Raw genomic sequence first — 144,179 nt, forward strand, 5'->3', positions numbered from 1 at the left:
AAAGTGAATTAAGAAGTTTAAAGATATGGAGAAGTGTGATAGAAGCTGATGAACCACCATAACCATATAAAAAGGATGATGTTAATTTCGAAAATGAAATAAAAACTTGGGAAATATGGGATGATAATAACGCGATAGCAAGAAATATAATGAATCAAACTATGACAGCTCCACAAGCGTTAAAATATGCGAATGAAAAGAACGCAAAGAAATTATGGGAGAAAATTAAAAATGAAATGGCGGCAAGAACAGAAGATATTCAAATCAAATGCAGAATAGAATTAGCTCAACTGAAAATGAGTCAAAATGAATCAGTAGATGATTATATGAATAGAGCTGTAATTCTGAAAAGTAAAAGTATTCAAGTTGGAGATGAAATTAGAGATAAAGAATTAATTTACTTCATACTAGAAGGACTTAGAAAGGAATTTGAATTTGATGTTAAAATTATTAAAAGCAATAAAGAGAAAGATCTAGCTTCAATTAGAAAAGCTTTAAAAGAAACAGAAGGAAAAAATAAACAAAGAGGAAAAGAAATAGAAGTAAGTTCTAAGGCAAAAGAAAACTGGATAAAATCAAAATATGAAAGAAGATGCTTTAATTGTGGAAAATTAGGACATTTAATAAAAGAATGTCGAAAGAATAATAATAGTATAAAGTGCTTTTGCTGTAAAAATTAGGCCACAAATCAACTGAATGTAAAATGAAAACTAAGCAAGAACACCGACAGCAGAGAAATGTAACAAATAAAACTTATAGAATGTCAAGCAAGGAAAGAGAATAAGAATCAGCTACATGCTTATTTGAAGTATCTAAGAAAATAGAAAGCTAATATCTTAATCAAGAGAGAAATGATGGAAAGAATAAAATAAATAAACAAGAGAATAGAAAAATTAAATGGATTATTGATTCAGAAGCCACATCTCACATGGCAACTAATAAAGAAATATTTACTAATTTTAAAGATGAAGAACGACAAATAATGACGGCTGAAAAATGGGCCATGATAAAATCAGTTGGTATTGGTAACATTAAAATGCAAACTGATAGAAATAAGAACATCTTGAGAGTAGATAATGTTCTGCAAGTACCGAATTTAAGTGAAAATCTGCTGTCAGTATCAAAAATTGTAGATCAGGATTTAAAAGTAATTTTTACCAAAAATAAAGCAGAAGTGATCAATAAACAGGGAAACATTCTATATATAGCTAACAGAAATGGAAATAAATTTGAAGTTGAAGGAAATATTGTTGAAGAAGCTAAAATTAGTTATGTTAATGATGTACTATGGCATCAGAGACTAGGTCATATAAATTATCAAAGGCTCATAGAAATGAAAAAACACTCATCGGTCATTGGATTAGAAAATGTGAAAATTACTGAAAACAATTGTGAACCTTGTACATTAGGTAAAATAACACGAACATCTTATAAAAGTGTGAAATTTAAGCAATCTGAAGATATTTTAGAATTATGGCACATAGATTTAGTTGGACTAATTGAGAAATCAATAGATGGAAGTTGTTATTTTTTAACAGTGGTAGATGATTACAGTAATTTCATATTTGTGTTAACAATTGAGAAGAAGAGTGAAACTTCAGAAGCTCTAATCAAACTTATCATTCAAGAAGAAAGACAAACAGGAAAGAAACTAAAAAGAATTCGTAGTGATAATGGTCGTGAGTTTTTAGCTAAAAAAATAAAAGAATTTTTTGAAAAAATGGATATTAAACATGAAACCCCTGATACTCCGGAAAGTAATGGAAAAGCTGAACGTTTTAATCGCACTATAATTAAATCTGCTAGAACTATGTTAATTGATGCAGAATTACCGATAAAATTTTGGTCTGAAAGCGTTAAAGTAGCTGTACATGTGAATAACAGGAGTCACAAAAATGATAAAAGGTTTACACCATATGAACTATATAAAGGACGCAAGCCTAACATTGCTTATCTTAAAAGATTTGGATGTGAAGCATATGTTCATATAAGACGAGAAAAACGTAGAAAGATGGATCTAAAAGCTAAAAAAGGAATTATGATAGGCTATAGCAGGAAGAGAAAAGCATACAAAATTTATATCCCTGAACTAAATAAAATTCAAGAAGTGAGAGATGTAAAATTTGATGAACAGAAACTTGGATCACCTTTACTAAAAGAAAATTATTTAAATTTCGATAAAAATCAAATATTAGAAGAACTTATTATTTTTTATAAGGAACAAACTAATGGAAATGTAAATAATTCAGAAATAACTAACAGATACTATAGAAAAGATAATACAGTCGGTCACAAAAGTATTCGAACACCGGTACCCATTCAGAAAATTTACTTTTCCGTTGAGAAACAAAACTGTCTACAGAATCCATCTTGGTTCGATAGAAAAAAAAACAAAAGGATGGCTCATGTCCAAAATTGGCTAGGTGCATGAAACAAAATACAACATGACCTATCTGGGACAGATGGGAAACAAAATGGCTGCTCACGTGATCCATTATTGCGCTCAGAGAAAACGCAAAGTGTGGCTGCGGCTCATCTCGGTTCGCGAAGAGTGAAAACCCAAAACGGTCTGTAGTGTCTATCTTTGTTGGATGAGAAAACAAAAGGATGGCTCATGTCCAATTTATTTAGGTGTGGGAAAAAATATAACGTGACCTATCTGGATGAGATGTCTCCAGCGATCCAGTATAGACTTTTTCCCCATCTGCAATAGGTGACATCTATAAACAATTTTATTGAAATCTCCTCGAAATATAAGAAACAGCTAGCTCGTGAAATTGTAAGGTAGAAGGAAAAACATCCTAGCTGCAGATGAGGTAGAGAGAGAGAAAAAGCATGTTGCACTATGGAGAGCCCGCACGGTTCTGAACAGAAAACGTGGAATGCTTTTATAGAAAAGAGTTGAAAGTGAAATTAAAAGCCGATTGGAAATTTTTCAATTGGTTACCGACTGGGAAAAAATTTTCAGAGCTCAGAAGAAAAAAAACTGAGATGTAAAAAAAAAAAAAAAAAAAAAAAACCACTTTTTGTTAAGACATGATAAAAATTAACCCTACCCCCCTTTTGTGTGGGAATGTTGTCTCACTGTTTCTAAAAATAGACCATGACTCATTCTAGGAATTATATGTTTTAGAAAGGATGAGTCATAGTCTTTGGGTTTCTCCATTCCAAAGTAAACAAAGTGAAGACATCAAATTAATAAAAAAAAAAGGAAGAGTTTTTTTTTTTTTTTTTTTTTTTTTCAGCTTTGGAAATATTTTTCCCATTCAACAGCCAAGAAATATTTCCAGCCAATACAATTTCATTTTTACTTTCACTTTCAATTCATTTCTTATATCTATAAGAACATTTCATGTTTCTGTTCAGATCAGTGTGGGTTGTTCAAGATGCAGCAACTCTACTCCATCCCACAACCAGGAAAAAAAAAAAGATGTTCTTTCATGATGAATTCTTTTGGCTTTCGAAAACAATGATGACATGATGATTGTAATACATTTCTGTTCTCATGTCCCATGCTTGAACTCAGAATTATTTCCAGAACTCTGAAAATTTTACTTAGTCAGCTCGATAACCCAACTTTCGTATATTTATTTTTTAAGCCACTCGAGTTTCGACTTCCCATCCGTGTGTGCTGTGCATTCAACCTAGAGACACATTCCCTGAGCTCTAAGAAAATGTTTCCCAGCCCACTCAATCCCTGAAATGGATTAAAAATAAATTCTTTCATACATTTTTAAACCTCAAGAGTGCTAGCTGTCATGGAAAGAACCTTTTTTTCCCCTGAGCTCTAAGAAAATGTTTCCCAGTAGACTCAATCGCTGAAATGGATTAAAAATAAATTCATTCATACATTTTTAAACCTCAAGCGTGTTAGCTGTAATGGAAAGGGCCTTTTTTTTCCCAGCCCACTCAATCGCTGAAATTGATTAAAAATAACTTCTTTCATACATTTTTAAAGCTCAAGCGTGTTAGCTGTCATAGAGCTGCAGATGAGGTAGAGAGAGAACAAGCATGTTGCACCATGGAGAGCCCGCACGGTTCTGAACAGAAAACGTGGAATGCTTTTATAGAAAAGAGTTGAAAGTGAAAGTAAAAGCCGATTGGAAATTTTTCACTTGGTTGCCGACTGGGAAAAAATTTTCAGAGCTCAGAAAAAAAAATCTGAGATGTAAAAAAAAAAAAAAAAAAACTTTTTGTTAATTTTTATCATGTCTTCTAGACATGATAAAAATTAACCCTACCCCCCTTTTGTGTGAGAATGTTGTCTCCCTGTTTCTAAAAATAGACCATGACTCATTCTAGGACATTCCAAAGTAAACAAAGTGAAGACATCAAATTAATAGAAAAAAAGAAAGAGATTTTTTTTTTTTTTCATTTCTGCAAATATTTTTCCCAATCAACAGCCAAGAAATATTTCCAGCCAATACAATTTCATTTTTACTTTCACTTTAAGTTCATTTCTTATATCTATAAAAACATTTCATATTTCAGTTCAGATCAGTGTGGGTTGTTCAAGATGCAGCAACTCTACTCCATCCCACAACCAGGAAAAAAAGATGTTCTTTCATGAAGAATTCTTTTGGCTTTCGAAAACAACGATGACATGATGATTGTAATATATTTCTGTTCTCATGTCCGATGCCTGAACTCAGAATTATTTCCAGAGATCTGAGAATTTTTTGTAGTCACTCGATGACCCAAATTTCGCATATTTATTTTTTAAGCCGCTCGAGTTTCGACTTCCCATCTATGTGTGCTGTGCATTCAACCTGGAGACACATTCCCTGAGCTCTAAGAAAATTTTCCGAGCCCACTCAATCGCTGAAATGGATTAAAAATAAATTGTTTCATACATTTTTAAAGCTCAAGCGTGTTAGGTGTCATGGAAAGAGCCTTTTTTCCCCTGAGCTCTAAGAAAATGTTTCCCAGCCCCCTCAATCGCTGAAATGGATTAAAAATAAATTCGTTCATACATTTTTAAAGCTCAAGAGTGTTAGGTATCATGGAAAGAGCTTTTTCTTTTCACAGCCCACTCAATCGCTGAAATGGATTAAAAATAAATTGTTTTATACATTTTTAAAGCTCAAGCGTGTTAGGTGTCATGGAAAGAGCCTTTTTTCCCCAGAGCTCTAAGAAAATGTTTCCCAGCCCACTCAATCGCTGAAATGGATTAAAAATAAATTCGTTCCTATATTTTTAAAGCTCAAGAGTGTTAGGTGTAATGGAAAGAGCTTTTTCTTGTCACAGCCCACTCAATCACTGAAATCGATTAAAAACAAATTCTTTCATACATTTTTAAAGCTCAAGAGTGTTAGGTGTAATGGAAAGAGCTTTTTCTTTTCACACCCCACTCAATCACTGAAATCGATTAAAAACAAATTCTTTCATACATTTTTAAAGCTTAAGATTGTTAGGTGTAATGGAAGAGCTTTTTCTTTTCACAGCCCACTCAATCGCTGAAATCGATTAAAAACAAATTCTTTCATACATTTTTAAAGCTCAAGCGTGTTAGCTGTTATGGAAAGAGCCTTTTTTTTCCCAGCCCACTCATTCGTGTTAGCTGTTATGGAAAGATCCTTTTTCCCCTCCCCAGCCCACTCAATCGCTGAAATGTATTAAAAATAAATTCTTTCATACATGTTTAAAGCTCGAGCGTGTTAACTGTAATGGAAAGAGCCTTTTTTTCCCAGCCCACTCAATCGCTGAAACGGATCAAAAATAAATTCTTTCATACATTTGTTTAAACCTCGAGACTGTTAGCTGTCATGGAAACTGAAATTTATGTCACGGTTTGTGTGTCACACGTCGTCAACGGTATGATTTGAGGTGAAAATTGAAAACCCGGTATGAAAAATCTCTTTAACTTCACTTTAGAAGAAGATGTGGGATAGAGAGATTTCGTCATGGGAAAATGTCTTTCAATATCATGTCATCTCTTTTCAAATAGGATTGAAGGATTTTTCTTAAACTATGTTGAAATCTTGATGCATAAAAACCACGGATGGGAAATTCTAATCCATGGATGGATCATCCAATTTCGCTAGACCCTGATAATCGGTTGCTGATGAAATCCAAACGAGGGGTTCTAGCTTTTCAAATGGGAAACATTTTCCCCTAAACGGAGGAATGATTTCTATTCTGTGAGACGTCAAAAATTGGAAAAAAGCTTGTGTTCACAGAAGCTCTTTCTAGAAGAGTGGTCCTGGGTCCAGATGAGGTAGAGAGAGAAAAAGCATGCTGCACTTTGGACAGCCCGCACAGTTCTGAACAGAAAACGTAGAATACTTTTATAGAAAAGTGTTGAAAGTGCAAGTAAACGGCCAATCGTATTGGCTGGAGAATTTTCACTTGGTTGCTGGCTGGGAAAAATTTTTCAGAGCTCAGAAAAAAATTTCAGATGTTAAAAAAAAAAAAAAAAAAAAAAAAAAAAAACTTTTTGTTAATTTTTATCATGTCTTCTAGACATGATAAAAATTAACCCTACCCCCTTTTGTGTGGGAATGTTGTCTCACTGTTTCTAAAAATAGACCATGACTCATTCTAGGAATTATATGTGTAGGAAAGGATGAGTCATGGTCTTTGGGTTTCTCCATTCCAAAGTAAACAAAGTGAAGGCATCAAATTAATAGAGAAAAAGGAAGAGTTTTTTTTTTTTTTTTTTCAGCTCTGGAAAATTTTTTCCCATTCGACAGCCAAGAAATATTTCCAGCCAATATGATTTCATTTTTACTTTCACTTTCAGTTAATTTCTTATATCTATAAAAACATTCCACATTTCTCTTCAGATCAGTGTGGGTTGTGGACGATGCAACATCTCTACCTCATCTCACAACCAGGAAGAAAAGATGTTGTTTCATGAGGAATTGTTTTGTCTTTCGAAAACCACGATGGCGTGATGATTGTAATATATTTCTGTTCTAATCCGTGGGGTTTGTGGAAAATACATTCTCGGTACGCAATGCCTCACCCAGGAAGAACAGAAAATGTTTTAAAAGGAATACTTTGGCCTGACTTTTGAAAAAAACAATGATCACAGGGCTGTTGGGATAAGATTGAGAACCCATGATGATGTTGTGCGATGGGGCTAATCTTTTTTACTTAAACGGATCTTCTTCTAAACATCCAAGGTATGATTGTTTCCCTAGATGAAAGAAAACAATACTTTTTTCTTTTTACAAGAAAAGTATCCTCAATAATGTTACTGAAAAGATTAAAGCGATATTTTGTCATAGAACTATTGGACCGCTCGTCTATAGTCATTTGCACCTTGGACAGCCCGCACGGTTCTGAACAGAAAACGTGGAATATTTATATAGAAAAGAGTTGAAAGTGAAAGTAAATCGCGTTGGCTGGAAACATTTCTGTTGGCTGTCGACTGGGAAAAAAATTCTCAGAGCTCAGAAAAAAAGTATGAGATGAAAAAAAAAAAAAAAACTTTTTGTTAATTTTTATCATGTCTTCTAGACATGATAAAAATTAACTCTGCCCCCTTTTGTCTGGGAATGTTGTCTCACCCTTTCTAAAAATAGACCATGTATACCAATATACTACAAACGGACTTGAACGCGTGTTCTCAGTATGTAGCTATACAAATTTGAAGGTAAAATTTAAAAAAAAAGACATCTTTTTGGGGAAAAGGGAGTAAATTTGTATAGGAATATACTACAAACGGAATTTAAGGCCTGTTTTCAGTATATAGCTATACAAATTGGAAGGTAAAAAAAAATAAAAAAAAGACATCTTTTTTTTTTTCGGGAAATTAAGTGAATTTGTATAGGAATATACTACAAACTGACTTTAATGCCTGTTTTCAGTATATAGCTATACAAATTGGAAGGTAAAAAAAATAAAAAAAAAAGACATCTTTTTTTTTCGGAGGAGGGAAGGCAGTGAATTTGTATAGGAATATACTACAAACGGACTTTAAAGCCTGTTTTCAGCATATAGCTATAAAAATTGGAAGGTAAAAAAATAAAAAAAGACATCTTTTTTTTTTCGGGGGGGAAGGCAGTGAATTTGTATAGGAATATACTACAAACGGACTTTAAAGCCTGTTTTCAGCATATAGCTATACAAATTGGAAGGTAAAAAAATAAAAAAAAAGACATCTTTTTTTTTTCGGGAAATTAAGTGAATTTGTATAGGAATATACTACAAACTGACTTTAATGCCTGTTTTCAGTATATAGCTATACAAATTGGAAGGTAAAAAAAAATTTAAAAAAAAAGTCAAAAAGTGAAGACATCAAATTAATAAAGAAAAAGGAAGAGTTTTTTTTTTTTTTTTTTTTTTTTTTTTCCTGACTCAGAATTTTTTCTTGGCTCAGAAATTTTCCCAGCCGATCTGATTTCGTTTTTTTTACTTTCACTTTCAATTCTTCTCTTATCTATAAAAGCATTCTACGTTTCTGTTCAGAAAAGTGTGGGCTGTTGGAAAGGCAACACGTCAATGTTTTCCCCCTCGACTCGATGAGTCAAACGAGACCTATCTAAAGGGTTATTAGAACGAATTCATACTTGTGTATTGAAATCACTCCAGTTTCGACTTATCATCAGTCTGTGCTGTGTATTCTCCTTGGATACATACTTTTCCCTCCTAGAAAGAGCATTTGTGAAGGTAGGCCATCCATTCTTCACAGCTCTTAGACATTTATTTACAGCTGATTTGATCGACGAGACATCACCTTATTTTTAAGCACATCCACTCTCTCGGAAGTTTTTATCGTTTTGTTTCTGTTGAGTCTGTGCTGTAGAGCCCCCAAATGTGTACAAGGGTTCTTATTCTAGAACGTGTGCACTGTTTTGACGTTTCATTTCATAGCTGGGGTATGGGTGGTTCACCTTCCTTTCAAACTGCACCGTGGAGGTAGAGATGTTAGAAAGTTTCGAGCCTACGTGTTTAATTCATGGGTGAACCACGCTTCGTGAACAAAAGAGGACCCTCTCGTGGATCGTCCCTAGGAAAAAAAGCATAGAACTGAAATGGCTACTCGTCTTTTGTCTATTCGACATTATTCAAAAGGATCTCTACTCTCTTTTTGGTTCGAAGGATGTCTCTACCTGTTGTCTTACGTGTCTAAAGAAATTAGCTTTTCAGGAAAAGAGTTGTCTTAGGTTTCTAAAGAAATTAGCTTTTCAGGAAAGAAATGTTACTTGAGAAACAGGACGAGATAGGTTGAAAGAGGTTTCAAAGAAAAAAGAGAGATGTCGTTCATTTTTATTGTCTGAAGACATGATAAAAATGAACAAAAAGTATTTATAATATATATTATATAATATATATATTATATAATATATATATTATATAATATATATAATATATAATATATATATATTATATAATATATATATTATATAATATATATATTATATAATATATATATTTTTTATTTTTAAATTTTTTTTTCAAATCTCTCAGAAAATATTTTCCAGCTCATCTCAAAATGACCCTCCTACTCAGTTTCGAAAAAAAGAGACTGTGTCTTACTACTCTCCATTTTTTTTCAACTTTCTAAGAAAAAAACTATTTTACCATCTCATCTCTCACCATGAACCACCTTCATGCTTTCTGAAAAACGACACGTTGGTATCGTCTTCATGGGTGTTTCTCTGAGATCCTTTAAAAATGGTTTCATAATCCACTCGACAGGATTTGTCAAAGTATTCCGAGCTTCACTTCAGAGGGCGTGCACTGCTAAACATACCTGATTTCAGGGAAAAGAGTTCCACGAGTTGTTGGAGGAGATATCCAAAAAAATATAACGTGGTTGTGAGTCAAAATAAACGAACACTTTTCACTTGAGCCATCACGAGATTTCAGCGACCAAGAGAGGGTGGAGATGACTATCTCGTAAGAGAAGAAATCTAACCGTCCCACCACACCTACACAAACACACATGTTTTTTTAAAAGAATCATGCTTTTAGAAACTCATTTCAACTTTGAATAGGAAAATCGTGTTTTTAAGAGAGGGTCTCATCTAAAACGTAGAGTAAAACATATGAATCATGCCGGGTATAGGTAGCCCTAAAACTAGGCATTGAAATTTTTTAATAGATTCATGATCAACAGAAAATGATACAACGTCTTACTTGCAACTATTTAAAAGAATCCTTTGAACCCATACTTGAAAAAGAAATGAAGAAACATCCATCTAGCTCGTCTAAAGTTTAGAAAGGTTAAGAGATTCTCAAAGAATTCTTCTTTAGAACATCTTGGATTCCCAATTAATGCAGAGAGGGAGATGTGTTACCTTTTCAACAGCCCACAGTGTTTTGAACAGAAACTCGAAATACTTTTATAGAAAAGAGAAGAGTTGAAAGTGAAAGTCAAAAACGAAATGAGATCGGCTGGGAAAATATTTTCAGAGCTCAGAAAAAAATTCTGAGATGGAAAAAAAAATATTTTTGTTAATTTTTATAATGTCTTCTAGAAGATATGATAAAAATTAACTCATCCCCCTTTTATCTGGGAATGTTGTCTTACCGTTTCTAAAAATAGACCAGAACCCAATCTTTTCTTGGAATTCTATTATTTAGAAAGGATGAGTCATGGTCTACTTTTAGAAAGTGGGAGACAACATTCCCAGACAAAAAGAGAAGGGAGTTAATTTTATCATGTCTAGAAGACATGATAAAAATTAACAAAAAGATTTTTTTTTTTTTTTACATCTCAGAATTTTTTTTTCTCAGCTCTGAGAAATTTTTCCTAGCCGATCCCATTTCGTTTTTCGACTTTCACTTTCAACTCTTCACTTTTCTATAAAAGCATTCCACGTTTCTGTTCAGAACAGTGCGCGCTGTTGATGAGGCAACATGTCTCTCTCTACCCAAATCTGGAACCCTAGTCACGAGAGAATATGAGACTAGAAAAATAGGTTAGCTTATTGATTTAAAAAATGTCCCATGCTAGAACTCAGAATTATAATCAGAGCGGGGCTTTCCAGTAGCCACTTCCAAGATTTTAGATTTGCCATGGGTGACATGTTCCCAAATTCATAAATTCTTCAATTATAGTCCCCTTCTTTGACAAATGGCTAAGAAATTCTTAAAGAATATCATGAGATTGGGTAAAGAGAGAGACGTGTTGCCTCTTCCACAGCCCACACGGATCTGAAGTGAAACGCGGAATAGTTTAGCTTATTGGTTTAAAAAATGTCCCATGCTAGAACTCAGAATTATAATCAGAGCGGGGCTTTCCAGTAGCCACTTCCAAGATTTTAGATTTGCCATGGGTGACATGTTCCCAAATTCATAAATTCTTCAATTATAGTCCCCTTCTTTGACAAATGGCTAAGAAATTCTTAAAGAATATCATGAGATTGGGTAAAGAGAGAGACGTGCTGCCTCTTCCACAGCCCACACGGATCTGAAGTGAAACGCGGAATGCTTTTATAGATAACTGGGGAATTGAAACAAAGTCAAAAGCCAATCGAAGGTAAAATCCCAACAGAATTCCACAAGAATGAGTCATAGTCTATTTTTTAGAAAGAGTGAGACAACATTCCCAGAGAAAAAGAGAAGGGAGTTAATTTTTATCATGTCTAGAAGACATGATAAAAATTAACAAAAAGATTTTTTTTTACATCTCAGAATTTTTTTTTTGAGCTCTGAGAATTTTTTTCCCAGTCGGTTTGATTCACAAAACCAGATATATTCAAATTATTTCTATAGAGGGTTCTCATCTATTTAAACCACTCGCGTTTCAGCTTTAAATCAGTCTGTGCTGTGCACTGGAGCTGAATACACGCTTCTTCCTCCTGGAAAGAGGTTTTGTGAAGATATTGTTTTCAGCTGTCAGACATTTTTTTCCAAATGCCAACTCGATCGTTCAAATGACACCGTGGAAGTTGGAGACAGGTCAAGTCGATTCGGAGGACGGTAAAGCATTTGAGGGCTATTTGCCTTAAGAAATGCCTTCGTGGAGGACTTTGGAAGGGAAACTGGCTCGTATTCACGTTACACATGGGGGAAAACCACGAAAAAAACACCCATGCAGCCAGCTTGAAAGTCACTCGTTCACGTTTAACAAAATATGAAATGGATTTTATAAAAACATATTCGGATCGTATTCAATATTGGATCATTCTGTTGTTTTATCAGAATATGCCAGTATACGATTGAACAATTCTATTGAATCACATGATCTTGCCTTCTTGAAAGTCATTTGTTAACGTTTCACAAAATATATATCAGTATACGATGGAACCATCATGATCCGTTATCCTGACTGATGGAGTCAGCTGTGGATCACAAGACCTTGCCTTTTTTGAAAAGGATTTGTTAAAGTTTCACAAAATATACAAAATATATATCAGTATACGATTGAAAAAAATCATGATCCGTTATCCTGACTGATGGAGTCAGCTGTGGATCACAGGATCTTGCCTTGTTGAAAACAATTTGTTAAAGTTCCACAAAATATATCAGTATACAATGGAACTATCGTGATCCGTTAATTCTCACAAGTTTAGTCAGCTGTGGATCACGAGATCTTGCCTTCTTGAAAGTCATTTGTTAAAATTTCACAAAATATATCAGTATACGAGGGAACAGTCGTGATCCGATTATAGTGACTGCTCTAGCCAGCTGTGGATCACGAGATCTTGCCTTCTTGAAAAGGATTTGTTAAAGAAGTTTCACAAAATATATCAGTATACGATTGATAAAATCGTGATCCGTTTTTCCTGACTAATGGAGTCAGCTGTGGATCACGAGATCTTGGCTTCTTGAAAGGAATTTGTTAAAGTTTCACAAAATATATCAGTATAGGATGGAACAATCGTGATCCAATTACACTGACGAGTCTAGCCAGCTGTGGATCACGAGATCTTGGCTTCTTGAAAGGAATTTGTTAAAGTTTCACAAAATATATCAGTATAGGATGGAACAATCGTGATCCAATTACACTGACGAGTCTAGCCAGCTGTGGATCACGAGATCTTGGCTTCTTGAAAGGAATTTGTTAAAGTTTCACAAAATATATCAGTATATGATGGAACAATCGTGATCCGATTACACTGACGGGTCTAGCCAGCTGTGGATCACATGATCTTGCTTTGTTGAAAAGGATTTGTTAAAGTTTCAGAAAATATATCAGTATACGAAATAATAGCATGTTTTCTATAAAAACAGCTATTGAGTAAAACATTTCTAGCCTTGAAAAGCAAAAACAGTAGCACGGGGAAAAATATTACCCACCTCAAAGTATTGAAAGGAAATAAGAATACATTTCTATAAAATGGGTGACTCAATAAATATTTGTAGTCTACGAAATAGAAAAGAGTAAGAAAAAAATGTTCACATACCTTCACAGACGCTCTTCCCAGGAGAGTGAGAAGCGTGTATCCACGTTGAGTGCACAGCACAGACTGATCTGAAACTGAAACGCGAGTGGTTTAAATACATTAACGAGTTGCTTCTAGAAACCGACTGGGAAAAATTCTCAGAGCTCTGGAAAAATTTTAACATATTTAAAAATAAAATAAAAAAAAATTAAAAAAATAAAAAAAAACCTTCCTTTTTTCTTTCTTAATTTGATGTCTTCACTTTTTTTATTTCTACAAGGTCAAAAGAATGAAGACATCAAATTAAGAAAGAAAAAGGAAGTATTTTTTTTTTTAATCTTTTTTCAGCTTTGAAAATTTTCTTCCCAGTCGTTAACATTTCGTTTTTGGACTTTCAGTTTCAATTCTTGGACTCATGATGTTCTTTTATTGATGTTCTTGTAGTATATTTCTATACAAATTCACTCCTTTTCCCCAAAAAAGATATCTTTTTTTTATTTTTTTTACCTTCCAATTTGTATAGCTATATACTGAAAGCAGGCATTAAAGTCAGTTTGTAGTATATTCCTATACAAATTCACTTAATTTCCCGAAAAAAAAAAGATGTCTTTTTTTTTTATTTTTTTTTACCTTCCAATTTGTATAGCTATATGCTGAAAACAGGCTTTAAAGTCCGTTTGTAGTATATTCCTATACAAATTCACTGCCTTCCTTCCTCCGAAAAAAAAAGATGTCTTTTTTTTATTTTTTTTTACCTTCCAATTTGTATAGCTATATACTGAAAACAGGCCTTAAATTCCGTTTGTAGTATATTCCTATACAAATTTACTCCCTTTTCCCCTAAAAGATGTCTTTTTTTTTTTTTAATTTTACCTTCAAATTTGTATAGCTACATACTGAGAACACGCTTTCATGTCCGTTTGTAGTATATTGGTATACATGGTCTATTTTTAGAAAGGGTGAGACAACATTCGCAGACAAAAGGGGGTAGAGTTAATTTTTATCATGTCTAGAAGACATGATAAAAATTAACAAAAAGATTTTTTTTTTTCATGTCATAATTTTTTTCTGAGCTCTGAGAATTTTTTTCCCAGTCGACAGCCAACAGAAATGTTTCCAGCCAATGCGATTTACATTCACTTTCAACTCTTTTCTATATAAGTATTCCACGTTTTCTGTTCAGAACCGTGCGGGCTGTCCAAGGTGCAACATGACTATAGACGAGCGGTCCAATAGTTCTATGACAAAATATCGCTTTAATCTTTTCAGTAAAATTATTGAGGATACTTTTCTTGTAAAAAAGAAAAAAAGTATTGTTTTCTTTCATCTAGGGAAACAATCATACCTTGGATGTTTAGAAGAAGATCCGTTTAAGTAAAAAAGATTAGCCCCATCGCACAACATCATCATGGGTTCTCAATCTTATCCCAACAGCCCTGTGATCATTGTTTTTTTCAAAAGTCAGGCCAAAGTATTCCTTTTAAAACATTTTCTGTTTTCCTGGGTGGGGGATTGCGTACCGAGAATGTATTTTCCACAAACCCCACGGATTAGAACAGAAATATATTACAATCATCACGCCATCGTGGTTTTCGAAAGACAAAACAATTCCTCATGAAACAACATCTTTTCTTCCTGGTTGTGAGATGAGGTAGAGATGTTGCATCGTCCACAACCCACACTGATCTGAACAGAAATGTGGAATGTTTTTATAGATATAAGAAATTAACTGAAAGTGAAAGTAAAAATGAAATCATATTGGCTGGAAATATTTCTTGGCTGTCGAATGGGAAAAAATTTTCCAGAGCTGAAAAAAAAAAAAAAAAGAAAAAAAACTCTTCCTTTTTTTCTATTAATTTGATGTCTTCACTTTGTTTACTTTGGAATGGAGAAACCCAAAGACCATGACTCATCCTTTCTTACACATATAATTCCTAGAATGAGTCATGGTCTATTTTTAGAAACAGTGAGACAACATTCCCACACAAAAGAGGGTAGGGTTAATTTTTATCATGTCTAGAACACATGATAAAAATTAACAAAAAGTTGTTTTTTTTTTTTTTTTTTTTTTTTTTTTTTTACATCTCAAATTTTTTTTCTGAGCTCTGAAAAATTTTTCCCAGCCAGCAACCAAGTGAAAATTCTCCAGCCAAGACGATTGGCCTTTTACTTTCACTTTCAACACTTTTCTATAAAAGTATTCTACGTTTTCTGTTCAGAACTGTGCGGGCTGTCTAAGGTGCAGCATGCTTTTTCTCTCTCTACCTCATCTGGACCCAGGACCACTCTTCTAGAAAGAGCTTCTGTGAACACAAGCTTTTTTCCAAATTTTACGTCTCACAGAATAGAAATCATTCCTCCGTTTAGGGGAAAATGTTTCCCATTTGAAAAGCTAGGACCCCTCGTTTGGATTTCATCAGCAACCGTTTATCAGGGTCTAGCGAAACTGGATGATCCATCCATGGATTACAATTTCCCATCCGTGGTTTTTATGCATCAAGATTTCAACATAGTTTAAGAAAAATCCTTCAATCCTATTTGAAAAGAGATGACATGATATTGAAAGACATTTTCCCATGACGGACATTCAAAGACATTTTCCCATGACGAAATCTCTCTATCCCACATCTTCTTCTAAAGTGAAGTTAAAGAGATTTTTCATACCGGGTTTTCAATTTTTACCTCAAATCATACCGTTGACGACGTGTGACACACAAACCGTGACATAAATTTCAGTTTCCATGACAGCTAACAGTCTTGAGGTTTAAACAAATGTATGAAAGAATTTATTTTTGATCCGTTTCAGCGATTGAGTGGGCTGGGAAGAAAAGGCTCTTTCCATGACAGTTAACACGCTTGAGCTTTAAAAATGTATGAAAGAATTTGTTTTTAATCGATTTCAGCGATTGAGTGGGCTGTGAAAAGAAAAAGCTCTTTCCATAACAGCTAACACGATTGAGTGGGCTGGGAAAAAAAAGGCTCTTTCCATAACAGCTAACACGCTTGAGCTTTAAAAATGTATGATACAATTTATTTTTAATCCATTTCAGCGATTGAGTGGGCTCGGAAAATTTTCTTAGAGCTCAGGGAATGTGTCTTCAGGTTGAATGCACAGCACACACAGATGGGAAGTCGAAACTCGAGTGGCTTAAAAAATAAATATACGAAATTTGGGTCATCGAGTGACTAGAAAAAATTCTCAGATCTCTGGAAATAATTCTGAGTTCAAGCATCGGACATGAGAACAAAAATATATTACAATCATCATGTCATCGTTGTTTTCGAAAGCCAAAAGAATTCCTCATGAAAGAACATCTTTTTTTCCTGGTTGTGGGATGGAGTAGAGTTGCTGCATCTTGAACAACCCACACTGATCTGAACTGAAATATGAAATGTTTTTATAGATATAAGAAATGAACTGAAAGTGAAAGTAAAAATGAAATTGTATTGGCTGGAAATATTTCTTGGCTGTTGATTGGGAAAAATATTTCCAGAGCTGAAAAAAAAAAAAAAAAAAAAATTTTTTTCTATCAATTTGATGTCTTCACTTTGTTTACTTTGGAATGTCCTAGAATGAGTCATGGTCTATTTTTAGAAACAGGGAGACAACATTCTCACACAAAAGGGGGTAGGGTTAATTTTTATCATGTTTAGAAGACATGAAAAAAATTAACAAATTTTTTTTTTTTTTTTACATCTCAGATTTTTTTTTTCTGAGCTCTGAAAATTTTTTCCCAGTCGGCAACCAAGTGAAAAATTTCCAATCGGCTTTTACTTTCACTTTCAACTCTTTTCTATAAAAGCATTCCACGTTTTCTGTTCAGAACCGTGCGGGCTCTCCATGGTGCAACATGCTTGTTCTCTCTCTAGCTCATCTGCAGCTCTATGACAGCTAACACGCTTGAGCTTTAAAAATGTATGAAAGAAGTTATTTTTAATCCATTTCAGCGATTGAGTGGGCTGGGAAAAAAAGGCCCTTTCCATGACAGCTAACACGCTTGAGGTTTAAAAATGTATGAATGAATTTATTTTTAATCCATTTCAGCGATTGAGTCTGCTGGGAAACATTTTCTCAGAGCTCAGGGGGAAAAAGGCTCTTTCCATGACAGCTAACACTCTTGAGGTTTAAAAATGTATGAAACAATTTATTTTTAATCCATTTCAGCGATTGAGTCTGCTGGGAAACATTTTCTTAGAGCTCAGGGGAAAAAAAGGTTCTTTCCATGACAGCTAACACTCTTGAGGTTTAAAAATGTATGAAACAATTTATTTTTAATCCATTTCAGCGATTGAGTCTACTGGGAAACATTTTCTTAGAGCTCAGGGGAAAAAAAGGTTCTTTCCATGACAGCTAACACTCTTGAGGTTTAAAAATGTATGAAAGAATTTATTTTTAATCCATTTCAGGGATTGAGTGTGCTGGGAAACATTTTCTTAGAGCTCAGGGAATGTGTCTCTAGGTTGAATGCACAGCACACACGGATGGGAAGTCGAAACTCGAGTGGCTTAAAAAATAAATATACGAAAGTTGGGTTATCGAGCTGACTAGGAAAAATTTTCAGAGCTCTGGAAATAATTCTGAGTTCAAGCATGGGACATGAGAACAGAAATGTATTACAATCATCATGTCATCATTGTTTTCGAAAGCCAAAAGAATTCATCATGAAAGAACATCTTTTTTTTTCCTGGTTGTGGGATGGAGTAGAGTTGCTGCATCTTGAACAACCCACACTGATCTGAACAGAAACATGAAATGTTCTTATAGATATAAGAAATGAATTGAAAGTGAAAGTAAAAATGAAATTGTATTGGCTGGAAATATTTCTTGGCTGTTGAATGGGAAAAATATTTCCAAAGCTGAAAAAAAAAAAAAAAAACTCTTCCTTTTTTTCTATTAATTTGATGTCTTCACTTTGTTTACTTTGGAATGGAGAAACCCAAAGACTATGACTCATCCTTTCTAAAACATATAATTCCTAGAATGAGTCATGGTCTATTTTTAGAAACAGTGAGACAACATTCCCACACAAAAGGGGGGTAGGGTTAATTTTTATCATGTCTTAACAAAAAGTGGTTTTTTTTTTTTTTTTTTTTTTTTTTTTACATCTCAGTTTTTTTTTCTTCTGAGCTCTGAAAATTTTTTCCCAGTCGGCAACCAATTGAAAAATTTCCAATCGGCTTTTAATTTCACTTTCAACTCTTTTCTATAAAAGCATTCCACGTTTTCTGTTCAGAACCGTGCGGGCTCTCCATAGTGCAACATGCTTTTTCTCTCTCTCTACCTCATCTGCAGCTAGGATGTTTTTCCTTCTACCTTACAATTTCACGAGCTAGCTGTTTCTTATATTTCGAGGAGATTTCAATAAAATTGTTTATAGATGTCACCTATTGCAGATATGGAAAAAGTCTATACTGGATCGCTGGAGACATCTCATCCAGATAGGTCACGTTATATTTTTTCCCACACCTAAATAAATTGGACATGAGCCATCCTTTTGTTTTCTCATCCAACAAAGATAGACACTACAGACCGTTTTGGGTTTTCACTCTTCTCGAACCGAGACGAGCCGCAGCCACACTTTGAGTTTTCTCTGAGCGCAATAATGGATCACGTGAGCAGCCATTTTGTTTCCCATCTGCCCCAGATAGGTCATGTTGTATTTTGTTTCATGCACCTAGCCAATTTTCGACATGAGCCATCCTTTTGTTTTTTTTTTCTATCGAACCAAGATGGATTCTGTAGACAATTTTGTTTCTCAACGGAAAAGTAAATTTTCTGAATGGGTACCGGTGTTCGAATACTTTTGTGACCGACTGTCTGATTATACTATTACAACCACGAAATCTCGAAATGGATGGGTTTTACAGTTGACTACGGTAAGACGCAGGGACACCTGTCATCCCTAGCTCCTCCTAGGAATTCTGAAGATACTGTTACAACCCCACAATCTCAAAAATGATAGGATTTACAATTGTTTCAAAAAGTTAGAAAGGATTTTAAAATAGGTTGGAAACTATTTTCTTCTTCAAAATTCGGGAAAACAACAACATACGGTTGGGTTCCAAAAAACAGTTAAAGAAGGCTAAATGAACAGCCCGTCTAAAGTGAAATTCCGAAGAGAATAAATGGGTAAGGACTCATCCATCGAGTCGGCTGGGCAATGGTTTTCTTAGAAATTGAAACGATCCACAAATAAACAACGTGGTAAACAATATCAACAAAATGGTAAAGCAAATCTATTGAGCTGGTCTCTCAAATCTCACCCCGCAAAATATTTTAAACGTAAATAAGTCAACAACATAGTAAATACCATCAATAGAATAGGATAATAACATCGGCTAGAAGGGGAAAAACCTGTCAGAGAAGCAAAAACACAAAAGAGTGGAAGAAAAAATGTTAACATACCTTCACAGAAGCTTTTTCCAGGAGAGATAGAAGCGTGTATCCACGTTGAGTGCCCCGCACAGACTGATTGGAAGCTGAAACACGAGTGGTTTAAATAGCTAAGTGAGAGTTCTTTCTAGAAACAATTTGGAAGTCTTATTTTGATCATCGAGTCGACTGGGAAAAAATTCTGAGATATGAAAAAAAAAAAAACTTTTTGTTAATTTTTATCATTTAATTTTAAGCCACTCGAGTTTCGACTTCCCATCCGTGTGTGCTGTGCATTCAACCTAGAGACACATTCCCTGAGCTCTAAGAAAATGTTTCCCAGCCCACTCAATCCCTGAAATGGATCAAAAATAAATTCTTTCATACATTTTTAAACCTCAAGAGTGTTAGCTGTCATGGAAAGAACCTTTTTTTCCCCTGAGCTCTAAGAAAATGTTTCCCAGCAGACTCAATCGCTGAAATGGATTAAAAATAAATTGTTTCATACATTTTTAAACCTCAAGAGTGTTAGCTGTCATGGAAAGAGCCTTTTTCCCCCTGAGCTCTGAGAAAATGTTTCCCAGCAGACCCAATCGCTGAAATGGATTAAAAATAAATTCATTCATACATTTTTAAACCTCAAGCTTGTTAGCTGTCATGGAAAGGGCCTTTTTTTCCCAGCCCACTCAATCGCTGAAATGGATTAAAAATAACTTCTTTCATACATTTTTAAAGCTCAAGCGTGTTAGCTGTCATAGAGCTGCAGATGAGGTAGAGAGAGAACAAGCATGTTGCACCATGGAGAGCCCGCACGGTTCTGAAAAGAAAACGTGGAATGCTTTTATAGAAAAGAGTTGAAAGTGAAAGTAAAAGCCGATTGGAAATTTTTCACTTGGTTGCCGACTGGGAAAAAATTTTGAGAGCTCAGAAAAAAAAAATCTGAGATGTAAAAAAAAAAAAAAAAAACTTTTTGTTAATTTTTATCATGTCTTCTAGACATGATAAAAATTAACCCTACCCCCCTTTTGTGTGAGAATGTTGTCTCCCTGTTTCTAAAAATAGACCATGACTCATTCTAGGACATTCCAAAGTAAACAAAGTGAAGACATCAAATTAATAGAAAAAAGAAAGGTTTTTTTTTTTTTTCAGCTCTGGAAATATTTTTCCCAATCAACAGCCAAAAAATATTTCCAGCCAATACAATTTCATTTTTACTTTCACTTTCAGTTCATTTCTTATATCTATAAAAACATTTCATATTTCAGTTCAGATTAGTGTGGGTTGTTCAAGATGCAGCAACTCTACTCCATCCCACAACCAGGAAAAAAAGATGTTCTTTCATGAGGAATTCTTTTGGCTTTCGAAAACAACGATGACATGATGATTGTAATATATTTCTGTTCTCATGTCCGTTGCTTGAACTCAGAACTATTTTCAGAGATCTGAGAATTTTTTCTAGTCACTCGATGACCCAATTTTCGTATATTTATTTTTTAAGCCAGTCGATTTTCGACTTCCCATGTGTGTGTGCTGTGCATTCAACCTGGAGACACATTCCCTGAGCTCTAAGAAAATTTTCCGAGCCCACTCAATCGCTGAAATGGATTAAAAATAAATTGTTTCATACATTTTTAAAGCTCAAGCGTGTTAGGTGTCATGGAAAGAGCCTTTTTTCCCCTGAGCTCTAAGAAAATGTTTCCCAGCCCCCTCAATCGCTGAAATGGATTAAAAATAAATTCGTTCATACATTTTTAAAGCTCAAGAGTGTTAGGTATCATGGAAAGAGCTTTTTCTTTTCACAGCCCACTCAATCGCTGAAATGGATTAAAAATAAATTGTTTTATACATTTTTAAAGCTCAAGCGTGTTAGGTGTCATGGAAAGAGCCTTTTTTCCCCAGAGCTCTAAGAAAATGTTTCCCAGCCCACTCAATCGCTGAAATGGATTAAAAATAAATTCGTTCCTATATTTTTAAAGCTCAAGAGTGTTAGGTGTAATGGAAAGAGCTTTTTCTTTTCACAGCCCAGTCAATCACTGAAATCGATTAAAAACAAATTCTTTCATACATTTTTAAAGCTCAAGATTGTTAGGTGTAATGGAAAGAGCTTTTTCTTTTCACAGCCCACTCAATCGCTGAAATCGATTAAAAACAAATTCTTTCATACATTTTTAAAGCTCAAGAGTGTTAGGTGTAATGGAAAGAGCTTTTTCTTTTCACAGCCCACTCAATCGCTGAAATCGATTAAAAACAAATTCTTTCATACATTTTTAAAGCTCAAGCGTGTTAACTGTCATGGAAAGAGCCTTTTTTTCCCAGCCCACTCAATCGCTGAAACGGATCAAAAATAAATTCTTTCATACATTTGTTTAAACCTCAAGACTGTTAGCTGTCATGGAAACTGAAATTTGTGTCACGGTTTGTGTGTCACACGTCGCCAACGGTATGATTTGAGGTGAAAATTGAAAACCCGGTATGAAAAATCTCTTTAACTTCACTTTAGAAGAAGATGTGGGATAGAGAGATTTCGTCATGGGAAAATGTCTTTCAATGTCCGTCATGGGAAAATGTCTTTCAATATCATGTCATCTGTTTTCAAATAGGATTGAAGGATTTTTCTTAAACTATGTTGAAATCTTGATGCATAAAAACCACGGATGGGAAATTCTAATCCATGGATGGATCATCCAATTTCGCTAGACCCTGATAAACGGTTGCTGATGAAATCCAAACGAGGGGTCCTAGCTTTTCAAATGGGAAACATTTTTCCCTAAACGGAGGAATGATTTCTATTCTGTGAGACGTCAAAAATTGGAAAAAAGCTTGTGTTCACAGAAGCTCTTTCTAGAAGAGTGGTCCTGGGTCCAGATGAGGAAGAGAGAGGAAAAGCATGCTGCACCTTGGACAGCCCGCACAGTTCTGAACAGAAAACTTAGAATACTTTTATAGAAAAGTGTTGAAAGTGAAAGTAAAAGGCCAATCGTCTTGGCTGGAGAATTTTCACTTGGTTGCTGGCTGGGAAAAATTTTTCAGAGCTCAGAAAAAAAATTTGAGATGTAAAAAAAAAAAAAAAGAAAAAAAGAAAAAAAAACTTTTTGTTGTCTTCTAGACATGATAAAAATTAACCCTACCCCCTTTTGTGTGGGAATGTTGTCTCACTGTTTCTAAAAATAGACCATGACTGATTCTAGGAATTATATGTGTAAGAAAGGATGAGTCATGGTCTTTGGGTTTCTCCATTCCAAAGTAAACAAAGTGAAGACATCAAATTAATAGAAAAAAAGGAAGAGTTTTTTTTTTTTTTTTTTTTTTTTTTTTTTTTTCAGCTTTGGAAATATTTTCCCCATTCAACAGCCAAGAAGTATTTCCAGCCAATACAATTTCATTTTTACTTTCACTTTCAATTCATTTCTTATATCTATAAGAACATTTCATGTTTCTGTTCAGATCAGTGTGGGTTGTGGACGATGCAACATCTCTACCTCATCTCACAACCAGGAAGAAAAGATGTTGTTTCATGAGGAATTGTTTTGTCTTTCGAAAACCACGATGGCGTGATGATTGTAATATATTTCTGTTCTAATCCGTGGGGTTTGTGGAAAATACATTCTCGGTACGCAATCCCCCACCCAGGAAGAACAGAAAATGTTTTAAAAGGAATACTTTGGCCTGACTTTTGAAAAAAACAATGATCACAGGGCTGTTGGGATAAGATTGAGAACCCATGATGATGTTGTGCGATGGGGCTAATCTTTTTTACTTAAACGGATCTTCTTCTAAACATCCAAGGTATGATTGTTTCCCTAGATGAAAGAAAACAATACTTTTTTTCTTTTTTACAAGAAAAGTATCCTCAATAATGTTACTGAAAAGATTAAAGCGATATTTTGTCATAGAACTATTGGACCGCTCGTCTATAGTCATGTTGCACCTTGGACAGCCCGCACGGTTCTGAACAGAAAACGTGGAATATTTATATAGAAAAGAGTTGAAAGTGAAAGTAAATCGCGTTGGCTGGAAACATTTCTGTTGGCTGTCGACTGAGAAAAAAATTCTCAGAGCTCAGAAAAAAATTATGAGATGAAAAAAAAAAAAAAATCTTTTTGTTAATTTTTATCATGTCTTCTAGACATGATAAAAATTAACTCTACCCCCTTTTGTCTGGGAATGTTGTCTCACCCTTTCTAAAAATAGACCATGTATACCAATATACTACAAACGGACTTGAACGCGTGTTCTCAGTATGTAGCTATACAAATTTGAAGGTAAAATTAAAAAAAAAGACATCTTTTTGGGAAAAACGGAGTAAATTTGTATAGGAATATACTACAAACGGAATTTAAGGCCTGTTTTCAGCATATAGCTATACAAATTGGAAGGTAAAAAAAATAAAAAAAAAGACATCTTTTTTTTTTCGGGGGGGGGAAAGCAGTGAATTTGTATAGGAATATATTACAAACGGACTTTAAAGCCTGTTTTCAGCATATAGCTATACAAATTGGAAGGTAAAAAAAATAAAAAAAAGACATCCTTTTTTTTTCGGGGGGGAAGGCAGTGAATTTGTATAGGAATATACTACAAACGGACTTTAAAGCCTGTTTTCAGCATATAGCTATACAAATTGGAAGGTAAAAAAAATAAAAAAAGACATCTTTTTTTTTCGGGGGGGGAAGGCAGTGAATTTGTATAGAAATATACTACAAACTGACTTTAATGCCTGTTTTCAGTATATAGCTATACAAATTGGAAGGTAAAAAAAAATAAAAAAAAGCTATCTTTTTTGGGGAAAAGGAGTGAATTTGTATAGAAATATACTACAAGAACATCAATAAAAGAACATCATGAGTCCAAGAATTGAAACTGAAAGTCCAAAAACGAAATGTTAACGACTGGGAAGAAAATTTTCAAAGCTGAAAAAAGATTAAAAAAAAAAAAATACTTCCTTTTTCTTTCTTAATTTGATGTCTTCATTCTTTTGACCTTGTAGAAATAAAAAAAGTGAAGACATCAAATTAAGAAAGAAAAAAGGAAGGTTTTTTTTTATTTTTTTAATTTTTTTTTTTATTTTATTTTTAAATATGTTAAAATTTTTCCAGAGCTCTGAGAATTTTTCCCAGTCGGTTTCTAGAAGCAACTCGTTAATGTATTTAAACCACTCGCGTTTCAGTTTCAGATCAGTCTGTGCTATGCACTCAACGTGGATACACGCTTCTCACTCTCCTGGGAAGAGCTTCTGTGAAGGTATGTGAACATTTTTTTCTTACTCTTTTGTATTTCATAGACTACAAATATTTATTGATTCACCCATTTTATAGAAATGTATTCTTATTTCCTTTCAATACTTTGAGGTAGGGTAATATTTTTCCCCGTGCTACTGTTTTTGCTTTTCAAGGCTAGAAATGTTTTACTCAATAGCTGTTTTTATAGAAAACATGCTATTATTTCGTATACTGATATATTTTGTGAAACTTTAACAAATCCGTTTCAACAAAGCAAGATCATGTGATCCACAGCTGGCTAGACCCGTCAGTGTAATCGGATCACGATTGTTCCATCATATACTGATATATTTTGTGAAACTTTAACAAATTCCTTTCAAGAAGCCAAGATCTCGTGATCCACAGCTGGCTAGACTCGTCAGTGTAATTGGATCACGATTGTTCCATCCTATACTGATATATTTTGTGAAACTTTAACAAATTCCTTTCAAGAAGCCAAGATCTCGTGATCCACAGCTGGCTAGACACGTCAGTGTAATCGGATCACGATTGTTCCATCATATACTGATATATTTTGTGAAACTTTAACAAATTCCTTTCAAGAAGCCAAGATCTCGTGATCCACAGCTGGCTAGACTCGTCAGTGTAATTGGATCACGATTGTTCCATCATATACTGAAATATTTTGTGAAACTTTAACAAATTCCTTTCAAGAAGCCAAGATCTCGTGATCCACAGCTGGCTAGACTCGTCAGTGTAATTGGATCACGATTGTTCCATCCTATACTGGTATATTTTGTGAAACTTTAACAAATTCCTTTCAAGAAGCCAAGATCACGTGATCCACAGCTGACTCCATTAGTCAGGAAAAACGGATCACGATTTTATCAATCGTATACTGATATATTTTGTGAAACTTTAACAAATCCCTTTCAACAGGGCAAGATCTCGTTATCCATAGCTGGCTAGAGCAGTCAGGATCAATGGATTACGATTGTCCCATCGTATACTGATATATTTTGTGAAACATTAACAAGGCAAGATCTCGTGATCCACAGCTGGCTAGACTAGTCAGGATTAACGGATCACGATTTTATCAATCGTATACTGATATATTTTGTGAAACTTCTTTAACAAATCCTTTTCAAGAAGGCAAGATCTCGTGATCCACAGCTGGCTAGAGCAGTCAGTTTAATCGGATCACGACTGTTCCCTCGTATACTGATATATTTTGTGAAATTTTAACAAATGACTTTCAAGAAGGCAAGATCTCGTGATCCACAGCTGACTAGACTTGTCAGAATTAACGGATCACGATAGTTCCATTGTATACTGATATATTTTGTGGAACTTTAACAAATGACTTTCAAGAAGGCAAGATCATGTGATTCAATAGAATTGTTCAATCGTATACTGGCATATTCTGATAAAAGAACAGAATGATCCAATTTTGAATACGATCCGAATATGTTTTTATAAAATCCATTTCATATTTTGTTAAACGTGAACGACTGACTTTCAAGCTGGCTGCATGGGTGATTTTTCGTGGTTTTTCCCCATGTGTAACGTGAATACGAGCCAGTTTCCCTTCCAAAGTCCTCCACGAAGGCATTTCTTAAGGCAAATAGCCCTCAAATGCTTTACCGTCCTCCGAATCGACTTGACCTCTCTCCAACTTCCACGGTGTCATTTGAACGATCGAGTCGGCTGTTGGAAAAAAATGTCTGACAGCTGAAAACCATATCTTCACAAAACCTCTTTCCAGGAGGAAGAAGCGAGTATTCAGCTCCAGTGCACAGCACAGACTGATTTAAAGCTGAAACGCGAGTGGTTTAAATAGATAAGAACCCTCTATAGAAATAATTTGAATATATCTGGTTTTGTGAATCAAACCGACTGGGAAAAAAATTCTCAGAGCTCAAAAGAAAATTCTGAGATGTAAAAAAAAAAAAAAAAAATCTTTTTGTTAATTTTTATCATGTCTTCTAGACATGATAAAACTTTCTAAAAAATAGACTATGATTCATTCTTGTGGAATTCTGTTGGGATTTTACTTTCGATTGGCTTTTGACTTTGTTTCAATTCCCCAGTTATCTATAAAAGCATTCCGCGTTTCACTTCAGATCCGTGTGGGCTGTGGAAGAGGCAACACGTCTCTCTCTTTACCCAATCTCATGATATTCTTTAAGAATTTCTTAGCCATTTGTCAAAGAAGGGGACTATAATTGAAGAATTTATGAATTTGGGAACATGTCACCCATGGCAAATCTAAAATCTTGGAAGTGGCTACTGGAAAGCCCTGCTCTGATTATAATTCTGAGTTCTAGCATGGGACATTTTTTAAATCAATAAGCCAAACTATTTTTCTAGTCTCATATTCTCTCGTGACTAGGGTTCCAGATTTGGGTAGAGAGAGACATGTTGCCTCATCAACACCGCGCACTGTTCTGAACAGAAACGTGGAATGCTTTTATAGAAAAGTTAAGAGTTGAAAGTGAAAGTCGAAAAACGAAATGGGATCTGCTAGGAAAAATTTCTCAGAGCTCAGAAAAAAAAATTCTGAGATGTAAAAAGAAAAAAAAAATCTTTTTGTTAATTTTTATCATGTCTTCTAGACATGATAAAAATTAACTCCCTTCTCTTTTTGTCTGGGAATGTTGTCTCCCACTTTCTAAAAATAGACCATGACTCATCCTTTCTAAATAATAGAATTCCAAGAAAAGATTAGGTTCTGGTCTATTTTTAGAAACGGTAAGACAACATTCCCAGATAAAAGGGGGATGAGTTAATTTTTATCATGTCTAGAAGACTTGATAAAAATTAACAACAAGATTTTTTTTTTTTTTTCATCTCAGAATTTTTTTCTGAGCTCTGAAAATATTTTCCCAGCCGATCTCATTTCGTTTTTTGACTTTCACTTTCAACTCTTCTCTTTTCTATAAAAGTATTTCGAGTTTCTGTTCAAAACACTGTGGGCTGTTGAAAAGGTAACACATCTCCCTCTCTACATTAATTGGGAATCCAAGATGTTCTAAAGAAGAATTCTTTGAGAATCTCTTAACCTTTCTAAACTTTAGACGAGCTAGATGGATGTTTCTTCATTTCTTTTTCAAGTATGGGTTCAAAGGATTCTTTTAAATAGTTGCAAGTAAGACGTTGTATCATTTTCTGTTGATCATGAATATATTAAAAAATTTCAATGCCTAGTTTTAGGGCTACCTATACCCGGCATGATTCATATGTTTTACTCTACGTTTTAGATGAGACCCTCTCTTAAAAACACGATTTTCCTATTCAAAATTGAAATGAGTTTCTAAAAGCATGATTCTTTTAAAAAAACATGTGTGTTTGTGTAGGTGTGGTGGGACGGTTAGATTTCTTCTCTTACGAGATAGTCATCTCCACCCTCTCTTGGTCGCTGAAATCTCGTGATGGCTCAAGTGAAAAGGGTTCGTTTATTTTGACTCACAACCACGTTATATTTTTTTGGATATCTCCTCCAACGACTCGTGGAACTCTTTTCCCTGAAATCAGGTATGTTTAGCAGTGCACGCCCTCTGAAGTGAAGCTCGGAATACTTTGACAAATCCTGTCGAGTGGATTATGAAACCATTTTTAAAGGATCTCAGAGAAACACCCATGAAGACGATACCAACGTGTCGTTTTTCAGAAAGCATGAAGGTGGTTCATGGTGAGAGATGAGATGGTAAAATAGTTTTTTTCTTAGAAAGTTGAAAAAAATGGAGAGTAGTAAGACACAGTCTCTTTTTTTCGAAACTGAGTAGGAGGGTCATTTTGAGATGAGCTGGAAAATATTTTCTGAGAGATTTGAAAAAAAAATTTAAAAAATAAAAAAATATATATATTATATAATATATATTATAAATACTTTTTGTTCATTTTTATCATGTCTTCAGACATAATAAAAATGAACGACATCTCTCTTTTTTCTTTGAAACCTCTTTCAATCTATCTCGTCCTGTTTCTCAAGTAACATTTCTTTCCTGAAAAGCTAATTTCTTTAGAAACCTAAGACAACTCTTTTCCTGAAAAGCTAAATTTCTTTAGACACGTAAGACAACAGGTAGAGACATCCTTCGAACCAAAAAGAGAGTAGATATCCTTTTCAATAATGTCGAATAGACAAAAGACGAGTAGCCATTTCAGTTCTATGCTTTTTTTCCTAGGGACGATCCACGAAAGGGTCCTCTTTTGTTCACGAAGCGTGGTTCACCCATGAATGAAACACGTAGGCTCGAAACTTTCTAACATCTCTACCTCCACGGTGCAGTTTGAAACGAAGGTGACCCACCCATCACCCCAGCTATGAAATGAAACGTCAAAACAGTGCACACGTTCTAGAATAAGAACCCTTGTAGACATTTGGGGGCTCTACAGCACAGACTCAACAGAAACAAAACGATAAAAACTTTCATACATCCCAGAGAGTGGATGTGCTTAAAAATAAGGTGATGTCTCGTCGATCAAATCAGCTGTAAATAAATGTCTAAGAGCTGTGAAGAATGGATGGCCTACCTTCACAAAAGCTCTTTCTAGGAGGGAAAAGTATGTATCCAAGCAGAATACACAGCACAGACTGATGTTAAGTCGAAACTGGAGTGATTTCAATACACAAGTATGAATTCGTTCTAATAACCCTTTAGATAGGTCTCGTTTGACTCATCGAGTCGAGGGGGAAAACATTGACGTGTTGCCTTTCCAACAGCCCACACTGTTCTGAACAGAAACGTAGAATGCTTTTATAGATAAGAGAAGAATTGAAAGTGAAAGTAAAAAAACGAAATCAGATCGGCTGGGAAAATTTCTGAGCCGAGAAAAAATTCTGAGTCAGGAAAAAAAAAAACTCTTCCTTTTTCTTTATTAATTTGATGTCTTCACTTTTTGACTTTCTAAAAGGTCAAAAGAGTGAAGACATCAAATTAATAAAGAAAAAGGAAGAGTTTTTTTTCTTTTTTTCAATCTCAGAATTTTTCCTGAGCTCTGAAATATTTTTTCCCAGCCGATCCCATTTCGTTTTTTGACTTTCACTTTCAATTCTTCTCTTTTCTATAAAAGTATTCCACTTTTTTGTTCAGAACAGTGTGGGCTGTTGAAAAGGTAACATGTCTCCCTCTTTCTTTACCCAAATCTGGAACCCATGATGATCTTAAGAAGAATTCTTTAAGAATCTCTTACAATTCCTGAATCTTAGACAAGCTGAATGTTTCTTTTTCGTATTTCGAAGCTATTGATGGATCAAAGAAGAAGATTTCAATGGAATGCCTTCATCGTTCTAGGATAGAATATTTTTCGAAATCTCTTCCTACTTTCGTCTACACAGAAATGCTTTCAACGAAAGTTAGGTCCTCTTTTACATTTCCTTTTTAAATAGTTGTTCAAAGGGATTTTCGTTCTGCTGATTCAGGTTTCCCGCGCTTCACGCTACCCATCCTCACCCATTCCTAAAGGATCTCAGAGGTATCGATTCGGAAAAGGAATCTCCAAAGGGGTGGGAAAAAAACTTTCCCTTTTCCGAAGAAACATTTTAGGGAGGGAAACAGGCATGGTGTGCCTTTTCGTGACACCCATGTGGCTGAACAACCTATCGGTCACCTGGGATATATCTGGAAGGACCAAAAAAATCTATCCACTGTCGTTGGAACTGTGTTCACTGGAGGGTATTTCTTTTTCGCGATCTCCCTTTCAATTTTCTCTGAGATCCTTTAGGAATGGGTGAGGATGGGTAGCGTGAAGCGCGGGAAACCTGAATCAGCAGAACGAAAATCCCTTTGAACAACTATTTAAAAAGGAAATGTAAAAGTGGACCTAACTTTCGTTCAAAGCATTTCTGTGTAGACGAAAGTAGGAAGAGATTTCGAAAAATATTCTATCCTAGAACGATGAAGTCATTCCATTGAAATCTTCTTCTTTGATCCATCAATAGCTTCGAAATACGAAAAAGAAACATTCAGCTTGTCTAAGATTCAGGAATTGTAAGAGATTCTTAAAGAATTCTTCTTAAGATCATCATGGGTTCCAGATTTGGGTAACGAGAGAGAGAGACATGTTACCTTTTCAACAGCCCACACTGTTCTGAACAAAAACGTGGAATACTTTTATAGAAAAGAGAAGAATTGAAAGTGAAAGTCAAAAAACGAAATGGGATCGGCTGGGAAAAAATTTTTCAGAGCTCAGAAAAAATTCTGAGATTGAATACAACATTCCCAGACAAAAAGAGAAGGGAGTTAATTTTTATCATGTCTAGAAGACATGATAAAAATTAACAAAAACATTTTTTTTTTTTTTTTTTACATCTCAGAATTTTTTTTTTTGAGCTCTGAGAATTTTTTTCCCAGTCGGTTTGATTCACAAATCCAGATATATTCAAATTATTTCTATAGAGGGTTCTCATCTATTTAAACCAGTCGCGTTTCAGCTTTAAATCAGTCTGTGCTGTGCACTGGAGCTGAATACACGCTTCTTCCTCCTGGAAAGAGGTTTTGTGAAGATATTGTTTTCAGCTGTTAGACATTTTTTTCCAACAGCCGACTCGATCGTTCAAATGACACCGTGGAAGTTGGAGAGAGCTCAAGTCGATTCGGAGGACGGTAAAGCATTTGAGGGCTATTTGCCTTAAGAAATGCCTTCGTGGAGGACTTTGGAAGGGAAACTGGCTCGTATTCACGTTACACATGGGGAAAAACCACGAAAAAAACACCCATGCAGCCAGCTTGAAAGTTCACGTTTAACAAAATATGAAATGGATTTAATAAAAACATATTCGGATCGTATTCAAAATTGGATCATTCTGTTGTTTTATCAGAATATGCCAGTATACGATTGAACAATTCTATTGAATCACATGATCTTGCCTTCTTGAAAGTCATTTGTTAACGTTTCACAAAATATATATCAGTATACGATGGAACCATCATGATCCGTTATCCTGACTGATGGAGTCAGCTGTGGATCACAAGACCTTGCCTTTTTTGAAAAGGATTTGTTAAAGTTTCACAAAATATACAAAATATATATCAGTATACGATTGAAAAAAATCATGATCCGTTATCCTGACTGATGGAGTCAGCTGTAGATCACAGGATCTTGCCTTGTTGAAAACAATTTGTTAAAGTTCCACAAAATATATCAGTATACAATGGAACTATCGTGATCCGTTAATTCTGACAAGTCTAGTCAGCTGTGGATCACGAGATCTTGCCTTCTTGAAAGTCATTTGTTAAAATTTCACAAAATATATCAGTATACGAGGGAACAGTCGTGATCCGATTATAGTGACTGCTCTAGCCAGCTGTGGATCACGAGATCTTGCCTTCTTGAAAAGGATTTGTTAAAGAAGTTTCGCAAAATATATCAGTATACGATTGATAAAATCGTGATCTGTTAATCCTGACTAGTCTAGCCAGCTGTGGATCACGAGATCTTGCCTTGTTAAAGTTTCACAAAATATATCAGTATACGATGGGACAATCGTAATCCATTGATCCTGACTGCTCTAGCCAGCTATGGATCACGAGATCTTGCCCTGTTGAAAGGGATTTTTTAAAGTTTCACAAAATATATCAGTATACGATTGATAAAATCGTGATCCGTTTTTCCTGACTAATGGAGTCAGCTGTGGATCACGAGATCTTGGCTTCTTGAAAGCAATTTGTTAAATTTTCACAAAATATATCAGTATAGGATGGAACAATCGTGATCCAATTACACTGACGAGTCTAGCCAGCCGTGGATCACGAGATCTTGGCTTCTTGAAAGGAATTTGTTAAAGTTTCACAAAATATATCAGTATAGGATGGAACAATCGTGATCCAATTACACTGACGAGTCTAGCCAGCTGTGGATCACGAGATCTTGGCTTCTTGAAAGGAATTTGTTAAAGTTTCATAAAATATATCAGTATATGATGGAACAATCGTGATCCGATTACACTGACTGGTCTAGCCAGCTGTGGATCACATGATCTTGCTTTGTTGAAAAGGATTTGTTAAAGTTTCACAAAATATATCAGTATACGAAATAATAGCATGTTTTCTGTAAAAACAGCTATTGAGTAAAACATTTCTAGCCTTTAAAAGCAAAAACAGTAGCACGGGGAAAAATATTACCCTACCTCAAAGTATTGAAAGGAAATAAGAATACATTTCTATAAAATGGGTGACTCAATAAATATTTGTAGTCTATGAAATACAAAAGAGTAAGAAAAAAATGTTCACATACCTTCACAGAAGCTCTTCCCAGGAAAGTGAGAAGAGTGTATCCACGTTGAGTGCACAGCACAGACTGATCTGAAACTGAAACGCGAGTGGTTTAAATACATTAACGAGTTGCTTCTAGAAACCGACTGGGAAAAATTCTCAGAGCTCTGGAAAAATTTTAACATATTTAAAAAAAAAAAAAAGAAAAAAAAACCTTCCTTTTTTCTTTCTTAATTTGATGTCTTCACTTTTTTTATTTCTACAAGGTCAAAAGAATGAAGACATCAAATCAAGAAAGAAAAAGGAAGTTTTTTTTTTCTTTTTTTTTTTTTTTTTAATCTTTTTTCAGCTTTGAAAATTTTCTTCCCAGTCGTTAACATTTCGTTTTTGGACTTTCAGTTTCAATTCTTGGACTCATGATGTTCTTTTATTGATGTTCTTGTAATATATTTCTATACAAATTCACTCCTTTTCCCCAAAAAAGATATCTTTTTTTTATTTTTTTTTACCTTCCAATTTGTATAGCTATATACTGAAAACAGGCATTAAAGTCAGTTTGTAGTATATTCCTATACAAATTCACTTAATTTCCCGAAAAAAAAAAAGATGTCTTTTTTTTTTATTTTTTTTTTTACCTTCCAATTTGTATAGCTATATACTGAAAACAGGCATTGAAGTCAGTTTGTAGTATATTCCTAAACAAATTCACTTAATTTCCCGAAAAAAAAAGATGTCTTTTTTTTAATTTTTTTTTACCTTCCAATTTGCATAGCTATATGCTGAAAACAGGCTTTAAAGTCCGTTTGTAATATATTCCTATACAAATTCACTGCTTTCCCCCCCCCCGAAAAAAAAAAGATGTCTTTTTTTTTATTTTTTTTACCTTCCAATTTGTATAGCTATATGCTGAAAACAGGCCTTAAATTCCGTTTGTAGTATATTCCTATACAAATTTACTCCGTTTTTCCCAAAAAGATGTCTTTTTTTTTAATTTTACCTTCAAATTTGTATAGCTACATACTGAGAACACGCGTTCAAGTCCGTTTGTAGTATATTGGTATACATGGTCTATTTTTAGAAAGGGTGAGACAACATTCCCAGACAAAAGGGGGTAGAGTTAATTTTTATCATGTCTAGAAGACATGATAAAAATTAACAAAAAGATTTTTTTTTTTTTTTTCTCATAATTTTTTTCTGAGCTCTGAGAATTTTTTTCTCAGTCGACAGCCAACAGAAATGTTTCCAGCCAACGCGATTTACTTTCACTTTCAACTCTTTTCTATATAAATATTCCACGTTTTCTGTTCAGAACCGTGCGGGCTGTCCAAGGTGCAACATGACTATAGACGAGCGGTCCAATAGTTCTATGACAAAATATCGCTTTAATCTTTTCAGTAACATTATTGAGGATACTTTTCTTGTAAAAAAGAAAAAAAGTATTGTTTTCTTTCATCTAGGGAAACAATCATACCTTGGATGTTTAGAAGAAGATCCGTTTAAGTAAAAAAGATTAGCCCCATCGCACAACATCATCATGGGTTCTCAATCTTATCCCAACAGCCCTGTGATCATTGTTTTTTTCAAAAGTCAGGCCAAAGTATTCCTTTTAAAACATTTTCTGTTCTTCCTGGGTGGGGGATTGCGTACCGAGAATGTATTTTCCACAAACCCCACGGATTAGAACAGAAATATATTACAATCATCACGCCATCGTGGTTTTCGAAAGACAAAACAATTCCTCATGAAACATCTTTTCTTCCTGGTTGTGAGATGAGGTAGAGATGTTGCATCGTCCACAACCCACACTGATCTGAACAGAAACATGAAATGTTCTTATAGATATAAGAAATGAATTGAAAGTGAAAGTAAAAATGAAATTGTATTGGCTGGAAATACTTCTTGGCTGTTGAATGGGGAAAATATTTCCAAAGCTGAAAAAAAAAAAAAAAAAAAAACTCTTCCTTTTTTTCTATTAATTTGATGTCTTCACTTTGTTTACTTTGGAATGGAGAAACCCAAAGACCATGACTCATCCTTTTTTACACATATAATTCCTAGAATGAGTCATGGTCTATTTTTAGAAACAGTGAGACAACATTCCCACACAAAAGGGGGTAGGGTTAATTTTTATCATGTCTAGAAGACATGATAAAAATTAACAAAAAGTTGTTTTTTTTTTTTTTTTTTTTTTTTTTTTTTTTTTTTTTTTTTTTACATCTCAAATTTTTTTTCTGAGCTCTGAAAAATTTTTCCCAGCCAGCAACCAAGTGAAAATTCTCCAGCCAAGACGATTGGCCTTTTACTTTCACTTTCAACACTTTTCTATAAAAGTATTCTACGTTTTCTGTTCAGAACTGTGCGGGCTGTCCAAGGTGCAGCATGCTTTTCCTCTCTCTACCTCATCTGGACCCAGGACCACTCTTCTAGAAAGAGCTTCTGTGAACACAAGCTTTTTTCCAATTTTTGACGTCTCACAGAATAGAAATCATTCCTCCGTTTAGGGGAAAATGTTTCCCATTTGAAAAGTTAGGACCCCTCGTTTGGATTTCATCAGCAACCGTTTATCAGGGTCTAGCGAAACTGGATGATCCATCCATGGATTAGAATTTCCCATCCGTGGTTTTTATGCATCAAGATTTCAACATGGTTTAAGAAAAATCCTTCAATCCTATTTGAAAAGACATGACATGATATTGAAAGACATTTTCCCATGACGGACACTGAAAGAAATTTTCCCATGACGAAATCTCTCTATCCCACATCTTCTTCTAAAGTGAAGTTAAAGAGATTTTTCATACCGGGTTTTCAATTTTCACCTCAAATCATACCGTTGACGACGTGTGACACACAAACCGTGACACAAATTTCAGTTTCCATGACAGCTAACAGTCTTGAGGTTTAAACAAATGTATGAAAGAATTTATTTTTGATCCGTTTCAGCGATTGAGTGGGCTGGAAAAAAAAGGCTCTTTCCATGACAGTTAACACGCTTGAGCTTTAAACATGTATGAAAGAATTTATTTTTAATCCATTTCAGCGATTGAGTGGGCTGGGGGAAAAAAAGGCTCTTTCCATAACAGCTAACACGATTGAGTGGGCTGGGAAAAAAAAGACTCTTTCCATAACAGCTAACACGCTTGAGCTTTAAAAATGTATGAAAGAATTTGTTTTTAATCGATTTCAGCGATTGAGTGGGCTGTGAAAAGAAAACGCTCTTTCCATTACACCTAACACTCTTGAGCTTTAAAAATGTATGAACGAATTTGTTTTTAATCGATTTCAGCGATTGAGTGGGCTGTGAAAAGAAAAAGCTCTTTCCATTACACCTAACACTCTTGAGCTTTAAAAATGTATGAAAGAATTTGTTTTTAATCGATTTCAGTGATTGAGTGGGCTGTGAAACGAAAAAGCTCTTTCCATTACACCTAACACTCTTGAGCTTTAAAAATGTATGAAAGAATTTGTTTTTAATCGATTTCAGTGATTGAGTGGGCTGTGAAAAGAAAAAGCTCTTTCCATGATACCTAACACGCTTGAGCTTTAAAAATGTATGAACGAATTTATTTTTAATCCATTTCAGCGATTGAGGGGGCTGGGAAACATTTTCTTAGAGCTCAGGGGAAAAAAGGCTCTTTCCATGACACCTAACACGCTTGAGCTTTAAAAATGTATAAAACAATTTATTTTTAATCCATTTCAGCGATTGAGTGGGCTCTGAAAAGAAAAGGCTCTTTCCATGATACCTAACACTCTTGAGCTTTAAAAATGTATGAACGAATTTATTTTTAATCCATTTCAGCGATTGAGGGGGCTGGGAAACATTTTCTTAGAGCTCAGGGGAAAAAAGGCTCTTTCCATGACACCTAACACGCTTGAGCTTTAAAAATGTATGAAACAATTTATTTTTAATCCATTTCAGCGATTGAGTGGGCTCGGAAAATTTTCTTAGAGCTCAGGGAATGTGTCTCCAGGTTGAATGCACAGCACACAGAGATGGGAAGTCGAAAATCGAGTGGCTTAAAAAATAAATATACGAAAATTGGGTCATCGAGTGACTAGAAAATATTCTCAGATCTCTGGAAATAATTCTGAGTTCAAGCATCGGACATGAGAACAGAAATATATTACAATCATCATGTCATCGTTGTTTTCGAAAGCCAAAAGAATTCCTCATGAAAGAACATCTTTTTTTCCTGGTTGTGGGATGGAGTAGAGTTGCTGCATCTTGAACAACCCACACTGATCTGAACTGAAATATGAAATGTTTTTATAGATATAAGAAATGAAATGAAAGTGAAAGTAAAAATGAAATTGTATTGGCTGGAAATATTTCTTGGCTGTTGATTGGGAAAAGTATTTCCAGAGCTGAAAAAAAAAACTCTTTCTTTTTTTCTATTAATTTGATGTCTTCACTTTGTTTACTTTGGAATGTCCTAGAATGAGTCATGGTCTATTTTTAGAAACAGGGAGACAACATTCTCACACAAAAGGGGGGTAGGGTTAATTTTTATCATGTCTAGAAGACATGATAAAAATTAACAAAAAGGTTTTTTTTTTTTTTTACATCTCAGATTTTTTTTCTGAGCTCTGAAAATTTTTTCCCAGTCGGCAACCAAGTGAAAAATTTCCAATCGGCTTTTACTTTCACTTTCAACTCTTTTCTATAAAAGCATTCCACGTTTTCTGTTCAGAACCGTGCGGGCTCTCCATGGTGCAACATGCTTGTTCTCTCTCTCTACCTCATCTGCAGCTCTATGACAGCTAACACGCTTGAGCTTTAAAAATGTATGAAAGAAGTTATTTTTAATCCATTTCAGCGATTGAGAAGGCTGGGAAAAAAAGGCCCTTTCCATGACAGCTAACACGCTTGAGGTTTAAAAATGTATGAATGAATTTATTTTTAATCCATTTCAGCGATTGAGTCTGCTGGGAAACATTTTCTCAGAGCTCAGGGGGAAAAAGGCTCTTTCCATGACAGCTAACACTCTTGAGGTTTAAAAAGGTATGAAACAATTTATTTTTAATCCATTTCAGCGATTGAGTCTGCTGGGAAACATTTTCTTAGAGCTTAGGGGAAAAAAAGGTTCTTTCCATGACAGCTAACACTCTTGAGGTTTAAAAATGTATGAAACAATTTATTTTTAATCCATTTCAGCGATTGAGTCTACTGGGAAACATTTTCTTAGAGCTCAGGCGAAAAAAAGGTTCTTTTCATGACAGCTAACACTCTTGAGGTTTAAAAATGTATGAAAGAATTTATTTTTAATCCATTTCAGGAATTGAGTGGGCTGGGAAACATTTTCTTAGAGCTCAGGGAATGTGTCTCTAGGTTGAATGCACAGCACACAGGGATGGGAAGTCGAAACTCGAGTGGCTTAAAAAATAAATATACGAAAGTTGGGTTATCGAGCTGACTAGGTAAAATTTTCAGAGTTCAGGAAATAATTCTGAGTTCAAGCATGGGACATGAGAACAGAAATGTATTACAATCATCATGTCATCATTGTTTTCGAAAGCCAAAAGAATTCATCATGAAAGAACATCTTTTTTTTTCCTGGTTGTGGGATGGAGTAGAGTTGCTGCATCTTGAACAACCCACACTGATCTGAACAGAAACATGAAATGTTCTTATAGATATAAGAAATGAATTGAAAGTGAAAGTAAAAATGAAATTGTATTGGCTGGAAATATTTCTTGGCTGTTGAATGGGAAAAATATTTCCAAAGCTGAAAAAAAAAAACTCTTCCTTTTTTTCTATTAATTTGATGTCTTCACTTTGTTTACTTTGGAATGGAGAAACCCAAAGACTATGACTCATCCTTTCTAAAACATATAATTCCTAGAATGAGTCATGGTCTATTTTTAGAAACAGTGAGACAACATTCCGACACAAAAGGGGGATAGGGTTAATTTTTATCATGTCTTAACAAAAAGTGGTTTTTTTTTTTTTTTTTTACATCTCAGTTTTTTTTCTTCTGAGCTCTGAAAATTTTTTCCCAGTCGGCAACCAATTGAAAAATTTCCAATCGGCTTTTAATTTCACTTTCAACTCTTTTCTATAAAAGCATTCCACGTTTTCTGTTCAGAACCGTGCGGGCTCTCCATAGTGCAACATGCTTTTTCTCTCTCTCTACCTCATCTGCAGCTAGGATGTTTTTCCTTCTACCTTACAATTTCACGAGCTAGCTGTTTCTTATATTTCGAGGAGATTTCAATAAAATTGTTTATAGATGTCACCTATTGCAGATGGGGAAAAAGTCTATACTGGATCGCTGGAGACATCTCATCCAGATAGGTCACGTTATATTTTTCCCACACCTAAATAAATTGGACATGAGCCGTCCTTTTGTTTTCTCATCCAACAAAGATAGACACTACAGACCGTTTTGGGTTTTCACTCTTCGCGAACCGAGACGAGCCGCAGCCACACTTTGAGTTTTCTCTGAGCGCAATAATGGATCACGTGAGCAGCCATTTTGTTTCCCATCTCACCCAGATAGGTCATGTTGTATTTTGTTTCATGCACCTAGCCAATTTTGGACATGAGCCATCCTTTTGTTTTTTTTCTATCGAACCAAGATGGATTCTGTAGACAATTTTGTTTCTCAACGGAAAAGTAAATTTTCTGAGTGTGTACCGGTGTTCGAATACTTTTGTGACCGACTGTACAACGGATGAAGAAGCTGAGAAAATTTTGCCATCCAATAGTGATGATGAACACGATGATAACAACTCATTGGAAAAGCCAACCGAGTATCCGCAAATAAATGAAGAACCTGGAAATGATAATCATGGAAATCCTGTACAGAAAAGACCAGCGCGAATTACGAAGCCCTCAGAAAAATTAAAGGATTATGTAGTATACAATACAAATGAAGGATTACCTAAGACGTATGATGAAGCTATAGAATCTGCTGAAAGTGAATTCTGGCTACAAGCAGTGACAGAAGAATTGAGTTCAATGGAGGTTAATGAAGTCTGGGAATTAGTTGAAAGACCCATCTATAAGAAAATTATTAAAAACCCCTGGATATTCTCAAAAAGGGATGAAAAGGGTAATTTAGAAACAATTTACAAAGCAAGACTAGTAGCAACCGGATTTAATCAAGGAAAAGGAATTGATTATGAAGATGGATTTAGCCCAGTAATGAGACTTGCAACCTTTAGAACATTACTATCGATTGCAGTTTACAAAAACTACAAAATAAGATTTTTCGATGTAAAAACTGCATATTTAAATGGATACTTGGCTAAACCAATTTACATGGAACAACCACCTGGCTTTATATCAGATCTGAACAAAGTATATCTTGTAAACAAAAGTATATATGGATTACCACAATCAGGAAAATGCTGGTATGATGAATTATGTAAATTTCTTAAAGAAAAGAATTTAACCAGACTAAAGTCAGATCCGTGTGTTTATATTTATAAAGATAAGATCAAATATTTTATCATAGCAGTGTATGTGTATGACTTAATGGTGATTGGAAATTCAAATTCTGAGATAAATGACATCATCTCTCAACTATCTAAATCGTTCATATTACGAGAAGTCACTCAAACACAAAAATTTTTAGGAATAGACATCCTGCAAGAATCTGGAAAACTTATACTCAGACAAGAAAACTATATAACTAAAATCTTTAAAAACTTTGAAATGGATGAATGTAAACCTATCAAGACTCCAAGAATATTGGGTGAAAATCTTGATGACATAGCATCTTCACCACCTGTGCCGAAGACAAAATATCAAGAAGCATTAGGTTCATTGATGTACTTAGCAACAGGCACAATGCCAGACTTAGCTTTTGCAGTAAATAATTTGTCAAGATATAATCAAGATCCCAGAGAGAAACACTGGAAAGCTGTAAAGAGGATATTTAGATATATTAAAGGAACACAAAATACTTGTTTAGTGTATACTTCAGACAATGGGAAATTAAATGCTACATCAGATGCAAGTTGGTGTACCACTGAAGATGGAAAATCATTTGGAAGTTATTTCATTAAATTAGGCAAATGTTTCATAAATTGGAAGTGCAACAAACAAAGAATAGTTGCTCTATCTACAATGGAAGCTGAACTTTTAGCATTCTGCGAATGGGCATGTGAAGTTAAATGGTACATCTTTTTACTTGAAGAATTGGGTCAAGATGATCTAATTGACAAACCAATAGGAATTAAAACAGACTGTCAAGCATTAATAGATTGTATTAAAAAACCAAAACAAAGTAGTAGTTCAAGGCACATTAATAGAAAATATTTCTTTGTTAAGGATGAATATGAAATGAATCAAATCATTCCTCAGTTTGTGTGTTCACAAAATCAAGAAGCGGATATTTTAACAAAGTATCTACCTAGGGTGAAATTAAAAAATGAACTATTAAAGTATGGACATGACTGACTGATTAAAATTATATCTTTAAATACAAATAAGGGGGGAATTGATACTATTTGTTTATAAAGCATAATTTTAAGTTTTAATATTTTGGCAACATTGAAATTAAATTGTAAAAAGAATGAGTTAAAAAATGTATCTGGAAGAGAGAGTTTTTTCATTATGATGGTTTGGTAGAATGTGGTAAGATTTCTTATGTCTGATTTTCTTTAATATTTTTTTTTGTATATTGACATAATGTATTTTTGTTAGAAGTGGATGATTCTTTTGAGAATGTTATATATATGTGAATCTTAAATAACCAACAGAGAATAAGATATTGTATAGAGAACAGAATGTTACTTATCTGAATATTTCGTGTTAGGGTTTCTTTTGGATTTCTCGTGTTGATAGCGAAAAACGAACAAGATGTTTGAAGTTTCGAAGAAGCGAAGTTTCCTTTTTTAAATTTGATGAATGAGACATTGCATAGGAGAGGTGCATTAAACTTTTTTAGAGAGTTGAAAACATTTACTGAAACACTTATTAAAAAATTTTGGAGCTATGTTTAGACACTGCCTCTTCGCGCAAGAGGCGAACAGACAGACAGACAAAGTAGACAGATGTCTTGTTTTGCATCCGCTAAGTCTTTCTGCACCGATGGGCGAAAAATCAAGCATAGGTGCGAAGGAAAGGTATATAGAAAGGGGGCAATTTCGTATTTGAGGAGAGTAAAAAGGGAACTTCGTACATCTTGCACGAGTTCAAAAGGTCAGGAAGAAAAGATGGGACAAAATAAAATTTAAAATAAATGGCCCAAAAATAATAGAGAGGGAAAAAAAAGGGCCTATAGAAAGAAAAGGAAAAGAAGTAGAAAATATTCTAAAATACGATTGTGTCCATGAGTGTAGTTAAAAGGAGGTAAATTTGTCTTCATTTACAATAAATAGTGTCTCACAAGTGTGTGTGTGTGTGTGGTGAGTGTGTTTGGTAATGATGAATAGATGTGTTACTGGGGGAGAAAAAAATATTGACGGTGTTAAATTGCTTCGTATCAAGGTATTTAGCATGAAATACAAAGTAATATGTATGCTGAGTATATGCAAAGTAATATGTATTGCATCCTGAGATATCAACAAATGTGATCATACAAAATATATATTAATTTAACTAAAGTAACTTGTGCTATTTTCGTTCCCAACATTTTCATACATTTTTGCAAAAAACAGCAGCAGACAAACAAGATAGAACCATATACAATACAAGACCACAACCGTACACACACACACAAAAAAAAAAAAAAAAAAAAAAAAGATATATATATATATATATGTGTGTGTATGTAAATTACTGAGTATATGTATTAAAAACACAGATTAAACATAGTATTTATTAATTTATATATCATAATTTATTACAAGATTTATTATTTTGCTATCATAATTTATTACTGCTTAATTAATTAATTACACAATGAGAGACACTGTTGTTTATATAAGCTCATAGTTCTAAGAATTTATTTAAGGCAGTGACGAATAATCCATCAGTTACATATGGACATTTAACATATAGCAAGGAACAGTATGAGAAAAAATCGGTGAGGTATAATATTATTTAAAGGCAAAAAATATTTAAGCGATCTAAAAAAAAAAAAAAAAAAAAAAAAGGAATCCAGAGGATCCGAGAGGAAATAGCGCGATGCCGTGAGTCCCCTATTTTCCATCTCACGAGATTCCTCAAAGCAAGATAAGGGGGCTTTGTAAGTGACGACAGACGTGAACTGATAACGTTGGCGTCTGTTCGGAATTGTTTAACAAAGGAAGCCACAGGCAATAAGCAATTTCAAGTATTTTTTAATGCTAAAAACTGATTAAAAGTTAAAATTTATTGATTTAAAGGCACATATTTATAGAAATTTGATTGAGTTTAGATAAAAGAAGGGTACTTATCTTAAAATTCCAGCCTTTCGTTGTACTTCCTCACATTGTCCGCTGTTTCATTCTCATCAACATCGCAACTGAAAAACTTTTGAAAACGTGTAGGTATTGTAGAAAAATCAGTATTTCAAAGTAATTTAATTGATAATCTCCAAGGGGAAAGGAATTTTTTTCACTTTTTTACGGAGCGCTGCGTACGTCCAGCCGCTTGCCTCGGTGATCGCAGCGCCCTCTCTCATTGCGAACAAAGACAACAGTAGCCAACGGCAAAGCAAAGTTACGGAAAGCAAGACAGTATTAAGTGTTAATTTCGTTTACTTATTCCATCACGTAGAATATCGTAATTGAATACCATCCGAAAGGATATTTAATTAAAAGATAATATCATTAATTTATTTATTGATTATTAATTTATAGCTAATATAATTTTAATAAGATTATTTCCCTTGAGAATGGCAATAGAATGTATTGTGCAATAATTTGTTATTTCCATTTGTGGCAACGTTTCATCGTGTATAGTGTGTATCCGAGTCATTTTTCTAAAGGTGAGAATGAAATCTTAATTAATCAACTTTTGCCAAATTATATTTATAAAGAATTCATAATCAATTGTAAAATTTAAGTTCTAAATAATTAAAATTAAGATTTCTTTTATGTGTTAATTTCGTTTACTTTTTTGTATTTCATATAAAAAACTTGGACATCAAAAAGTAGAGTAAAGCATAGTGTTTAGGTGTTGCATTTTATAGACTACTTCTGTTACCGTGATAAAAAAAAAAAGTGCAAAATTTATTGTCTCGGTTTATGTTTTTCATAATAATAAACTGTGAATTGTTAATTTAGCATTTTTAATCATAAGCCTACTAACTGTGCACCCTCACCCTAAAATTTGTTCTTAACAGTTCATCATGGCTCGGTATTCTATGGAACCAGATAATGCTACTAAATGTAAGTATAATTTCCTTCATCTTCGAAGTATAATATGTTAGGTTTATAATTTTTTTTTTTTTTTTTTTTTTTTTTTTTTTTTTTGTTATTTCCAGCTGAAAAGTTCGTAAAGGAATTATTGCAGCATTTCTAATAGACGTTGGTTATAAACCTGCTTTCTTGTTTCTGTGCAGAAATTTTCAAAATTTATTGTATTACTAAGTATTAACTATTATTGTATCGGGAAGTATGCCATTACTCATTTCTCATATCTTGCTCTTTTCTGAACTATATATGTAATCTAATGCGTGTTACAGTCAAATTTTTTCTTAAAAATTGATTACACTTATTTTTCCATTAATATATAAGAACAAATAGTTTTGCGTGTGATATTGTATTCAGTTTCTGTATACATTAATCAGTAGTAATACATTCTTTATGCAAAATTTTAACTTTCAAGTTTAGAACATGAAACAATTTGGACACAGTTTAATGTTTGCAAGGATAATTTGCATTTATTTAATAATGTTTCCAGGCTAATACCTAATTTAAAAATTGTTGTAATAAGGAGTTGAAAGAATATATGAAAAAAATCGTGAATTTTAAAAAAATTATTTATATTATAATCTCATTGTCAGATGTTTTTTGGTGTGCCCCCTGTTTCTTGGCGATTCTTTTTTAAGGCCAAAATCGGCGTCGCGAGGAAGGCACAATTTCAAGATGGCCACTACACAAAACCAAAATAAGAAGTCAAAGAACTACACAAACTCTGTCCATGTACACATCGATCTGGGTAAAATCCTAGTATACGGTGCAGCCTTGGCACGATTTTGAAAATTATCGCCAACACCAAAAATTACCAAAAGAACGTCTATGTACATATAGTGATAGTATACTATCACTATATACTATGTAACTATGTATAACTATATATATTTTTTGAATACCCGTTTACTACTCATCGTATATGTCCCGTTTTTACTGCTCATCATAAAAGTCGCCAAAAGAAGCCAAATCCCGTGTGCACCGGATACTAGGATTAAACCTCGATCTGTTTTCACTTAAAAAAACATCCTAGAATTACACAAACTAGGCATTGTGCACTGCCTTAAATTTGTCCATGTACACATCACAATATATTTTCATTTTAAATAAAATCAGGAAGCTAAAACAAAGTTAAAACTATCATGGTAACCAGAAGTGAGGTTTCATCTTCAAAATTTTTAAAAAAAGTGTCTCTAATCGAAGTGGCACCTAATTCTACACTAGAGCCATTGTTTGTCTGTGATATGACTGCTTTAAAATTCTGTACTGGTGTATTTTTTATCCAGATTTATAAATCTTTACTAATGATTTGATTTTCTTCCCCCACCCTAGCGTGTAAAGCTCGAGGTTCTAACCTTAGAGTTCATTTCAAGGTAAGTGACTGTATGATTCTACTTTATAATTATGGATATCTTTAACATCTGAATTATAACAGTTTTTATATTCATATGATTGTTGGTTCTGGTTTTTATGTATGGGGAACATTCCGAAAAGAAGTTTTGTCATATTTATTCACAGAGGGGATGTAAAAAAGTGAAAATACACTCTTAAGCCCCGTTCACATGCAACGCTCCTTCACACAGCTACCGTTGGTAAGAGGAGAAAAAGGAGACATGAAAGAGTTTCGTCTTTAGGACCCGTTCAGAAAACCACCGTCTTCCTTCCCTTTACACCTAAGCCTCTGTGAACAATCACGTCTCCGAATTGGCAGATTTCTAATACTGTTTACACATTTTTAACGATGTTTACTGTTGTTAATTTTGTAATCTGGGAACAGCTTTAGTATTGGTCCTTTGGCGATTTTTTGATTTGGCGACAAACTTCAGTTGCCAATGTATACCGGCTTTCAAGATCGGAAAAAAATGGCGAATTGTCAACAAAATCCAATCTAGACTAAATAACAATCCTAAAAAATAAGCTCTTGATCAGAATAAACAGTCTTTTCAACATTTCTAGTACAGCTATGATAAATTCATGAAACACTACCGTAAATAAATTTATGGCAGTGATTATAGTACGAGTTATGAAATTTACGAAAGGTTAATATTTTAAATTACAAAATATAATGTATTAAACATTAATATTTTAAGTAGTTAATATTTATTTTATATTAGTACTTAGCTAGGGTTTTCATCCGCAGAGAACCCGTTGGTGCCATTGCATTCTTACTCGCCAAGCTCGCGGTTCATCGACGATGAGACGAGCCGTAAATGTGATTTTTAGTGCGTGTAAATTCAAGTTAGCATATAAAACAATATATTAAGCATATGGGAGTAAAAATTCACAGATAATATGCATGTAGATGAAAACTAAAGGGTTAAATGTGATATACGAAAATAAATTTGTATTAAATTCAAGTTAGCACAGAAAAGAATTATATTATTAAGCATAAGACAATATATAAGCATTTATAACGGAAATAAAAATTCATTTAAAAAATATAAAGTAGTATTAATATGCTGAAATTAACCGGTTAAACGTGATATACGAAAAAAAATTTGTTTTAAATTCCACTTAACACAGAAAACAATACATTCCTTACACCAGCAGTTGTTTGCTAATTTTGATGACCGTGGTGATGCAGAAAACTATTCTGTCATCTTAGATAATCAATATTTTTTTATTTCAATTTAATCATTTATGCCACACCTGCCATCCTCTGAAAGGTTATTGTTAGAAAAGCATTAACAATATATTATCTTGTTAAAATCTTGCACCATAAAAATTGCTTTATTCTCATAATTTTAGATGACAATAACCAATAATAAAAATAAAAGCATTACTTAATTATTTAAAATGCACATTTTTGCGGTCTACGAAAACAAATGATTTTAGACTTTGGAAACCTCATGGTTAATTCAACAAAATAAACACAAGAGGAATGGTTGCAAACTTTGAACAAGCGAATGGGATAAATCTGAAGGGTTACCAAGTTAGAACTATTATTGCCAAAGTTGCCGATGTTTACATTTACCGGGTTCTCTGTGGAAGTGCTTCCCTTAGCTAATATTTTAAATTTACAAAAGGTTAATTTTTATGTTATGAATAATGAAATTTACAAGTTTCATAAGTGCTTTTCAAACTAGTAGTATATGTTACTTTAGTTTCTTAGATTCTGTTATTAAAAGAAAATAAAAAAATATTTCAAAGTGAAGGAAATCAAATTAAATTATAATGAGCAAGTTTTGTAGCTCCGTTAGAAATACTTTTTATGATTAAATTTTGTAAATTGTAAAAATATTAAGAAGTGTGTATTTTTTAATCCCTAAATTTATTACAAGTAATTTATGTTTATAATTTAAAAGCTAAAATTAAATTACCATAATGAGTAAATTTTGTACCAATGGTAATAATACAACAATCATCATAAATGATGATTTCTGTGAAAGATTTGAACAGTCATTGGAATCCACTAGTGTTGGAGTGATAAGCCACTAACAGTGGTAGTTCAGGCTGGCTATACTAGAGTTTTTGTGGTTTTTTGTACATGTAATGTGAATCTGAGCCAGTTTCTCTTAAAAAGTACTTTATAAAGGCATCCTTCTTCTGCTAGCCAGCATATATATTTATTTTCTATTCATAATTCTCTCTTATTTTCTTATTTCTTAATTCTAAATCTTACTTCTGAAGAGAAGAAGTGTTGCATTTATAGGTCGAAAAATATGGTCAATATGTTTGCAAAAATCCTGTTCAGTTTTGGACAGCATTTCATGTAGTGAATAATTAATCGGGGCACAAAGTATAATGTAACATTCTTTATTTTGTAACCAGAGTTATTTTATGCTTGGGATCTTTACTATCAATTTCATCCATTCATTTTCCCACCAGAATCTAAATGGAAATTTTTAGTTTGTAAAACAAACTGTGTTTTGCCTTTCGAGGCCATGTTACTAGGTTGCTAGATAAGATAAGATTTGTAGTCTTCAGTCTTGCATTGTAAATTGCTGATAGTTGAATTCCATGCCGTTTAAGTTTTTAACCAACTTTGCATTAAATTGATGTATTTGAACTTAATTGTTGTCATAAGTTATCTTGCCACAAGTGGTTAACTGAGTTGTAAGCACAAAGTGTGCCTTCTGTTCTGTACATCTAAACATTATAAGAGAATAAAAGTTAATCTTAACTTAATAAGAATATATCTAAACTTTATAATAATAACATTTAAAGACATTGAAATCAGTATCTAAGTGCTTGCCATGTAGTCAGATTTTTATATATAAATTGTACTCTTACTTTTATTATAGAATTTTTATTACAAAAAATTCAGATTTCTGTTAGATAAAATGTTTAAGTAATGTAGAAAATTGGCATAAAATTTAAAATGAAAGTCGACTGTTATGTCAACATACTCTTAATAAAAGTAATAATACTCAGTGAAGGGTATTCATATACACTACTATTAGGTTGTAAGATTTACAAAATTTGAGAACTGTAAATTATAAGGAATATATTTCATAATCTAAGCAACATTATATTTTTTATAGGCAGTCAAATTATAAAAATGTTATAAAAGCAATAATTTTGGTCCTGATTTGAACCTATGAATTCATGCAATTACACATCCCTATAGTTCTAATATGAGGCAAAAAAGTATTTTTAGACAATGGTAATTTTGATTTCCTTAGCAAAGAAAACACAGAGTTTACCTCATGCTACTGAAAATGTGTTTTTTTTTCCTTGGGGGATAGAGTTTATAATAATATGCTGAGTTGACATATGAAAAAATGTCAAGACTCATGTGATGTAATTTTAAAAGCATCAGTTTTAACTATCAAATTTTAGCTTTTTTAAAAATATTTTAAGTGTTGTGCTTGGGTTTTCATCCGCAGAGAACCCGTTGGCGCCGTTGCATTTTTACTCGCCGTTCAGCGACGATGAGCCGAGCCGTAAACGTGATTTTTAGTGCATGTAAATTCAAATTAGCAGACAAAACAATATATTAAGCATATGGTAGTAAAAATTCGCAGATAATAAGCATGTAGATGTAAAACTAACCGGTTAAACGCGATATACGAAAATAAATTTGTATTAAATTCAAGTTAGCACAGAAAAGAATAATACAATATATAAGGATTTATAAGGGAAATAAAAATTCATTTAAAAAATATAAGTTAACCGGTTAAGCGTAATATACGAAAAAAATTTGTCTTAAACTCCAGTTAACACAGAAAACAATACGAGGGCCATCCAGGAAGTAGATTACGTTTCCGTCTGTGTCCGCTAGGGGCGGGGCTAGCGCGGCCATCTTGGGGTCAGAGCGTTGCGCAGCTCAGTCTGCATCTAGCCGTGCTAGTGAGAGGTTCGTGCTGTGCTCCGTTCAGATACTGTGACGGTTTGAAATGTCTGCGTTAATTGAAAATCCTGCGAGGTGCGCTCAGTAATAAGGTTTCTGACTGCAAAAAACTGTAAACCGATAGAAATCTATCGGCAGCTTCGTGAAGTGTATGGGAACAACATTATCACTGAAGGTGGAGTGGGTCATAAGATTTCAAAATGGCCGAACCAATGTTCACGACGAAGATCGAAGTGGGAGACCCAGCATAGTGACCGCCGAACTTCTCGAAAAAGTCGATGCTAAAGTCCGTGAAAATCGAAATTTCACAATAACGGAACTTTCTTTGAGTTTTCCACAAATTTCGCGAAGTTTGTTGCACGAAATCATCAGCGAAAAGCTTGGTTACCACAAGTTTTGTGCAAGATGGATTCCAAAAATCTTGACAGAGGACCACAAAAATCAGCGAATGGCTGCAGCGTTGAACTTTTTGGACGCTTACCATAAGGATGGTGACTCTTTACTCGATCGCATCGTTACTGGTGACGAAACATGGGTGAAACATGTGAACTGTGAAACGAAATTGCAATCAATGCGTTTTGATGACGACGCACAGCTGCAAGAAGAGGTAACGAAGTGGTTGAAGGCGCAGGCGGCCGAATTTTTCGACGAAGGAATTTCCAAGCTCGTACATCGCTACGATAAATGCCTTAATTTGTATGGTGACTATGTAGAAAAGTAGTATTTGAGTGTGGCTTTCATCTGTATATAATAAAATTTGTTTCCTATACTTTGTTTATTTTTTATTCCAAAACGTAATCTACTTTCTGGATTGCCCTCGTATATTCCTTACACCAGCAGTGGTTTGCCAATTTTGATAACCATGGGGATGCAGCGAACTATTCTGTCATCTTAGATAATCAATATTTTTTATTTCAATTTAATCATCTATTTATGTCACACCTGCCATCCTCTGAAAGGTTATTGTTAGAAAAGCATTAACAATATATTATCTTGTTAAAATTTTGTGCTATAAAAATTGATTTATTCTCATAATTTTAGATGACAATAACCAATAATAAAAATAAAAGCATTTCTTAATTATTTCAAAATGCACATGCACATTTTTGTGGCCTACGAAAACAAACTATTTTAGAGGTTGGAAACCTCATGGTTCTTAAAGCTGTTAATAATTAAGAACATAACGTGAACAGCCATGTTACAAATTAGCATTCACCCCTCCCGTCGTATTTTTTTTTCCTTTCATCGCGAACCGAGAACCAGCATATATCTACGAAAATTTTTCTGCCTATTCGTTGTTAAAAAATTCAGAAAAAATAATAATAAATAAGAGAAGAATAATATAAATCTGCAAATGCGAACGACAGTGATAATTCAACAAAATGGTCACATGGGGAATGGTTGCAAACTTCGAACAAGCGAATAGGATAAATCCGATGGGTTACCAGGTTTGAACTGTTATCGCCAAAGATGGCGATGTTTACATTTACGGGGTTCTCTGCAGAAGTGCTTCCGTTGTGCTTTCCTAACACAAACGTAACTTTAAGAAAAACATGCAATTTGTCCCTCCTGCCATCAAAGCTCTGATACCTACCAAATTTGTAAAAATACGTGGACAGAAATGGCGGCATGTTTTTCAGCTCAGTATTTAGGGTTACCAAGGTTATCATAATTTTACATTTATCGCTCCAAAATGTCACCAAACAAATTTCTGGCCAAAAAGGACTAACACTAAAGCTGTGCCGTAATCTACTTTCGCAACTGGTACCTGAACTTTTGAAATGGTTCCTGAAAAATATATGCTTTTTAATTATTTTTTTATAAGCTGTTATTTAGTTCAGTATTGGTGCTTGTCGCTATTGTTAAAAGATGGTTATGAATTTTTAAACTGCTTTCCGATAAGATATAGAACTTTGTACGTCCACAGCTTGTGGATGTGGTGTCACACTTTGATGTTTAGAGGATTAGATTTTTTTCGAACACAAAGTTGAAACGACTTTTTGCAAATATTAACAAACAGAGAATCTCAGAATATTATAGTTTGCACCATAACACACTGTAGAGGAGAAAAAAATAAATGAAAATTTTAGCATAATTTTTTTAAAAAATATTTTGAGAAATTTTTGAAAATCATTCATATGTTTAGACTTTTTGATGCGCATTAATTTTAAAATTTCATATCTAAAAATATATCGGTTACAATCTTCCAACATTTTCACAGCTTATAAAAGAAACTTTTTGCATTTAAAGAAAATTGGATGATTTTTTTTTTTTTTTTTTAAAATTTTGAAAGATATGCAATGAAGCAGAATGGGAAATGTTGTTTCTTGGGCATCAATTCGAAACATCAGTTTCAAAGTAATCTCCTTATACCACACTATTTTTATGACATTATTTATGCTATATAAGTTGTTATTGTTGCCAGTTGTTAGTTCAGCGTGAGATTGGAGATATTACTGAGTTACCTTTATCTTAAGATGCGTTTTGCATTTCGTTGTGTTTAATGTTCTTATTAGATTGAAGCATAACTACTGATTATACTTAGTGATATTCTAAACACTTGTATGAGTATTTCTGTGGGAAATTCCAGAACTTTGAAGTGTTTCTGTTGATAAAATAAATTTAATTAAGCTATCATCAGATTTGAGTACAATGACAATCATTTACGAACTATTATCAATCTATTACAAATAAGTACGCACGCAACAATATTATAATTAATTAATGTGTTGAAATTGTTTTGAACGTGTTTAACAAAACAAAGACAGGTAAAGAAAAATTCTGCTTGCGTTTTACGAGTTTTTACGATTTTTCTGGCCGCATAAGGTTTTAAAAAAAGGTTTGTAATTTATGTTTATATTTACCAATTGAATAAATAGCACTAGGTTTGATTTATATATATATCTGTGTGTATTGAAGTTCAGTAATAAAATTTTAGAGATTTAAAATGATTAAATATCTATTTAAACAGATTGTATTCTTTAAACTGCAAATGCACACTGAGAAACCTTTTGTATTTTTTTCTATAAATCCTTTTGCTTAAAGTCCTAAAACATATACAGGTATGGACTAAATTTTTTATTATTTTTACTGCTTATTTAAAATTATATACTTTATAGCAATAAGGATGGGTTTTGCAAAATACTGAAAGGAAAAATTATTTGAAATGAAAATGTGACTGAGATCATATTTGTTTTAAAGATTTTAGATAAAAGTGTATTTTTATTTTTTTCTCAGAAACTAATTCATTAATTGCAAAATCATTCCTTGAAGTTATTAAGAACACTCTAATAAATACAATAAAAAGACTGGGGGGAGACATTGAAAATTGTAGGAGAAGAAAGACATTTTAATTGTAAAATTTTTCTTCAAAAATTTAAATTAAAAAACATTACTAGCAAAAACTTTTTTTCAGCTTAAAATTATTTTGTCTCACAAAATCATTTAATAATATTCATAAAAAGTAGATAAAAATGCTTAAATTTTTTTTTTTTTAAATCATTCAAAAGGTACCAAGTCCCTTGTCGCGTTGAAGCCGATATGCACTTGCCTTAACTTTAGTTTTAATTTGAACGATATTTCTGGAATACCTAGCATCAGATAACCTTGTCTGTATTTGTCTATAATTTCCGTATGTTGTACACTTCTATCTAATTTTTGGGGGGATGCTATCACATCCCCAGACATCTATCAGCGCGATTGTTTCGCTGACAGTCCAGTGAACAGTAACTAAAATTAAGTGAACCATGCAATATAATACGAGAAATCTCCCCATTTGCCCTGCTCCCGAGAGGTAAGGCACATTCAATTAAGTTCTACCTTCAATTCGGCGAGGCAGTTGATGCTTGTCCCATGTGAACAGGACACATTGGAAGAACCGATTTTCGCTACCGGTCGAATCTGCTCTTGTGAACGAGGCTTTAGCCAGAACAAAATAATAATAAAAAAAAAAACCTTCCCAAAATCAAGATGGGAATACCTATATTAGAACAATACTATATATAAATCTAATACATATCCTAAGTCAAGTTTTCAAAACATAAAAAACTTAAGTTGAATTTTGTTAATCGGCTCAGTAGGAAAAGAGATACAGAACTATCCCCTTTTTTTAATGTATGCAGTGTACATGGTAAGAAGAAAGAAAATACCACAAGGTAAGCTTTTGGATGTTGTGCATTCTGAATGGGATTAGCACGTTTTTCTCCTAATGAAAAAAAGACCACAAAAACATTTTTATATGAATATTATATTTAAGCTCATTTGTATGCTTACAAAATTTTTTTTGCTAAAATGAATAAGAAAAATAATTACCAGTAATTAAATATTTTTAGCTTTAGTTATATGATTTCAATTTTCAATCTGTTTCAGTGCAACTGAACTTCACAAAATACATGAAAGGACCTGCTTCATTTTTGTTTAATTTTGAAATATGTTAAATCATTACATGTCAAGAATTTTGTATTTTCACTTTTTAGTTACACCCACTCTTAAGAAAATTTCAGTATGCCACTAAAACTCGTATCAAAAGTCTTTAATCTGGACTCGTCGGGACTTCGGCGATTCCGGATTATAGATGAATTTAAATCTGGTAAGATGGCATGCAGAAATTATAAAATTAAAAATATGAAACCGTAATTTATGAAATAAAGAGCAATTATAATCTAAAGGGTATCAAAATTTACAAAAAAAGCTTAATATTTATTTGTTTACTTTATTAAACGTTTCTTTCAATGCACGCATGTGTAAAGCATACATTACGCATAGTCGAAATTAGAAAATTCCAACCAGAACACTGTTTGATGTGTATTCGTGATATAATGATAAAGACTTTGATTTAAATCATATCAAAGATGGAGTACATCAAAATGAAATACTACATTTAGTAAGGAATTACAAGCCGAATAAAATAAAAACATCTGCCCTGAAGATAAGGATAGTGCTGACAGATCAACTTCCAGTTCATTGTGTGCCACAACCCCCCCCCCCCCTCAAAGCAGCACGAAATTGATAAACAGATTTCGGAATGGTTAGAGAAACTACGGATCTGCCTTTATCCATTTTTTGAAGCTATTCCACTTTTTCTTTGAAGGACATCGAAACATTCTTTTGCTTTGCAGATCCTTTGGCAGCTCCAGAATCTGAAATTCTTTTTGACATAATCGAAAGTTCAACCTTACTTTTATAAAATTGCTCTGTCTGCAAAAAATAATAAGCCGGATCCATTTCGGGGATTAAGGAACAACACAATCTGCAGCATTAACTGAAATAAATAATTTTAGCTTAGCTTATGCCGCCCGTTGTACATTAAATGCGCACAAAAAGTTTGTAGCTTTGAGGTCCGTATTATAGATCATTCTGTATTAAAGACTTTTGACTGTATGAATTGCCTGATTTTTTTTTTTTATTATTTCAGAATACAAGGGAAACTGCTCAGGCCATCAAAAAAATGTCGCTACGACGAGCACAGCGTTTCCTAAAAAATGTTATTGCTAAAAAAGAAATAGTTCCATTCCGTCGATTCAATGGAGGAGTTGGAAGGAAAGCTCAGGTAGTTATTAGATACTCTAAAAATTTGCAAATAGTCATGAAAGTAGGAAATTTTATGTGAATTGTGATCCCATCAGAACTTAATACAATTATAGAATTTAATATTTTGCAAAATTTAACATATTGATATTCCGTAATAAGTTTTCAGAATCTGAAAAATTTTAATTTTGTCAGTCTTTTTAATGAAATGCGACCTTTTCTAGAAAGAAAATATATTTTCTAGAATAAAATAGATAATATCATGTTTCACGTAAATCAGTTTTGTCCTTTGCTTAATCATTAAAATTATAACTGGGAGATATTATTTAAAGGTTATATACTGTACGAGCTGGCTGATCTCAAGCCTGTTCATATCTGAATACTTAGTGTAGAACTCGGCAAGTTTAGATATAAAAGTGGAAAGGACATTAGAATTTTACCATTTGTTTGTATAAGTATTTCCCATTTCTCTGCAGATTCATCCCACTTTTCACATAGAGGACCAGTTTGAGGCTCTCAAGATAAATTAGTATTTATGCTGAGTTTTATCTAAAGAGCTAATAAACATAATGTTTATGTTACCCTGTTTCTTGTCCCACCTACCCCAAAAAAGTCACTACAGTGATGCCCAAAATTGTGGAAATTTTTATGTGTTTGAACTTTGCCTGCTTATAGAAAACATTACGTTTCACAAAATGCAAACTTGTATATATCATTTTAAAGAGAATTTATTACTGAATTCAATAGAAAACACAAAATTCAGTTATTTCCAATACAAAAAAAGTTAAACTATAATAGTTATCGATATACATTAGATAGTGATAATTGCAGTGAGTTATCAGTACTTAGCAGGGTACCCTTTATTTTTGATTACAGCTTCATGTCGACATTTCATTGAGTTGACCAGAGTGTTATGCTCTACATGATGCCAGGAAACAATTATAGCCTTAATTAGTTCCCATTTATATGATGGGCACCTCATTCGGACAAGAGTTTTAAAACGGTGCCACAAATTTTCGATAGGATTGAGGTCAGGACTGTTTTCTGGGCATGACAACAATTTAATGCTCTTTGTACGAAACCACTCTTTCGATATTTTGGCCGTGTGACAAAGATGAAAAAATATGAAACCGTAATTTATGAAATAAAGAGCAATTATAATCTAAAGGGTATCAAAATTTACAAAAAAAGCTTAATATTTATTTGTTTACTTTATTAAACATTTCTTTACATGCACGCATGTGTAAAGCATACATTATGCATAGTCAAAATTAGAAAATTCCAACCAGAACACTGTTTGATGTGTATTCGTGATATAATGATGAAGACTTTGATTTAAATCATATCAAAGACGGAGTACATCAAAATGAAATACTACATTTAGTAAGGAATTAGAAGCCGAATAAAATAGAAACATCTGCCCAAGACAAACAAGATAAGGATAGTGCTGACAGATCAACTTCCAGTTCATTGCATGCCACGACCCCCCCCCCCCTCAAAGCAGCACGAATCCTGCTGAAAAATAAACGAAGCATTGTTGGGAAAGAGATCTCTGATCTCCACTCTGTTACCTGGCTCAGTGATCTCAGTTTTTATGTTTGTAAATTGTACATTTTTTGCTTTAAAAATGATTGAATTATGTTGTTTTTATCTTCTAGTTAAGGTTTTTATGCCTTTAGTAAATCTGTATGCAATATTTTTAGAATTATCAACAATTTTAAAGTTGTTTAAGTACCGCTAAGTCTTTTTTTTATGGCAGCCATTAATTGCTTACATTTGAAACAGCAGACTAGTGGATTAGTTGCCAATCTAGAGAAACTTAGCTTCGCAACAACAAAGATAACACCTTCATTTATTATTGCCAATTAAATCATGCTATTAATCCTTTCTGGAATTTTTTCAAGGAAATAAGTGTTTGAGATTTACTTCGTAATTTTTAATATAGATATTTTGAGTTTTTATGTATTTTTGCCTTCTCGTGAACTGAGAACTGAATTGATTGAATGAGAAATACTCAATCGTCTGAAAAACTGTTTCTTTTTTGTTTTGTTTGCTTAATTTCTTTTATACATCATTCTAGCTTTATTATAGTATTTGAATAGAACTTGTGACAACGATTAGATAATTCTATTCTTTAAATAATATAAATTTTGTGCATTATGAGTTACATGAATGAAGTAAGTGCCAGAATGTCGCTATGATAAACAAATACTAGAGTGAATTTTAAAGAATGCATTTATTCTATTGTGGTTTATGCGCTGTCGGCGAAGTATATTGAATTCAATCCTATAAGTTTAAATGAAATGCAAGAAAAAATGCGTATAATTCAATATTCCGTACAAGGAAGTCATGTGGTGTACATATCAGATTTTTTTCTTCAGCAGATGTAACATCTCCGGTAACATAATTTTTGGTTAATCTTTGAAATATGGTAACAGGTAGTTTAGCAACATTTTGGTAAGGCGATAAAGGTTACTAGCAATAATCTGAGAACACAGTTCCAATCACAGATTATTTTGTCTCTGAGAAATGAGAGATCATGAGACATGTCGTTTGACATTTTCCAGAAAATTCCAATAGTGATTTTAGCTAATAAGCAATTTTGCACCTAATGTTCATCGTGATTAAGCATTTTTGTTACATAAAAGTTCTAGCATAAGTGTAATTTGGCTAGCAGATTGTTGGAAAAAATGTAAAAAAAACAACTAGCAGGGTTAGTCGCTAAAAAACCCACCAAGTTACCACAATCCGAAGATTCACCTAATTTTCTTTTCATTGTTTAAGAATCACATACACATATTGCTTGTGGTTCCTCACCACAAGCAATATGTGTAAGAAAACCATTAACAAGTTGTGCATTTGTAACAACTAGTTTCCTTAAAGATACAAGGGGGAAAAATAGTTGTTCACTATCCATGTTATAAGTATAGATCTTTGTAATCAATATACTTTGTATAGAAACTAAATTCTATTAATTTAAATTAGATTTTTCATAAACGTGTCAAACAGTGTTACAGAATTTCCTCACGTGGTGTAAATGGAAACTAAATTAGCCCTATGTCAATGTAATGTATAAATTAACAGAGTTGCCAACTCTCCCAATTTAGGCGGGAGACGCCTGATTTTCAACCACTCGCCCGCCAACCCAATTTACAATATATTTCTCCTGACTTTTTCTTATTCTTAAAATTTCTCACCATTTTTATGGAACTTGTCTTAATATTTCGTTATATGAACAAAAAAAAAGTGATTTTTAATGTCTGAAAGCAATTGAACCTTATCTAGATTATATCGAACAAAACCTTGCCAATCAGATGAGAATTTCTGCTTTGTGAGTGAGAGCATACGTATCCAGAAACGTTCTTCAGTTCTTCGATGGGCATTGAGCTCCACTGCGTGTCATCTGGCATATATCGGCCAATGAGCACAAAGCAAGCTCAAAGCTGTTAGTTGTATGTTCTTTAGTTATTTCGTTTATCTTGTCCTGAGTTGTGCGAGTACACGTGCCTTCTGGAATTAGTTTTAAAAATTATCATCTTTTGTTATGTCTGCGAAAAAGGTGAAATACTCGTGTACGTTTAAAAAATTGTACACAGTTGACTTTCCTTCCATTATTTCCTAAAGGAAATGTAATAAATTTGCAATGTGTACCGTCTGTCATTGCAATTTTTCGATTTCACATGGTGGAAGGGGCGGATTTTCTCAAACGTGTGCGCACACAAAAACACAAAGACAACAAGAGTTGCTTTGAAAAAAAAATGAAAAATTAAATTTTTTTTCGGAAACAAAGGACCGAAAAGTTATTATTGCAGAATGTCTGTTCTCTGCCTTTTTACAGGAGCACAACCTGCCACTGAATGCATCGGATCAAGCTGCAGCTTTATTTAGAAAAATGTTTCCCGATAGTGAAATTGCTAAGAAATACTCAAGTGCAAGTACCAAAACAGTTGCAATTGTTAAAGAAATGGGTTTGAAAAATAAATCTTTGTTGATTGCATTAAAACAGCTCCGTCCTGCCTCTTTACGAATGGAAGCAATAATACCGATTCAAAACTGTATCCAATTGTTGTTTCTTTTTTTAATCCAGAGTCTTCAGAAATTGAGTGAACTTTACTTTCTGTCCCCACTTTAGAAGGACATTCGACAGGCTTTAATATAGCACACTAATTATTAAAACTTTAAAAGAAAATGAAGTCCCTCTGGATAATTTGCTTAGCACTTGGTGCCGATAATGCACCAGTAATAATTGGCTTGAAAACTGTTATTGCAGGCATCTTAAGAAAGGAAAATTCAGATTTCCAGATTATGAGGTGCACCTGTCACCTCTTAAATTTAGCAGCTGAAAAAGGGGCAGCTTCTTTACCAATAAATGTGGATAAACACATTGTTGATATTTATTATTATCTTGAAAGGAGTTCTAAAAGGAAAGAAAAATTGAAACAGTTCCAACAGCAGTATAACTAATATTAGTGATGACGCATTAGAAAAACTTTCATTAGCGAAAGCAGGCCTACGTGGCAATTGCTATGAACAAAATTATGAAGTTTCTTTGTTAACAAAAGCAAAATCTGCCTCTGCATTTGTACAAAAACTGATTAAAGTGTCTTTTTTTTTTTTTTTTTTTCCCCTTAAACGATGCAAGTAATAAAAATGTTTTTTATGTGTAAGGTGTTTTTGTTTTGCATGTATTTAAGAATTAGTAACTATTTAAAGTTATTTCGTTATTAAAAACTATATTTTTATCATTTAAAAAGTGTTTTTAACATTGTGAAAACTCTCCTGATTTTTGAGTGTCATAGGTTGGCAAGTATGACTTAAGTACTCATTCAGCCTAGGAAAATGCAGATAGTCTTACCCAGGGTCGAGTTACTTTTAATTAATTCATAGTATGCAACAAAATATCAAATTTGTATGTATCCTCTAATGAAATGATTACAGTTCATCTGAAACTGATGCTAACTTTTGAAGTTTCTTTTGCTGCTGAGGAATATATGCACTTTATCTTGTACTATGCAGTCATACCAGTGGAATATAGAAAATAACTTCCTTTGATTATCTTACACTAAGATCTCTAAACAGTTCAAAGGTATGCTTTTAAATATTTCATCGTATTTTCTTTAGACTTCATGCATAACAGAATCTCAATATATGATGAAAAATATTATGATTATTCTTTTCATGTTTTGATATTTGGTTGAACTGCAAGGTTTTCATATATTTTCTAGTGCGTGCAAAGTAGTTGAAAATGTGCAAACCTGACATTTGAGTACATGTACACTGCTCTACATTAAAAATGCAACACCAAGAATGAGTGGTCAGAAAGTTATGCAAATTTTAAAGTAGATGCATGTCACTGAGTTATGTGAACGATGTGAAAAGCGCAGCTCTCTGACACATGTGAAGTAAGATATAAGGGAAGGAACGTGGCTCTAAATTTGGCAACAAATTACCGATCATACAAATTTATGCTAAAATGATTGTTTCTTCAATAACAAGGCATTTTATTTAGAGTCTAAAGTGAAATTAAGAATTGGGACTCTCCAGATGTTTTATTGTGCACGGAGGGGGAATCAAATGCACATGCCTAAAGCCTACAAGATCTTTGGTTTTGAAATCCGGATTTTAGATCATTCCGGATAATGGACGTCCGGATTTTGGACTTTGTTCTGTATTTTGCTTTCATCACCACATGTTTACCAACACAGGACAGGGAAGCTTTTGCCAAAGATCTCTTATCCAGAATTTCATGCCTGTGTTGTCCATGCATTCTTTCTTCTGAATATGAATGAAAACGCTATTGGAAGATTACATTTCAGCATGATCTTTCTTTTCAAAATAATCATGCGTTTTCATTTTGTACCAAAAAAGAGACTAAATCTGTATATGTTAATGAAATCAGTTGGATATAACTTCCTTTGATTATTTTTACACCAAGAGTTGTTTCTTTCTATCGTTTTCATGTATGCAATCTCAATATATATAATGAAAGAACTTATAATATAACTTTCTTGTTATTCCTGTCGAGTTTTAGGTATGTTTCGTAGTTTATGCAAAGTACTCGATTTGCAAGACTACAAACCTGTCGTTGAATACTTGTATGTTTATGTGCTGTATATTTCACTATCATAAGGTTCGGTAAAGCTTTTTTCGGTACTTTTCCGTTTTGCCGGCGCAATCGATAAAGTCGCCAATAATGGTACAACCGATGCCAAACAGAATATTCTCACTGGTAACCTTTTACGCCTCATTTTCAAAACAAGTCGCAGCTTTTTCTTATCAGATTGATTGTTTCTTTCAATACTGGCATATAATTACATAGAATTTTTATCAGATAGTACAGTTTTATGTCTAAGGCCATTTTCGGTAATTACGTCAATTAGGATGCAATCACAGCACTTACCCGAAGCCGAAAATATAGAAAAGGTAAAGTCAAGGGTTAAATTCATCAGTTCTAATGAGAATGCATTAGCGAAGTAAAGCACTGCAGTTTTATATAATTTCTGAGTAAGCTATTCGTAAGCATTGAAATATTGCTTGCATTTAAACTTGTGTTCCAAATTAAGATTTAACTTGAAATTAATGTAGATAATTACTGAGAGCATTAGATTTTTGTAGAGTAGTTTACATGAAATAAAATCGCTTGGGGTCACGTGATATGAACCGGCAAATCAGGATGTTGAACCATGAAGGCATAGTAAATTCTTAAATTAATGTCTTTTTACAAATTTATTCTCTTTATTTATTTGCTTTTTATAAAATTTTAAGTGATATTAAAATGTTTATGCCCTCAAAATAAAAAATTCTTAGAACTAACATTTTTTAAATATTTTTTATATGTATACTGTATGTTGTCGCCAATAAAGTCTGCTTGGTGAGATTTGCGCCAGCGAAACGGAAAAGTACCCTTTTTTCTTTTTACACATTTTATTTAGAGAAAATGCTACTTTCATGCTAAATGTGCAAGAACGAGACAGACTTGCCACGCTACCTGGAAAACCGGAAAAAGTCAGGGAATTTCATACAACGATCCCGCCAAAAAAGGCGAGTTTTGCGCCGACGTCGGAAGAGATAACTTTTTTGGTGAATTGTGTATCACGTGAGTGTCATTCGGGCAGCTGGCATAGAGCCAATTTTCGCAGCTCCAATTTGATTGTCTTTTTAGAAAGGCAAAGCAAGTTTCCCGCAACTTTTGGTTTCCAGTAACCTCGAGAATCGCATGTGCAGTGCATGAACTAAAGAAAGTACCTGTTCTCGTATAAAAAAAATGGGTTTAATCCTAGTATACGGTACCATGAAGGTTAGAATTAAAAAAATGTATTGTGAAGAAGGAAAACCTCTCTGCAACAGACGTGGCTCGGTTTCATCATAGCGGGAAACAGCCGTGCACGTGCAATATATCTGTCGCCAAAGCTCGAAACCGATGTCAAAGTTTGAAGGTCACGTTATCAAGAGTTCATAAAATGAATATCGTTTAAAATGTCTTTAAACTCTAAAGGAAAAGAAAATATTTTTTGGCGCAAGTAAAAGATGGTCATCGATTTTCCAAACTGCTTCCCGATATAGAACTCAAACTTTGTACATACACTGCTTTTGGATGTAGTGTCACGATTTTGATTTTTGGAGGATTAGATTTTTTTTTTAAATTTAAAGTTGAAACGATTTTTTGCAAATATTAACAAATAAAATAAGAATCGCAGAATATTATTTGCACCATAAGACATAGTGGAGGACTAAAATGTCAAAGGGGTTAACTAAAAATGTGGCTACTAGCCCTGGCATTTGTTGTGGTTGTGAGTAATTTCTTTCATATTATTAAGTATTTATAAAGTTATTACTGGATTCTGAATCTAAATTTGTTTATTATAACAGTAACGCAAAATAGTTCATAAGTTCTTTATCAGTTTTATGCGGTAAAATTTTCAAATTTAGTTTTAAAAAATTTATGCAAGCAGTTTATCTTTTATTATCTCATTTTAAAGTATTTTGTATTGTTTAAATTCAGCTCTTGAACCCGAAAAGTTGCAGGTTCTGTTTTAAATTACTTCTGGTAACGGGTTTAAAAATGCACATTTTTATGCTATCTGTTATTAATGGGGAATGATTTATGTATGTTAATCTGCAAAGTTACAATCGCTCTAGATGGGTAATTGCTGAGAAATTATTTTATCCATGATGACATGAAACGACGGTCTGCTGATATATAATGAATGACCATGTTTCTTCTGATTTCCATTAAAGTTATTTAATTCACCAGTCTAATGTAATTCATGTAATAGACAATATTAGATAGCATATTTACTGTATGTTTTTAAATATTTATTCAGTTGGTAAATATTTTATTTTTCCTCTTAGATTAGTGATAGTTTGTTTATCACCAAATACTTTTTTAGTTGTAAAACATAAAAATTCCCGACAATTACTCAACTTTTTATGAAGAAAATGTTTTGAGAAAAGTTTGAAATTTTCATCTTTGTAAATTAATATTCTTGTTTCGAATCAGTTATGAACCATTTGCCTTTTGTTATTAAAAACTTTCATATTTTTCAAGTTTCATGCATATTTCTACTGAGTAAGAATAAAGTCTGATCTGTACATTATCAACCTTTATGTATTTGATTTTAAGTATAGTACAAAGTCCGAAATCCGAACTTGTCGGGATTAAAAATGTGAAATCGGGATTTATGAAATAATAAAGTATTCATGATCTAAAGGGTATCAAAATTTGCAAATAAATAAAGCTTAATATTTATTTATTAACTTTTTTTTTAATGCAAGATATTTTTAATTGCTTCGTATTTTGTGGTCTTTAATTCTATAGACAGACATAATCTCTTGTTTAGTTATATTGTTGAAGTCCTGTAACTGCGGTTTCGAAAATTCTGATTAACTTGTCAATCGAAATTTCTGGATTTCAAAAACTTTCTGTAGCTGTATTTTCTGGATCTAGAACCATACTATAGATTTTGCCATTCATGATATAAAAACTTCTTTTACATCATCTTCATTTATTACCGCTTCACCACATTTCTTTACAAAACCTATTAATTGGGAAATTTCACCATTTTGCGATATCCGAAAATCTTAAAAATTAGTTAGCTAGCATCATCAAAGTTAGCTAGCCTTCATTATACATATTTGGTTCATGAGTTTGGTGACTAACGACAAGTTGTTCCGTTCAATTTTATCTTGCTTCTATCGCGCACAGAGACAATTAAGCCTGAATTGTATTAGTTTAGTTATTTATTATATTTATGTCTATTTCTTGCACATGCTTAACGCTTATCAGAGTTCTGAATAAATAAATCCCCCCCCCATGTATTTAAGCCTTATTGATGGCTAATATCTTACTGAATGTGTAGGTCCTAAATTCTGAAATTCGATGTGGCCATATGAGCCCTGGCCCTGGTTCTTAGTTTATGTGAATAGCAAATCAGTTATTCTTAATGCAAAAAGCCCTAAATGTAATCTTTGGGTCTATGAATATCATCAACATTGGTAATTTTTCCTCTTCAATTTTTTAGTGCATTTAACTTAAATCTGTAATCATCGCCAAGCATAATATCAACAGAAAAGGTTACCACACTCCTTTATTATTCAATTACTGACATAAAACAATTGTTTAGGCATCGCTACACGAGTCATGACTCAATTTGTCATGTTTTGATAAACATGTGGTGATAAAAGGAAGCTATGATTCGCCAAGTTGGCATCAGATCAACGATGTATCTATGTGGAATGTTTCGGTTTGTGATGTGTGTCGAAAACAGATACACAGTCACGGAGACAAATTACCGATCGTACGAATTTATGCTAAAATGATTGTTTCTTCAATAACAAGGTATTTTATTTAGTGTCAAAGTAAAATTAAGAATTAGAACTCTCCAGATGTTTTATTATGCGCGGAGGGGGAATGAAATGCGCATGCCTAAAGCCTATAAGATCTTTAATTTTGAGGTCCGGATTTTAGATCATTCCGGCTAACAAAGTCCGGATTTCGGACTTTGTTCTGTATTTTGCTTTCATCACCACATGTTTACCAACACATGACAGGGAAGCTTTTTGTTGGTTGTGCATTAGCACTGAAGGCGTAATGAGTAAGTTTCCTCAAGCACATAATTAAAGAATCATAAGTCAAAAATTAACTACGAAATATTTATTTAATAAAATAGGATAATTTTGCTTCACTTAAGCACAACAAAATGTAATAATGTTCAAGGACATTAAAACACTGAAGTATTCAAAAGAATAACTTACAGAGAATCATCATCAGTACTAAATATCATCAGGCTTACCTATATTATGCAATAAGAAAAAATAAACAGGAATATGCTTTGCCATCATACCTGAAAGAGAAGAAAGTACTACTGGATTAGACCTTTGGCCAGGTACAAGTAGCTAGGGTGAAAATCAAATATTCTGCATTGCACCCGAGCTTTACTTTCTCTCGCCAATATATACCTTGGCGCACGTTCGTTTCGTATGCCTTTCGAGTTTCATTATGCAAAATACCTAAATTTATGCTAACATTGCCCCTTTTTGCTAATGAAACTCATACCAATTGTAATTCATTCCTGCAAAACAGAAATTTAGCTTTAGGAATTGGTTTAGTCATAATATCAGCAACCATTTCCTCTGTTGAAAGATAAGCAAGTTTTACTATTCCTTTGTTATTCAAGTCGCATATATGATGAACTTTTGTATCAATATGTTTAGTGCGTGAACTGAATTGTTCAGATTCTACAAGTCTTATAGTAGACTGATTATCTTCAAATACCTTTATCAATAGAGTTTGGGGTAGATTGAAATCTTCTGTTAATTTTAATAGCCATAATAGTTCTTGCGTAGCTTGCGATAGTGCAACATATTCAGCTTCTGCTGAGGATAAAGAAACACAAGTTTGTTTTCTTGAAAACCATGGAATACAGTTCCTTCCTAATAAAATAACACTTCCTGATGTAGATTTTCTATCTTCAATATCTTGTCCCCAATCAGCATCTGAATAAACTGTAATATTAGGTTCTTCACTCGACGAAATTTGTAAGGATAGGTTCTTTGTCGTGTTTAAGTATCTAATGATTCTGTTAACAGCATTCCAGTCCTTTTGACGTGGATTATTACACCTTCTGCTGAGTATGTTAGTTGAAGCTGTGATATCTGGTCTTGTGATAGACGATATATACAAAAGACTTCCCATAGCTTGGCGGAATTTATCATTTGAAGTTAGAAGATTTTCTTCCTTGTTTAGGTTATAATAGTTCGTTTCCATTGGTGTGCTAGCGTGTTTCGCTTCTTCAAGTTGAAATTGCTTGACAAGTTGATTTATTTTATTTTTCTGTGATAAGAGATAACTTCCATCTTCCTTGCGATTTATTTCCATGCCTAAGAAATATTTAGCTTCACCAAGATGCGTTATTTGGTAACGTTTTTTTTTTAAATCATTAATTGTTTGAAGAATTAGTCCTTCTTCTGTAGAACTTATTAGGATGTCATCAACATACACTATTAAATTAATTCTTTTATCACGAACCACTTTTGTGAAAAGACATGCACCTGCTTTGCTTTGACTGAACCCCAGATTCTTCAGTGTATTTTCAATTTCTGCATTCCAGCACCTAGCTGCTTGTTTGAGACCATAAACCGACTTCTGTAATTTACAAACTTTATGTCTTTCTTCCGGAACCACGAATCCTTCTGGTTGTTCCATATATATTTCTTCATTTAAGTTGCCCTACAAAAAAGCTGTTTTAACATCTAGTTGATGTACCTTGGCATTATTGTACGCTGCCCATGCTAAGAAAACTCTTATCATAGTGTGTTTCACTACTGGTGAAAATGTTTCATCATAATCACTGCCGTATTGTTGATTAAATCCTTTGGCTAATAAGCGTGCTTTGTATTTTATATTTTTACCAGTTTCATCATATTTTGTCTTAAACACCCATTTGCTGCCTACTGCATGTTTTCCTGGTGGTAATTCTGTAAGTTTATAGGTTTCATTTTCTTTTAGAGAATGTATTTCTTCTTGCATAGCCTTGATCCAAGCTTCTTATTCACGTTTTGGTAAGTTTAGAATTTCTTCAAAGCTTTCTGGATCTTTAATTTTAAGTAAGATTGATTCTTCGTCTTCTGCTTTATAAGAGAATCTTTCCGGTGGGACCCCTTTGGTTGATCTGCTAGAAACCCTTCTTTCTACATTTTCTTCACATTTAATTAACTCTTCGGAACTTTTTTAATCTTCTGTAAAATCATCGCCAAGAGATGTTTCTTCATCATCTTGCGAGTTATTGAAGTGAATTAATTCTAAATCTTCAGCATTATTTTCTGCAAGTTTGTCAGGTAAAGACGCGTTTTCTGAAAATTTAACAGTTCTACTTACTATTATTTTTCTTCCACCTACATAAATCCTGTATCCCTTACTTCGTAAATCGTATCCTACGAATATTCCTTCTTCGGCTCTGTTGTCGAATTTACGCCGTTTTTGTTTGTTCACATAGTAAAATGCTTTACAGCCAAATACTCGTAAGTGACTTAAGTTTGGTTTTCTACCATTCCACAATTCATATGGTGTTCTATCTGTGGTTTTAGTTGGTAACCTATCTTGAAGATATGCAGCAGTAGCTGCTGCTTCAGCCCAGAATCCTTTCGGAAATTTAGAGTTTATTAGCATAGCTTTTGTCATTTCTATTAAAGAGCGATTTTTCCTTTCTGCGACGCCGTTCTGTGCCGGACAATAATCAACCGAAGTTTGGTGGAAAATGCCGAGTTTCTTTAAATAATTTTCAGTATTTTCGTTACAGTATTCTGTACCATTGTCGGATCTGAGAGCCTTTATTTTCTTTCTAAATTTATTTGTTGTCGATGCAACATACTGTTTAAGTTTGTCGAATACTTCATCTTTTGAAGTAATAAAATAAATTTGAGTATAACGCGAATAGTCATCAATGAAAGTTATGAAATATCTTTTCCCTCCAAATCTGTTGACTTCAATTGGCCCACACACATCTGTGTGCACTAAATCCAGTGGATTTTTAGATCTAAAACTAGTTTTGGGATAAGGTGTTTCAGTTAGTTTCGCTTTTACACAAGTAGAACATTCCACACTATGAGTGCAATTTGCAAAGTTTAATGCCGTCTGCCAAATCATTTTTCTCAAGTGTTTTTATGGCATCTATATTTCTGTGGCCTAATCTTTGATGCCGTTTTAGTATACAGTTAGTATTTGAACATGAAACATTATTAGCTAAGTATGCTTTCTCATCAATTGGGTTTACGATCAATTTATATAAACCTTGCTGAGCGTTGCCGTCGGCTACGAGTATATTGTTACGCTTTATGTAACACTTATTACTATCAAATGTAACAATGCAACCTTTATTGGTAACAGATTGAACAGAAAGTAAATTACTGTCTAAACCTGGTACATACAATACATTTTCCAATTTTATTTGTGTAACCTGACCCTTTAAGTTTTGAACTTTAAAATAACCTTCACCAATACCATAAGAATTTAATTTAGCACCATTGGCTACAGTTAGTATTTGTTTATTAGAGTCATTTAACTGAGAGAAAAAATTTTTATTACTCGTCATATGTGTGGAGGCTCCTGAGTCAATAACACATTCTTGCGTTTGCATGTTTTCATGCTTATTTTCCACTTTTAGAACTTGATTAAACTGAATCTGTGAATTTTCAGTTTCAATACTTTTAAGATACTTATTTTCTTTAAGTTTTGTTATGTTTTCTACACTTTGTGTATTTGCTATTTGGCATGCATTACTTTTATAATTTTGAGAATAATTTCGTAATTACTGTTATTTACATCTGTTTTTGGGGGAGTTCTAGCGTTGCGTTTTAAATGAAAACAGTCATTTATCGTATGGTTATTTCTCTTACAATAAGTACAAAAATGTGTAACATACTTTGGTTTATTTTCGCTTTTACTTTTTAAAGCAACTGAATCGTACTTTTGAACTTTCTTAGTTTCCACACGTCTACAATACTCATCTAATAGTTTGTTTTTAACATATTCTAGCGACAATTCAGCTTCCGATTTACTTTCTATTGCAGTTATTAAGGAGTTGTGTGAATTTGGTAAAGAACATAGTATTGCTGTTAAGTTATTTTCTTTAATTTCTTCACCTATACTACGCAGCTTTTCAGCCAATTCTAGTACTCCTTTGATATTTTCCTGCATTTTAGAATTTTCATTATATCTAATGGAATATAATTTTCTAAGAAGAAATAACTTATTTGTTAAATTTTACACGTTCATGGACACATTTTAACTTCTGCCAAACTTCTTTTGCAGATTTACTATGTAAAACATGGATAATTAGCGAATCCGAAATGTTTAGACATATTAAAGCTTTACCTTTACGATCATTCTTTAACCAAATATCAGTATCAGTTTCCGGTTTTTCTTCGAATACATCATCATCTAAACCTTCTTTTATTAGAAGTTGTTTTATTTTAAATTTCCACACTGAATAATTTTCATCTGTTAATTTTTCTACCTAAATTGATTCTTTTAGAATAGACATTATTACTTGTTACAATTATTCCTATAAACTTTGTAACTAGTATTTTCAACAAAGAGTTTTAACACTTTATGCCCCTGGAATCTTACAACATTACAAAATTTTAATTTCTCAGTCTCATAATCTTTTGTTGGTTGTGCATTAGCACTAAAGGCGTAATGAGTACGTTTCCTCAAGCACAGAATTAAAGAATCATAAGTCAAAAATTAACTACGAAATATTTATTTAATAAAATAGGAAAATTTTGCTTCACTTAAGCATAACAAAAAGTAATAATGTTCAAGGACATTAAAACACTGAAGTATTCAAAAGAATAACTTACAGAGAATCATCATCAGTACTAAATATCACCAGGCTTACCTATATTATGCAATAAGAAAAAATAAACAGGAATATGCTATGCCATCATACCTGAAAGAGAAGAAAGTACTACTGGATTAGACCTTTGGCCAGGTACAAGTAGCTAGGGTGAAAATCAAATATTCTGCATTGCACCCGAGCTTTACTTTCTCTCGCCAATATATACCTTGGCGCACGTTCGTTTCGTATGCCTTTCGAGTTTCATTATGCAAAATACCTAAATTTATGCTAACACTTTTGCCAAACATCTCTTATCCAGAATTTCATGCCTGTGTTGTCCATGTATTCTTTCTACTGAATATGAATGAAAACGCTATTGAAAGATTACATTTCAGCATGATCTTTGTTTTCAAAATAATCATGCGTTTTCATTTTGTACCAAAAATGAGACTAAATCTACGTATATTAATGAAATCAGTTCGATATAACTTCCTCTGATTATTTTTACACCAAGAGTTGTTTCTGTAGATTTCATGTATGCAATCTCAATATATATAATGGAAGAACTGTACTTTCTTGTTATCCCTGTCGAGTTTTGGGTATGTTTCGTAGTTTATGCAAAGTACTCAATTTGCAAGACTGCAAACCTGTCGTTGAATACTTGTATGTTTATGTGCTGCGTATTTAACTATCATTTTGCAGTACAGTATTTGTGAGTTTTAAGATTATAAATATCAGCAATACAGATTTTTTTTCTCTTCCCCCCCAAAAAAATTCTTTTATTATTTATAAACAGAAAAGTTCTATATAAGGGTGCTAAAAATGTACTTTTCTGGAGGGTTTTAGGAAAAGTTTCAGTAAAGTTTTTTTTCTTTTTACACATTTTATTTAGAGAAACTGCTACTTTTATGCTAAATGTGCAAGAATAAAATTCTGTGTTTTATGATTTATTTTTATAATTACCTTTATGTTTGCTTTCATGATGATTGACATGAGTCAGTTCTGCTACTGAGTTCTCTAGTGAAGATGTTGTTATTCTGAGAAGCAATTAAATGTATCATTTTTACTTTGAAAAACCGCATTATGTTAATTCTAGCCATGAGTTGTATTTTCTTTCTTTGCTGGAGTATAGAATTCTGGGTAGCTAATGATGATTTACAAGCATATGTCTGAATCTTTTATGGCGAGATTATTTAACTGAAGCTCTTAAGACATATAGTACATAACTAATATTAATTTTTCTGTAGTATAATGATAACCGTAAAATTTTCATGAATTGATTCAGTGACTAATTTATCTTAGACTGGTCCTGTGGTCTAAATAATTTGTTACAGTTGCATGATATATCTTTTAGTTCAACGTAGCTTTGTGGGTTTTTTTTTTTTTTTTTTTTTAATTCTTAGTATTTCTTCCTCTTTTTTTAGACTACTGTATGTTTTATATGAACCTAGTTATGTTTATAAAAATCCCCTGTACATGAATGATATATTTGTGCATTTCCTATGATGACATAATAGTTCAGCTGAAAATAATGCTGACTTGTTTTCTTATTTGTCTTTCGCTCCTAACTGAGGTGTAATGCACATATATTTTCATAGACCTATTTGCATATTTGAACAATATTTGCAAAGAGTTCACACTCGCCTCAAAAGTAATATTAGTTAAAAGTAGCTCTTTTTATTCTCCATGCGAATCAAATCTCTCAGATGCCAAAGTTATCTTTTAGATTTATAGAATTATTTAATTCACGTATACAGAAGTGTGTTTCGTTTCTTTTTATTGCTGGTTGCCTGTAAATTTTAAATTCTACTGTTTTCAGTAGCAAAGAATTCACATTTAAAAAATTTTAAGCCCATGATGTGTTGATTTGCTACTCTTGATTTAGATGTGATGAGAATTATTACCACCACTAATATTTCTGAGGCTTTTAAAAAGAAAATGTGTTAAATTACATTAGCAAATCGTTTTCTTCATGGGTAGGTTTCAGTCGAATATATCTTTTCATACATTATTTTGGTGTGTTTCATTTATGTGCCACTGATATTTTCTAAAGCTTTTAGAAAATGGCATATTGATCGTTTATATTTTGTAAATGGCTGTTGCAGTACTAAAATTTTTAGGTATAATGTAAAATTTTTTAATTATTCATGTACTGATACTGTTCCTTAGTTCAGTATTCTTGCTTTTATGATTGTGAGTTGATTAAGCTCTTTAATTTTGTGGGAGATATTTTGTAATTAGAGTTTTTAATTTAACTGCCCCCCCATAGTGTTCGAAGGTTTATGATTGTGTGTTTTTCTGGGGGGAAGGCAAAACTTGTTCCTTATGAAACCTGAAGCAGCCAAACCATATTGTATATGTTCAGAGATATTAAGCTTCGTATTTTTAGTACATAAACGTGCCTGATTAAATGTGTCCAAAAATTTAAGTTGCGTATCGCATACATCAAGAAGAAAGAACATTTAATTGGAAGAAAACATCGAGGTATAAATTTAGATTGTCATTATGAAACTCAAGAAGATTCCTTTTGTGATGTTTTAAGTGATTGAACCTTTATCCTTCTGGTTTGTTCCTTTCATATATAAAGCTTGTTTATTGTACTAAACTCATTTTATCACATAAGTATATAAGCAACATTAATCTAAAAGTGAGATACTAAATATTTAGTTACTTTTTGTTTATAAATATTTAAAATCCTAAGCTTCTTGGGTATACTATTAATAGCATATAAATGTTTTTAAAAATTTTGCTAATTTTAAATACATGGCAATGATGTTTTAGAATTTCTTCACCTGATGTAAACTGAAGAGTATAATTTATCTGAGCTGTCTTTCATTCATTTTTTCCATGAGTGGTTTTATGAGATTTAAAACCTGCTGTTAGTTGAATAAGACCAATTAGCGCAAATAGTTTTGAGTTTGCTTAGTACATAGATAGTTTCATGATTTTCCCATTGTATATTCTGTGTGGTAATAATTTCTTTTAATTTATGATTGTAATTATCTTTATGTTTGCTTTCATGATGATTGACATGAGTCAGTTCTGCTACTGAGTTCTCTGGTGAAGATGTTGTTATTCTGAGAAGCAATTAAATGTATCATTTTTAATTTGAAAAACCGCATTATGTTAATTCTAGCCATGAGTTGTATTTTCTCTCTTTGCTGGAGTATAGAATTCTGGGTAGCTAATGATAATTTACAAGCATATGTCTGAATCTTTTATGGCGAGATTATTTAACTGAAGCTCTTAAGACATATAGTACATAATTAATATTAATTTTTCTGTAGTATAATGATAACCGTAAAATTTTCATGAATTGATTCAGTGACTAATTTATCTTAGACTGGTCCTGTGGTCTAAATAATTTGTTACAGTTGCATGATATATCTTTTAGTTCAACGTAGCTTTGTGGGTTTTTTTTTTTTTTTTTTTTAATTCTTAGTATTTCTTCCTCTTTTTTTAGACTACTGTATGTTTTATATGAACCTTGTTATGTTTATAAAAATCCCCTGTACATGAATGATATATTTGTGCATTTCCTATGATGACATAATAGTTCAGCTGAAAATATTGCTGACTTGTTTTCTTATTTGTCTTTCGCTCCTAACTGAGGTGTAATGCACATATATTTTCATAGACCTATTTGCATATTTAAACAATATTTGCGAAGAGTTCACACTCGCCTCAAAAGTAATATTAGTTAAAAGTAGCTCTTTTTATTCTCTATGCGAATCAAATCTCTCAGATGCCAAAGTTATCTTTTAGATTTATAGGATTATTTAACTCACGTATACAGAAGTGTGTTTCGTTTCTTTTTACTGCTGGTTGCCTGTAAATTTTAAATTCTACTGTTTTCAGTAGCAAAGAATTCACATATAAAAATTTTAAGCCCATGATGTGTTGATTTGCTACTCTTGATTTAAATGTGATGAGAATTATTACCACCACTAATATTTCTGAGGCTTTTAAAAAGAAAATGTGTTAAATTATGTTAGGAAATCGTTTCCTTCATGGGTAGGTTTCAATCGAATATACAGGTGTTGGACAAAAATATGGAAACACCTTAAAAAAAACATGTTTCTTTGCTTAATATGGTGTACGAAACCCGTTGGCATCCAAAACAGCTTGCAGTCTTCTCGGAATGGATAAATACAGTTCTTCTATGTTTGCCAAGGGAATATTATACCATTCTTCCTGCGAAACGGTGGCAAGTTCAGATAGCGATGTTGGTGGTGGATAACGAGAACGCACTTTCCGTTCCAATGTAGACCACAAAGGTTCGATAATATTCAGGTCTGGTGACTGTGGTGGCCAGGGGATTTTAACAACTCATCCTTGTGTTCAGAAAACCAGTCCTGGACAATGTGAGCTGTGTGAACAGGAGCTTTTTCGCCTTGGAAGACACCATCACCATCGGGGAACAAAATTTGTACTGTGGGATGAACTTGATCGGCCAAAATGTTCACATAAGTCTTGGCAGTCGTGTGCCCTGACACAGTTATCATGGGGCTAGCAGAGAACCATGATATGGCTGCCCAAACCATAACAGAACCCCCGCCATGTTTCACTCTTGGCAACAAGCAGTCTTTATAATAGGCTTGAGATGGCGTTCTCCAAACGTAAACTCGTCCAGAAGTGGGAAACAACGTGAAAGAAGACTCGTCAGACCATATTACTCGCTTCCACTGCTCTATAGTCCAGGTTTTATGTCTTAAACACCACCTTTTCCTGTTACGGGCATTAGCATCACTGATGAGTGGCTCCTCAATTGCAGCACGGCCAGCAATTCTCTGTTTATGAAGCTCCCTTCTAATTGTTTTGGTACTCGCAGGGTTCGGTAACACAACATTCATTTCAGCAGTAACTTTTGCAGCTGTGGTCTTCTTATTTTTCATCACAATTGCCCTTAATGATCATCTGTCATGATCACTCAGGTCACACTTTCGTCCGCGCTGTGATTTAGCAGATGATGTTTTTCCGCTTTTCAAATATGCGGAATAAATCTTCGGTACAGTACCTCTTGAAACACTAAACACCTCAGTTACCTTGCTTACAGAAGCACCTACCATACATGCTCCAACAATTTGCCCTCATTCGAAGTCTGTTAACTCTGGCATAATGCAATGACAACCTCACATAACAGTACTCCGACAAACAACTAAACTGTTTAGCACATTGACGAAGTTGTATAGGTGGCGTCAGTAGCCAAAAACGCCAGCGACACCTACATATTTCATTAAAATCAATCTTTCTTTTCAAACATGCATTTCACAAGGTGTTTCCTTATTTTTGTCCATTCACTGTATCTTTTCATACATTATTTTGGTGTGTTTCCTTTATGTGCCACTGATATTTTCTAAAGCTTCTAGAAAATGGCATATTGATCGTTTATATTTTGTAAATTCCTGTTGCAGTACTAAAATTTTCAGGTATAATGTAAAATTTTTTAATTATTCATGTACTGATACTATTCCTTAGGTCAGTATTCTTGCTTTTATGATTGTGAGTTGATTAAGCTCTTTAATTTTGTGGGAGACATTTTGTAATTATGGTAGAGTTTTTAATTTAACTGCCCCCCCATAGTGTTTGAAGGTTTATGATTGTGTTTTTTTGGGGGGGGGAGAAAGCAAAAGTCTTTCCTTATAAAAACCTGAAGCAGCCAAACCATATTGTATATCTTCAGAGATATTAAGCTTGGTATTTTAAATACATAAACGTGCCTCTTTAAATGTGTCCAAAAATTTAAGTAGTGTATCGCATACATCGAGAAGAAAGAACATTTAATCGGAAGAAAACATCGAGGTATAAATTTAGATTATCATTATGAAACTCAAGAAGATTCCTTTTGTGATGTTTTAAGTGATTGAACCCTTATCCTTCTGGTTTGTTCCTTTCATATATAAAGCTTGTTTATTGTACTAAACTCATTTTATCACATAAGTATATAAGCAACATAAATCTAAAAGTTAGATACTAAATATTTACTTACTTTTTGTTTATAAATATTTAAAATCCTAAGCTTCTTGGCTACACTATTAATAGCATATAAATGTTTTAATAAATTTTGCTAATTTTAAATACATGGCAATGATGTTTTAGAATTTCTTCACCTGATCTAAACTAAAGATTATAATTTAGCTGAGCTGTCTTTCATTCATTTTTTTCATGAATGGTTTTATGAGATTTAAAACCTGCTGTTAGTTGAATAAGACCAATTAGCGCAAATAGTTTTGAGTTTGCTTAGTACATAGATAGTTTCATGATTTTCCCATTGTATATTCTGTGTGGTAATAATTTCTTTTAATTTATGATTGTAATTACCTTTATGTGTGCTTTCATGATGATTGACATGAGTCAGTTCTGCTACTGAGTTCTCTGGTGAAGATGTTCTTATTCTGAGAAGCAATTAAATGTATCATCTTTAATTTAAAAACCTCGTTATGTTAATTCTAGCCGAGTTGTATTTTCCTTCCTCGCAGAAGTATAGAATGCTGTGTAGCTAATGAAGATTAACAAGCATATGTCTGAATCTTTTATGGCAAGATTATTTAACTTAAGCTCTTAAGACATATAGTACGTAATTAATATTGATTTTTCTGTAGTATTATGAAAACCATAAAATTTTCACGAATTGATTCAGTGACTAATTATATAAGACTGGTCCTATGGTCTAAATAATTTGTTGCAGTTATAGGATATATCTTTTAGTTCAATGTAGCTTTGTGTTTTTTTTTTTTTAAATAAGTATTTCTTCCTCTTTTTTTAGACTACTGTATGTTTTATATGAACCTTGTTATGTTTATAAAAATCCCCTGTACATGAATGATATATTTGTGCATTTCCTATGATGACATAATAGTTCAGCTGAAAATATTGCTGACTTGTTTTCTTATTTGTCTTTCGCTCCTAACTGAGGTGTAATGCACATATATTTTCATAGACCTATTTGCATATTTGAACAATATTTGCGAAGAGTTCACACTCGCCTCAAAAGTAATATTAGTTAAAAGTAGCTCTTTTTATTCTCTATGCGAATCAAATCTCTCAGATGCCAAAGTTATCTTTTAGATTTATAGGATTATTTAACTCACGTATACAGAAGTGTGTTTCGTTTCTTTTTACTGCTGGTTGCCTGTAAATTTTAAATTCTACTGTTTTCAGTAGCAAAGAATTCACATATAAAAATTTTAAGCCCATGATGTGTTGATTTGCTACTCTTGATTTAGATGTGATGAGAATTATTACCACCACTAATATTTCTGAGGCTTTTAGGAAGAAAATAGGTTAAATTATATTAGGAATTAGTTTCCTTCGTTGGTAGGTTTCAGTCGAATATATTTTGTCATACCTTATTTCGGTGGTTTTGCTTTATGTGGCATTGATGTTTTCTGAAACATCTAGAAAATGCTATGTGAATAGTTCACACTCTGTAAATGCCTTTTGCAGCTCTTAATTAGCTGAATTCAGTAATTGTTGCATATTAATTATATGTGATGGAAAATTTCGAAGATTAGATATTTATCCATCTTGATGAAGTCGGTTGGATATGACTTCCTTTAATTATTTTTACACCAAGATTTTGGAAGAGTACTAATGTATGCTTTTAAAAATTTCATCTTATTTTGTATGTTTCTGTTCCGTTTTATCGTATTTACCACTTAATGTAATCACATTTGTCCGTAATATTTAATGAGAAGAAAAAATGCGTATTTGAACAATATTTTTGAAGAATTCAAACTCACCTCAGAAGTAAGTAATATTAGTTAAAAATAGCTCGCTTTATTTTCCGTGAGAATCTTTCAGATGCCAAAATTATCTTTTAGGTTTATAAATTTATTTAACTCACTATTCTTGCAGAGTAATTATATGTGATTATATTATTATATGTTCTTGTTGGAATCAGTTGGATATGATTTTCTTTGATTATTTTTAGACCAATGTTTGTTTCTGTAGATTTCGTGTATACAATCTCTATGTATATCTTGTAGTGTATGCAAAGTACTCAACTTGCAAGTGTGCAAACCTGTCATTTGAATACTTATTTTCTTTACTCACATAAGTTTAGAATCCCATGTAGCTGACGATTAACAAGCACATGTCTAAATCTTTAATAGTGATGTGTTTGTAATTATAATGATAAACATAGAGTAATATTTTGAGTGACAAATTTGTATAAGACAGCCCTACGCTCTAAATAATGTTACAGTTGCGTATTATGCATTTGTCTGATGTATAATTGAATGATGAATATTTTTTAGTTTTGCATAGTTTTTCTAAGTTTTAGAATAATTCTCGTGTACATGAATATTATATTTGTGCATTTTCTATGATGAAATAATAGTTGATTCGTGTTGCCTATAATAGTTTGGCAAATCAAAAGGATGACAATGATCTTATAATTGGAAATCAAACCAGGGAACTTGTAAATTCTTTGAAAGATCATGAGGAAAAAGAGTTTTTTCAGTGTTAGAAAGTACTTTTCCTCAGCCTGTGATTACATTGTAAGGAAGTTTCCGTTGCAAAATGAAGTTCTTTTAAATGCTGAAGTGGCAAATTTGAAACAAATTGAAAATCCATCTTTTGAAAAGATTCATTTTTTTATTGATAAATTTCCATTTTTGTTAACAATTAAAGAAAATGAATGCCATAATGATGCTTTAGATGAACTACAGAACCAATTTTCTGCTGCACAGTTTGAAGACTTATGAAAATATGATAGACTAGCAAGAGTTTTAAGTGCTATTCTCGTAATTCCACGCAGTAATGCTGAGTGCGAGAGAGTCTTCGGTGTTAGGAAGAAAAACAAAACTGTGTTTCGTTCTTCACATTCACCAAAAACTCTAGAAAACATTTTAATTGCTAAATGTTGTGAGGAAACTAATTGTTATGACAGGAAATTTTCCAAAGAATTTTTGGCTAAAGCCAAAAAATGCACTCTAAATTCATTGCAATAATTTTTTTGTGCAACATTAAGTTCTTGTTTTATGTTTCCTAATAAATTTTTTAGTTACTACTTAATTGAGATTTACTAATGTAAGTACAATTTTCGTTTTTCTATTTGTATAAATTATTTTTTTAATGTCAAAAGCAGGATATTAATTCTTCGTGTTCTTCTGAATTTTGGAGAAATTTTCTGAATTTTTATCTTTAGAGGTTGGCAGGTATGTAAAAGGAATGGTATCTGCTTACAGTGAATGTAATGTAATTAACAGATCTCGTTATTTAAGGTGCCCGTGGTTTTATTATTTGTCGATGAATTTTGTAACAAGAATTGCTTTCTTTACAAATTCCCTATTTACTCTTATTCCCACTGAACTATATGCTTTTTTATTTCCTTGTACAAAATAAAAGGAGTATTGTAATCATGAAATGTTTTCAGGTGTCATATTTCAACGAAAATTATGTACGCTGCACCAAAAGAAAAAAAAGGACAGTTCTATTATCTCCCATTCTACTGGGCCGATTGAAGAAATTCAATTTGCGTTTTTCATGTCTCGGAAGTGCAACTTAAGGTAATATATATTAGATTTGTATATAGCGTTGTTCTAATATAGGTATTTTGACACAAAATCAGATTTTTTTCTGAAATGGCATGCCAAGTTTTGGAAAATCGTATGAATAGTTTTAAAAAGTTAGTCCTCAAAATTTTAGCTTCTCAGTGTTAATTGAATTTGATATACACCATGTTTCAAAAAGAATATACATATTACAAAGTGTTTATTTTGTCCAAACTTCCATAACTGCACCTCGGCTCTGCTATTGGCGAAACGAATACATAGTTTGTATTAATAGCTGCTAGATGTCAGTTGTCTTCTGTTTTGCGTGGTAACCACCACATGTTTAAAATGGCTACTCCGCAGCAGAAATCATTTTGTATTCTCGAGTTTGTGGAGTGCAATTCCGTGATTACAGTGCAAAGACGTTTCAAGTTGAGGTACCAAAGAGATCCTCTGAATGGGTGGAACATTCGCAGATGGCATCACCAATTTTATAAATACAGGATGTGTATGTAAAGGAAAGAGTCCTGGCTGCCCTCGTTGTTCCCGACGAAAATTCAAACTGCTTTCCAATGTAGTCCTTCAAAAACAACTCGTGCCAATCGAGAGTTACAACTGCCTACAACAACAATTTGGCACGTTTTGAGACGTCGGTTGGTTATGAAGCCATACAAGTTACATGCTCTGCGTCCTGATGACAAATGCAAACGTGTGGAATTTTGTAATGAGATTATTGATGCTATTGATAATGTTAATACTTTCACACAACACATCGTGTTCAGTGCTGAAGCGACCTTTCATGTTAGTGGTCATGTAAACAAACACAGTGTTCGAATTTGGGGCTTACAGCGAATATAATGTAATTAATAGATCTTGTTATTTAAGGTGTCCATGCTTTTATTATTTGTGGATTCAATGGCTACAGAACCCACATACAGCCATTGAACATGTACAAGATTCGCCCAAAATGAATGTAAACAAACAATATGTTCAAATTTGGGGCTTACAGCAAACGTAATGTAATTAACAAATCTCATTATTTAAGGTGCCCATGCTTTTATTATTTGTGAATGGATTTGTGGGTTGAATGGCTACAGAACCCACATGCAGCCATTGAACATGTACGAGATTTGCCCAAAATCAATGTGTTTTGTGCGATATCCCGATTATCTGTTTAAAGTCCATTCTTTGATGGAAACACAGTAAATGGGCAGCAGTATCTGGCTATGTTACAAAACTGGTTGTTTCCAAGGCTGCATGGAGACAACTTCATTTTTCAACAAGACGAGGCACTTCCTCACTGGTGTCGTCAAGTGCGTGATTATCTGAATGAAACTCTACCGAACCATTGGATTGGTCATCAAGGAGCTGGTAACTTAGCATGTCTCAGCTGGCCTCCATGGTCACCGGATTTGACACCCTGTGACTTCTTCCTGTGGAGTTTCATTTAAGACAACGTTTATGTATCACTACTCCCACAGAACCTGAAAGAGGTGAAGAACCGGATCTGTACTGTCATAACATCAGTGACGAAGGACATGCTTGCCCAAGTATGGGATGAGTTTGAGTATCGATGTGATATTTTTCATGTCACTGATGGAGGACATATTGAACATCTGTAATTCGAACTTGAGAGGTTCGTACATGTGTGTGTAAATTTTCATATTCGTATATCATATAGTTTTAAATATGCATTCGAAATACGTATATTCTTTTTGAAATACGATATATATTTATTAATATCTTTTTTATTAAACTTACCTGATTCCTTCTTCCAGAATTTGAGATTTAGATTTATTCCAAATAATATTCCTACATTTTTTTATAATTTAATTTTAAAATTAGTATTTTTAAATTTTCACCATCATCTTAAATTAGATGTATTTCTAACCATACCTGCAAAAATGTAGTTTTTTATTCAAAATTTCATAGGATATAATATGTGAATTTACATAGTGGTACATTTTGAAATTTGGCATATTTGTTATAAGCAACAATAATGCCGGTTTACGGCACCTTGACTTCCCCCCTTCTCTTTTACAATGAAAAAAGAAAAATAGGTTGTTATTAAGAAGCCACAAAGTGAATTATTCTGGCGCAAACTAAAAAAAAAAAAAAAAATTGCGCCAAGATAAGTTTTCAAATTTCTCCATAAATCTCGAACAAAATTTAATATCTAGGCATAATTTGAGTCGTAAAATTGAACTACAGAAAAAATTTATATGTTATTTTAGAAAGTCTAATTTTGTGTCAAAATACCTATATTAGAACAGTGCTATATATAAATGTAATCTTAAGTTGTGCTTTCAAGACATGAGAAATGCAGTTTGAATTTCTGCAATCGGCCCTGTAGAACTGTCCCCCCCCCCTTTTTTTTTTTGCCCAGTGTACCTTGCATAACACATTAACAAATATTCTCAGAATATTGAAATTTTGTATATAGGGCTGCTATAACATGTAGTTGTGCACTTCCTATTTTGAAATGTAATTTGGCCACACCAAAAGTATATACTTATGCATATATACACCCCTCTGTTAAATTTCAGTCGCTATATCTGTATTTAGTAGTATAAACTTTTCATATCTGTTTCAGTGTATGACAGTTCTTGGTGACACCCCTCTGTTACTCAGCTCAGTGAGCTTCTTTCTTTCCCCCCCCCATTCTTATATGTTGGTAAATTGTGTATTTGTTGCTTAAAGGTAATTGAATTATGTTCTGATCATCCGGTTAAGGATTTTATGTCTTAAGTTAATCTGCATGCAGTAGTTGTAGAATTATTATAGATTCAAGCCTCACCTCATAAATATCGAAGTTAAAATAAAATGTATAAAAATATTTTAACTCTCATCAATGAAATAAGAAATTCATAATGAAAAATTCTAAAGAAAATTTGTCATCATTAACAGAACTAAAATCGATAAGGACAACGAAAATAAAAATTTCTGACTTGAGATCTCTAAATTCGTTTAGATTTATTTTACAGGCATAACTTGTTTTCACAAATAGAATTCTGATTTATCTAAAGCAAATGAGAAATGTCATTCTATCAATTTGTGTCATGTATAGCAGTGGTATTTAAACTTTATGATGATGCAATCGCAATCAGAGTGTGGACCCTTAGGTATATGCCATCAGTTCAGTTTTTTTAGAATTTTTATCCAACTTGTGACACCAATTTAAATTTTTGTGACCTCCCATAATTTGAATACCACTGATGGTATATAGTGAAGGTTTGGTTTTAGAAATGTGTGTAATTCACAAATGTATGCATTCCACACAAACTATTTGTAATTTCTGACATGGATTATAATTATTAAGTATTTGTATTATGTTTCATAGCTCCAATTATATATAGTTGTTGGGGTGCAACATGTTCTTACATGAATTACTAATCATTGGAAAGAAATGAATTTTCAGAAATAAAATGTAGATAGTAACATCCATGCGTTTTTCTGTAATATTTTATTACATTTTTTAATAAGATAATTTTTTCTTTTGTAGGCTAAACAGTGGGGTGCTACGCAAGGAAGGTGGCCCAAAAAAAGTGCTGAATTCCTGCTGCAGTTGTTAAGGAATGCGGAGAGCAATGCTGATTATAAAGGATTGGATGTTGATCGTCTTGTTATTGAACATATTCAGGTTAATAGGGCCCCAAAGATGAGACGAAGAACTTACAGAGCTCATGGTCGAATTAATCGTGAGTAACATTAGCAAAATTTTAGATATGTTTTACTTCTTTTTTAGAGTACCTACTAATGCCTTCTGTCAAAATTAGATCTTTTTTGATGATTAAAATTTAAAAAATATTTGTTATAAAAATGCCATTTGCTTTTGTGTTCTGTAACATTATACAAGTATGAAATAGTAATAATGTATTAACAACTACTGGGGCTTTGATCCTAGCAAGGTCTAATAAATCTCAAACTCAAATTTCAGTTGCTATATCTGTATTTAGTAGTATAAACTTTTCATATCTGTTTCAGTGTATGACGGTTCTTGGTAAAAGTTGCCTTCTGTTAGCTCCTCTCATCAAGATTTAATGGAATTTGTACATTTTACAAATGTGGTCACGTTTCCTTAACACTTTACCGACCGATTACCTAATAATCGCTTTTTCTTGGGGCTACTTAAAAATAGCCTATCGATCGGTAGCTGTGGCAATAAACAATTGCCATTTGCTATATCATCTGCATTTTATTAGTAGTATTTAGGTACATTGGTCACTTGCGTTAAGTGTGTTGCTTCGTGAAATCCCACATTTTCACACCATTTTTTAAAAATTTACCGTTTGCAATGAGCGAAAAAATGGTACTGGAAAGTTTTATTTACATGATTTATCAGATTGTTCTGACAGTTATTCAGGACAGGGAGAATCTGCAGCTGAGCAGCCGGTCGAACGTGCGTGTGCTGTTGAACCACTAGCAGTCGGTAAAGTGTTAAGATGTGTTTCATAATTTTTCCCTTAATCCTTTTGTGCCCATACAAAACAGCAACTCAAGACATTTTTTCCTAAAAAATTGGATGAATTTCTTACGTCTAACTTAAAATGATTTCACATACAATTTAAACAAATATAACAGTTCTTTTATGTCTAAAGATATTTGTGGTTCTGCTACTCTTTCGCTGAACACAAATGGTGTTCTTTGAATTTTGCACATGTTATTCATTCTAAATTTTCTGTCTATTCTGCAGAATCACATTCACTATCTGTTACTTTATATTTCGCCTTGCATCTCTTTCTTCATCACTATCCTCATGACTCCATTCGTCTTATCGACAAGTGCCTACTAGCAGATGAGCGGTAAAGTCTCTGAACCCTAGTAGTTCAGTCTGAGGTTCGAATCACTGCGTGGGCATTTTCATGATTTTCCTCATGTGTAACGTGTATACAAGCCAGTTCCCCTAGAAAGTATTCCACAAAGGCATCCGTCCCCTCAGGCAGATAGCCCCTGAGGCTTTGCTGTAATCACATTAAACCAAACCTATCGTGAAGTAGCCTATGCATAGACATAACATTGTTCTTCATCAGCAAGAAATTGAACTCATCTTCATTTTAACTGATGCCTTCATTGTATTCCATGTTGGGCTCTTTGGAAATATTCCTGTTGCATCGATTATCCAGTTCGAACTAACGTAGAATACACATATATAATGGTAAATCTAAAAAAGGTATTTAAGGTTAAAGATTGGCAGTTTATGTGCATGTATTGTTAAATACACTTAGGAAGCAATATTGCACAAACCAAGCCTAAATGAACACTGTTACCCCTCAAATTATCACATCAAATTGAGTGGTGATGAAGAGTCACCTTTGAGTACAGAAGGTTAAGTGCGTTTTTATTATCAAGAAGTTTGAACTTTCTTGTTATTTTATAAGCTTTTATTTAGCTCACTCTTGGTGCTTGTCGCTATGGTTAAAAGATGGTCATCGATTTTTCAAACTGCTTCACGATAAGATGTAGAACTCAAACTTTGTACATACACTTCTTGTGGATGTAGTGTCACGATTTTGATTTTTGGAGGATTAGATTTTTTTTTTTTATTTATTTATTTATTTAAAGTTGAAACGATTTTTTGCAAATATTAACAAATAAAATGAGAATCTCAGAATATTATTTGCACCATAAGACATAGTGGAGGACTAAAATGTCAAAGAGGTTAACTAAAAATGTGGCTACTAGCCCTGGCATTTGTTGTGGTTGTAAGTAATTTCTTTCATATTATTAAGTATTTATAAAGTTATTACTGGATTCTGAATCTAAATTTGTTTATTATAACAGTAACGCAAAATATAGTTCATAAGTTCTTTATCAGTTTTATGCGGTAAAATTTTCAAAATTTAGTTTTAAAAAATTTATGCAAGCAGTTTATCTTTTATTATCTCATTTTAAAGTATTTTGTATTGTTTAAATTCAGCTCTTGAACCCGAAAAGTTGCAGGTTCTGTTTTAAATTACTTCTGGTAACGGGTTTAAAAATGCACATTTTTATGCTATCTGTTATTAATGGGGAATGATTTATGTATGTTAATCTGCAAAGTTACAATCGCTCTAGATGGGTAATTGCTGAGAAATTATTTTATCCATGATGACATGAAACGACGGTCTGCTGATATATAATGAATGACCATGTTTCTTCTGATTTCCATTAAAGTTATTTAATTCACCAGTCTAATGTAATTCATGTAATAGACAATATTAGATAGCATATTTACTGTATGTTTTTAAATATTTATTCAGTTGGTAAATATTTTATTTTTCCTCTTAGATTAGTGATAGTTTGTTTATCACCAAATACTTTTTTAGTTGTAAAACATAAAAATTCCCGACAATTACTCAACTTTTTATGAAGAAAATGTTTTGAGAAAAGTTTGAAATTTTCATCTTTGTAAATTAATATTCTTGTTTCGAATCAGTTATGAACCATTTGCCTTTTGTTATTAAAAACTTTCATATTTTTCAAGCTTCATGCATATTTCTACTGAGTAAGAATAAAGTCTGATCTGTACATTATCAACCTTTATGTATTTGATTTTAAGTATAGTACAAAGTCCGAAATCCGAACTTGTCGGGATTAAAAATGTGAAATCGGGATTTATGAAATAATAAAGTATTCATGATCTAAAGGGTATCAAAATTTGCAAATAAATAAAGCTTAATATTTATTTATTAACTTTTTTTTAATGCAAGCTATTTTAAGTTGCTTCGTATTTTGTGGTCTTTAATTCTATAGACAGACATAATCTCTTGTTTAGTTATATTGTTGAAGTCCTGTAACTGCAGTTTCGAAAATTCTGATTAACTTGTCAATCGAAATTTCTGGATTTCAAAAACTTTCTGTAGCTGTATTTTCTGGATCTAGAACCATACTACAGATATTGCCATTCATGATATGAAAACGTCTTTTACATCATCTTCATTTATTACCGCTTCACCACATTTCTTTACAAAACCTATTAATTGGAAAATTTCACCATTTTGCGATATCCGAAAATCTTAAAAATTAGCAGCTATCATCATCAAAGTTAGCTAGCCTTCATTATACATATTTGGTTCATGAGTTTGGTGACTAACGACAAGTTGTTCCGTTTAATTTTATCTTGCTTCTATCGCGCACAGAGACAATTAAGCCTGAATTGTATTAGTTTAGTTATTTATTATATTTATGTCTATTTCTTGCACATGCTTAACGCTTATCAGAGTTCTGAATAAATAAATCCCCCCCCATGTATTTAAGCCTTATTGATAGCTAATATTTTACTGACTGTGTAGGTCCTAAATTCTGAAATTTGATGCGGCCATATGAGCTCTGGGCCTGGTTCTTAGTTTATGTGAATAACAAATCAGTTATTCTTAATGCAAAAAGCCCTAAATGTAATCTTTGGGTCTATGAATATCATCAACATTGGTAATTTTTCCTCTTCAATTTTTTAGTGTATTTAACTTAAATCTGTAATCGCCAAGCATAATATCAACAGAAAAGGTTACCACACTCCTTTATTATTCGCCAAGTTGGCATCAGATCAACGATGTATCTATGTGGAATGTTTCGGTTTGTGATGTGTGCCGAAAACAGATACACAGTCACGGAGACAAATTAACGATCGTACAAATTTATGCTAAAATGATTGTTTCTTCAATAACAAGGTATTTTATTTAGTGTCAAAGTAAAATTAAGAATTAGGACTCTCCAGATGTTTTATTATGCACGGAGGGGGAATGAAATGCACATGCCTAAAGCCTATAAGATCTTTAATTTTGAGGTCCGGATTTTAGATCATTCCGGGACAGGGAAGCTTTTTGTTGGTTGTGCATTAGCACTGAAGGCGTAATGAGTAAGTTTCCTCAAGCACAGAATTAAAGAATCAAGTCAAAAGATTAACTACGAAATATTTATTTAATAAAATAGGATAATTTTGCTTCACTGAAGCATAACAAAATGTAATAATTTTCAAGGATATTAAAACACTGAAGTATTCAAAAGAATAACTTACAGAGAATCATCATCAGTACTAAATATCATCAGGCTTACCTATATTATGCAATAAGAAAAAATAAACAGGAATATGCTTTGCCATTGTACCTGAAAGAGAAGAAAGTACTACTAGATTAGACTTTTGGCCAGGTACAAGTGGGTGAAAATCAAATTATTCTGCATTGCACACGAGCTTTACTTTCTCCCGCCAATATATACCTTGGTGCACGTTCGTTTCGTATGCCTTTCGAGTTTCATTATGCAAAATACCTAAATTTATGCTAACACTTTTGCCAAACATCTCTTATCCAGAATTTCATGCCTGTGTTGTCCATGTATTCTTTCTACTGAATATGAATGAAAACGCTATTGAAAGATTACATTTCAGCATGATCTTTGTTTTCAAAATAATCATGCGTTTTCATTTTGTACCAAAAATGAGACTAAATCTATGTATATTAATGAAATCAGTTCGATATAACTTCCTCTGATTATTTTTACACCAAGAGTTGTTTCTGTAGATTTCATGTATGCAATCTCAATATATATAATGGAAGAACTGTACTTTCTTGTTATCCCTGTCGAGTTTTTGGGTATGTTTCGTAGTTTATGCAAAGTACTCAATTTGCAAGACTGCAAACCTGTCGTTGAATACTTGTATGTTTATGTGCTGCGTATTTAACTATCATTTTGCAGTACAGTATTTCTGAGTTTTAAGATTATAAATATCAGCAATACAGATTTTTTTTCTCTATTCCTCCCCCCCCCCCAAAAAAAATCCTTTTATTATTTATAAACAGAAAGGTTCTATATAAGGGTGCTAAAAATGTACTTTTCTGGAGGGTTTTAGGAAAAGTTTCAGTAAAGTTTTTTTTCTTTTTACACATTTTATTTAGAGAAAATGCTACTTTCATGCTAAATGCGCAAGAATAAAATTCTGTGTTTTATGATTTATTTTTATAATTACCTTTATGTTTGCTTTCATGATGATTGACATGAGTCAGTTCTGCTACTGAGTTCTCTAGTGAAGATGTTGTTATTCTGAGAAGCAATTAAATGTATCATTTTTAATTTGAAAAACCGCATTATGTTAATTCTAGCCATGAGTTGTATTTTCTTTCTTTGCTGGAGTATAGAATTCTGTGTAGCTAATGATGATTTACAAGCATATGTCTGAATCTTTTATGGTGAGATTATTTAACTGAAGCTCTTAAGACATATAGTACATAATTAATATTAATTTTTCTGTAGTATAATGATAACCGTAAAATTTTCATGAATTGATTCAGTGACTAATTTATGTTAGACTGGTCCTGTGGTCTAAATAATTTGTTACAGTTGCATGATATATCTTTTAGTTCAACGTAGCTTTGTGGGTTTTTTTTTTTTTTTTTTTTTATTTTTTTTTTTTTTTAATTCTTAGGATTTTTTTCTCTTTTTTTAGACTACTGTATGTTTTATATGAACCTTGTTATGTTTATAAAAATCCCCTGTACATGAATGATATATTTGTGCATTTCCTATGATGACGTAATAGTTCAGCTGAAAATAATGCTGACTTGTTTTCTTATTTGTCTTTCGCTCCTAACTGAGGTGTAATGCACATATATTTTCATAGACCTATTTGCATATTTGAACAATATTTGCGAAGAGTTCACACTCGCCTCAAAAGTAATATTAGTTAAAAGTAGCTCTTTTTATTCTCCATGCGAATCAAATCTCTCAGATGCCAAAGTTATCTTTTAGATTTATAGAATTATTTAATTCACGTATACAGAAGTGTGTTTCGTTTCTTTTTACTGCTGGTTGCCTGTAAATTTTAAATTCTACCGTTTTCAGTAGCAAAGAATTCACATATAAAAATTTTAAGCCCATGATGCGTTGATTTGCTACTCTTGATTTAGATGTGATGAGAATTATTACCACCACTAATATTTCTGAGGCTTTTAAAAAGAAAATGGGTTAAATTATATTAGGAAATCGTTTCCTTCATGGGTAGGTTTCAGTCGAATATATCTTTTCATACATTATTTTGGTGTGTTTCCTTTATGTGCCACTGATATTTTCTAAAGCTTCTAGAAAATGGCATATTGATCGTTTATATTTTGTAAATGGCTGATGCAGTACTAAAATTTTCAGGTCTAATGTAAAATTTTTTAATTATTCATGTACTGATACTGTTCCTTAGTTCAGTATTCTTGCTTTTATGATTGTGAGTTGATTAAGCTCTTTAATTTTGTAATTAGAGTTTTTAATTTAACTGCCCCCCATAGTGTTCGAAGGTTTATGATTGTGTGTTTTTCTGGGGGGAAGGCAAAACTTGTTCCTTATGAAACCTGAAGCAGCCAAACCATATTGTATATGTTCAGAGATATTAAGCTTCGTATTTTTAGTACATAAACGTGCCTCATTAAATGTGTCCAAAAATTTAAGTTGCGTATCGCATACATCGAGAAGAAAGAACATTTAATTGGAAGAAAACATCGAGGTATAAATTTAGATTGTCATTATGAAACTCAAGAAGATTCCTTTTGTGATGTTTTAAGTGATTGAACCCTTATCCTTCTGGTTTGTTCCTTTCATATATAAAGCTTGTTTATAGTACTAAACTCATTTTATCACATAAGTATATAAGCAACATAAATCTAAAAGTTAGATACTGAATATTTAGTTACTTATTGTTTATAAATATTTAAAATCCTAAGCTTCTTGGCTACACTATTAATAGCATGTAAATGTTTTAATAAATTTTGCTAATTTTAAATACATGGCAATGATGTTTTAGAATTTCTTCACCTGATCTAAACTGAAGAGTATAATTTAGCTGAGCTGTCTTTCATTCATTTTTTCCATGAATGGTTTTGTGAGATTTAAAACCTCTGTTAGTTGAATAAGACCAATTAGCAGAAATAGTTTTGAGTTTGCATAGTACATAGATATTTTCATGATTTTCCCATTGTATATTCTGTGTGGTAATAAGTTCTTTTAATTTATGATTGTAATTACCTTTATGTTTGCTTTCATGATGATTGACATGAGTCAGTTCTGCTACTGAGTTCTCTGGTGAAGATGTTCTTATTCTGAGAAGCAATTAAATGTATCATCTTTAGTTTGAAAAACCTCATTATGTTAATTCTAGCCCTGAGTTAAATTTTCCTTCCTCGCAGAAGTATAGAGTGCATGTAGCTAATGAAGATTAACAAGCATATGTCTGAATCTTTTATGGCGAGATTATTTAACTTAAGCTCTTAAGACATATAGTACGTAATTTATATTGATTTTTCTGTAGTATAATGAGAAGCATAAAATTTTCACGAATTGATTCAGTGACTAATTTATATAAGATTGGTCCTATGGTCTAAATAATTTGTTACAGTTGCATGATATATCTTTTAGTTCTACGTAGCTTTTTTTTTTTTAATTCTTAGTATTTCTTCCTCTTTTTTTAGACTACTGTATGTTTTATATGAACCTTGTTATGTTTATAAAAATCCCCTGTACATGAATGATATATTTGTGCATTTCCTATCATGATGTAATAGTTCAGCTGAAAATAATGCTGACTTGTTTTCTTATTTGTCTTTCGCTCCTAACTGAGGTGTAATGCACATATATTTTCATAGACCTATTTGCATATTTGAACAATATTTGCGAAGAGTTCACACTCGCCTCAAAAGTAATATTAGTTAAAAGTAGCTCTTTTTATTCTCTATGCGAAAATCTCTCAGATGCCAAAGTTATCTTTTAGATTTATAGGATTATTTAATTCACGTATACAGAAGTGTGTTTCGTTTCTTTTTACTGCTGGTTGCCTGTAAATTTTAAATTCTACTGTTTTCAGTAGCAAAGAATTCACATTTAAAAAATTTTAAGCCCATGATTCGTTGATTTGCTACTCTTGATTTAGATGTGATGAGAATTATTACCACCACTAATATTTCTGAGGCTTTTAAAAAGAAAATGTGTTAAATTATATTAGGAAATCGTTTCCTTCATGGGTAGGTTTCAGTCGAATATATCTTTTCATACATTATTAGTCCAAAGGGATTTGAATCGCGAAGGACTATTAGTTTCATTTTGGCATTTTGCGTCGGACTCATAAATGTCGGTTCACTTTTCAAACTGTTGCCACAAAATGTTAGAGTCCTGCATTATATTTGAAGAAATTAAATAATGAAAAATCTGCATAAATGTATGTATATTTCTCGTATTGTGATAAAACAACGGTACATAGAGTCATCGAATTTTGAATAACGTAATCCTCCAACGAATATGAGCATGTGGAAGACCAAATTTGAAATTTGTTTTATGATCGATTTCCTATTTTTTAAAACTTTGACGAATTTTTGATTAACAAACTCAAGGATTTCAAAGCGAGCAATGGCAACGTTGTGCAGAAAAAACATTTTTATCTCCAGCGCGTGAGTCTCTGTATTGGAAATTCTAAAGATATGCTCGTTTTAAAACTATTTTGCGATATTGCTGTTGCACTGGATCTTATGGTTTAAGTGCGAGGAACATGATATTTAATAAAGAAAGGTAACACACAAAATGTTAAAAAACGCCCCTTTGGACGTCATTTAAAATCTGAAACATTTCGTTTTTTTTTTTTTTATTTTTTATTTATTATTATTATTATTATTATTATTATTATTTTATTTTTATTTTGGTGTGTTTCCTTTATGTGCCACTGATATTTTCTAAAGCTTTTAGAAAATGGCATATTGATCGTTTATATTTTGTAAATGGCTGTTGCAGTACTAAAATTTTCAGGTATAATGTAAAATTTTTTAATTATTCATGTACTGATACTGTTCCTTAGTTCAGTATTCTTGCTTTTATGATTGTGAGTTGATTAAGCTCTTTAATTTTGTGGGAGATATTTTGTAATTAGAGTTTTTAATTTAACTGCCCCCCCATAGTGTTCGAAGGTTTATGATTGTGTCTTTTTCTGGGGGGAAGGCAAAACTTGTTCCTTATGAAACCTGAAGCAGCCAAACCATATTGTATATATTCAGAGATATTAAGCTTCGTATTTTTAGTACATAAACGTGCCTCATTAAATGTGTCCAAAAATTTAAGTTGCGTATCGCATACATCAAGAAGAAAGAACATTTAATTGGAAGAAAACATCGAGGTATAAATTTAGATTGTCATTATGAAACTCAAGAAGATTCCTTTTGTGATGTTTTAAGTGATTGAACCCTTATCCTTCTGGTTTGTTCCTTTCATATATAAAGCTTGTTTATAGTACTAAACTCATTTTATCACATAAGTATATAAGCAACATAAATCTAAAAGTTAGATACTAAATATTTAGTTACTTTTTGTTTATAAATATTTAAATTCCTAAGCTTCTTGGCTACACTATTAATAGCATATAAATGTTTTAATAAATTTTGCTAATTTTAAATACATGGCAATGATGTTTTAGAATTTCTTCACCTGATCTAAACTGAAGAGTATAGTTTAGCTGAGCTGTCTTTCATTCATTTTTTCCATGAATGGTTTTATGAGATTTAAAACTGGCTGTTAGTTGAATAAGACAGACAATTAGCGCAAATAGTTTTGAGTTTGCTTTGTACATAGATAATTTCATGATTTTCCCATTGTATATACTGTGTGGTAATAATTTCTTTAAAGTTATGATTGTAATTACCTTTACGTGTGCTTTCATGATGATTGACATGAGTCAGTTCTGCTACTGAGTTCTCTGATCAAGATGTTCTTATTCTGAGAAGCAATTAAATGTATCATCTTTAATTTGAAAAACCTCATTATGTTAATTCTATCCCTGAGTTGTATTTTCCTTCCTCGCAGAAGTATAGAATGCTGTGTAGCTAATAATGATTTACAAGCATATGTCTGAATCTTTTATGGCGAGATTATTTAACTGAAGCCCTTAAGACATATAGTACATAATTAATATTGATTTTTCTGTAGTGCAGTCAAAAGTCGTTAATCCGGACTCGTCGGGACTTCGGCAATTCCGGATTATAGATCATCAGTTTAAATCTCGTAAGATGGCATGTAGAAATTCTAAAATTAAAAATATGAAACCGTAATTGATGAAATAAAGAACAATTATGATCTAAAGGGTATCAAAATTTACAAAAAAAAAAAAAGCTTAATATTTATTTGTTTACTTTATTAAACATTTCTGTCAATGTAAGTTGTTTAAGTTGCTTCATTTTATGTGATAATACTTTCTCTTTAATTCTATAAAAAGACATAATTTCTTGTTCAGTTACTAAGTTCCGCTGTTCAAGTCCCGTTAATTGCTGTGCCGAGAATACCGACTAACTTGTCAATCGAAATTTTTTCATTTTCACTAACCTCTCTGTCACATTCTTCATGTCTTTATCCATTTTTTGCAGCAATTCCACTTTTTGTTTGTTGGACATCGAAACATACTTTCGTTTTGTAGATCCTTTGGAAGTTCCAGCGTCGGAAATTCTATTTGACATAATCGAAAGTTCAAGTTTACTTTTATAAAATTGCTCTTACAGTCTGCAAAAAATAATAAGCCTGATCCAATTCCAAGATTAAAGAACAACGCTATCTGCAACATTAACTGAAATAGATAATTAGATAATTTTAGCTTACACCGTCCGTTATACATTAAACGAGCTGGCGAAAACGTATTCTGCACTTGCGCACACGCATATGCGCAGTAGTCAAGGTCTTACGCGCACGCGTAAAACGCCTGTGCGCATGTGCCAACGCGGCGCATGCGCAGAAAGTTTTTAGCTTTGAGGTCCGGATTATAGATCATTCCGGATTATAGGTGTCCGAATTAACGACTTTTGACTGTATAATGATAACCATAAAATTTTCATGAATTGATTCAGTGACTAATTTATGTAAGACTGGTCCTATGGTCTAAATAATTTGTTACAGTTGCATGATATATCTTTTAGTTCAACGTAGCTTTGTGGGTTTTTTTTTTTTTTTTTTTTTTAATTCTTAGTATTTCTTCCTCTTTTTTTAGACTACTGTATGTTTTATATGAACCTTGTTATGTTTATAAAAATCCCCTGTACATGAATGATATATTTGTGCATTTCCTATGATGACATAATAGTTCAGCTGAAAATAATGCTGACTTGTTTTCTTATTTGTCTTTCGCTCCTAACTGAGGTGTAATGCACATATATTTTCATAGACCTATTTGCATATTTGAACAATATTTGCGAAGAGTTCACACTCGCCTCAAAAGTAATATTAGTTAAAATTAGCTCTTTTTATTCTCCATGCGAATCAAATCTCTCAGATGCCAAAGTTATCTTTTAGGTTTATAGAATTATTTAATTCACGTATACAGAAGTGTGTTTCATTTCTTTTTACTGCTGGTTGCCTGTAAATTTTAAATTCTACTGTTTTCAGTAGCAAAGAATTCACATATAAAAATTTTAAGCCCATGATGCGTTGATTTGCTACTCTTGATTTAGATGTGATGAGAATTATTACCACCACTAATATTTCTGAGGCTTTTAAAAAGAAAATGGGTTAAATTATATTAGGAAATCGTTTCCTTCATGGGTAGGTTTCAGTCGAATATATCTTTTCATACATTATTTTGGTGTGTTTCCTTTATGTGCCACTGATATTTTCTAAAGCTTCTAGAAAATGGCATATTGATCGTTTATATTTTGTAAATGGCTGATGCAGTACTAAAATTTTCAGGTCTAATGTAAAATTTTTTAATTATTCATGTACTGATACTGTTCCTTAGTTCAGTATTCTTGCTTTTATGATTGTGAGTTGATTAAGCTCTTTAATTTTGTGGGAGATATTTTGTAATTAGAGTTTTTAATTTAACTGCCCCCCCCCATAGTGTTTGAAGGTTTATGATTGTGTGTTTTTCTGGGGGGGAGGCAAAACTTGTTCCTTATGAAACCTGAAGCAGCCAAACCATATTGTATATGTTCAGAGATATTAAGCTTCGTATTTTTAGTACATAAACGTGCCTCATTAAATGTGTCCAAAAATTTAAGTAGCGTATCGCATACATCGAGAAGAAAGAACATTTAATTGGAAGAAAACATCGAGGTATAAATTTAGATTGTCATTATGAAACTCAAGAAGATTCCTTTTGTGATGTTTTAAGTGATTGAACCCTTATCCTTCTGGTTTGTTCCTTTCATATATAAAGCTTGTTTATAGTACTAAACTCATTTTATCACATAAGTATATAAGCAACATAAATCTAAAAGTTAGATACTGAATATTTAGTTACTTATTGTTTATAAATATTTAAAATCCTAAGCTTCTTGGCTACACTATTAATAGCATATAAATGTTTTAATAAATTTTGCTAATTTTTAATACATGGCAATGATGTTTTCGAATTTCTTCACCTGATCTAAACTGAAGAGTATAATTTAGCTGAGCTGTCTTTCATTCATTTTTTCCATGAATGGTTTTATGAGATTTAAAACCTCTGTTAGTTGAATAAGACCAATTAGCAGAAATAGTTTTGAGTTTGCGTAGTACATAGATATTTTCATGATTTTCCCATTGTATATTCTGTGTGGTAATAAGTTCTTTTAATTTATGATTGTAATTACCTTTATGTTTGCTTTCATGATGATTGACATGAGTCAGTTCTGCTACTGAGTTCTCTGGTGAAGATGTTCTTATTCTGAGAAGCAATTAAATGTATCATCTTTAGTTTGAAAAACCTCATTATGTTAATTCTAGCCCTGAGTTGTATTTTCCTTCCTCGCAGAAGTATAGAATGCGTGTAGCTAATGAAGATTAACAAGCATATGTCTGAATCTTTTATGGCGAGATTATTTAACTTAAGCTCTTAAGACATATAGTACGTATTTAATATTGATTTTTCTGTAGTATAATGAGAAGCATAAAATTTTCATGAATTGATTCAGTGACTAATTTATGTTAGACTGGTCCTGTGGTCTAAATAATTTGTTACAGTTACATGATATATCTTTTAGTTCTACGTAGCTTTTTTAAATTCTTAGTATTTCTTCCTCTTTTTTTAGACTACTGTATGTTTTATATGAACCTTGTTATGTTTATAAAAATCCCCTGTACATGAATGATATATTTGTGCATTTCCTATGATGACATAATAGTTCAGCTGAAAATAATGCTGACTTGTTTTCTTATTTGTCTTTCGCTCCTAACTGAGGTGTAATGCACATATATTTTCATAGACCTATTTGCATATTTGAACAATATTTGCGAAGAGTTCACACTCGCCTCAAAAGTAATATTGGTTAAAATTAGCTCTTTTTATTCTCTATGCGAATCAAATCTCTCAGATGCCAAAGTTATCTTTTAGATTTATAGGATTATTTAATTCACGTATACAGAAGTGTGTTTCATTTCTTTTTACTGCTGGTTGCCTGTAAATTTTAATTTCTACTGTTTTCAGTAGCAAAGAATTCACATATAAAAATTTTAAGCCCATGATGTGTTGATTTGCTACTCTTGATTTAGATGTGATGAAAATTATTACCACCACTAATATTTCTGAGGCTTTTAGGAAGAAAATAGGTTAAATTATATTAGGAATTCGTTTCCTTTGTGGGTAGGTTTCAGTCGAATATATTTTGTCATACATTATTTCGGTGTTTTTGCTTTATGTGCCACTGATATTTTCTGAAACATCTAGAAAATGCTATGTGAATAGTTCACACTCTGTAAATGCCTGTTGCAGCTCTTAATTAGCTGAATTCAGTAATTGTTGCATATTAATTATATGTGATGGAAAATTTCGAAGACTAGATTTATCCATCTTGATGAAGTCAGTTGGATATGACTTCCTTTAATTATTTTTACACCAAGATTTTGGAAGAGTACTAATGTATGCTTTTAAAAATTTCATCTTATTTTCTGTATTTCTGTTCCGTTTCATCGTATTTACCACTATTCTTGCAGGTTAATTATATGTGATGAAAATTCCCAAGATTAGAACTATGCGTCTTGATGAAATCAGTTGGATATTATTTTCTTTGATTATTTTTAGACCAAAAGTTACTTTTTGTAGATTTCATGTCTGTATTATTACTATTTATGCCTTTTTAAAATAAATATATGTTTTGTGTAATCCTTTCTATGCTTTAAAGAAAATTCCCCTGTACATGAATATTGCATTTCTTATGATGAAATAATCATTCAGTTGAAAATAATGCTTTCGCTCTTAACTGAGGTGTAAGCACATACATTTTCATAGAAGTACTTTCATCTGATTATCTGAATAATATTTCACTAAGAAGTCCAATTTTTAGTGTGATGCTAATTAAAAGTGGCTCAATTTGATTTTTTTTCCATGGTGATCTTTGAGAAACCAAAATGAACTTTTATTTATTAGATTATCTAACTCATTTAGAGATAAGTGTGTCTCAATTCTGTTTATTGCTTTGCTAGCGAATTTCATTTTTTACTTTTTTGGTATTAGAGTTCACATAAAAAATTTAAGCCAAAGTGTATTATTACCACCATTAATATTTCTGAAGCTTTCATGAAATAGGTAATTAATATTGGTAAATGGTTTGTGCATGCTTCTAGGTATGAGTAAGTGCTCCGAAATATTGATTTACTAGCAATTAATGTGGCAAAAGGGTAGTTTTAAAGATGATGGCTGTTCCAGCAGTACAGTGTAGGTAAATGTGCTGTTATTGGCCATTGTACCAACTCTTTAGCCAGCAGGTGTCTAAAAAAGGATGTGATGGAATTTCACGTAGGAGAAAAATCCCTTTTCTCGCACACTTACTTCTTTTTGTTTAGTTCTCCATTCTTAGACTTACAAAGGGGTATTATGTATTTTATTATACTGTTGGTGTATATTTTAGACTTTGTTTTGCATTTTCTTGTACTTTATTTCAGTATGTTTTTTGCTGCTTTTAATTTAGGTGTGATCAAAATACATAAATAATTGGTTTAGTAAATAGTTCTTGCAATACTTAATTGTGCAGTTCTATATTGTAGTTTATAATTTTTAAGTAATTAATATACTGATACTGTTCTGTAGCTTATGATGAATGACTCAAAAGTCAGTTCTGCTACTGAGTTTTCCTGAAGACTTCTTAATCTGAGAAGCAAGTGATGTAAATTTAACTTAACGATGTTTCCTATGCCCAATACAAGATGCTTAGTGGTTTTTTCTTTTTTTTTTAAATCCATGGAAACTGCTTTTTAATTTATTCCCTTCTGAATGAAAATACAGAGTAGCCAACTCTCAATTTAGGGAGACTCGTTTTCTAAACGTGTTCCCGCCTACCCAGTTTACAATATATTTCTCGCGACGTTTTCTTATTCTTAATATTTTTCACAATTTTTTGCATATCTTTGCTTAATACTTCTATATTTGCGTCCAAATTTTCTAAAAATTTTATACTACAAATTATGAGCGTAAGGCTAATATATAGTTCAGAAAAATTGTTTGATAAAGGAAATATTTTCCAGTTACTGTAAATTTATTTTTTAAGAATGAATATTTAATTTGCAGTCAATGATTAGTGATCCGCTTAAAGATATTTTATCAAAGTTTGTAAAACCGGCCTTTGTGTTTTCAAAAATTTGGATAAAGGTATAAAACCAGCAAGAATTGGCAAACCAAGAGAGTTAATTTGAAAAGTGCTGAAAGGTACAGCGAACTGTCAATAACAATGTTAGCATTAGAAAATTCAAGCTTACTTAGCAATTGCTATATACAAAATTACAATCTTTTCTTAATGAAAGCAAAATCTATAGTGATCTTAGCGTTTCTGACTTTTTTTTAAAGTTACAAATTATAAAAATGTTTTACATGTTAAGTATTTTTATACTATTTGCATATAAGAATTAATATTTGGACTTTCAGATATTAATTAATGGCTAGAATTATTTTCTTTATGTATTTTTTTTTCATTTAAAAAATTCTGATTTTTTATTATTGTAGGTTGGCAAGTATTAAAGTATGCATTTTTGTCCTAATTTTGTGAAATGGGTCATTTGCGAATATGAGGCTATGAGAGGAAAAAAGTTATTTTGTAAATTTTTATTTTATAGGAACTAATTCAGTGGCTTTGTGAATAAGATCTTTGAGTACATGTGGTTTTATCCCAGATAAACAAGAGATTTGTTTTTGAAACATGTTTTAAAATGTGTTAGATATTTTTAGTTATTATTTGTGCATTTTTGTTACAAAATTGTAGTTTAGCTAAAAATGATGCTGGTCTTTTAGGTATGTTTTTCTCTTCTGATTGAAATGCGAGTACACATTTTTGGGGGGCATTGTTGCATTTGATGATTTATTATTATTTTTATACAAACAAGCGTCCTGGAAACAATTAATGCATGCATCTCTTGAACAATTCAAATCGGTTAGTACTAACTTCCTATGATTACTCTCTGGTAAGATTTCTAGGGTTCTTAACAGTGTGAAATAGTGAGTGTTCATTATCCCCCTCCCCATTCAAACACTGTATATAGAGGGAGGGTAAAACCAGTTTATTCTCATTTTTTATTATCTAGTTATTCTTGATAATCAGATTAGAGTGAATTGGTAAAAGATTTGCTAATTATGTTTCTAAAATTTTTTTTTTACCTGTAGCCCTTTTTTCTTCTATTTGCATTCAGTGATTTTATTAATCTTGCATATTTTTTAAATCAGCTTTGAAACTTACTTTCCCTGCAGTTTAGTACTTGTTACATTAGATAATAAATATGCAAGCTTTTATTCTTTTGTATAAAATGTGATGGTAATTTTTTTTAAAAAATTCCATCTATTACTGCTCACAGTAATTTTGAAATATTTCTTTTTAGCCTATATGAGTAGTCCCTCACATATTGAAGTCATCTTGAGTGAGAAAGAGCAAGTTGTTGCTAAGCCCACTGCAGAAGAAGAGGCACCCAAAAAGAAACTGTCTAAAAAGAAAATGGCAAGGCAGAAATTAATGCAAAGGGATTGAGAAATTCCAAAATAACTGAAAATAAACTCCTTTATTCAGTTTGTTGTTTATGTTGCTTTTTATATTTTACTATATATTTAGTAAGTTTTATATAAAATAGTAGAATATATATTTAGTAAATTGCTTTTCAGTACCTTCATTATTGGAGTTATGTTTGTGGCACTGAAATTTTTTGTCTTCGTAATTTCCATTTCATTGAAGTACCAAGTATCGGGAATTCTCAGCCTTTGAATATCTCCCTCAAGGCAAATTGATTAGCCACAAATAGATTCAGAATAAAATTAGAAGATAACCCTAAAGCACAATTAAGGGATATTTAAAATCATTAATCTAGAAGGTGTCTAAAAATTTTCTCTTAAGTAGCATGTTTTTTTTTTTTTTTTTTTTTTTTTTTTTTTTTTTTTTTTTTATTTGCTTATGAACTATATTTAAACATATAATCAAAACTACCATAAATAAAAGACTCACCTGGTCTTTTTTAATAGCTTTAACTAGTAAAACACAATAAAGATAAAACATTACAATTAAGAGTTTTAATTACACATTTAAGTTACAAAGTAAATCTCGGGGGAACACCGACTGAAGGCTGTAGTCTTTGCTGGCCGGTGTATTCCCTGGTGGCCGCTAGGTGGCACTCTTTGAGCCATGGGGTTACAAACAGCTTTTACTAGCTAAATTTGTATAATTACTTATTTTATTCTGTTTTCATAAACTTCTATTCATTAAGATGGTAGTTGTGTTTAAGTAAAGTAAAATATTATGTGTGTGCATATATTATATTATAATATATACCAAGTGACCAAAAAGCTTATTTTCGAATAAGTTTTATAGGGCAAATAATAATTTATATAATTATAAAGGCAGTCGTGCTATTCAGAGTGTTAATTAAGATATCTTAATATAAAAGCAGTCTCTTAGTAACAGTAGCATACCCGGCAACTATAAATATTTTAAGTGAAAGAACATGTAACAGTATTTTGCATTTGAAGATATTGAAAGAAGAAAACATGGAAAATTTTACGTCCTTGCCAAAGTTAAAACCACTGCTCTTCTAATTGCTAATTAGATATGTTCCTGAAGGGTTCTTATCACAAGGGTGGATAGATGTGAGAATGGGATAATTCTTTATGCATTATAATAATGAAGTATTAGTGTTTACCTAAATAAATTCTACTATAAGGTAACATTTTAATGACTATCTCTATCATCAGATTATAAACTTTTCTCAAACCAAAGTGATATCGTACAAAGAGATCTGGAGTCATCGGAACTTGCAGATTTTAGACTATCATTTTAAATCTAGGAAGAGGACATAAATTATGAAACAATGAAGTACTTATGGCCTAATCAATAGTAATATATTTTATTAAACATTTCTGTCAGTATAAGTTAATTTTGTGTACTAAAACTACTATAATTTTTTGGATTATTTCTAATTCAGTTCCAATAACTTGTAATTACTTTTTGAGAATTTCCACTAAACTGTCATTCAGCATCATTTAATTCCCCAAAACAATTTTTGTAACGTCACTGTAAGGCCCCCTTCAGACGAGGGCGTAATGGGCATAAGCGGTTAAAGCCGAGCTCCGTTGCCAAGGCAACCAGTCGCTGCTACGTCACAGAATCTGGTTTAGGACTCGTGGCATATGGTTTCAACTATACCCCGGGTTTGGGATAAGCATCGACTAATCGGAGCTAAGCTTAAACGAAGCAGCTTTCTTTAGACGATTTCGCTGTCACATCGAAGGTGACGTTTTTTTTTTACTATGGAACACGTATCCGAATGAAATAAAGAGTTGATCTTGCAAGAAATCTTCAATGATTACATGCATTTTTTAATGAGTTTTTCAATTTATATTGAAAAATATGGATGAAACTAGTAAAGCGAAAGTTAAGCTCAGGATTATGCACGCTGTGCATGATGCTGTAGATGATTGATCCCATCCAATATTTTTCATTTTATTATGAAAATTCTTTAAAAAAATGCATGCTTGCAAACATTTTATTTTTTCTGTGTAAATTATTAATATTACTTTCTTTCTGTCTATAATTTAAAAAAATTACTATAATTTTTTTCCTGTTTAATTATTTTTGTATTTAAGAATAAATTTATTAAAAAAGGCTGAAAATATTGTATTGCTATTTGCTTCAATTATTGCTGATTTTCTTTCCAAACAAACTTCATGAATTAATTTTACTAAAACATCAAATCAATATCAAGAATCTGCAGTAAAAATATTACTTTAAAAAAGGAAAAAATTATTTTCACTTATTTAAGATTAGTCACAATAGTCAATTCATTGGTGTAAGCTTTGTATAAGTAATAAAAGATTAATCTTTTGAGAAAATGCTCTTATGAATTCCAAGAAAGAAAAAATGTAGTGAAATATCCTTAAAACAACAGTCTAGACAGTTTTGTCTCCTGTTGTGATGTTCTGTTTTTTAATTACGTTCTCCATGAAAGGAATTTATTTTTAATGAAACTAAATATCACACATAATTCATAACATGGACTATAATTTAATTAATAGTATTTGTTATTATTATCTACTCTTTATTACTATCATTTGAATGGAATTTTGATCATTAAATTCATGCTATTTCTCTGGTAGAAACTCCTGGATAAGGTATAATTTTTATGTACAGTCAAAAGTCTTTAATCCGGACTCGTCGGGACTTCAGCGATTCCGGATTATAGATCATCAGTTTAAATCTGGTAAGATGGCATGCAGAAATTATTAAATTAAAAATATGAAACCGTAATTTATAAAATAATGAGCAATTATGATCTAAAGGGTATCAAAATTTACAAAAAAAGAAGCTTAATATTTATTTGTTTACTTTATTAAACATTTCTTTCAACGCGCACATGCATACCTTACGCATAGCCGAAATTAGAAAATTGCAACCAGAAAACTATTTGATTTGTATTCGTGGTATTTATAAGGACGACCCGCCGCACAGAGCAGCGTGAAATTGATAAACAGATTTCGGAACGGTTAGATAAACAAAGGATATACCTTTATCCATTTTTTGTTTGATGGACATCGAATCGTACTTTTGTTTTCTAGATCCTTTGGGAGCTGCAGCATCGGAAATTCTATTTGACATAATCGAAAGTTCAAGCTTACTTTTATAAAATTGCTTTTACAATCTGCAAAAAATAGTAAGCCGGATCCAATTCGAAGATTAAGGAACAACGCAATCATCAACATTAACTGAAATAGATAATTTTAGCTTATACCATCCGTTATACATTAACCCTTTGCGACACGCATATTTAAAATATATTTTAATCTTTAAAATAATGCCTTAGAATAAGTCAGATGGACTTACTTAAGTGCCTTTAAGGCTTGAAAAAATTTCTGCGCTTTAATTTTTTACAGGGGAAGGTGGGATACCGTTTGTCCCACCATGCAACTAGCGCATGTCTTATAGCATATTGGTGTATAGCAGGGAAAAAAATCATATGTGGAATAAATAGACAAAATAAAGCGTGCATTCTAAAATATTCATTATAAACACACTAAAATGCATTTTGTACTTATTGCATATATGCATGACTTTTAAAATTCTGCATATGCACATTTTGCATTATATATTTAATGTTTTTAAATTTTAGGAACAAAAGAAAATATTTTCTTGAATATTATTTTAAGATTAAAATTTGATACTCGTACATATAATACTAAATAAAATATGAAAATTGGCCCTGGATTCAAAAATATTTATATATGATTAAAATTGAAAAAAGTCATTTTTCATGAAACTTTGAAAAACATATTTCATTCTTTTGTAAGCATAGAGGCACTTCACATGTTTCACACATCCAAAATGTTCATCGTTCTTCTTTTGATGTGCTGCAATATGCACATCTTCTCCTGCTCGTTCTCTTTGGCGTGTGACTTGCATTTTTAGTCTCTTTTCTGGTTGTAACGGGTTTTTAGTTTTTATTTGAACTGGGTATTTAAGTTTTCTTTTCAGCTCTTTCTTGCCTGCAAGTGCCATTAGACCTCCTATAACTGAGAGAAGAAAATCTTTCATTGTTTTTACATCATGATCTGGTTCGCGAACAAACTTAGAGTAAATGCGTTTATTATACTCGCATCTAAAAAGTTAAAAAATAAAATCACGTGCCACCATCTCTTGCTTTTGCGGTCTATTTCATATAGTCCTTTCAGTTGATTAATCAGTCGACATATCCCATATTCTTATTGTATGAAATAATGCTGTTTGGGCACAGTACTTTTTTTGTCTTTCCATCTCGTTCTTTTCTATTAATTTCTTTCATTTCAGTTGCCTTTTCCAAGCAAGACAGGATAGAAGCGGATCTTTTATCCTTCCATTTTATGCAATAAATTGAATCATCGCTAACTGAAAAGTCTATATATTCTCTTGACATAAATTTGTCTTTTAAATTTTTGGGTAGATACTTTCGATTCATATTTACAATGCCACATGCATAGATGGGTCTGTGTCTTTAAATAGCGAAACAAATTATATAATTCCCTTTCTTCTTGAGCAATAACTTCAACCTCAGTTATTCTCTCCTGGATTTCAATTTCACCTCAATCAGAACTGATATCTGAAGCATTTGAGTCGCAATCGGATGGCAATTCAGCAAAAAGATCCAAAGCTTCCTGAGTTGTTAATTTTTTTCTAGACATTTTAATTTTAGCACATCAGAGCATACAACGAATGTAAAAGAGCGCGCAATCACGAAAAAAGTAGATGCAAAAAAGAAAAGTAATCGTGAGTGCTGCCATCTATTGAGCAGAAATTCAAGTGTGTGGTGAGAGAATTTTTAACCCACTTATTTCAACTGCAAAATTAATGTTATAAAATATTGAATCCAATTAAGATTTTTGAAAATAAAATACCTTTGAATATTAAAAAGAATCATACATATCATAAATTGTATACCAAAATTTTTAAAATATTGGAAAATGCGAGATGCATGGATATCACTCTTGTGATCCTGTTTTGAATATTTTTTGCTTATAAACTTAAGCCCTGGTATAGTAGTAACATCTACTGAGAAAAATAATAACTAAAATAGATTATTTTTAAAAGATTAGAAAATTTCTAACAGAAATTGCTAACTGAGAAAATAAATATTAATTAGGTGGGACATATATTGACCCACCATGCCGCAAAAGGTTAGACGCTCACGCGAAAACGTATTCTGCACAGATGCATATGCGCGTATGTAAATGTCTTGCGCGCACGCGTAAAACGCCTGTGAGCATGCCTCAACGCGGCGCATGCGCAGAAAGATTTTAGCTTTGAGGTCCGGATTATAGATCATTCCAGATTATGGGTGTCCGAATTAACAACTTTAGACTGTATTGGAAGACTTTTGTACCTAAAATTTGTCGATATGAAATTACTTTTAAGATTTGGTCGTAAATAGAAATGACAGCATATGTTGAAATTAAGTTCAGGGGTGCGGCTTATACATGCAAATTATTAAAAATAGATGTATACAAACAGCTGGCAACACAGCAAAATGTATTTAATGATTGAGCATAAAATACATTCTTGGGTGAACGTTTCCTAGTATTGTACTAATTGTGGTTGCTGGTTATTGTGACCAATTGTGGGTACTAGTACTAGTGATAATTGATACTGGTAGTGCAGCAAACTACTATAGTGATCGACAGGGACAGTGAATAAGGAGTGCTAAGCACACATTTTTCACTGTCACAGAAACATGTTCCTTTCGATTGAAAATTAAAAAAAATAATAATAAAGTACTGTTTTTAGCTTAACTGCTTTCACACCTGCAAAATGGAAAAATATTATATACAGGCTATCTGTTAGTTATCCTCAAGATTTTTTTTAATTATGCATATTTAGAATATCGTATTTCTCCTAAGAGAAATTATATATAAAAATTGAAGAAGGTTTTATATAGTATATAAATATGCATGTTTATAGTATAGAGAGTACTACAGTACAATGCAGAAATATTCCATACTGCTTTGCACAGAAAGATATGTGCCAACCAAGTATTGGTCTTTCAAAAAAATATCTCTAGACCATTTCGTTATTTTTCTTTTTTTACCTTCTTCCGTTGCCTCTTGGCTTATAAGAAGGGCAGATAAAAGAGCATTCTGTTGAACCAGTAAAACTTTGTGTCGAGCTGAAAAAGCCGTGACACAAAATAACGAAAACGAGCAGAGCGAGTGCGAGAAATCAATTGAGTTAGAAAACAGCACGCGAAAGGTGTAGACGCATCCACGCATGCGCAAATTTAGCTTCTCATTGGCCACAGCTTAGACCCGTCTCGCAGGTGTGAATGGATGTCCCATATTTTATGCCCTTATGACTATGCCTCTATGCGCTTTACGCCCACGTCTGAACGCACCTTAAGGTTACAATATTTTTTGGATTTAAAACTACCGCAGATTTCATCGTCCATTAGTTGATTAGGATATTGGCACTGCAATTGGAAGCTTCTGCTATATAACCTTCATTTATTATCACTTCTCTGTATTTCTTTCACTAATTCCATGAATTGGAAAATTTTACCTGTTCAAACCAATGCCAAAATAAGGTTCTCGTTTTGAATAATTTTGAAATGCACCAAGGCTGCAATGAAAAGCAAAAAACCAAATGTGCTTTTGCGTTGGTGATCCAGTATTACAAATTTAAATTTTCAATATAATTGAATTTAAATTTGTAAGGATACCTGTAATTAATATGTCGAAAAAAGTAAACGTGATTGAATAAGGAAATGAATCAGCTGTGTTAACTAAACTCGTAATTAATAGTTATTCATAGTCTCTTTCCAGGGACATCTGCTGAACATTGATGCTTTGAATACTGATATTTTGGTGAAATTACGACAAGATACACTATGAGTTTACGCTAAACTATGATACTGTTAAAATCAACCTATACTGAAACAGTTGTACAATGTTTTGAAGCAGACATGTAGAGTGTTAACTATCCTTTCATTATCTATGGGCAGATGTGGTCATGGCTAACATCAGTCAGTGTGTTTTTATTACTGACCCCAGTGTGGTACCCTAGACTGTGTTTGAAGTGACACAGGAATCTGTTAGTCTAGATAGAAAATGGTTTTACAGCACACTTTTGGGGGGTGGGTATTTTCTTCAAAGGAATCCTCTGCAAACGAGTTTAAGAAGAATTTTCAGGAGTAAATTGAATGAAAATTGGCTCTGTTTACGTTCCTGTGTTAGAATGGCGCCAAAATGGATGACATAGTTTCGATTTTAAATATCCTTAATAAATTCAACCACTCTCGTTCTGTTCAAACTAAACTGAATACATTCACATGTAAACATTTAGTAATAATTCAGCAATACAGATAAGCTTTAAAATAAGATTAACAATCGTTTCCTGTCAGCTACGCTTTTTGCGACCGCATTCTACGAACGACAAATCTCGAAAGCGTGTTGCCAACGAAAAGTGGAAATTAATTTGATAGGCGTGGAAGTAAATAGGCTCAGTCTATTTAGATTAAAATTATTAAGGTGGATTTTTTCAAATAGGAAGAATGTACTCAAAGAAGCCAATGGTTCAACTCTTGATTTTTCATCACCTAACTTTTAAACTTTCTCAAGAAAAATACTTCCCAACAGTAAGTTACGAAACTTAAATTATGCAAGCTGTCAGTGTTTTCAAAAAGACAGAAATCTTCGTAACAGTGCTGTGGCATAAGGGGCTATGCACAAATGGAAGAAGCTTTTCACTTGAAATTGCTCATCTGTTTTCCATAAAAGTCTTATCCCGGCCTGTCTTCTGGAAACGCAGAATTTAAACATTAAATAAACTAGAATAGTGATTCTTAAAACTGGTTGCAAATCCGATGATTTGAAACGGTAAAAATACTTTTTTTTTGTATTTAAAATCAATATGTGCTTTGAAAGACGAAAGAAAATCCTGTAAGATAGTCAGAATGTGTTAAAAATTGAAAACAGTTATCCCACAGTCGTTATGTTCCTAAGAAACCCTGTATTGCATGGAACTTTTATAGAAGACTAAAAAATACAAAATAAAGGAACACTATCTTAGGGTTGCCATGCTATCCGGAAAACCAAAAAAAAAAATTCAGGGAATTTAAATATTTTAGTCAAAATCTGGAAAAGTTAGATAATTTCATACAGCTACCCTCCCTCCGCCTCCCAAAAGCGAGTTTTGCGCCGACGTTGGAAGCGATCCGACGTCTTGGCGAATTGTGTGTAACGTATGAGCATCATTCGGGCAGCTAGCACAGAGCCAATTTTTGCAGCTCCAATTAGATTGTCTTTTAGAAAGGCAAATCAAGTTTCCAGTAACCTTGAGAATCGCATGTGCAGTGTATGTTGAACAAAGCAAAATACTTATTCTTGTATAAAACGAAATCTGTTTAATCCTAGTATACGGCACCATGGAGTTTAGAATCAAAGAATATGTATTGTTAAAAAGGAAAACTTCGCAACAGGAGTGGTTCCGTTAGAAGGAAAAAGCTGCGCATGCGCGAAATATCTCGCCACAGCTCGAAGTTCGCAGAACGTTATCAAACGGCCAGGATTGTAATCTTGTCTTCCCTCAATCTAAGGTATGTAGTAGCAGGTGCACTTTCCCCAAATGCATTGTGTCAGTTTACTGCAGACGGCTTGTCCTAAGAGTTTTTTTTTTAATCGTTTGGTTGATCGTGACATTTTGTTGTTGATTCTTTTGGGGTACAGTGTGCTTTTAAGCTTTAACAGCAATAAAAGAGCAGTTTAAAAATCTAAGGATTATATTTATTTTTAAACAATTTATTCCTTCCTAAAAAAATAACGGAAATAAACAAAATCTCATTCGTGATCATAACAAAGCCGAAAGGCTCTGCACGCTGGGCTGGTATTCCAGAGGTCCGTCGTTCGATTCCCGGCGAAGGCGGTAGCTAATTTTTCATCTCTCTGGCTTTCAAGAACCCTAATGTCTACAATATCACCGACAAAGAAGTCAATTTCAAAACAAGAACCAAGAAAATTTATATGACAAAAGATATCGACCACATTGTTTCGAGTGTGGATCACACGAACATTTTAAGCCTAGTTGTTTTAAACAAGGTTCGTACGGTCCGTAAGAGTCCTTAAAAGGCCTTAAATTTTTTTTTAATTGATTTTTGGTCCTTAATTTTAATCATCTGAGATATCTGTCTATTTTTACGACTGCCAATTTGAGTGTGAATTAGTATTCTGGAGGCATATTTTTAGCGATTCACTGACGTATATAGTTATCTTTTGAATGCGTTCATGGGTTATAATTTGTTTCTATTTCTAATATAGGATACTCGAGTTTCTAAGCTAGAAGTGAACCATAAGCATTTCGAAATTCATTTTTTCTAATAAAGATCTCTTAAACAACTTTTCGCTTTTGGGGTTGTGAATTTTTTTATTAAACGGTTCTAAATTTGACGACTTGTCAACATTTTGGCGATTTTAAGATCAGTTTCTATAGAAAATTTTTAATTCTGAGATGTGAGAATTTTTCGGCAATTTCTTTAAAACATCATAACATTGATAAATTTCATTAAATAATGGTAATATATTGGAATTATATTTAAAAATAACATTAAAATAAAACATTTTTATTTTTCGCTATAAACGAGGTATAATGCTATAAAGTATAATTTACGAAACAGCTCTTAGTAAAAGCAAAATTAGCTATGTAATTAATTAAAAATGTGTTCTTTTTAATTTTTTCATAGTAAGCTTTTTTCCCATGTAATTGTCTCAGATTATTCAAAATTCTCAGAATATGCATCAGTTTTCTCTATAAAATGAATTTTACACTTTTTCCTTCCTTTTTTTTTTCCCAAAATATTTCTGGCTTTTTGCTGTTACAGAATTGGTTGGGATAATTTTTCGTTAGTATTTTTGACATTGCAGCATGGAAAGTTTAGAAGGATTTTAAGGCAAGATTTATAGATAATGCATATTACTTAGGGATCTATTTTATTTTTATGATGGTATTACAAAATTGAAATTCAGGCATAGAATAAAATTTTTAATTGAATTTATTCAGTTCCCATTTGCTCATAGGTCCTTAATTTTTTTCATTAATGCTCCTTAAAAGTACTTAATTTCCGTGTGCAGAAATGTGTACGAACCCTGTTAAAACCAAATGAAAAGGTAAATTTTGTATCTTCGAATGATGATTTGTTAGAGACATATACAATTAACGGTTTAGTGAATGGGTATGAAATGCCTATTCTTCGAGACACAGGAGCCACTGTTGATGTTATTTCTGGAAAATGCATATGTTCAGTTTAATATAGCGCCCTCTTGTGAGAGGAGCCAAATTTAGTTGAGTTGCTTGTTGAAGAATGTAGGCAGCGGACCTATGGTGCGTTCTCTCGTTCCACTTTGTCTGTGCTAATGGAGCACTTAACTTGTAACTTTGTACATTATGTAAATAATTAAATATTTGTCTGGCCTAACTTACTTAGTTTTATTTTGGAACCAGCGCCATTATCTCTCGTAACTCATCGCATTTTATGCCAAACAATGGTCCGTCGAGCCGGAGTTTGTTTTGTTTTTGTTAACTAAGTTCGTATTAGTATAAAATGGCCATTATAGTTGCTTTAAATCGAAAGAAGGGCTCACTAAAAGCCCAGTTAACTAGAATAGAGACTGTCAATAGCGAATAGTTCCAACACATGGACTAAAATCAAAATCGATGCCAAGTTCAAGGCCTTTGAAAAGATGTCTGTTGCATTGGATAAACTTCGATTGGAATATTATATTGCTGTGCCTGAAAAGGATGATACTTCTAAAATAGAAGAGGAATTATTAGATCTAGAAGCAAGAATCGACGATCTAGAGGTAAGTTTCAATCAAATGTTCATTGATAATGTTGCAAGTATTAATAAAGTTGATATCGCAAAGAGTAGTTGTAAAATAAAGTTACCTGAAATTCCACTTCTGCAATTTAGCGGAAAATATGAAGAATGGAGCATGTTTAAAATTGAATTTAATAATGTTGTTACCTCGAATACTCAACAGATGCACAAAAGCTACATTATCTGCATGCCGCTCTTAAGGGAGAAGTAAAATTTTTGCAAACTCAGGAAGATACTTTTGGATCATTATTTAGAGCTTTAGAAAATCGCTTCGAAAACAAGAGAATTCTTGTTAATATTCACATTAAAGCTATTTTAGAATTTGAAAAAATTATTCATGAAACATCGAAAGAATTAAGGCGTCTAGGAGATGCTGTGAATAAAAACATTAGAGCTTTAAATAATTTGGGTTTCAAACGAAACAAATTCTCTGATATTTTAATTACTACTGTCATTTTAGACAAAATAGACAAGGAAACTCGAAAACAATTCGAATTATCGGTAAATGCTTCAGATGTTCCTAATTTCGATAACTTGATGACATTCTTAGAAAAAAGAAGTCAAACTTTGGAAAATATCCAAAAAAAAAAAAAGAATGAAATAAAATCAAAAAGCCTTGTTCATTCAAAAAATTCGGAAAGAAACTGCGTTATATGTAATTCGCCTCATCCTCTTTTTAAATGTAGTAAATTCCTTGATTTGAATTTTGGTGAAAGATTTACGATAGTAAAACGAAATAACTTGTGTCTAAACTGTTTGGCAAAAAGCCACATTGCGTCGCAATGCCGATCGAATCATTTTTGCAATATTTGCCCTTCAAAACATCATACATTGCTTCATAAGGATGAGTCATCGAATTCGGATTTTGTTTCAAATAAACATCCGCAGACGATAGAGCAGAAGACAGCTGGCGGGAAGGATATTCCTCCGGCGCCTAATGGGAAGGCGAAGAGTCATTCTAATTGCTTATTAGCTATCAATAAAAGTGATATCTTGCCATCTGCGATTGTTATGATGAAATCTTCAAAAGGGACATTCATCAAAGAAAAGCTCTTCTTGACAGCTGCTCACAGATTAACTGCGTGTCTGATCATTTTGCAACAATTAGGGATTTAAAAAACAAAGGTTGTCGCTCCGATTTCAGGATTAAATGGAACTGATATTACTTTAAATTATAAACTGAGGACTTCAATTGCCAATAAGGAAAAAACGTTCTCTAGAGAATTTTATTTTTTTATTGTTCCCAAAATTACAGAAATGACTCGCCTTACCCCCATTCCTATTGAAAATATTGACGTCCCCAGGGATATTTCCTTAGGTGATTACAGATTTAACATAGCTGAGGAAATTGATTTATTACTGGGTGCAGAATGTTTCTTTGACTTATTAAAATCGGGTCAAGTTCGCAGCGCGACGAAAGACTTATTGTTCCAGGAAACGGTTTTTAGATTCGTAGTTAGTGGTATTGTACATAATTCACCACTTGAATCACAATACTGTGGTCTGCTTACGCAAAATGAAAAAACTGAAGAAACATGGCAAAAATTTTGGGAGGTAGAAAATATAAATTTTCCGGATTCAGAACTTAGTCCTGAAGAGAAATATTGCGAAAAACATTCTAATGAAACTCATTATCGAACCTCGGAAGGTCAGTACGTCGTATGAATGCCCATGAAGGACTTTGAATTGTTGGGCGAGTCTAGAAATTTAGCAGAGAAAAAGACTTAATCAGGTTTGGGAACGATTGGGTCGGGACTCGAATTTACAACGATTGTATTCTGAATTCATGCAAGAATACAAGGATTTAAAACATTTAACTAGCTGAGGGAACTGAATCCATAAATGATTCTTACTATCTGCTTCACCATGGAGTTTACAGACCAGACAAAAGTAGTACACGTTTAAGAGTGGTTTTTAATGCCTCCACTGCCACGACATCGGGATTGTCATTAAACGAAATTTTGTTGAAGGGAAGAATTCCACAGCAGGAATTATTTTCTATAATAGTTAGATTTAGAATACACCGCTACGCTTTCTTAGCAGATGTACAAAAAATGTATCGACAGATTCTAGTCCATCCTTCACAAAGAGACTTGCTCAGAACTCTATGGAAAGACAGTGTTGATGCACCAGTGCAAACTTATAAGCTCAACACAGTAACTTATGGGACGTCAAACGCTCCCTATCTAGCAACTCGAGCTCTTAAACAGTTAGCTGTAGACTAAAGACAAAACTTAGCTCTAGCATCGTCCGTCGCTCTTACTGACTTCTATGTCGACGACATACTTTCCGGAGAATCATCACTCGAAAAGGCTACAATTCTACAATCCCAATTAATAGATTTGGTAAAATTAGGAAAAATGAAATTGCATAAATCATCCAGATCTGCTTGTGTCTGAAAATAAGATTACCGCTCATTCAGAATACACTTTTGCAGAGTAACAAGAATCTTCGTCCGTAAAAACTCTTGGTGTCCTATGGAATCCTCAGATTGACTGTTTTTTGTTTACAATAACCATTCCTCACTCCAACAGTTATAGTAAACGAGATGTTCTGTCACTAATTTCGAAAATGTTCGATTGACTTGGTTTAATTGGGCCAATGGTCACAAAGGCCAAAATAATCATGCAAAAGCTCTGGCTTGCTAAACTCGATTGGAATGACACATTGCCAGATTCTATGGCCAAGGAGTGGATTAATTTCGTATCCACGCTCTCTAAACTAAGTAATTTTAAGATTCCTAGTTTTTTGTATTTCAGGAAAATCACATAGTGTTCCATGGATTCGCAGATGCGTCATCTTCGGCATACGGAGCTGCAATCTATGTTCAAGCTTTACCAGTTTCAGGATTGCCAACCACTCGACTTTTGTGTAGCAAGTCACGAGTTACACCTGTAAAAACCTTAACAATTCCTACATTGGAACTGTCAGGTTGCCTTCTACACTCATGTCCATAAATTATGTATAATTCGAAGTCACGCGAAAATCGAACTCTAAAATAAATATATCACCTGTAAAATCACTACACACATCTTCAAGAATCATATGCAAATTTCAGGAAGTAACCAGATGACACCGATGGTACGTCACAATGACGAGAGTGATATATAAGGAATACAGGCAAAGAAGTAAAATTGTTCGCAGGCGCTTTATATGCATTTCAGTGCAATAACCGAATAGTTATGACACAAAGGACGCATTTGGATGATTTTTTACGTGGTAGAATTATCGGCCGTCTGGAATGTGGGCGTACCCAACTGGAAGTATCAGACGAACTTGGAAATGCCCAGAGTGTCATCTCCAGGCTTTGACAACGATTCCAAGATAATGGTAATGTGTGTAGACGTTACAGCACAGTTCGCCCCCAGAGTTACAACGCCGAATGAGGACCGGTATTTGGCAATTACTGCCAAAAGAAACAGGCGGAGCACAGTCTCAGACTTGTCTCGTCAGCTCTCTTCAGCCACTGGTACGACAATTTCAAGGCAGACCTTGTACAGACGCTTAGGACAGATTGGTCTATATACTCGTAGATGCCTGTAAAATCAACGAGTATATAGATTGACCTGTCTACGACATTATGACCAATCTACGAGTATATAGATTGGTCTATATACTCGTAGATTGGTCTATATACTGTCAGATGCGTTCCACTTACTGCAACTCACTGTCGCCTGCGGTTAGCCTAGAGTAGAGAGCATGCATTGTGGACACCGCAACAGTGGGCTTGTATGATGTTTTCCGACGAGTTCAGGTTTAGCTTGCAGTCTGATTCTCGCCGGACTTTCATATGGAGAGCTCCAGGTACCCGTTACCACCAAGAAAACATCATTGAACGACACCGTTACGGTGGTGCAGGAGTGCTCGTTTGGGGTGGAATTATTCTGGGTTCCAGAACTGACCTGCATGTTCAAATTGGAACCATGACAAGCCAAATCTATCGTGACGTCATTCTGAAACAACATGTACGTTTGTTTCGGGGCGCCATGGGCGCACAATTTGTGTTTATGGATGACAACGCCCGTCCTCACCATGAAAACATCGTAAGCGAATGCCTTCAATCGGAGGATATCACCCGTATGGACTGGCCAGCATTCTCACCGGACTTGAATCCAGTAGAGCACGTGTGGGACGAGTTGCAGCCCGTCAACCTCCTTCTACATGTCTACCGGAACTTCGGAGAGCATTGCTTTTTGAGTGGTGTAATATCCCCCAAGATCAGATCGATAATTTGATACTCTGCATGCCTAGGTGTTGTACGGACTGTATTGCATCGTCTGGGAGACATACAATGTATTACCAATCATACCAGCCATGTAATATTGTTTTTTTGTAAATAGGCTTTTTTTTTTTTTTTTTAATTTGCTCCACTGAGAAAAAATCGCTAATTGTTTTAATAATATCAAACATATAGCATCTTTTTTTGCTCTTTACCTTTTGTTTAATAAATAAGCTTCACAAATAAGTCAAATTTGTTTTGCTTCTAACTCTTCCTTTGCCTGATTTTGCATTATCCTTAATTTATGGATATGAGTGTATTATCCAGATTGATGGATAAAGTGATATCTTCGTTGAATGTTAAAGTAGAGAAAATAATTCTTTGGTCTGATTCTACGATTTCTCTTGCTTGGATTAGAAAATCACCACACTTACTAAAAACTTTCGTAACCGAGTCGCTTTAATACAAGAGCTTACGGCGTCATACCAATGGAAATATGTGCCATCTGAATGTAACCCAGCTGATGTCATATCGCGTGGACTGGATGCAAACGACATTCTTACGTGTGATATCTGGTGGAATGGACCAGACCTTCTCCATAAGGACATGCATTATCCAGAACAACATCTTGAGCCTAGCACTGATAATGACTATGTCAAGGAACTAAAATGTTTATCAGACTCTAATTTTGCAATATTGGAAAATAAGTATAGTTTAGCCTCTCTCTTAAATCGAACAAATAATTATATGAAACTAATCAAAATTTGTAGTTTTATTTTTAGGTTCTTCAGAATCATTAGGAATAAGGAAAGGGTTTCAGGGTCTATATCCTTAGAGGAACGGAAAGGGGCCGAGTTAACATTGATTCGGGAAGTGCAGAAAGGTGAGTTTTATTCTGATATTGAGTCACTTAAAAGGGATAGCCAGGTACCTCGTAGGAGCAAGCTTAAATCGTTAAATCCATTCATCGATAATGATGGAATCTTACGCGTCGGTAGCAGACTTGCGCAATCTCAGGTAAGTTATGATTGTAAATATCCAATCATTTTGCCAGCTAGACATAGGTTGACTTATTTGATCATGTACTATTATCATCTGAAATATTTGCATCTTGGACCAGAAGGTCTATTGAGTACTGTTAGACAAATATTTTGGCCGATCAGCGGAGGAATCTTGCTAGAAAAATAGTACATGAATGCGTACAGTGTTTCAAACACAGACCTGTACCAATAAATCAGATAATGGGTGATCTGCCTACTGAACGAGTGTCAGTTAAATCAACGTTTAACAAATGTGGACTCGATTTTTGTGGTCCGTTTCTTATAAAAGCAAAAAATCAAAGAAAATGAGATTTTCAAAAAATGTATGTTGCAGTATTTGTGTGCCTTGCTACAAAAGCAATTCACTTAGAAATTGTCCCAGACTTATCTTCGGAAGCATTAATTGCTACCCCAAATAGATTTTTTGCTGGGAGAGGGAAAAGCTCAACCACATTTAGCGGTAACGCTCGAAATGAATTAAGCAAGCTGTTTAAATTAGACACAGCACCAGAACAAAAATTATCCGGCTATTTGTTGTCAGAGGAGATTGAGTCAAAATGTATACCCCCTACAACTCCACATCTTGGTGGGCTTTGGGAGGCGGGCGTCAAATCGTTCAAAACGCATTTAAAAAAAAACGGTTGGGAATTCAAAATTAACTATGGAAGAATTTTTAACTTTAGTAACACAAATAGAGGGAATATTAAACTCCAGACCAATTTCAAGTCTCTCTTCAGATTCAAGGGATTTTAATGCGTTAACGCCTGGACATTTTTTAATTGGCCGTTCTAAAACAGCCCCTGTAGAACCAGAAATTATAAATAAGTCTGACAACAGATTGCCTAGATGGGAAAGAGTCACCAGAATGACTCAAAATATTTGGAAAAGGTGGCAACGGGATTATTTATCGCAACTTATGAGCGAACGAAATGGCAATTTAAAAAAGATAACGTTAAATCCGGAACTATGGTGCTCGTGAAGGAAGACAATTTGCCTATTTGTCACTGGATTTTAGGTCGAGTTGCAGAAGTTATACCCGGATTCGATAAAAGAATTAGAGTAGTTAGTGTACGCACGGCAAAGGGTCTCTTTAAAAGGCCTGTCACAAAATTAAGTACTTTGCCCATACCAGGCAACTATCAGATATAAAATTTCCATATTATGAATGGACATTATTAAATTATAAATTATTCATTTTAATGCAAGTGTAATATTTTTATGTGTGACATTTATTTCTTATTATATGCTACTGAATTTAATTGTAATTGAAATAATTTGTGTTAAATTGCATTTCATTGTGTATTTCGAAATGTACAGGCGCGGTGAGATGGCTTCCCCGCAAAGCAGTTTTAGAGTTGCCATATTTGGCGAGAAATCGCCCATTTGGCTACAAAATTGGCGATATACCATGGACGGTTGGAGAACTTTCTGGAACGAATTCTTACCGGTTTAGTCCAGAATGTTCTCGAACACAAGCCGAAAGCTATATAAACAGTGCTGGTCTGCAGTCAGTAAGTGTGCTCCATCGAGAGAGAGTGTGCGTCTCTCATCGAGTGACTGTGTCTCGTCTAGCGAGTCAATCCGTGCAGAGGCGATCACGTTGACAGCCGGCCAGCGAGTGCCGAGTGGGTCGTCGAGTGTACCGAAAGAGTCTCGTAGAGTATCGCGGTTAGTACATGTTGGTTGTGCATTAGCACTGAAGGCGTAATGAGTACGTTTCCTCAAGCGCAGAATTAAAGAATCATAAGTCAAAAGATTAACTACGAAATTTTTAATTTAATAAAATAGGATAATTCTGCTTAACTTAAGCATAACAATAAAGTAATAATGTTCACGGACATTAAAATTGAAGCATTCAAAAGAATAACTTACATAGAATCATCATCAGTACTAAATATCATCAGGCTTACCTATATTAGGCAATAAGAAAAATAAACAGGAACATACTTTGCCATCGTACCTGAAAGAGAAGAAAGTACTACTGGATTAGACCTTTGGTCAGATACAAGTAGCTAGGGTGAAAATCAAATATACTGCATTGCACACGAGCTTTACTTTCTCTCGCCAATATATACCTTGGCGCACGTTCGTTTCGTATGCCTTTCGAGTTTCATTATGCAAAATACCTAAATTTATGCTAACATTGCCCCTGTTTTGCTAATGAAACTCATACCAATTGTAATTCATTCCTGCAAAACTGAAATTTAGCTTTAGGAATTGGTTTAGTCATAATATCAGCAACCATTTCCTCTGTTGAAAGATAAGCAAGTTTTACTACTCCTTTGTTATTCAAGTCGCGTATATGATGAACTTTTGTATCAATATGTTTAGTGCGTGAACTGAATTTTTCAGATTCTACAAGTCTTATAGTAGACTGATTATCTTCAGATACCTTTATCGGTAGAGTTTGAGGTAGATTGAAATCTTCTGTTAATTTTAATAGCCATAATAGTTCTTGCGTAGCTTGCGATAGTGCAACATATTCAGCTTCTGCTGAGGATAAAGAAACACAAGTTTGTTTTCTTGAAAACCATGAAATACAGTTCCTTCCTAATAAAATAACACTTCCTGATGTAGATTTTCTATCTTCAATATCTTGTCCCCAATCAGCATCTGAATAAACAGTAATATTAGGTTCTTCACTCGACGATATTTGTAAGGATAGATTCTTTGACGTATTTAAGTATCTAATGATTCTTTTAACAGCATTCCAGTCCTTTTGACGTGGATTATTACACCTTCTGCTGAGTATGTGAGTTGAAGCTGTGATATCTGGTCTTGTGATAGACGATATATACAAAAGACTTCCCATAGCTTGGCGGAATTTATCATTTGAAGTTAGAAGATTTTCTTCCTTGTTTAGGTTATAATAGTTCGTTTCCATTGGTGTGCTAGCGTGTTTCGCTTCTTCAAGTTGAAATTGCTTGACAAGTTGATTTATTTTATTTTTCTGTGATAAGAGATAACTTCCATCTTCCTTGCGATTTATTTCCATGCCTAAGAAATATTTAGCTTCACCAAGATGCGTTATTTGGTAACGTTTTTTTTTTAAATCATTAATTGTTTGAAGAATTAGTCCTTCTTCTGTAGAACTTATTAGGATGTCATCAACATACACTATTAAATTAATTCTTTTATCACGAACCACTTTTGTGAAAAGACACGGATCTGGTTTGCTTTGACTGAACCCCAGATTCTTCAGTGTATTTTCAATTTCTGCATTCCAGCACCTAGCTGCTTGTTTGAGACCATAAATCGACTTCTGTAATTTACAAACTTTATGTCTTTCTTCCGGAACCACGAATCCTTCTGGTTGTTCCATATATATTTCTTCATTTAAGTTGCCGTACAAAAAAGCTGTTTTAACATCTAGTTGATGCACTGTAAAAAAAAACCTCGAAGTTTACAGACAAAAGTCTTGTATAGTTACAGAAATGCCTGTAACGAACACAGAACCAAACGAAACTGTAAACTCTACAGGAAGTTTTCAAGAAGTTTTGTTTGGATTTTGTCCGTAGCGTGTGATCACGTGGCTTAAAACGGCTGAGAGAGAAGAACCAATCAGGAAGAAGGTGGAAAAACAGCGTTTTAGCGGGAGAGTTCAACGATAGTCGCCATGTTAGCCATTATTTTTGCTATGGTCGAGGTAAATTCGAAATAGTGTTTGACGTGTATTTTACTAATTTTATGTAATGTATTTGTTATGTTCTTTACACTATCTATAATTAAATTCTTTTAATGTTTAGCTTATAATTCTAATGCTCCTAAATAAACCTGTGTTGAATTATTGTTAGAGTTCAAATCACAGAGCTTGTGTTCTATTTAGTAAAATAACAACTTTTATCCGTTACATCTGCAGGTGTCTGCAGTTAAACTGCTCATATTTATAAACAGAAACAAATTTGTTAATATGTTAGTTTAAAAACAAATAAGCTTAATATTAATGTTCTATCTACAGTCTAATAATTTCTCATGTTAAATATTTATATATCTTTTAAAACATATCGCGTTAGAATATTCATATTTTTCATTTTGTTGACATTCCATACATTATATCCATTTGTAACATTATTATTCCATACATGTTATCATTAATCCCAGCGTGAACTGCTTTAGAATATTTTTCAGAGCATTATTACACTATGTATGTTATTATTAATCTCAACGAAAAAGAAAAAATAAATGTAATATATTTTAAAAATTCGACAAAATAACTTAACATACATTAAAAATGGAATATTATTTCATTAATACATGCGATAAGTTCGCCTTAAAAGATTATATAGTCGGATAGCAATTACATATTTGTAAAAGTATTCAATGTATATTATTTTTTGTGTTAAGATAGTTTTAATCCAGGACAGTCTTTACCAACTTATAAAGCATCTACTAAGTTATATTATAACCAACATTTACAAAAGGCAATAATCGAAATGCCATGACTCTGACATATTTTTAACTCTGATGTAACATACTAGGAACATTAAAAAAAAAAAAAAAAAAAAAAAATTCTATTTTTTTCTTTATGCTTGTTGAAAAGTAAAATATTAATAAAATGGTACAAAATTCATTCTAGTACTTACAATGTAAATTTACATATAAATTTACTATACATTTTCTATAAATTTTGGTGCAAAGTTCATTATAAAATGCATTTGCTAATATTTAATAGCTATAGCATTTAATATCAAATCATGGAAATTTAAGTAATGATACGTCAGTTGCATATATTAATTTCAATACTCAGCTCAATGCCAGATTTCTTCTATATCTGAGATAACATGTATTTTTTGAGAATAATTCTTTTGTGTCATCTTTTCATTTAAAAATCTCTTTGAGATATATTTTAATGTGAATTATTTTCAAAATTATCCTCTTTAGAATGAATGTTGTTCTCTTTATTATGTTTGAAACTGCCGTTACGCTAAGAAATATATTCAGAAAACTATTTATTGCTGAATGTTTAAAATAAGTTCTACTGCTCCTTTTTGACAAAGAGTATCCATTTAAATTGCAGTTGGTTTTAATTAATCGTTGGTTGTATTTTTAAGAACTACTTGATAAAATTCAACAAATTAGTTCAATCTATGATTTCATCTGAAAAACCTAAAATTTTTATTCCAATTCTGTCATGTGTATATATTTCAAGAATGAAAAAGAATTACAAATTCACTATCCAACAATACTGAGTAATATAAGTTGTTGATATAGCCAAACTTAAAATGACCCATTTTAAAACCAGATTAAATAAATCATCGCGTATTTTCGGTCATCGAATTTCTTTGGCGTTAAAAGTGTCAGAGATTTAGTAAATCCAAGGGTCAAGGTAAGCTCAGAGATTTTTTTTCATAGTTTATATTTGCTAAGTTATGAATTTTGCTGATGCAAAAGTTATGTAACTTATGCAAACATATGCTTAGAGTATTTGAACTAGTGTTGAAAAATCACTGGAATTTAAAATTTAATTGACAGTACGCCTTAAAGCTTGTTTTGGTAAAAGCATATTTATGGGTGCCCCTTGGCAAAAATTGGCGATTTTTAGCAGTACATGGATACCGAGTTTGTGCAATTCTTTGACCATGTTATTTTGGCTTGTGTAGCGACGATTTGTGTGCCAAAAACCGCCGCTTCACGAAGACAAGAGATTGCACATACTCGGTATCCATGTACACATCGACCTATTTTCACTTTAAAAAAATCTGCGAATTGTACAAACTTGGCATCGCGCACTCCCTTGACTTTATCCATGTACACATCGACCTATTTTCACTTAAGAAAACATCAGAGAATTGCACAAACTTGCGCTCCCTTGATAATACGGGGGCACCCTTCAATATACTCTAACTGCTGTTTTTCATAAATTAAAACATTTTAGGCATTTAAGGTATCTTCCTGTAAGTTACAACTAAATGAATGACTCTTAAGCATAAAAATATCAAATTTTTATGCTTAAGAGTAGAAGCTTTTATGCTTAAGAGTTTTTATGCTTAAGAGTTATACACTTTTTAAATAAAAGTGTCAGAAAAATATACTTTTTAAAATATGTAAACCATTGTTTGAAGTACAGAAAAACCTTCCTTAGCAACTATACCTCTTTAAGTGACTATGTCAAGTATTCTGGTGATACAAACATTGATATTAATTATCACTGAGAATCATGCTTTGTGAAGTAACCACCTCCATTAAATATCAAAATTGTACAAAATTATGGAAGGTTATAGAGAGGTTTTACTGTATACTTAAAGTATATCATATCACTGTTAGATATTGATGATGTAAAAGATATTATCGAATCATAAATATTTCAAGCATTAAATAGCTTAATGTAAGTCAATAAGTTTTCAGATTCTGACTTTGTACCCTGTCTTTCACTATGTAATATTTTTCTAGCAACTGTGTTAAGTACCAGTAAGTAAGTTTCTGTCTTAAATACCACTTAATGTAATCAGATATCATCTGTTCTGTCTGTAAAACTTAATCGTAATAAGTGAGCAAATGAATATCTGTAAAACTAAAGATGACACTCTATGTAAAAAATACAAGTATTAAAATGTCTATGAGAGGAACATTTAAAATATTAAATCCACGATCAATTTTTGCGACATCTAAGATAGAAAATACCCAAACTGACTAGTTAATTCAGAGGATGAATGCATGTAACATCATTGTTCATGTGTTTGTTAATTGTGTAAGTTTTGAAGTTCATGCATTAATTGATGTTCATTGATAACTATATTATTGGCCTTATATATATACTTGCATTTCAAAATTTTGTATATTTTGCCAGTGAGCTAAGTATTAAATGCTGTTACGTATAAGTTCATATTATGTGGAAAAGTAGTTTTTGATCTAACATTTTCTGGGAATTTTTTAATGTTGATCATCAAGCTTAAAGCATACGGCTGAAATTACCAGTATTAACCATAATTTAATTATTCTCCTGTTTCAGCGTTTCTCAAACTTTTTTCGAATAGAGATTATGTGAATTATCATAATTTGTGAATCACCTTGCTGCTGTTCCCTTCGAAAGCAATTTTTTAGCATATATTACTACTAGTACACTTATACTTTTAATATATAATTAAAATCCGTTATATTTTATAATTAAGTCCATTGAAGAAAAGTTATATTTCTAATATTTCAAGATTATTAATGAGAAGGATGAGTTGTAATTCTTGCATGGCTCTTCTATATTTGGATATATGATAGTAAGACCACAGTCTTAGTGGATATATGATAGTATATTTGGATATATGGTGGTAAGTACCACAGTTATAGTGCTTTAAATCCATCTTTTACTGCTAAGACTGAGTGGGAAGTCTGTAAGTAGGGTAACCAATAATAAATTTCATAAAATGTCTATCTTACGAGAAAAGGTGATAGATGATTGTCATATGTAACTTTTTAAACTCTGAGATTTTTCAACTAAATTTTTTTGTCTCCTTTGGAAACTTCGGAGGACCACGAGGGCAAGCTGTATGATCCACAGATTGAGAAGTGCTACTTTAATACATTTCAATTTCTAGAGAAATTAATCTTAAAAAAAAATCTGATCATTATTAAAACTACTTTACAGATTTATTTTATATTACAAATAAATAAAGTAAATATCTAATAAACCTCAAATTATTTTCTGCAAAATGAATTATTTAAATTTGTACTGCTTTTGCTTCAAAAATGGATGATACATGCAATTTATGATTTCATGAAAGGACCAAAAGGAATCTTGTTTGCAATTTAATTATTTAATTTTAAAAAAGATTTAAATCATTTGGAATATGTGCAAGTGCATGCAATTATTATGAAGAGATTCTGAACTAAAATGTCACATAACAAATTTAGAATATGTTATGTACTTCTAACGAATGTGATTTTTTCTTTATTTAGGAGCCATGCTTTGAATCCTAAGAAGAAGAGGACTGCTCCTTCACAACTATGATTCATTAAAAATAACAATAATATAAATTTTACCTATTTTTTTTATTTTATTTTCGTTTTGGATAGTTTTCAAATAAAAATAAACCTATTTTTGTTTCTATATTCTGTGTATTGGAATAAAGAGTTCCCCCCCCCCAGTGTTCACTGATATGCATGTAAAAGAATTGTGTGCAAAATTAAATCAATTTTTGTTTGTCACATTCATTTTTCACAGTATGTACAATTTTCAAGATCTACAATAGAAGATTCATTGTAGCATTTGGATAAGTTATTTTTTTTTCTGTGTATTTTAAATATAAGATCTGTTTTTGTATATATCAACATTTTCCATACCTTTTTCTTATTTAATTTATAGAAACGTTAAAATATAATAAAATCAAAATAAGTGTATACAGTCAAAAGTCGTTAATTCGGACACCCATAATTCGGAATGATCTATAATCCGGACCTCAAAACTAAAAACTTTCTGCGCGTGCGCCGCGTTGACACATGCGCATAGGCGTTTACGCGTGCGCGTAAGACCTTTTACGACTGCGCATATGAGTGTGCGCAAGTGCAGAATACGTTTTCGCGTGCGCGTTTTATGTATAATGGACGTATAAGCTAAAATTATCTAATTATCTATTTCAGTTAATGTTGATGATTGCGTGGTTCCTTAATTTTCGAATTGGATCCGGCTTATTATTTTTTGCAGACTGTAAGAGCAATTTTATAAAAGTAAGCTTAAACTTTCGATTATATCAAATAGAATTTCCGATATATATTTGTTAATATGTAAAGGATCTAAAGCGAAAGTATGTTTTGAAATCCGAAATCTGTTTATCAATTTCACGCTGCGCGGTGGGGGGATCGCCGCGGCGGGCGCGTAATGAATTGGAAGTTGATCTGTCAACACTATCCTTATCTTCAGCGCAGATGTTTTTATTTTATTTAGCTTATGATTCCTTACCAAATGTAGTATTTCATCTCGATATGCTCCGTCTTTGATATGATTTAAAACAAGTTCCTCGTCATTAAAAGTCGCTTTCGATAGCGAAGAAAGTGACAGAGGTTATTGAAAACGAAAAAATTTCGCTTGACAAATTAATCGCTGTTCTAGACACAGCAATTATAGGACTTGAACAGCGGAACTTTGTAACTGAACAAGAAATTATGTCTGTTTAATAGAATTAAAGAGAAAGTATTATCATATGAAACGAAGCAAAACTTAAACAACTTACATTGAAAGAAATGTTTAATAAAGTAAACAAATAAATATTAAGCTTTTTCTTTTTGAAAATTTTGATACCCTTTAGATCATAATTGTTCTTTATTTCATAAATTACGGTTTCATATTTTTAATTTTAGAATTTCTGCATGCCATCTTACGAGATTTAAACTGATGATCTATAATCCGGAAAAATCGATAATCCGGAATCGCCGAAGTCCCGACGAGTCCGGATTAACGACTTTTGACTGTATCTATTTTTCAAGTTGGGTAAGGAGGAGAGGCATGATCTAGCAAAGGTAAAAGGTTTGAGAACCACTAATATATGGTATTAAAAGTATTTTCATTTCTGCATTAAATTGCTGGAACCAAATAGATCTTTTATATTATGTTTAATAGTTTTTGTCAACTAAATCTAATCTTGCAAGATGTAGTTATGCTTAACGAAATTCATTATTATGAATTATATTGACTGTTAATTATAGATCTTCACGCTAGCTGTATATGTTAGGAGTGAAATGCATTGCAATATCCAATATTTTCAGAATATGATATTTTTTGAAATAAAATATATGATTATGGAATATTACATTAAAATGAAATGGTTCCTTATGTAACCTGTATGTTACACTAAAAGGCTTCATCGAATAAGTATTCGAAGATAATAAGTAAAGTAATGAGCAAATACTAAGTTAATATCTTGTGTGAATGAATATTATCTTACAGAATTTTTTATTCCATAAAAATCTATCTAAAAATATAATTTTGTTGAATGAAGATTTAAACATTTTTCCCGAAGATTTAAAAAGTGGTTTGAAATAATGATAACAAAAACATTAATCTGAAGCATTTAATAAATGAATAGAAAATTTTGAGAACAATTAAATCATCCACAGGAATTTTGAAATAATCATCGTATTTTTGACATCAGTTAAAGAAAGAAAATCTGAGTCATTTTGATTATAGTGATAAATTAGTTCCATTAATAGTAGGATAGAAAATTAAAATTTTAAGGAGCCATTATGCATTATCAATTTTTCATTAAAAAATGTTTAGTTTATTACTACTGTCATATCAGTTATTAATGCTGAATTCTTTATCTTCAGTTTTTACATTCTTAAGTCTACTTTTCTTAATTTTCTAGGCATAGCAGAGAAAAATATAATTATAGGATCAAGGAATTTCCAAATACGTTATATTTTCTTCCTTAAATTTTTAAGATCATTCTATATTCATCATGTATTATAGACACAGTATCAGGGGTTCTGTTCAATTTTTCAGTTAGAATTTGGGACAAAGTTGTGAAGTCATACCTACATTAAATGCTTGAATTGATTATTTGAAATATGACAAAGCAAGAGAGGGCCATCTGTCCAAGGAAAGGAATATTTTAAGGTAAACTTCATGTTACACAAACATTTACACAGGCAGCCTACTCTAGGATTTAAATCTAGAGCCAAATGCTAGTGTTCAGCTTACTGTCTGGCTGCCTGTAGGCAATAAATGTTTTAGTAGAAGGAATACTTGAAAAATTAAATTTAGGACTAACTAATTCTTCAATTTTGTATTCAATGAGAAGAATGTAATTTATTAATAAAGTTTTAAATCTGGGAAAATGCCTGTACAACTGTCCGATTAATTAATCTATTATTTCAATTAATGGTTAGTAGCAGAAGAGATTAAAAAGCATTTATGCCTAAAAGAATTATATGTTGTAATTTAAATGAATAATGCAATTAAGCATGAAAACAATTTTGGATAGCTTGTGATAACTGAATTTAAGTTCATTGTTGAGTTACATCAGTAATTGTTTTTAGAATTTGAAAAAATATTTAGAATTGTTTATTGAAACAATTTCATTAAAATATTTTTTTACTGTAATCATATCCAATTGCAGTCTCTTTAGATTACACTGTTGGGTATAAGGAGAATGATTTGGTTTAGTTTATTTAAATATGGCAAAGCACACTAGGACTATGTGCCTAAGCGGAGAAATGCCTTTGTGGAGGACTTTCGAAGGGAAACTGACTTATATACATGTTACACATGGAGAAAACCATGAAAATACCCGTACAACCAGCCCATTCGCGGGATTTGAACCTCGGACCGAACTACCAGTGTTCAGCGGAGGAATTCTAGAAAATTACTAATTTATTGCCAAAAAACCATTAAGTCTAATATACAAGTTTTTTTTTTTCAGCTATTTCATGATGCATATGTAACTTTGAGATGTCTTAAAATTCAATAAAGGAAAGTAATGCAGATGTAAGAAAAACATAAAATTTGAGCTTCTTTTTAACATTGGGAATATTTTGAAAGAAAATGTTGTATATCTTTTAGAAAATCTAAGGTATTTTTCCTTAAAAAAAAACTTAATAATATTTAAAGTTACATAACTTCCCTTTCCCCACAAATAAATAAATGCAGCATATTTTGTTACAAGCAGTAGCTGTAGACATTTCACATAAAACATATGTTCTACATGTGTAATTATTTATAGTAATATTACAATCAAAATATTTAATATTTGAGAATACATCATTTTTGTATTTTGTATAAGACAAATATGTTCTATATGCATAATTATTTAGAAGAACTTTTAAGTAAATTATCTGCAACTTTTACATATATATCCTTTAAAATTTCACATGAAAATACATATTCTTACATAATCACTTGCAATAACTTTACAAGCAGAACACTAGTAATCTACAAATATTCCCTTTAGTAATTCACATTCAAAAATTGCGATCTACTTACACTGTTATTTCCTGTAATCTTTACAGATGTTTACATTGGTAAATCACATATGAAAACCATGTTATATTTACACGATAATTTCCTGTAACATTACAGATCTTTGATCTGTAACCTTTACAGACATATGCTTCGGTAATCAACATACAAAAACTTTGTTATGCCTACAGAATAACTTCCTGTAACATTACATGTCAAACATCTATAATCATTACAGGTATAATCTCTGTAAAGTTACTAAGAATATTCCTGTTTTGATTACTCAAATAATCCATGGCATCCCAGTTTCCACGATTTTTCTTAGTAACTTTACAGATTTTTTTTTACAGTGTGTACTTTGGCATTATTATACGCTGCCCATGCTAAGAAAACTCTTATCGTAGTGTGTTTCACTACTGGTGAAAAAGTTTCATCATAATCACTGCCGTATTTTTGAGTAAATCCTTTGGCTAATAAACGTGCTTTGTATTTTATATTTTTACCAGTTTCATCATATTTTGTCTTAAACACCCATTTGCTGCCTACTGCATGTTTTCCTGGTGGTAATTCTGTAAGTTTATAGGTTTCATTTTCTTTTAGAGAATGTATTTCTTCTTGCATAGCCTTGATCCAAGCTTCTTATTCACGTTTTGGTAAGTTTAGAATTTCTTCAAAGCTTTCTGGATCTTTAATTTTAAGTAAGATTGATTCTTCGTCTTCTGCTTTATAAGAGAATCTTTCCGGTGGGACCCCTTTGGTTGATCTGCTAGAAACCCTTCTTTCTACATTTTCTTCACATTTAATTAACTCTTCGGAACTTTTTTAATCTTCTGTAAAATCATCGCCAAGAGATGTTTCTTCATCATCTTGCGAGTTATTGAAGTGAATTAATTCTAAATCTTCAGCATTATTTTCTGCAAGTTTGTCAGGTAAAGACGCGTTTTCTGAAAATTTAACAGTTCTACTTACTATTATTTTTCTTCCACCTACATAAATCCTGTATCCCTTACTTCGTAAATCGTATCCTACGAATATTCCTTCTTCGGCTCTGTTGTCGAATTTACGCCGTTTTTGTTTGTTCACATAGTAAAATGCTTTACAGCCAAATACTCGTAAGTGACTTAAGTTTGGTTTTCTACCATTCCACAATTCATATGGTGTTCTATCTGTGGCTTTAGTTGGTAACCTATCTTGAAGATATGCAGCAGTAGCTGCTGCTTCAGCCCAGAATCCTTTCGGAAATTTAGAGTTTATTAGCATAGCTTTTGTCATTTCTATTAAAGAGCGATTTTTCCTTTCTGCGACGCCGTTCTGTGCCGGACAATAAGGAACCGAAGTTTGGTGAAAAATGCCGAGTTTCTTTAAATAATTTTCAGTATTTTCGTTACAGTATTCTGTACCGTTGTCGGATCTGAGAGCCTTTATTTTCTTTCTAAATTTATTTGTTGTCGATGCAACATACTGTTTAAGTTTGTCGAATACTTCATCTTTTGAAGTAATAAAATAAATTTGAGTATAACGCGAATAGTCATCAATGAAAGTTATGAAATATCTTTTCCCTCCTAAGCTGTTGACTTCAATTGGCCCGCACACATCTGTGTGCACTAAATCCAGTGGATTTTTAGATCTAAAACTAGTTTTGGGATAAGGTGTTTCAGTTAGTTTCGCTTTTACACAAGTAGAACATTCCACACTATGAGTGCATTTGCCAAGTTTAATGCCGTCTGCCAAATCATTTTTCTCAAGTGTTTTTATGGCATCTATATTTCTGTGTCCTAATCTTTGATGCCATTTTAGTATACAGTTAGTATTTGAACATGAAACATTATTAGCTAAGTATGCTTTCTCATCAATTGGGTTTACGATCAATTTATATAAACCTTGCTGAGCGTTGCCGTCGGCTACGAGTATATTGTTACGCTTTATGTAACACTTATTACTATCAAATGTAACAATGCAACCTTTATTGGTAACAGATTGAACAGAAAGTAAATTACTGTCTAAACCTGGTACATACAATACATTTTCCAATTTTATTTGTGTAACCTGACCCTTTAAGTTTTGAACTTTAAAATAACCTTCACCAATACCATAAGAATTTAATTTAGCACCATTGGCTACAGTTACTATTTGTTTATTAGAGTCATTTAACTGAGAGAAAAAATTTTTATTACTCGTCATATGTGTGGAGGCTCCTGAGTCGATAACCCATTCTTGCGTTTGCGTGTTTTCATGCTTATTTTCCACTTTTAGAACTTGATTAAACTGAATCTGCGAATTTTCAGTTTCAATACTTTTAAGATACTTATTTTCTTTAAGTTTTGTTATGTTTTCTACACTTTGTGTATTTGCTATTTGGCATGCATTACTTTTATAATTTTGAGAATAATTTCTTAATTTACTGTTATTTACATCTGTTTTCGGGGAAGTTCTAGCGTTGCGTTTTAAATGAAAACAGTCATTTATCGTATGGTTATTTCTCTTACAATAAGTACAAAAATGTGTAACATACTTTGGTTTATTTTCGCTTTTACTTTTTAAAGCAACTGAATCGTACTTTTGAACTTTCTTAGTTTCCACACGTCTACAATACTCATCTAATAGTTTGTTTTTAACATATTCTAGCGACAATTCAGCTTCCGATTTACTTTCTATTGCAGTTATTAAGGAGTTGTATGAATTTGGTAAAGAACATAGTAGTATTGCTGTTAAGTTATTTTCTTTAATTTCTTCACCTATACTACGCAGCTTTTCAGCCAGTTCTAGTACTCCTTTGATATGTTCCTGCATTTTAGAATTTTCATTATATCTAATGGAATATAATTTTCTAAGAAGAAATAACTTATTTGTTAAATTTTACACGTTCATGGACACATTTTAACTTCTGCCAAACTTCTTTTGCAGATTTACTATGTAAAACATGGATAATTAGCGAATCCGAAATGTTTAGACATATTAAAGCTTTACCTTTACGATCATTCTTTAACCAAATATCAGTATCAGTTTCCGGTTTTTCTTCGAATACAACATCATCTAAACCTTCTTTTATTAGAAGTTGTTTTATTTTAAATTTCCACACTGAATAATTTTCATCTGTTAATTTTTCTATACAAATTGATTCTTTTAGAATAGACATTATTACTTGTTACAATAATTCTTATAAACTTTGTAACTAGTTTTTTTTTTTTTTTTCAACATAGAGTTTTAACACTTTATGTCCCTGGAATCTTACAACATTACAAAATTTTAATTTCTCAGTCTCATAATCTTTTGTTGGTTGTGCATTAGCACTGAAGGCGTAATGAGTACGTTTCCTCAAGCACAGAATTAAAGAATCATAAGTCAAAAGATTAACTACGAAATCTTTATTTAATAGGATAATTCTGCTTAACTTAAGCATAACAATAAAGTAATAATGTTCACGGACATTAAAATTGAAGCATTCAAAAGAATAACTTACATAGAATCATCATCAGTACTAAATATCATCAGGCCTACCTATATTAGGCAATAAGAAAAATAAACAAGAACATACTTTGCCATCGTATCTGAAAGAGAAGAAAGTACTACTGGATTAGACCTTTGGTCAGATACAAGTAGCTAGGGTGAAAATCAAATATACTGCATTGCACACGAGCTTTACTTTCTCTCGCCAATAAATACCTTGGCGCACGTTCGTTTCGTATGCCTTTCGAGTTTCATTATGCAAAATACCTAAATTTATGCTAACAGTACATCTTCGAGAGAGCGTGTTGAGCTCCGGAAACGACAGAACCGAGAATCAGGAGCTGTGCTGTGTGGGTCGTCGAGTGCATCGCGAGTTGTAGCGTGGAGAGTCTTAAGAGTACGTGGAGTTCCGAGAATGACCAAGCAGAGTCGGGAGCTGTACTCCGGAAAGCAGAGTCGGGTGCTTTGCAGGAAGCTGTCTCCACCGTGATAGCCTGATAACCTGAAGGCTGTGTCAGCGTGTTTATAGTACTTCGTCGACGACTGTAGGACGTGTTTTGGAGCTGTCCTGACAATACTGTCTAATAAAGTGTGTTTCGATACTTCATCAAGTGCCGTCGTTATTCACTCCAAATCTACGAACCCCGTAGAGATGGTTGCTGAGATAAAAGCCAGATATCAAGAGATCAAGGCTTAGTTGAAAGCCGGACTGAAAGAGATGAAAGCTCCACTGGGAGAGAAGAAAGCCCAACGGGAAGAATTAAATGTCGGCCAAGAAAAGGTGCGAGAGCAACTCCGACAGGTGAAAGTGGAGCTTGCAGAAGAAACTGGAGCCATAAAAGAAGATGTGAAAATGACAGTAGTGGCGCCTGGAGAATCTAAGGATGAAGAAATGAAAGAAGTAGCTAACAAACTGCCTGAGAAAGATCCAGAAGTAATCGATGAAATGACTAACGGGATTAAAGAAAAAGAACGAAAACATGAAGAAATAAAAAACGGGAAGGTAGATTTTTGATTCTCACGTGCCTGAGTTAGAGATAGAAGAATATGAAAATGCGATCGTCAAGTTTTTAGAAAGTGATAGTGAAGTTACGAAGTCGTAGTTAGAAAGTATTGAACCATCTGAAAGTTCATGTGATGCTGAGATGGAAGAAGCTGATGTACAACTTATCCAGAGTGCTCCAGAGTATTGGAAAAAAATTCACCGACCTCGCAAACTATGTGTGTGCTTCATAGTGCTGATTGTGAGAACAAGGACTTGATTCTAAACCTGGACACTTGTGTTTGCGAAGAATCGGGTTCCGTTCATGACTTTGATGCAAAATTTGAAGCTGGTTCCCAGGAAACGGAGGAAAATGTGCATGTACCAGCTGCTGAAAATACCGATTTGAACTGTACACATGATGCGAACAAACATCAGAGTGGTGAGCAAACTGTTTCAGATCTTTCTATGGATGGAAAGTTTCAATGAACTGAATCTTCATACTATGATATGCAAAACATAAATACGTCTGAGAACTGCGGTGGAAAAGTATTTGATCTGGATATACTTTAGTGAATAGATTGAGACTGAAATTCATTCAGAACTTTAATTTGTATAATTTAAAATTGTTATGTGTTTAATGTGTGTATATAACTTGTATATAGTGTAAATATTTGCTTCCATAGTTATATTATTTGTTTGTTTTAGAACCTTTTGTTTGTATCGAATTATGCTTCTGACCAAGGGTTGTACTGCCCGGGACGTGCAGTCCTTGGGAGCGGGCAGTGTTAAGAAATGTACAAGCGCGTTGAGATGGCTTCCCCGCAAAGCAGTTTCAGGGTTGTCATAAAATGGCAAGGGAAGGCAGAATTGCCACATTTGGCGAGAAATCGCCCAATTGGCGATATACCATGGACGGTTGGAGAACCTTCTGGAACGAATTCTTACCGGTTTAGTCCAGAATGTTCCCGAACACAAGCCGAAAGCTATCCTCCATAACACAAGACATCCTCAGGATATCCTATTTAAGTCGCAATCTCCCGGGAAGCACTTAGGATATCCTGAGGATGTTGATTCTCAGATATCCTGAGGACTTCTTAAGTCAACATCCTGAGGATATCCTATTCAAGTCTCAATGCCCCGGGATATATGAAGATCTCCTTAGGATGTTGATTTTCAGATATCCTGAGGACTTCGTAAATCAACATCTTAAGGATGTCCTGTTCAAGTCGTAATGTCCCGGGATATATGAAGATCTCCTGAGGATGTTGTTTCTCAGATATCTTCAGTACTTACTTTTTATGGAAGTTCATATCTGAAAATATTAAAGTAACCTTGTACCACACGCAAGTCGTGTTATAAGAATCGAAATCTTACTCTGTGGATTACCTATTGTGCATATGAAAATTTAATTGTTATGCTTACACTGGATTTCGTCATATGTTGGCTGTAAATATTAAGTAATAATATTTTCAAATTTTTGTTGTTATTTCACAGTGCCTATTGATCAGAGAACTTTCTTACAAGTTATAGGCACGTGTTTTCATCCGTTTTTGAGTTTCATATTGAAAGTGTGTTTACGATTAAATTCTAATTGCTACATAATATATTTTGTAAACATTATTTTAGATACTTTTCTAATATCTTTGAACACAAATATTATGTACGTTACAGGTTAACTCAGAAAATCTTTTACGAAGACATTTATCCTATGAACAGATGGGCATGATGTGCATCCATGCCTTATATGGCATTCGAACTTGAGCCCTTCTGTACGGCAATCGGTCAATATAATCACTTACCCGTCTCTGAGGCACTAATCAGAAATATCAAGTTATAAAAGTATTCTATTAAATTCACCGATAGTTCTTAGCATAGAAATAACTATACTTTGAAACTGCAAAAGAAAAAAAATACTTTTTGATCTGTTACACTATTATATTAGTAATGAATGATGTTTAGTGCTATGCAGTAATAAGTAACAATATATATATTTTTTTAAACAAACGAAATTTTAGTTTACAGACGCAGTTAAAAACTAGTCTGTACGAGGTTTAACTTGCTTTAATTTGAATTTATAAACAGAAGAATAATTTTATTGGGCTAAAAAATTCATTGCAGTTTCTTCGTTCATTTTCTGGTAAGTTCTTTAATAATGAGAATTAGTTTTTCAAAGCGACTGAGATAAGAAGTAACTTATTTTTTACCTCTCTGTAATAGGAAAATAAGGTTTGAGAATGGGAAGAACTAACATTAAGTTCTTACTCTCCTCAAACCTCACTTTGCTACCACTTTAACCATACACATATTCGGTCTTTGCTAAACAAAGCGTGAAAAAAAATATATCCAGCGCTCTGCAGTCTTATACGTTATGCCGACAATGCTACATGACTCCTCATAATTTAACAATAATTGCTGCTTTATTAATTTATTTGTAACATCCAGAAAATGCAGTAAACACGTTTCTTCAAGGTATATAACAAATAGTTAAATCTTGTTATGAAAACCCAAAATTAGATAACGGATTAAATAGATGTTCAAACTTTAAATTAAAATGATTTAATTTTTAAATTAAACGCGTTCTTTAAACTCAGCAGTTTTATTACTTTATTTTATACAATAAATAACAATTGAAGTTGAAAATCTTAAAGTTTTGATCATCATTATCATTGGTCGTAAAACTGCTTCTCAAATTTTCTTTGCTTTTGAGAAACCGAGCTCCGCTCAGAATGTAACACCTCTGATCACTTTTTCTGTAGCCGATGCCCCAAGAAGATTTCTCTTTTGTTAACTAGGCAGATTTATGTGTCAGACCTTCCCTTCTTTTGTATCCCCCTACAAGGGAAACATCCCTTCACAACAAAGTCGCAAAACGCACCCAACGGTTTTAATTGCTCCGTAATATTGAAGAACCCCACAAAGTGGAAAGTACACGTACTTACTTTCTGATTTCCAGAATTCAGCTATTCTGCTAAACGTTTACAGCCGTCGTTCCAAATTCTCTTTCAGTTACGAACTGACTTGCTGACGCTTGCAAGCGTTACATTGACAGAGTGTGAAAAGTAAGTTTCTAAATGTTTCTTTTATTCTACAAAAATGATCAGAACTAAAAAAAAAAAATTATCTCAGATATCTAAAAGACGGATTTACAGCAGAATAAATCAACGTATATTATCGGATTCGTCAGAAGATGAAGTAGTATTTAATTATGAAAAAGGACTGTGTCGAATTTTCGCGCTAGCAAATATTCTTTAAGTTCCATTTCAAACTGTGATTCGGAATATGAACTTTTATGTCTCAAGAAGAACTGACTGATGACGATTACCAAAACGATTATCCCATTTTAAGGAATATTCCAAATATAGGACTAATAAATATTCCGTTAGACTTTATGTCCCTTGTGTGCTTAGGAGTAGTGCAAAAAATGATTACTATTAGGATATGCGGAGGCACGTTACAAGCACGATTACCACATAAAAATGTTGAACTGATTTTTTTTTTAAATGACCAGTTTTTAAAGCCTTATGTACCAATTGAATTTGCAAGAAAACCAAGGAACCAACTCTAAAAGAATTGAAACATTCGAAAGCTACAGAATACCGTCAATTTTTACTGTACATTAGCCCACTTATTTTTTTTAAATTTAGCAAAAAGCTACATGATCATTTTTTACTACTTCATATTTCGATTAGACTCTTATGCAAAATACAGAATCAGACGGCAATTGATGAATACGCACAGTCTCTATTAAAACTCTTCGTAGTAAATTTTGGGCTTTATTATGAAAAACAGTATATTGCTCCTAATGTTCACGGCCTACTGCATATTTGCGAAGATGTAAAAATGTTTGGGCCGTTAGATAATTACAGTGCATTTAAATTTGAAAGCTATATATCTTCTATAAAAAAATTGATTAGAAAATCTTCCGCTCCATTACAGTAAATAGCAAGACGAACTCATGAACTGTTTAATCATACTGTAGCCATGAATAATGATTCAATCAACATAATCGACTTAAGTTCAGAATTTCAAAATTTACACACATCTGGTCCACTACTTAAAGGTTATTAAATGCTTAATTTTATTATTGAATTTTGAATACAAATTAACTGAAGTCAGAACTGAATTTGTAGAATAATTTGATTATGAATATATCGAAGAATTCAGTTTTGGGCTATTGAATGGTTAAAAATGATCGAAAGATTTTTAATACTTTAAAGCAAAATTTTCTCTTATAATATTTTGTATTAATAATTCATTTCAAGTCTCTTGCTCAGTTTTAGATATATTTACAAATTATTAAATAAATTGAAATTCAAATTAGAAAATAAATTGTATAAATATTCTTAACATTTCTTATTTTTCCATAGTAACCACAGATGGAGGACCTGAGATTGTCTGTGGAAAATAAGCAAGTTTCAGGTTATCACAACACCTTCACACACTTTCACTGGAATATAAAGAAGATTTCTGGGGATATACTGGGATGTAACATTAAGCAGTTGAGAGTATGTATTTAAGAGGTTAAAGGGATATTGTAACTAGTATTTAAATCCTGATAACATCCCATACGCTGTCGGTGGGACCTAGATAGGATGTCCTAAGGATATACTGGGATGTGACATTAAGCACTAGGGAGGATGAGTTTAGGAGGAAACTGGATTATTACGGGATGTCCTGAGGATGTAGTAAGTAGGACTTTAAATCCTAATAACATCCCATACGCTGTCGATGGGACATAGATAGGATGTTTTTAGGATATAATGGGATGTGTTTAAGAGGTTAGTGGGATATCCCGGGATGTCCTGAGGATGTAGTAAGTAGTTCATATCCTAATAACATCCCGCACGCTGTCAATGGGACTTAGTTAGGATGTCCTGAGGATATCCCGGGATGTGACATTAAGCACTCGGGAGGAGGTGTTTAGGAGGTTCGCGGGATATTCCGGGATGTCCTGAGGATGTGCGCATATCCCGCGAGCAACATTCTCGGGATATCCCAAGGATGTTTTTTTGCTATGTGGGATATAAACCGTGCTGGTCCGCAGTCAGTGAGTGTGCTCCATCGAGAGAGAGTGTGCGTCTCTCATCGAGTGACTGTGTCTCGTCTAGCGAGTCAATCCCTGCGGAGGCGATCACGTTGACAGCCGGCCAGCGAGTGCCGAGTGGGTCGTCGAGTGCACCGAAAGAGTCTCGTAGAGCAGTGCTCCGCAACCTTTTCTCACCTGCGACGCACAAAAAATCTTTCTGGAATTTCGTGGCACACCAAAGAGTTCCGAGTTATCAAGGAAGTGCCGAAAAAATTCAAATGCTGACACACTTACAATCACACACACAACCACACAACAGTGAAGTATATAAAAACATTTAAAATAGATATTACTAAGGAAAAAAAATGTCATTGTGTATTAAATACATGATAAAAAATTGCAAAATGTCAAATACATGCATTTGATTGCGGCACACCTATATCCTACTCATGGCACACCAGTGTGCCGCGGCACACCGGTTGCGGAGCACTGTCATAGTGTATCGCGATTAGTACATCGTCGAGAGAGCGTGTTGAGCTCCGGAAACGACTGAACCGAGAATCAGGAGCTGTGCTCTGTGGGTCGTCGAGTGAATCGCGAGTTGTAGCGTGAAGAGTCTTGAGAGTACGTTGAGTTCCGAGAACGACCAAGCAGAGTTGGGAGCTGTACTCCGGAAAGCAGAGTCAGGTGCTTTGCAGGAAGCTGTCTCCACCGTGATAGCCTGATAACCTGAAGGCTGTGCCGCTGATCGTGTCAGCGTGTTTATAGTTGTTTATCGACGAATGTAAAACGTGTTTTGGAGCTGTCTTGATTGATATTGATAAATAAAGTGCGTTTCGATACTTCAGAGTATGATATTTGCATTTTATTGCCATCACTAATTGGTATATTTTAATAATTTGTTGTTACCATTGTTTGTGTTTGTTATTCGCTTTTTTGTTTTTGTCTTTAGTGTCTGCTCTTGTCTAAATGTTTGTATTTGTTCCTTTTCTTCACTTTTATGCTTATAATTATTATTTACACATGATTATTCTCATTTAGATATTTTATGTTTCATTTTTTTATTTGTTGAAATGGGCATGGCCTGTCATGACCATAAGACCAACTTGTTTGGTTAGGCGGGTTGGGCTGCGCCCGCTACTGATACTGATACTTCATCAAGTTTGTCGTTATTCACTCCAAATCCACGAACCCCGTGCGAACGTGAACGAAGAAAATAACGTAACAACTGGTGTCAGAAAGAAAAAGAAAAACGTGACAATATGTATGTCTAAATTTGAATTTGATTGTAAAATTTTTATGGCATTATTGAAACTTGTTTCAATGGGGGCGGGAATGTTCGGTTTAATATAGCGCCCTCTTGTGGGAGGAGCCAAATTTAGCTGAGTTGGTTGTTGAAGAATGTACGCAGCGGACCTATGGTGCGTTCGTTCGTTCCACTTTGTCTGTGCTAATGGAGCACTTAACTTGTATGTACATTATGAAAATAATTAAATACTTGTGTGGCCTAACTTACTTAGTTTTATTTTGGAACCAGCGCCATTATCTCTCGTAACTCATCGCATTTTATACGAAACAACATAGATAACGCAAAAATGACTGGAGAACATGTCTGGGTACAATATCTTTTAAATGACCATTTAGTGTGTCTACCGTTAGCGGAAGTTGAAATTAATTGCGAACTTGGTCATATAAAGGCAAAGGCAGCTGTTGTTACAAATGATCCCGGAAGATATGTATTGGGTAACAAAACTGCACAATTGTTCAAAAATAAATCATTCTTAAATTTAGAAAAAAATAAATGCGGTTTTGACACGATCTCAAGTAAGAAGGTCTCATGAAGAAGATCGAAGCAGAGAAATTGAAATGGAGAGAACTGACGTTTATTGAGACTGACGAAGATATTTTACCTCAAACTGATGAGGAACTTAAGAAAGTGATTAATGTTAATTCAAAGGAATTAATTGAATCTCAGCATCAAAGCAGAGATCTAGCGTCATTGCTTAACGAAGCTAAAAATTAAAATTCCAGCAAGACAAATGATTTCAAAGTAAAAGAAAACGAATTGTTGGTAAAAAGGAAAATCGAAAAAAAAAAAAAAAAAAAAAAATGTAAATGAAAGGGAATTAATTGTTATTCCTGAAAAATATAGGGATCAAATAAAGTCATTATGTCATCTGGACATATAGGCGTCGTCAAAACTAGAGATAGATTAACAAGATACTTTTACTGGCCTAATTGCTATAAAGAAATAGAAGAATATATTAAAACTTGCGATCCTTGTCAAAGAGTGGGAAAATGTAATGATAAAGCCAAAGCACCTTTAACTTTAGTAACAATTATTGCAGAATTATTTTCAAAAATTAACTTTGACGAATGTGGCTCTTTACCAATAACACCGAATGGGAATAGATATTTAATTACAGCTATTTGTTTAGCTTCAAAATATTCGGATGCTGTACCTGTTCCAAATATTGGCACAACGTCAGTAATTGAAGCCATGTTACAAATATTTAGTAGAATGGCAGTGGCGTAAATAAGGGTATGCAAGGAATGCCGTCGCATAGGGGCCCGAAGGCTTAGGGGGCCCTTAAATATCCTGCTGAACTACATTTGCAAGTTTAAACTTAAAAGACGGATTCCATTACATATATATTAATTCATTTTCCCTTGTTGAGTTCGGAATTAGAATTTCAACAAAAGAAGATTAATTATTATTATTTTTTTTATCTTGTATTTTTTCCCTTTTGCTTTTCATTTTTATTTTTAGAATTTGTACTACTATAAATTCTTATTTTAATTTTGATATGTTTTGATTTTCTGTTAAAATCCTTTTACACGATTGTTAATATTAATATAGTTGAAGAATAGCCTTGATTTGACTCTAATTTACTTTTAACTTTAGAATCTTTAAACATATGTAGATAATAGAATTCGTTTTCTTTTAAGTTTTTAAGGGCCCCTACTTATATGGTGCAGTAACGCAATTCTCTGTATGACGCAGATAGGAGGCCCTTGGAAGCACCTGAAATAGCTAAATTCAAGTGTTTGCAAAAGTCAAAATTCCAGCATTCGACTATGAAATAATAACTTCATGACTTACCCCAGTTTAGTGATAGCAGTGAGAGGAAAATAGGAAAAGTTTCTTTGTATTCCTTAGTCTCAAACCTGAAAATTATTAAAGGCGATCCCCTAAAGGAAAGGTTTCTCCTTTTTGCAATCCCAAATCAAAAAGCGGTGGAAGTGGAAATTAATTGTAACTATTTATTATAAAGTTCTTATTTTATATATTAATTTGTTTCTGTATAATTCGCATTATGATCGAATAATCAGTGATATATTTTCCAAGTATAAATCAAAGCAGTAATTAGGCAGGATTCTGGTACTTTGGAATGAACTTTGCAAGTTAAGAGAAATCGTGATATATTATTTGCAGTTCGTAATTTTCATGATATGTCATTCCTGGCGTTTAATTTTGTTCATATATTGAGTCTCTTACTAGCTTTTCCATTAAACGCAAGTCCAAAAATCAGTTCTAATATTTAATTTGAAATTGAATTTATTAATGTGAATGATTCTTGGAAGTTAATATAACATGTATTTCGTTGGTTCGCTATAAACGGCGTATAACTTTTCAAATTGTTACCACCAAATAACCTCACCCTGTATTATTTTTAAAGAAAGTAAATAAGGAAAAATCTGCATGTTTGAATGTATAGTTCTCACAATGCAAAAAACGATGGTACTTGCAACCTGTGCAGTCGCACCAAAAGGGCAAGGTAATGGACAGAAACATTTTGGATTTTGAAACACGATTGACATTACAAAATGGCAAAGTTAAAAACAGATCGGTTTTTTTTCTCTCTCTTTTTTACACTAATAAGCTGGAGAGGGGGGAATCATTCGTAAGTATTAATTGCTAAATCGAGAATACATGCTTTTCTTTCTTAAGGACACAAAATCATTGACGTAAGTTGAGCAGTTGGGGCATGAAAAGACTTTGCCCCAGCCCCATGTCGAAATGCCGTTCTAGTTCAGGAAACGCAAAGAATTTATGGCACCACATTTGGAAAGGAGAGATTTCCCGTTCGGCTTAGGGATCTTTGAATGAATTAAAGGTCCGGAAAAAAGGTGTGCGGAAAAAATGTCACCCGGAAAAAAGGGAAACGGAAAGAATGTACCCGGAAAATAAGGAACGGAAAAAATGGCACCCGGAAAATTAGGAACGGAAAAAAAGGAACTCTAAAATCTCGCCAAATAATATCGCCAATCTGAGTTGGAGAAAACAGCCAAATTCTCATTTAACCAGGAAGGTTATAGCGGGCTGTAGGGAGTGTTAAGTGTAAGACGCTTAGCTAGCTGCACCTTACCAAGGTCACTTAGAAAAGAGGTTTCTATCAAGATGCCTCTGGGAAGATCTCATTTCTCCCACACATTTTCTGGAAAGAGATCCAGTTTTAGAGTAGGTCCCTCGGAAGAAAAGAATCAATGGGGAAGCAATTTTTCGTTTTGCTCTAACGTATTAATGATTACCGTCTCTAGAACTAAACGATTTCCTCTGTCCCTGACTGAAAACTAAGACAGCTCCATTTAATCCCTTATTTAGTTACCGTTGAAGGTCTGGAATTCGCTGTTTCATAAAATAACTATTTTTCAAGAATTACCTTAATGAATCAGTTAAAGTATATTTGTTTCTGCGATATAACTAGCTATTTTATAGAATAATGATGGCCTAATCGTTATGAAGTATTAGTAAATACCTTCGTTATTGTATTAGAAAATGCCTGATCGTTAGCAAAGATGGCACGCGTAAGCTGCTTTATTGAAAGCAAGACTAAGTAGCCTAATTATTTTTATAAGTTGTAAAGATATAAATATAATTATTGGTGCAGTATAATCTGTTATTTTTTACTGATGTTTAACCCGCGGGAAAGCGCCTGGGGTGTATCATACCCTAACCCTACATAAAAGTGGAATATTCCTAACTTGTGAAACTGAAATTCTGTGCTGCTTTCAGTAGCTGAGTTTCTAGTTGTGGTTTATTTTCAGAACCGCTTTTTCTTTGCCTGTGTGTTTCAGAAAAAGATTTATCGGTATTTTGTTGGAACTGGGGTATGACACACTCCACGCGCCTGTCCGTGTAAGTGTTTTTCTGACTGACTATTTAGTTCAGAAATTTATTTCTAGAGTGCAACAGTAAATGTTTCTACTCGCAAGTGATTTTAAAGTACTTGACATTAAATTCCTAAAAATTTCTAACTGCATTATGGTAAAAAGAATGAGTCCCTATGAACTGGAGATGCAACGCATGTGAGATTTATTAGAAATATTTGAAAGTGATGAAGATTACATTTCGGAAACTGAAGATGAAATTAAGAATATTTTCTACAATGTTTTGGTTTCGAAAAAGATAAAACATTAATTCCTGGTGTTCCTAAAAAAGGAAAAACTATTCTTATGCTTTCAACATTATATAACGATTATACTATAGATGATACTATTGGAGAAAATAAAACGTCAGGAATTATATGTTTTAATAATATGATTAAAGGAGCAGTGGATATGGGAGATGAAATGTCAGCCAATTATTCAATTGCCAGAATAACAAGGAGGTGGCCAATGGTAATTTTCTTTCCTGCACTGAATGTTGCTGTAATAAATGCTTGAATTATATTACATTCAACTGCTAATCCACCAACCGGAAACAGAATTCTATTTTTGAAGGACTTAGCATTACAATTAATGAAAAAAAGTATTGAACTAAGAATCAGAGATTAAAACTTTTTCAAGAAACTGACATACTGCATCCAAAACAAAAGCAGAAGTTTCGACGAAGAATTAAAACGAATACATGAAATTTAAAACAACTAAGTATGAAAGATGTGATAAATTTTTTGCCCTCGCGCCAAGGACAGAAGAACGTGAATGCAATGTTTAAAATGTGAAAACATTCTGTGCCAAGAACACATGAATGTATTTCGTTCAAAGTGTGAAGAAATAAAATAAGCATGGTGTATTAGAGATGCAATGAAACTTAGAGGCATGATGTTTATTTTTTATTATTTTCATTTATCTTAATTTTACCTCTAAGATTATTTCGGAAAATCAATTTATAGTATTTAGTAAAAGAGATAGCAAACTCTATTATCGAAAATAGAAAACAGGAAGAGCAAAAACTTGTCGAGTTATCAGGTTCTATGTTCCGCCTTACTTGCTTGGGGAACATTCAAGAACCTGACTCGGAACAGGGAGCTTACTAAAGCTATGTTCAATAAATTTGCGAAGTAGACAAGATACACAGGAAGGGTATA

General features: G+C 32.9%; 1 protein-coding gene, 15 non-coding genes and 5 pseudogenes across 16 annotated transcripts; all 21 read left to right on the plus strand.

The window, feature by feature from the left end:
- Positions 1–43,882: 43,882 nt before the first annotated feature.
- Positions 43,883–100,468, plus strand: RpL17 (ribosomal protein L17). The gene is made up of 6 exons (XM_085822389.1): positions 43,883–43,950; positions 44,308–44,353; positions 45,710–45,750; positions 55,084–55,218; positions 83,033–83,228; positions 100,282–100,468. Exons 2-6 carry the CDS (start codon positions 44,314–44,316, stop codon positions 100,425–100,427), a joined length of 558 nt encoding a protein of 185 aa, XP_085678515.1. The 5' UTR covers positions 43,883–43,950; positions 44,308–44,313; the 3' UTR covers positions 100,428–100,468.
- On the plus strand, positions 71,169–71,245 carry LOC146995948 (small nucleolar RNA SNORD121A). The gene has a single exon (XR_015042912.1). It is a non-coding gene; the product is annotated as a small nucleolar RNA SNORD121A (small nucleolar RNA).
- On the plus strand, positions 71,527–71,613 carry LOC118179609 (small nucleolar RNA snR60/Z15/Z230/Z193/J17). The gene has a single exon (XR_004756474.2). It is a non-coding gene; the product is annotated as a small nucleolar RNA snR60/Z15/Z230/Z193/J17 (small nucleolar RNA).
- Positions 71,883–71,959, plus strand: LOC118179613 (small nucleolar RNA SNORD24). Its single transcript, XR_004756478.1, has one exon. It is a non-coding gene; the product is annotated as a small nucleolar RNA SNORD24 (small nucleolar RNA).
- LOC118179610 (small nucleolar RNA SNORD36) lies at positions 72,798–72,862 on the plus strand (annotated as a pseudogene).
- On the plus strand, positions 73,566–73,652 carry LOC146995949 (small nucleolar RNA snR60/Z15/Z230/Z193/J17). The gene has a single exon (XR_015042907.1). It is a non-coding gene; the product is annotated as a small nucleolar RNA snR60/Z15/Z230/Z193/J17 (small nucleolar RNA).
- LOC146995950 (small nucleolar RNA SNORD24) lies at positions 73,921–73,997 on the plus strand. The gene has a single exon (XR_015042914.1). It is a non-coding gene; the product is annotated as a small nucleolar RNA SNORD24 (small nucleolar RNA).
- On the plus strand, positions 76,116–76,180 carry LOC146995951 (small nucleolar RNA SNORD36; annotated as a pseudogene).
- On the plus strand, positions 76,869–76,955 carry LOC146995952 (small nucleolar RNA snR60/Z15/Z230/Z193/J17). The gene has a single exon (XR_015042908.1). It is a non-coding gene; the product is annotated as a small nucleolar RNA snR60/Z15/Z230/Z193/J17 (small nucleolar RNA).
- Positions 77,224–77,300, plus strand: LOC118179602 (small nucleolar RNA SNORD24). Its single transcript, XR_004756468.1, has one exon. It is a non-coding gene; the product is annotated as a small nucleolar RNA SNORD24 (small nucleolar RNA).
- On the plus strand, positions 89,018–89,104 carry LOC118179605 (small nucleolar RNA snR60/Z15/Z230/Z193/J17). The gene has a single exon (XR_004756471.2). It is a non-coding gene; the product is annotated as a small nucleolar RNA snR60/Z15/Z230/Z193/J17 (small nucleolar RNA).
- Positions 89,373–89,449, plus strand: LOC118179603 (small nucleolar RNA SNORD24). The gene has a single exon (XR_004756469.1). It is a non-coding gene; the product is annotated as a small nucleolar RNA SNORD24 (small nucleolar RNA).
- LOC118179601 (small nucleolar RNA SNORD36) lies at positions 90,273–90,337 on the plus strand (annotated as a pseudogene).
- Positions 91,023–91,109, plus strand: LOC146995953 (small nucleolar RNA snR60/Z15/Z230/Z193/J17). Its single transcript, XR_015042909.1, has one exon. It is a non-coding gene; the product is annotated as a small nucleolar RNA snR60/Z15/Z230/Z193/J17 (small nucleolar RNA).
- Positions 91,376–91,452, plus strand: LOC146995954 (small nucleolar RNA SNORD24). Its single transcript, XR_015042915.1, has one exon. It is a non-coding gene; the product is annotated as a small nucleolar RNA SNORD24 (small nucleolar RNA).
- Positions 92,922–92,986, plus strand: LOC118179611 (small nucleolar RNA SNORD36; annotated as a pseudogene).
- Positions 94,565–94,651, plus strand: LOC118179607 (small nucleolar RNA snR60/Z15/Z230/Z193/J17). Its single transcript, XR_004756473.2, has one exon. It is a non-coding gene; the product is annotated as a small nucleolar RNA snR60/Z15/Z230/Z193/J17 (small nucleolar RNA).
- On the plus strand, positions 94,920–94,996 carry LOC118179604 (small nucleolar RNA SNORD24). Its single transcript, XR_004756470.1, has one exon. It is a non-coding gene; the product is annotated as a small nucleolar RNA SNORD24 (small nucleolar RNA).
- LOC146995955 (small nucleolar RNA SNORD36) lies at positions 95,837–95,901 on the plus strand (annotated as a pseudogene).
- On the plus strand, positions 96,582–96,668 carry LOC118179606 (small nucleolar RNA snR60/Z15/Z230/Z193/J17). The gene has a single exon (XR_004756472.1). It is a non-coding gene; the product is annotated as a small nucleolar RNA snR60/Z15/Z230/Z193/J17 (small nucleolar RNA).
- Positions 96,937–97,013, plus strand: LOC118179612 (small nucleolar RNA SNORD24). The gene has a single exon (XR_004756477.1). It is a non-coding gene; the product is annotated as a small nucleolar RNA SNORD24 (small nucleolar RNA).
- Positions 100,469–144,179: the final 43,711 nt, after the last annotated feature.

The sequence above is a fragment of the Stegodyphus dumicola genome, chromosome 8, assembly GCF_044657685.1.
Source record: "Stegodyphus dumicola isolate Sdum_Otavi_A_Nest chromosome 8, ASM4465768v1".
NCBI lineage: Eukaryota > Metazoa > Arthropoda > Arachnida > Araneae > Eresidae > Stegodyphus > Stegodyphus dumicola.

Excerpts from the sequence above, each read along its gene's own strand:
- RpL17 (XM_085822389.1), top strand. The coding sequence starts at position 44,314 with ATGGCTCGGTATTCTATGGAACCAGATAATGCTACTAAAT. Across the intron at positions 44,354-45,709 it reads ACCAGATAATGCTACTAAAT|CGTGTAAAGCTCGAGGTTCT; the intron begins GTAAGTATAATT and ends CCCCCACCCTAG. Across the intron at positions 83,229-100,281 it reads AGCTCATGGTCGAATTAATC|CCTATATGAGTAGTCCCTCA; the intron begins GTGAGTAACATT and ends ATTTCTTTTTAG.